Raw genomic sequence first — 144,179 nt, 5'->3', positions numbered from 1 at the left:
TGTCTGGGTGTTAAAGGAAAGGGTGACCCTAGAAGTCTAGAAGAATTAAAAACATTTGGCTTGGACTTCCCTGGTGGTGCAGTGGTTGAGAGTCTGCCTGCCAATGCAGGGGACATGGGTCTGATCCCTGGTCTGGGAGGATCCTACATGTCACGGAGCAAATAAGCCCATGTGCCACATCTACTGAGCCTGCACTCTAGAGCCCGTGAGCCGCAACTACTGTGCCCACGTGCCACAACTACTGAAGCCTGTGCGCTCTAGGGCCTGAGTGCTGCAACTACTGAAGCCCACGTGTCTAGAGCCCGTGCCCTGCAACAAGAGAAGCCACTGCAACGAGAAGCCCGTGCACTGCAACAAAGAGTAGCCCCTGCTCACCACAACTAGAAAAAGCCCGTGTGCAGCAACAAAGACCCAACACAGCCAAAAAAAACAAAAACAAAAATTAAACAAAACAAAACAATAAAAAAAAACCATTTGGTTTAAATATTTAAGCAATACTTTATTTAAAAAATGGTTTAGGGCTTCCCTGGTGGCGCAGTGGTTGAGAATCTGCCTGCCAATGCAGGGGACACGGGTTCGAGCCCTGGTCTGGGAAGATCCCACATGCTGCGGAGCAACTAGGCCCGTGAGCCACAACTACTGAGCCTGTGCGTCTGGAGCCTGTGCTCTGCAACAAGAGAGGCCGTGACAGTGAGAGGCCCGCGCACTGCGATGAAGAGTGGCCCCCGCTCGCCGCAACTAAAGAAAGCCCTCGCACAGAAACGAAGACCCAACACACCCAAAAATAAATAAATAAATAAATAATTTAATTTAAAAAAAAGGTTTAAATGAATAAGAATGACACAAAGAAATAAGGCTTGATTATTTCCTTTGGATATTAGATAAATGAAGAGTTTTTGTAATTAATAGGGGTCATTTTTCCATTTCCACTTTTGTCTTGACAATAGGGATGGCATGGCAAAATGTATTGAATGCTAATAAAGTTAATTTACATAATGGGACTCACAAAATGGAGGCTGCCCCAGTGGCCTGTTCCACATCACAAATCTAAGCCTAAGTCAGCCTGCACTTATGGGAAACACCTGTCAAGGAACCTAACATCCACCAGTCACAATCCTCCAACTCAACTTTGCCTAGCTCACCTTACCCTAGAAACTAGGACCTGCTAGCCTTATAAGGAAATTCCCAACCTCCTAGCCAATCATGTTCTGTTTCCGTGTTGCCTCTTCTAATGTCCTATAAAACTCGCTCTTGCCCAAAATCCCATGGGAAGAGTACTCCACTACTTGTGAGGAACTGCACTCTCCCAATCCATAGACTGATTTCCCTTGAATAAAATTCATCAAACTGGTTACCTAATCATTTTAGTTTTCTCATTTGACAGTACTAAAAGCAAGTTTCAAAAGTTGTTCAGCAAAATTATTATAAAAATTGCCCCAGACTTCTGGAAACTTTAGATGTTCAGATTACCTGACCAGGAGAAACAGTATATAAAGAAGAGCTGGGCTGCTGGGTTGCTAAAATGGCTGCCACCATGCCTTTGTCTACAGCTTTGTAGGAGGGGTCCTTGGGTCATCTTTCAGAGTCCACCAAATCTTAATTCATATAGAATCAGTGGCACTGTATTTCTCTGACCACAGCCAAAATGAAACATCAGGTTAGAAGGTACTGGGTTATAAGAGACAGGTTCTATGACAAAGGAAGTAACTATTGTTCTCCTGACATAGTAGGAGATTTTAGGAAATAGAGTACAGTAATTAATAGTTATAATAACACACATGATTAATCAAGAAATGATAAAATAATAGTTACTATCATCTATTTAAGAAGGAGGGTGCTAATTAACTATTCTAGACAGATTTCCATAAAAAATGTTTACAATATAAAGAAGTTGCTTGAAAGGGTAAACTTCAGTTACCTGAAAAAAATACATTAATACAAATCACTTTGTTCCTTAAGCATCCTGGTTAAATGAAGATTTACTATATAATTTTTATGTTTGATTTTTTTAAATTTTTATTTTAAATTAATTTATTTTTTTGCTGCACTGTGTGGCATGTGGGATCTTAGTTTCCTGACCAGGCATCGAACTCATGGCCCCTGCAGTGGAAGAACAGAGTCTTAACCACTGGACTGCCAGGGAAGTCCCTACATTTGAGTTTTTAAAACAACTCTGTAACCACTTTCCTAATTTGTCAGAGTTGTTGAATAATAACAAGAAGTCTAAATTATGCCTCTGGCTACACTTTTTCATCTGATGTTCTGCTTTCATCTCATTCTCAATTTACTGACAACCAAACTCATAAATTTTCCTATGAAATAACAAAAAATATATATTGGTCTCTTCCCCCAGTTCCTGGCACAGAGCTCCTAAAACCCTGGTAATTTCCTAAGTCTTAAGGGCACTAGGAGCATCTTTTGTTCTAATATTTGGTCTTTGATCCCAGTTTCTGACACAGCAACTAAATACCTTGGAATTCAGGAAATTCAGGTGACAGAAGTGTCTTTTGTTCTGAAGACTCTTGGTGGGATCCTGGATAGTTCAGGATGGGGGCTGGTCACAAGAAACACCAGGACATGATTAGAAGCTTGGAACTTTCAGCTGCATCTCCCATCCTCCAGGAAGAAGAGAGGGCTGGAGATTGAATTGATGATATATCATCTGTACGTGATGAAGACTCCATAAAAATCCCCTAAGTATTGGGGTTTGGAGAACTTCTGGGTTGCTGAACACATGGAGGTACTGGAAAGGGGGCATGCCTAGTGAGAGCATGGACACTCTGTGCCCCTTTCCCCATACCTTGCCCTATGCATCTCTTCCATCTTCATGTTCATCTGTATCCTTTATCATATCCTTTTATAATGAATAAATATAAGTAAGTGTTTTCTGGGTTCTGAGAATAATTTTAGCAAATTATTGAACCCAAGGAAGGAGTCGTGGGAACCCAGATTTATAGCCGATTGGGCAGAAGTGTAGATAGCAATTGAGGACTTGTGATTGGCATCTGAAGTGGGGGGGGGGGTGTAGAGTTTCGTGGGACTGAAACCTTAACTTGTGGGATCTGACGCTAACTCCAGGTAGATAGCCTCAGAACTGAATTGAATTGTAGGACAGCCAGCTGGTATGGAGAATTGCTTGCTTGACACCACATATTTGGTGTCAGAAATGTAGTGAGTGTGGTAGTGTTATGAGAGTAAAGGAGAAACACAGAAGTGTTTTCCAGCTCATCTCGCAAGCTGACTTCTCTATACTCTCAAGTTTCTATGTTTGTATCACAATCATCAAGTGTGAGGCTTAGGATTCATCTTTGAATAACTATTTCCCATGTGCAATCAGTTTTAAAGTTCTGTCAATGTTTCCTTGGTGATGTTGCTGTCCCTCCATTTTTATTCTCCTGGTTAACCCTTATCATTTAACACCCAAGTTATTCCATAGCTCTCCAACTGTAATGGTTTCTGGTTTTCTCGGCTCTTTATCCAGACTATACTGTAAACTGGCTGTCATCACATTAGGCTTTTGAAACCCATTTCTTTCTGTGGTGTATTGATTCAAAGCGTGGAATTTGCTTTTAGTCTTGGATTTTAGTCCTAGCTCTACCTCTCTCTCTTGTGGGAACTTGGGTAAGTTATTAAGCTTCAATTTCTTCATCTATAAAACAGAAATAATAACAGTGGCTAAATCATAGAGTTGTTGTGAGGATTAAATGAGGTAGTTTGTATACAATAGTAGTATGGGGCCTGGCACATAACAGTGGCTTCTCTCACACCTCTATCACCACTCCTTGTCAGACTCCTTTGTTGTATCTTCCTCTTCCAGAGGCAGCAATCTATCTGACTTTGCCTCTTCTCTTTTCAATCTATACTCACTCTCTAGGTGACCTTATTTAGACTCATGCCTTGAAATATTACTTATATGTTGATGATTCCCAGGTATAAGTTGTCTATGCCCACTGGTTTTTCTGGATTGCTGACTTCTTCAGCTCCAAGCTTGGGATATATGAAGCAAAAACAAAACACAGGGAACTCACCACTGAGTCATTCTTTGGGTCCTGAGTTCCCTAGCCTGTCTGTCTTCTTCTGTTCACTTTTCAGAATCTTCTTATGTTTGTTTTACATACAATGTCTAGGGTTTTTCATTGTATTTAGTGGGAAGAATAGAAAAAAAATATCTATTTCATCTTGGTGGAAATATCTATTGAATTAAAATTAAAAAATATTTTTAAATTGTGGTAAAAGACACATAAAATTTATCCTCAACTGTCTTTAAGTTACAGTTCAGTAGTGTTAACTATATTCACATTGTTGTATAACAGATCTCTAGAATTTTTTAATCTTGCAAATCTGAAACTATACCCATTGTACAACTCCCAATTTTCCCCTCTCCGACCCCTGGCAACCATCATTCTACTTTCTGTCTCCATGATTTTGATGACTCTAGATACCTCTTGTAAGTGGAATCACACAGTAATTGTTCTTTTGTGTCTGGCTTATTTCACTCAGCATAATGTCTTCAAGGTTCATCCATGTTGAAGCATGTCACAGGATTTCCTTCTTTTTTAAGTTGGAATATCTATTGAGATTTCAGTTTCAGTGATTATATGCTTCATTTCTAGAAATTAAATTTTATAAAATTTAATTTTAAATTAAAATTAAATTTGCTTTAAATTTTAATTTTAAATTAAAATTTAAATTAAATTAAATTTGCTTTTTGTTTTACTTTATATCTTTAATAATTTTAAGCATTAATAATTTAAATTCTAGTTCACATTGTCAACCTGTCATTTTATGTGCTTGAGGGCTCTAATTTTAATTTTCCTTTTTTATATGCAGACTTTAACTTATAATGAATTGCTTCCTTGTGTGCTTTATATGTTTTAATGTGTGCTCACAGATTTTTGTTAGATAACTAATTCAGTTACCATAAATGGTTTTCCTAGTTTACTGTTTTGCTAGTTTAAGGCCTTAAATCTATCCTTGATAATCTTGATCTAGTACTTTAATCTTCTTGGTTCAGATCTTTATTTTTACCACCCTCTTCTATATCCACAAAATAGATCTCGCCAATTGCCATCTAGAACTGTTCCACCTGTCTGAAATATTAAACTTCTATATCCTACCTTTTGACCACAACTTTTAATCCTTCTAGCTTTTGTGTCATGTCTCTGCACAAATTACAAGCCTCTTCAATATCTCTAGTCCAATGACTGACTCATTTTTTCTCAATTTACTTATCTTCTCTATGGCCTCACTTTGATTTTCTACCATAGTTGACCTATTGCTTTTCTGTATGCTGAATCCTATATCTTTTGGGAACTGCTCTTCCCTTCCACATGGTATTGGTAGGGCTGTTGATCATGTGTTCTAACCACCTCACCATAGGTGTGGGCACTTGACTCAGGCTGTCCAAGCAATCTTTGTTAGGGATTGATATGTATACAATGAGAGAAATGGTCAGGGTCACCCTATGGGGTCATGAGCTCTAAAGAATATATAAAAGTCGAGCTGCTGGAGGTTGTCCTGCCATATATACTTGGAGAGATTTGGGATAGAATGAAGTCAAGCAGAGACAAGTAGAGCTGAGAGATAAGAACAAAAACCTTCCTTCTCATTTACCTGCATCCACACCCTAGCTAACATCTAAATCTTCTCTTTCTCTAGTGAACTAAGCTTCTCAAAATAGTAATAACCAGGACTTCCCTGGTGGTCTAGTGGTTAAGACTCTGCAGTCCCAGTGCAGGGGGCCTGTGTTCCATCCCTGGTTAGGGAACTAGATCCCACATGCCGCAACTAAAATTCCTGCACGCCGCAACGAAGATCCTACACATGGCAACGAAGATCCTGCATTCCAAAACTAAGACTCAGTGCAGCTAAATAAATAAACAAATATCAAAAAAATAGTAATATCCAATTTCAGTCTCTACTTTCATACCTTCCAGCCATTTCTCAACTCATTGTTTACCAGCTTCAACACTACCATGTCAGTGAGCTGTCTTTGCTAAGGTCCCTGATGACTTCCTACTTATCAGACTCATATATTACGTAAGTTTACTGCAGAATTTATTTACACATATCCTATTTCTTGCAAATATCCCTTTCCTTGAATTTTTGTGACACTAGGATTTTCTGGTTTTTCTAAACTCTCTTTCGATTCCTTTTTCTTCTCCAAATGGGAGTCTCCTCCTCAACTGTGTTACTTAGGGCTTGGTAGGTAATCATCTTCTCTTTTCACTATATACACACTCCTTGGGTGACCTTACCAACACTATAACTTCAGTTGTCACCCAGACACAAATGGTTCCTAAATCTATATCTCCAGCTTCAACCATGCTCTTTTGTTCAAACCTAAGAAAGTGACAATTGATCAAAGACCAGAAGGAGATGAGGGAGTGAACCATGTAAATATCTGGAAGAATATCATTCCAGAGAGTGGAAATAGCAGGTGTAAAGGCCCTGAGGTAGGAGTGTGCTTGACATGTTCAAAGAATGACTGAGAGAGTGAGGGGAAAATTAAGAGAAAATAAGATCAGAGAAGTAATGGATGGGGGAAGGTCAAGTCATATAAGCCCTGATAGGCCATTTTAATGACCTTAACTTCTTTCTGCTGGGAGCGAGATGAAAAGTCAAGGGAGGGGTTTGAGCACAGGAGTGATGTGTCCTGACTGATGATTTAAAAGGACCATTCTGTATAGAGAATAGATTGAAAAGAGCAAAATAGGAACCTGGGCTAACTGATAAGGAAGGTATTGCTGTAATTTAGATGACAGTTGTTGGTGATCTGGACCAGGGTAGTAGTGGTGAAGTAGCTGATTATGGATCTATTTTAAAGGGAGAACTAATAACATATGATGACGGATTGGATGTGGAGTCTGAGATATAAGAAGGATTCAAAGATATTTGTCCTGAGTAACTGGAAGGATGGATTCACAGTTTACTGAGATGGGGAATACTGTGGGAAAGCAGGTTGGGGGAAGATTAGGAGATCAGGTTTGAACCAATTAAATATGAGATATCTATTAGACATTCAAGTGTAGAAGTCTTGAAGCATCTGGATAAAGGATGGAGTTTAGTGCTTAAGTGGATTAGAGATATTAATTTGGGAGTTATCTTTCTGTAGATGGCATTTAAACTTATGACAGTAGATGAGATCATCACTGGAATGAGAATAAATAGAAAAGGTAAATGTTCTAAGAACTGAGTTTTGGAGTAATCTAGTGTTAAAAGGCAGGGAAGATAAGAAAACCAGCAAAGGAGACTAAGGAGTAGCCAGTAGGTGGGAGGAAAATCAAGAGAGTGTGATATCCTGGAAGATGATTGAAGAAATGTCTCAAGAAGAAAGGAGGGATTGACTACCAAATGTGGCTGATAGGTCAAGTAAGTTGAGAACTGAGTGTTTCAATGGGTCAAGAAAAACAGAAATTTCACTGTAAAAAGGAGTAGTAGCTAGAGAGAGAAGGAGGATAAAGAGAGTTTTGTTTTGTTTATTAGATTGTATAATAACATGTTTGTAATCTGATGGGAAAGATCCAGTAGAAAGGGAATTTGTTAAAGCAGAAAGAGAAAGGGGACAATTGCTGGAGCAATGTCCTTGAGTAGATGAGAGGACATGGGTTCTAGTGCATAAGGAGAAGAACTGTCCCTTGCCTGACACAGTTAAATTCATCTTAGTAACAGGAGAGAAGATAGAATATGATACAGATGTAGGTAAGTAGATAGATGTTATAGTGGTAGCAAATGGAAATAATCTTCTGTTTTCTATTTTTCTCAATAAGGAAAATGAGAGTGAGAGCATGAGTGAAGAAGAATTGGAGGATTGGTGGCCCCTAATCCCTGCCCTCATATTCTAGTTGTTTAGGAGAGTGAAAGAATGGACTAGGGAAATAAGATAAAATTGCCTGGCAGCATTGAAGTCAGGGATCATAAACTTAAGTAAGACTAATCATAGTATGGTTGTATGCCTTACTCCAGCTACCTTTAGTTGTGCAAATTCAATTATGAAAGAGCCCAATAATTGGATTTAATCAGTATTGATTTTTTTTTTCCTTTGGCTAGGCACGTACAACCCAAAACAGAACAAGGGAGTTGAGAGTGTAAGGGAGGGAGTGATGATGATAATTGAACATGGAATTTAAACTGGGTAGGGAGCAAAGTGATGACATGAGGGACATGAAGGATAGTGAAAAGTGGTTGGATCAATGGACTGTAGATCAGGGGATGGAGGTTAAAGGATTGTCAGGGTTGGGGTAAAAGAGGGAATGAAATGGAAAAATAGAAGGTGGTGATTAGAGAGAGTGGGTGCTTGGAATTAAATTATAGAAGAATTGTAACTGTTGGTAATAGTGCATGACTATAGGAGGTATCCAGTCAGCAGAATCTAGGGAGACAAGTCTCTTTATGGGACAGGAGTCATAAGAGAAAGCAAGACAAGGAGAGGTAAGGAGGGGCTGGAAAGACAGAGGAGTATACTAGGATGGTGCACGTGAAAGGTTAAAGGAATGAAAAGAGTGGAGGACAAGTTCATTGGAGGAGAGGAAGTCAAGAATCTGAAAAACTAGGCTGATGCAAGGACCATCTACTTGGATAGAATTATGAAATTAGTAGTGTTGAAGAATATAAGTTAGCCAGAAGCTAAACTCTTCAGGGAATGGGGGTCAGATGACTGTAACAGGAGTAGTGATGTTATACTCTAAAAAAACGAGATTCAAAGCAAAATTGCTCATCTTATGGTCATGCATGACCTCCTACTTACCAAAAATTTTATCTTAAGTTTTCTGCAGAATTTGTCATCACTTCCACTTTCTTGAACTTCTCTTTTCTTGAAATTGTTTGACCTTGAGATCTGTTGGTTCTCCTACCTCTCTGTCAATACCATTTGTTATCATCTCTTAGGTTCTCCTTCTCAGTGGCGTTACCCACAGCTCCCCATATGTCCTTTTCTCTCCTCACTATACGCATACTCCCTGGGTGATCTCACCAATCTCATGGCTTTAGCTGCCGCCCAAATGCATGTGGCTCTCAAATCTCTAGCTCCAGCCACAACTATGCTCCCTTGCTCTAGTCCTGTATTTCTGATTGCCCACTGAATAGCATTTGGATGTGCTTCAGACAGCTTAAATTCATTCAAGACTGAATTAATTATCTTCTTCTCCAAACTTCCATCTCTTCATTTTTGAATTTTAATCACTAAGATATATTTGACTCATCATAGTCCAATTCCTCTTCCTCATCTCCCAAATGTAGTCAAGTCGTGAATTCCATTTCTCTACTATGAATTCTATTTCTGAATTGTCAACACTGATTAAATCCAACTCTTTGACTCCTTCAAACCTATATCTGTATAACAAAAATTTGGTGAAAAAAAAAACCCTACAAAAGGCATTTCCCTAGTCTCATGGAAGTCTAGAAAATATAGTTTATCAGATGCTCTGTTTCTATAGCACAGGGAGGCGCATAGAAGGAAGATGGAATGGATGTTGAAAGTCAACTCATTACACTGACGTGTCAGTTATGAAGCATGGGGCCTCCCCAAAGCAGGCATATTCTAGGTTGAGAATTCTTCTATTTTGTGTGTGTGTGTGTGTGTGTGTGTGTGTGTGTGTGTGTGTATCCACACCAGATAAGAAGTTTTTGTTGCATTTTGATATTTGCAAATTAAAAAACAAAAACAACAATGAAAAAGTCACTACCTCAGAGAAACCTTCCTTGATCACCTTACCTAGGTAAGATTTTCCCTATTATTTTCTTATTGTTCCTTCATTGATTTACCGAATATTTAGAGTACCTATTTTGTATCAGGCACTATTCAGAGTGATAGGAATATAGTGACGAAAAGAGACAAAATCCATACCTTCATTGAACTTAGAGTCTAGTGGGGGAGCCAATCAAGAAACCTGTATGGAAATAAATAATGTATTTTCCAATAGTGATCTGTCCTATGAGAAAATAAAAGATAACAGAACAGAATAACTGGTGGTGGGGAGGCTGGGAGCAATTTTAGGTAGGAAAATCAGGGAAAGCCTCTTTGAGAAGATGAGGTTTTAGTGTAGATATGAATGATGAAAAGAAGCTAGCCACACAAGGACCTCGGGGAAGAGATCTCCACAGAGAGCAGCAATTGTAAAGACCCTGAGGTATACGTGCTTGGCATGTTCAAAGATGCTGTCAATATCTCTGAAGCCCTCCTTCAAAGCACTTATCACAGGCTGTAATCATATGTTTATTTGTGTTTACCTAGTTGGATCTATTATATATTTGCTTACTGTCTTTTATTCCCATGGTTCCTGAGGACCAAGGCTGTGTTTATCTTGTTAAAGTTTCATACTTAGCACCTGGCACACAGTGAGTAGTTTAATGTTTACTGAATGAATAAATAAATAACAACTATTTAATAAAAAATTTTATTTGTAGTATTAGCTGTTGAAGAGGTACTTTTTTGTTTTCTAAATATAAAATTACAATTTTGACTATGCTCTTTCAAACACATATTCTATCTACTATCATAAGTAGGCTCTTTTCCTGTACCCTTCCTCCTTTGAAAACATCTGTTCTAAGAAGTTTGATATTAAAGTTTCTTTTCCCTTTACCTTCAATTGTCATGAATTCACTCTATGATTTGGATTTTCATCAGACCCTGAGGGTGACTTTGATAGAGATATTCTCCTTTCCTTGGGTCACTAGAAGCATTAATCATATTCAGTCTATAGAAATGAATGAAGGGAGAGAGAAAAGTAGAATTTAAGGTGATTATGGGACATTCAGGAGGTGTCCAGTCAGCAAAGTCTAGGGAGACAAGTCTGTTTATGGAACAGGAATTGTAAGAGAAGCCAAGTTAAGAAGAGGTAAGGAAGAGCCAGAAAGATGAGAAGAAGACTAGGATGGTGCAACTTAATGAGAGCTGAAAAAGGGGAAACTTAAGGGTAGGGAGGATTCTGTAATGTCAAATGCTGCAACAAGAACCAGAATACAGAGTAAAGACCCCTGTGTCTGGACATTTGTACCTTTTAAGACTGTAGTTTCAGAAGAGTGGTGGGGCTAGATGTGAGGAAGTGAAAGCTTTGGACATGAGCCATTCATTCTAGAGGTCTGGTAGTAAAAGGTCAGTTATAATGCCTCCGTCCTTCCTTCACACAGGAAGTGTCTTTAGCTCACCTCTGGGAAGAGGAAAGTCAGGAGGTCATACTCCCTTCCTCTCTAGTTGAGAAGTCACTTCTCAGCCTATTCTTCTCATCACTTTGAAAATCAGGATGAAATGTCTCCCTAGTGATTCTGGAACAGGGTTCCCATCTCTCGGTTCTGCATCCATCAGCAGCAATCTTCCTATAGCAACATATACACTGGACCCTGAGGGAGATGTTAAGTGGTTCTTTACTGAAAGCTTCAGGTGAGTGTTCTAAAGCCACACAGGGTCCAAGTGTTGTTTTGAGGGTGGATTGGGTAGTGGGCAAGGGGGATCAGGCATTGTTATTTTAGGTCTGGTTAATTTGCTCCTTTGACCAGCACGAGGTGGGGCAAAGCTTCACGGCTTAGGCTAGCAGTTGGAAACTTAAACATTTATAGGTATCAGGAAGGTATAATAAATGAATGAAGTAGGCAGGGCAGGCCAGGGATGAAGTGTAGAGTGCAAGCTCCATTTAGAATAGGATGAATGCTACTCAGCACCAGATAGTTGTTGCCCTGTAGAAATGTGGTTCCACTGTGGTCAGATATCTGGAAAACATTAAAAAAAATCAGGATCTTTAAGTGAATTGTCCCAATTTCTCATTTATAAAAAAGCACAGTGGGGGTGAACATCTGTAGATAGGATCCTGATCTCCAGCTGCCAGTTTGTGATTTTTTTTTTTTTTTTGGTGGCCCCGTGGCTTGCGGAATCTTAGTTCCCTGACCAGGGATTGAACCCAGGCCCTTGGCAGTGAGAGTGCAGAATCCTAACCACTGGACTGTCAGGGAATTCCCAGTTTGTGATTTCTAGTTTAGAACTTAAGGCAGTATGACAAGGGAATACTTTCCTCTTTCCTTAATTCTTACTGGTCACTCTCCACCCCTAAAACACTTCCATCATGGAGTCCTGGGCCCCCTTTCCTCAGGCACTCACTGAATTTGGATTATTTTCTCATCCATCCTTATCTGTTGGCTCTGAGGGAAGTAGAAGGATGGGCAATACCCTATAGGTAGGAATGGGGAAAAGATTGTAGCTTTTTCAATTCCAGTTTGGTTTCTCACATCCACAAGGATGCTATCAGTTTTCTCCTATAGTACCTGAAGATAAACTCATAACCTCACTGAGAAGGTTAATTTTTTCTTGAAGACCACCCCATGAAATCTACATGCAAAAGTGAATGTTTCTCCTATTAAGTAGATTAGAATCACCCAAAAGTTAAAAAACTATACTGATGCCTGGGTCCCAGCTTAGACCAATTAAATCAGTATTTCCAGGCACTGTAGTTTTAAAAACTCCTCAAGTGGTTCTAAAGAGCAGCCTTAATAGGTGATATGGAGGATATTATTGAGAATATGTGAAGGGTGAGAGTTTGGAATGGCTAGGAGAGTAAAAGTATCATTGAATGGAGCAAAGACCCAAAGAGAAATTGAATGGATCTGTGGTGTGTTGCATGCTTCACTGATTTTCTCCTACGGACTTTGCAGGTTAAGTGTAGTCACTGGGAAATCGAGATGGATGTTAGAGAATCCTTTGGACTGGATACTGACCCAGCAAAATGGAAAACTAAGGAAGAGGGCACACAGAGTATTAATGTTGACTTTATTGATCTGTGGAAAGGGAATGAAAGATATTTAGATAAGGACTAAGGACATGGATGACTTAAAATGCATGAAGGAGAGAGGAAACACCAGTGAGTATAGGCGAAGTGTAAGGAAGAGGAATAAGGGTAATTGCAAATTTGAGATTTCAGAGGCAGATCAGGCCATTGTGTTGAGAAAGTTTGGGTTTTGTCATCCTGGTGTGACTCCATTGAAGAGCTGTCCCTCCGTTTGAAGGAACCTCCTCATTGACTTTCTATCTATTGTTCATCCATTCATTCAACAAGTATTTACTGAGTGTCTACTTTGATGAACTAGGTACCATGTGAGGTTCTGGGGAATTTTCTATCCTCTTGGAATTTCGAGGCCAGTGGAGATATATGTCTAGATATACAGATATATCAAACATAAAATTACATAAATGCTTATAAAATTACAATTTTTATAAAGAAATACAGGGAGCTATGAGACAATATAACAGGAGTAGCTGACTTAACTAGGGGTAAGGATAAATATGTCAAAGAAGACTTATCTGGAGCAATGATGTAGAAGCTATGTCCTGAAGACTAAATAAGAATTAGCGAGCCTGCCTCTATGTGTGTGTGTGTGTGTGTGTGTAGAAGGCATTGCAGAGGAAACTGAATATGTAAAGGCACGGAAGCAAGAGAGTTTGGATAATTCTAGGAGCTGAATGAAGGCCAGTGTGGCTGGGATACTGTGAAAGAAGGAGTGACGATGTAGTAGGGGTCTTGGAGGTCATGCCAAAGGTTTGGGACTGCCAGTTGGTGTGACTGGGGCCTGCTTAAAAGGGAAAAGGACTTCTCTTCTCTTTTATTACCTTCCCAGGACAGCGAATCACAATCATCTTACCTCAATCAAAGCAGTTTAACGGTGATGTAGTTTCCTCCATTCTATTAAAGAACAAGCTTACTTTCTGGACAAAGAAAGGTTTTTTTCTGGATAGAAATTTTGTAAACATTGCATATTTTCTTCCCTGATGACAAAATGCATAATTTATCTTTTGGGAATGGGGCATCCAGGTCTTCATGTGTTTACCTACAGAACAGTAGATTAGTTACAGTTGGTTAATTCCTTTTGTTTCCCACAAGAAAGGAAAAAGTAATTAATTACATGGTGAGAGTTGGGTGGTCTTCAGGCCTATAAAGGAGCTCTGACTGAGAGTGTCCTACAGCAGTGGTGCCATTTACTCTTATGAGAAAGAGTTAGTAGAAGAAAAGACTTGGAGAGGAAATCCAGAGTTTTCTTTTTTTTCTTCTTTTTGACATCTTAAGTTTGATATGTGAATTAGACATATAGTGGAGATTCCAAGTAGGCAGTTTGTGAGGTAAGCCAGGAGGCCAGGGCTAAAGATATAAATTTGGGAACCATTAGCATATAAATTGTATTAAGACAATGGGAATGGTTGACATCATATAATAAGAACACGTAGATGGAGAAGTAAAAGGGGCCCATGTCTGAGCCTTATCTCCAGTCCTTACTGGTCCTACAGAGGAGAAAGAGATTCAGAAGAAGACTGAGAAGCAACTAGGGAAGGGGGAAAGCTAGGGGAATCTGGTGTCATAGACGCCAAAGGAAGAGAGTATGTCATTGATAATAAATATGAAGGAAGTTTAAAAGGTTCAAGGAAACATAAGAATCAAGAAGTCTATAATTTATTACCTGGTCTATGGTGAAATGTAAGCTTAGTTTTTGTTATAAGCTCTTTGGTTACTCACCTGATCTCCCTGTGCTATGCGGTTGCTTCCCACTGGCTATCTATTTTACATTTGGTAGTGTATATATGTCCATGCCACTCTCTCACTTTGTCACATCTTACCCTTCCCCCTCCCCATATCCTCAAGTCCATTCTCTAGTAGGTCTATGTCTTTATTCCCGTCTTGCCACTAGGTTCTTCATGACCTTTTTTTTTTTTTTCCTTAGATTCCATATATATGTGTTAGCATACGGTATTTGTTTTTCTCTTTCTGACTTACTTCACTCTGTATGACAGACTCTAACTCCATCCACCTCACTACAAATAACTCAATTTCTTTTCTTTTTATGGCTGAGTAATATTCCATTGTATATATGTGCCACATCTTCTTTACCCATTCATCCGATGATGCACACTTAGGTTGCTTCCATGTCCTGGCTATTGTAAATAGAGCTGCAATGAACATTTTGGTACATGACTCTTTTTGAATTATGGTTTTCTCAGGGTATATGCCCAGTAGTGGGATTGCTGGGTCGTATGGTAGTTGTATTTTTAGTTTTTTAAGGAACCTCCATACTGTTCTCCATAGTGGCTGTATCAATTTACATTTCCGCCAACAGTGCAAGAGTGTTCCCTTTTCTCCACACCCTCTCCAGCATTTATTGTTTCTAGATTTTTTGATGATGGCCATTCTGACTGGTGTGAGATGATATCTCATTGTAGTTTTGATTTGCATTTCTCTAATGATTAATGATGTTGAGCATTCTTTCACGTGTTTGTTGGCAATCTGTATATCTTCTTTGGAGAAATGTCTATTTAGGTCTTCTGCCCATTTTTGGATTGGGTTGTTTGTTTTTTTGTTATTGAGCTGCATGAGTTGCTTGTAAATTTTGGAGATTAATCTTTTGTCAGTTGCTTCATTTGCAAATATTTTCTCCCATTCTGAGGGTTGTCTTTTGGTCTTGTTTATGGTTTCCTTTGCTGTGCAAAAGCTTTTAAGTTTCATTAGGTCCCATTTGTTTATTTTTGTTTTTGTTTCCATTTCTATAGGAGCTGGGTCAAAAAGGATCTTGCTATGATTTATGTCATAGAGTGTTCTGCCTATGTTTTCCTCTAAGAGTTTGATAGTGTCTGGCCTTACATTTAGGTCTTTAATCCATTTTGAGTTTATTTTTGTGTATGGTGTTAGGGAGTGTCCTAATTTCATACTTTTATATGTACCTGCCCAGTTTTCCCAGCACCACATATTGAAGAGGCTGTCTTTTCTCCACTGTATATGCTTGCTTCCTTTATTAAAGATAACATGACCATATATGTGTGGGTTTATCTCTGGGTTTTCTATCCTGTTCCATTGATCTATGTTTCTGTTTTTGTGCCAGTACCATACTGTCTTGATTACTGTAGCTTTGTAGTATAGTCTGAAGTCCGGGAGCCTGATTCCTCCAGCTCCATTTTTCGTTCTCAAGATTGCTTTGGCTATTCGGGGTCTTTTGTGTTTCCATAGAAATTGTGAAATTTTTTGTTCTAGTTCTGTGAAAAATGCCAGTGGTAGTTTGATAGGGATTGCATTGAATCTGTAGATTGCTTTGGGTAGTAGAGTCATTTTCACAATGTTGATTCTTCCAACCCAAGAACATGGTCTATCTCTCCATCTATTTGTATCATCTTAAATTTCTTTCATCAGTGTCTTATAATTTTCTGCATACAGGTCTTTTGTCTCCTTAGGTAGGTTTATTCCTAGATATTTTATTCTTTTTGTTACAGTGGTAAATGGGAGTGTTTTCTTAATTTCACTTTCAGATTTTTCATCATTAGTGTATAGGAATGCAAGAGATTTCTGTGCATTAATTTTGTATCCTGCTACTTTACCAAATTCATTGATTAGCTCTAGTAGTTTTCTGGTAGCATCTTTAGGATTCTCTTTGTATAGTATCATGTCATCTGCAAACAGTGACAGCTTTACTCTTCATTTCCGATTTGGATTCCTTTGATTTCTTTTTCTTTTCTGATTGCTGTGGATAAAACTTCCAAAACTATGTTGGATAATAGTGGTGAGAGTGGGCAACTTTGTCTTGTTCCTGATCTTAGTGGAAATGGTTTCAGTTTTTCACCATTGAGGACAATGTTGGCTGTGGGTTTGTCATATATGGCCTTTATTATGTTGAGGAACGTTCCCTCTATGCCTACTTTCTGCAGGGCTTTTATCAGAAATGGGTGTTGAATTTTGTCAAAAGCTTTCTCTGCATCTATTGATATGATCATATGGTTTTTCTCCTTCAATTTGTTAATATGGTGTATCACGTTGACTGATTTGCGTATATTGAAGAATCCTTGCATTCCTGGAATAAACTCCACTTGATCATGGTGTATGATCATTTCAATGTGCTGTTGGATTCTGTTTGCTAGTATTTTGTTGAGGATTTTTGCATCTATGTTCATCAGTGATATTGGCCTGTAGTTTTCTTTCTTTGTGACATCTTTGTCTGGTTTTGGTATCAGGGTGATGGTGGCCTCGTAGAATGAGTTGGGGAGTGTTCTTCCCTCTGCAATATTTTGGAAGAGTGTGAGAAGGATAGGTGTTAGCTCTTCTCTAAATGTTTGATAGAATTCGCCTGTGAAGCCATCTGGTCCTGGGCTTCTGTTTGTTGGAAGATTTTAATCACAGTTTCAATTTCAGTGCTTGTGATTGGTCTGTTCATATTTTCTATTTCTTCCTGGTTCAGCCTTGGAAGGTTGTGCATGTCTAAGAATTTGTCCATTTCTTCCAGGTTGTCCATTTTATTGGCTTAAAGTTGCTTGTAGTAATCTCTCATGATCGTTTGTATTTCTGCAGTGTCAGTTGTTACTTCTCCTTTTTCATTTCTAGTTCTATTGATTTGAGTCTTCTCCCTTTTTTTCTTGATGTGTCTGGCTAATGGTTTATCAATTTTGTTTATCTTCTCAAAGAACCAGCTTTTAGTTTTATTGATCTTTGTTATTGTTTCCTTCATTTCTTTTTCATTTATTTCTGATCTGATCTTTATGATTTCTTTCCTCTGCTAAATTTAGGGTTTTTTTATTCTTCTTTCTCTAATTGCTTTAGGTGCAAGATTAGGTTGTTTATTTGAGATGTTTCCTGTTTTTTGAGGTAGGCTTGTATTGCTATAAACTTCTCTCTTAGAACTGATTTTGCTGCCTCCCATAGGTTTTGAGTCGTCGTGTCTCCATTGCCATTTGTTTCTAGGTATTTTTTGATTTCCCCTTTGATTTCCTCAGTGATCACTTCGTTATTAAGTAGTGTAATGTTTAGCCTCCATGTGTTTGTATTTTTTACAGATCTTTTCCTGTAATTGATATCTAGTCTCATAGCATTGTGGTCGGAAAAGATACTTGATATGTTTTCAATTTTCTTAAATTTACCAAGGCTTGATTTGTGACCCAAGATATGATCTATCCTGGAGAATGTTCCATGAGCACTTGAGAAAAATGTGTATTCTGTTGTTTTGGGGTGGAATGTCCTATAAATATCAATTAAGTCCATCTTGTTTAACGTATCATTTAAAGCTTGTGTTTCCTTATTTATTTTCATTTTGGATGATCTGTCCATTGGTGAAAGTGGAGTGTTAAAGTCCCCTACTATGATTGTGTTACTATCGATTTCCCCTTTTATGGCTGTTAGTATTTGCCTTATGTATTGAGGTGCTCCTATGCTGGGTGCATAAATATTTACAATTGTTATATTTTCTTCTTGGATCCATCCCTTGATCATTATATAGTGTCCTTCTTTGTCCCTTGTAATAGTCTTTATTTTAAAATCTATTTTGTCTGATATGAGAATTGCTACTCCAGCTTTCTTTTGATTTCCATTTGCATGGAATATCTTTTTCCATCCCCTCACTTTCAGTCTGTATGTGTCCCTAGGTCTGAAGTGGGTCTCTTGTAGACAGCATATATATGGATCTTGTTTTTGTATCCATTTAGTCAGTCTGTGTCTTTTGGTGGGAGCATTTAATCCATTTATATTTAAGGTAATTATCGATATGTATGTTCCTATTCCCATTTTCTTAAATATTTTGGGTTTGTTATTGTAGGTGTTTTCCTTCTCTTGTGTTTCTTGCCTAGAGAAGTTCCTTTAGCATTTGTTGTAAAGCTGGTTTGGTGGTGCTGAACTCTCTCAGCTTTTGCTTGTCTGTAAAGGTTTTAATTTCTCCATAGAATCTGAATGAGATCCTTGCTAGGTAGAGTAATCTTGGTTGTAGGTTTTTCTCCTTCATCACTTTAAATATGTCCTGCCACTCCCTTCTGGCTTGCAGAGTTTCTGCTGAAAGATCAGCTGTTAACCTTATGGGGATTCCCTTGTGTGTTATTTGTTGTTTTTCCCTTGTTGCTTTTAATATGTTTTCTTTATATTTAATTTTTGATAGTTTGATTATTATGTGTCTTGGCGTGTTTCTCCTTGGATTTATCCTGTATGGGACTCGCTATGCTCCCAGGACTTGATTAACTATTTCCTTTCCCATATTAGGGAAGTTTTCAACTATAATCTCTTCAAATATTTTCTCAGTCCCTTTCTTTTTCTCTTCTTCTTCTGGGACCCCTAGAATTCGAATGTTGGTGCGTTTAATGTTGTCCCAGAGGTCTCTGAGACTGTCCTTAGTTCTTTTCATTCTTTTTTCTTTATTCTGCTCTGCAGTAGTATTTCCACTATTTTATCTTCCAGCTGACTTATCTGTTCTTCTGCCTCAGTTATTCTGCTATTGATCCCTTCTAGAGTATTTTTAATTTCATTTATTGTGTTGTTCATCTTTGCTTGATTCCTCTTTAGTTCTTCTATGTCTTTGTTAAATGTTTCTTGCATTTTGTCTATTCTATTTCCAAGATATTGGATCATCTTTACTATCATTATTCTGAATTCTTTTTCAGGTAGACTGCCTATTTCCTCTTCATTTGTTAGGTCTGGTGTGTTTTTACCTTGCTGCTTCATCTGCTGTGTGTTTTTCTGTCTTCTCATTTTTCTTATCTCACTGTGTTTGGGGTCTCCTTTTCACAGGCTGCAGGTTTGTAGTTCCTGTTGTTTTTGATATCTGTCCCCCGTGGCTAAGGTTGGTTCAGTGGGTTGTGTAGGCTTCCTGGTGGAGGGGACTGGTGCCTGTGTTCTGGTGGATGAGACTGGATCTTGTCTTTCTGGTGGACAGGTCCACGTCTGGTGGTGTGTTTTGGGGTGTCTGTGGCCTTATTATGATTTTAGGCAGCCTCTCTGCTAATGGATGGAGCTGTGTTTGTGTCTTGCTAGTTGTTTGGCATAGGGTGTCCAGCACTGTAGCTTGCTGGTCATTGAGTGAAGCTGGGTCTTGGTGTTGAGATGGAGATCTCTGGGAGATTTTCGCCATTTGGTATTATGTGCAGCTGGGAGGTCTCTTGTGGACCAGTGTCCTGAAGTTGGCTCTCCCACCTCAGAGGCACAACCGTGATGCCTGGCTGGAGCACCAAGAGCCTTTCATCCACACGGCTCATTCCATTATAATTGTCATTTCATGTGTCTTTCTCCAATAGTCTGTGAGGTCTTTCATTTGAAAGCTGCCTACTGTTTGTCTCTCATGATGGTTTAACTTACAATTTTTTGACTTTACAATGGTGTGAAAGTGATATGCATTCAGTAGAAGCCATACTTTGAATTTTGATCTTTTCCCAGTTAGCCATATGTGGTATGATACTCTCTTGTGATGCTGGGAAGGGCAGTGAGCCACAGCTCCCTGTCAGCCACATGATCATGAAGTTAATAACTGATACACTTACAACCATTCTGTACCCATATAGCCATTCTGTTTTTCACTTTCAGTACAGTATTCAATAACTTACAGGAGGTAGTCAACACTTTATTATAAAATAAGCTTTGTGTTAGATGATTTTTCCCACCTGTAGGCTAACATAAGTGTCCTGTGCACATTTAAGGTAGGCTAAGCTAAGCTACAATGTTCGGTGTTTGTCAAGGACATAAAGTTTCAGTTATGCAAGAGGAATAAGTCCCAGAGATCTACTGCATAGCATAGTGTCTATAGTTAACAATATTGTACCGTACACTTAAAAATTTAAGAGGGTAGATCTTATGTTATGTGTTCTTATCACACACAAAAAATTAAAAATTAAAAAAATAAAGAAGGTGGAGGAAACTTTTGGATATGATGGATATGTTTACAGTATTGATTGTGATGATGGTTTCATGAATGTATACTTATCTTCAAACTCAGTAAGTTGTTTGCATTAAGTATGTACAGATTTTTGTATGTCGATCATTCCTCAATAAAGTTTTGTTTTTTTTAAAAAGAGAATTCACCCCAGGGGAAAAGGAGGGTTATTTCTCATATGAGGTAAAAGAATGGAATTAGAAAATTTGAGCAGAGGAAAGGTAGGAAATAATGTGGAAGTGGCCTACACAGACAATGTATCCTTTTTCCTTTCTTATTGTGCTGAAGGCATGTAAGAAGATTCTGTCAGTGCAGGAGAATGTAATTTAATAATAATAATAACAACAACAGCAACACAACAATAATGATGACTGGCTGACATTTATTGAGTTCTTTTATGTGCTAACCATATGCTAAGGGTTTCGGGTGCATTGTTTTACTTAATTCTCATAAAACTCCATTACATATTTTATTTATTTATTTATTAAAAATATTTATTGAACATTGTGCTAGATACTCTGCTAGGTGCTAGGGATACAGTGATAAACAAAATTGTCATGGTCCCTATTCCTGAAGAGCTTATGGTATAGAAGGAAAAACAGACATTAAACAAATAAAAATAAATATTTAATGACACATGATAAATGACATGAAAGGTGTGACTGAATAATAGGGAGATCTACTTCAGATGGAGGGACCTGGGACGGTCTCTCTTAGAAGATGACATATGTAAGCTGACACCTAAAAATAACGAGGATCCAGGCAGGCAGAGGAAGGGCCTTGAGGCAGATGTAAATAACTCTAACATAGAGTACTCTTTCCTCTAATAGGGGAGCTGATAGAAGATCAAGGAGGCTAAATAGAGACAGTGGAGGGAGAGTGATGCTAGCTGAGACTGGGATGGGCCAGACTATCCAAAACTATGTTATTGGGAAGTCTTGCAGGATTTTAAGCAGGCAAGTGAAGGCTCTGATTTATATTAACAGTAATACTTTTGTTGTGTCGTGAAGAATGGATTGGAGGGAGCCAAGGGCAAATGTTGGGGAGAGTTGCTCAGAGTTTATTGCAGTATTCCAGGTTGAGAGGATGATGGTTGTATATAGGATGGTGGTTGAAGATTTTGAGAAAAGTAGATAGGTCCACTAGTTGGAGGTAGAGTCCAAAGGGCCTGGTGATAGAGAAGCTGAAGCCAGCCATAACTCAGGTTCCTGTTTTGAATAACAGGGCTGAGGTACTGCTAGCCTCCTTTTTCAGTCTAGGAGACCAAAGCTCCAAGAGGTTAGGTAACATGTCCCAGGAGGTATATCTAGTAAATAATGTATGACGATTTGAGCATGGGCCTGTTCAACTCCAGAGACAACACATATAACCAATATAACTCTACTGCCTCCCAGTGAGTCACAATCCTGCTGCTCTCTAAAAGGAGAGAAGTGGTTGTCTTCTGAATTATAATCTCTCTGCCAACCATAACTCCATTTGCTTAGTTACCAAAGAGAAAGTCAATATCCAGACATTTTTTTTTTTACCCTTCCCCACTGGTAACCATAAGTTCATTCTCTAAGACTGTGAGTCTGTTTCTCCTTTGTAAATAAGTTCCTTTGTATCATTTTTTTAGATTCCACATATAAACAAGTTCATATGATATTTGTCTTTCTCTCTCTGACTTTCTTCACTTAGTATGATAATTTCCAGGTCCATCCATGTTGCTGCAAATGGCATATCTCATTCTTTTTAATGGCTGAGTAATATTCCATTGTATATATGTGCCACATCTTCTTTATCCATTCATCTGCTGATGGACATTTACATTGCTTCCATGTCTTGGTTATTGAAAACAGTGCTGCAATGAACATTGGGGTGCATGTATCCTTTCAGACTATGTTTTTCTCCATATATATGCCCAGGAGTGGGATTGTTGGATCACATGGTAGCTCTATTTTTAGTTGTTGTTTTTTTTTATCTTTTAAATTTATTTATTTATTTATTTATTTATTTATTTATTTATTTATTATTTTTGGCTGCATTGTGTCTTCATTGCTGTGCACAGGCTTTCTCTAGTTGCAGAGAGCAGGGGTTACTCTTCATTGTGGAGCACAGGCTCTGGGAGCATGGGCATCAGTAGTTGTGGCAGGCGGGCTCAGTAGTTGTGGCTTGTGGGCTCTAGAGCACAGGCTCAGTAGTTGTGGTGCACAGGCTCAGTAGTTGCTCCGTGACATGTGGGATCTTCAAAGACCAGGGCTCAAACCCGTGTCCCCTGCATCGGCAGGCAGATTCTTTACCACTGTGCCACCAGGGCAGTCCCTATTTTTAGTTTTTAAAGGAACCTCCTTACTGTTCTCCATAGTGGCTGTATCAATTTACATTCCCACCAACAGTGTAAGAGGGTTCCCTTTTCTCCACACCCTCTCCAGTATTTATTGTTTGTGAATATTTTTTTAAAGACTTTATTTTTTATATTTATAGTTTTAAAATTATTTATTTATTTATTTAATTTTATTTATTTTTGTCTGCATTGGGTCTTCGTTGCTGCATGCGGGGTTTTCTCTAGTTGCAGCAAGTGGGGGCTACTCTTCATTGTGGTGCGTGGGCTTATTGCTGTGGCTTCTCTTGTTGAGGAGCATGGGCTCTAGGTGCACGGGCTTCAGTAGTTGTGGCTCACGGGCTTAGTTGCTCCGTGGCATGTGGGATCTTCCTGGACCAGGGTTGGAACCCGTACCTCCTGCATTGGCAGGCGGATTCTTAATGACTGTGCCACCAGGGAAGCCCATTTGTGGATTTTTTGATGATGGCTATTCTGACTGGTGTGAGGGGACATCTCACTGTATTTTTGATTTGCATTTCTCTAATAATTAGCGATGTTGAGCATCTTTTCATGTGCCTGTTGGCCATCTGTATGTCTTCTTTGGAGAAATGTCTATTTAGGTCTTCTGCCCATTTTTGGATTGGGTTGTGTTTTTTTGATATTGAGCTGCATGAGCTGTTTGTAAATTTTGGAGACTAATCTCGTCTGTCACATTGTTTGAAAATATTCTCTCCCATTGTGTGGATTGTCTTCGTTTTGCTTATGGTCCCCTTTGATGTGCAAAAGCTTTTGAGTTTAATTAGGTCCCATTTGTTTATTTTTGTTTTTATTTCCATTACCCTGGGAGACAGATCGAAAAAGATATTGCTGCAATTTATGTCAAAGAGGGTTCTACCTATGTTTTCCGCTATGAGTGTTATAGTATCCGGTCTTATATTTAGGTCTTTAATCCATTTGGAGTTTATTTTTGTGTATGGTGTTAAAGAATAATCTAATTTCATTTTTTTTTTTTTTTGCTTATATGTGGAATGTTTTCTCTTTTTTAACATCTTTATTGGAGTATAATTGCTTTAAAATGGAGTGTTAGTTTCTGCTGTATAACAAAATGAATCAGCTATACATATACATACATCCCCATATCTCCTCCCTCTTGCATCTCCCTCCCACCCTCCATATCCCACCCGTCTAGGTGGTCACAAAGCATGGAGCTGATCTCCCTGTGCTATGAGGATGCTTCCTACTAGCTATCTATTTTACATTTGGTAGTATATATAAGTGCATGCCACTCTCTCACTTTGTCCCAGCTTACCCTTTCCACTCCATGTGTCCTCAAGTCCATACTCTATGTCTGCGTCTTTATTCCTGTCCTGCCCCTAGGTTCTTTTTTTATGATTTTTTTTTTTTAGATTCCCTATATATGTGTTAGCATATGGTATTTGTTTTTCTCTTTCTGACTTATTTCACTCTGTATGACAGACTCTAGGTCCATCCACCTCACTACAAATAACTCAATTTCATTTCTTTTTACTGCTGAGCAATATTCCATTGTGTATATGTGCCACATCTTCTTTAACCATTCATCTGTCGATGGACACTTAGGTTACTTCCATGTCCTGGCTATTGTAAATAGTGCCGCAGTGAACATTGTGGTACATGACTCTTTTTGTTTATTTTATTTTATTTTTTTTTAACATCTTTATTGGAGTATAATTGCTTTACAATGGTGTGTTAATTTCTGCTTTGTAACAAAGTGAATCAGCTTTCCATATACATGACTCTTTTTGAATTATGATTTTCTCAGGGTATATGCCCAGTAGGGGGATTGCTGGGTCATATGGTAGTTCTATTTTTCATTTTTTAAGGAACCTCCATACTGGTCTCCATAGTGGCTATATCAGTTTACATTTCTACCAACAGTGCAAGAGGGTTCCCTTTTCTCCACATCCTCTCCAGCATTTATTGTTTTGTAGATTTTTTGATGATGGCCATTCTGACTGCTGTGAGGTTATACCTCATTGTAGATTTGATTTGCATTTCTCTAATGATTAATGATGTTGAGCATCCTTTCATGTGTTTGTTGGCAATCTGTATATCTTCTTTGGAGGAATGTCTATTTAGGTCTTCTGCCCATTTTTAGATTGGGTTGTTTGTTTTTTTAATATTGAGCTGCATGAGCTGCTTGTATATTTTGGAGATTAATCCTTTTTCACTTGCTTCATTTGCAAATATTTTCTCCCATTGTGAAGGTTGTCTGTTCATCATTTTTGTGGTTTCCTTTGCTGTGCAAAAGCTTTTAAGTTTCATTAGGTCCCATTTGTTTATTTTTGTTTTTATTTCCATTTCTATAGGAGGAGGGTCAAAAGGATCTTGCTGTGATTTATTTCATAGAGTGTTCTGCCTATGTTTTCCCCTAAGAGTTTTATAGTGTCTGGCCTTACATTTAGATCTTTAATCCATTTTGAGTTTATTTTTGTGTATGGTGTTAGGGAGTGTTCTAATTTCATTCTTTTTCATGTAGCTGTCCAGTTTTCCTAGCACCACTTATTAAAGAGGCTGTCTTTTCTCCATTGTATATTCCTGCCTCCTTTATCAAAAATAAGGTGACCATATGTGCATGGCTTTATCTCTGGGCTTTCTATCCTGTTCCATTGATCTATATTTCTGTTTTTGTGCCAGTACCATATTGTCTTGATTACTGTAGCTTTGTAGTCTGAAGTCTGGGGATCTGATTCCTCCAGCTCTGTTTTTCTTTCTCAAGATTGCTTTTGCTATTTGGGATCTCTCGTGTTTCCATACAAATTGTGCAATTTTTTGTAGTAGTTCTGTGAAAAATGCCATTGGTAGTTTGATAGGGATTGCATTGAGTCTATAGATTACTTTAGGTAGTATAGTCATTTTCAGAGTATTGATTCTTCCAATCCAAGAACATGGTATATCTCTCCATCTATTTGTATCATCTTAAATTTCTTTCATCAGTGTCTTATAATTTTCTGCATACAGGTCTTTTGTCTCCTTAGGTAGGTTTATTCCTAGGTATTTTATTCTTTTTGCTGCAATGGTAAATGAGAGTGTTTCCTTTATTTCTCTTTCAGATTTTTCATCATTAGTGTATAGGAATGCAAGAGATTTCTGTGCATTAATTCTGTACCCTGCTACTCTACCAAATTAATTGATTAGCTCTAGCAATTTTCTGGTAGCATCTTTAGGATTCTCTTTGTGTAGTATCATGTCATCTGCAAACAGTGACAGCTTTACTTCTTCATTTCTGATTTGGATTCCTTTGATTTCTTTTTCTTTTCTGATTGTTGTGGATAAAACTTCCAAAACTATGTTGAATAATAGTGGTGAGAGTGGGCAACCTTGTCTTGTTCCTGATCTTAGTGGAAATGGTTTCAGTTTTTCACCATTGAGAACGATGTTGGCTGTGGGTTTGTCATATATGGCCTTTATTATGTCGAGGTAGGTTCCCTCTATGTCTACTTTCTGGACAGTTTTTATCAGAAATGGGTGTTGAATTTTGTCAAAAGCTTTCTCTGCATCTATTGATATGATCATATGGTTTTTCTCCTTCAATTTGTTAATATGGTGTATCACATTAATTGATTTGCATATGTTGAAGAATCCTTGCATCCCTGGGATAAACCCCACTTGATCATGGTGTATGATCCTTTTAATGTGCTGTTGGATTCTGTTTGCTAGTATTTCATTGAGGATTTTTGCAGCTATGTTTATCAGAGATATTGGTCAGTAGTTTTCTTTTTTTGTGACATCTTTGTTTGGTTTTGGTATCAGGGTGATGGTGGCCTTGTAGAATGAGTTCGGCAGTGTTCCTCCTTCTGCTATATTTTGGAAGAGTTTGAGAAGGATAGGTGTTAGCTCTTCTCTAAGTGTTTGATAGAATTCGCCTGTGAAGCCATCTGATCCTGGGCTTTTGTTTGTTGGAAGATTTTTAATCACAGTTTCAATTTCAGTGCTTGTGATTGGTCTGTTCATATTTTCTATTTCTTCATGGTTCAGCCTCGGAAGGTTGTGCATGTCTAAGAATTTGTCCATTTCTTCCAGGTTGTCCATTTTATTGGCATATAGTTGCTTGTAGTAATCTCTCATGATGCTTTGTGTTTCTGCAGTGTTTGTTGTTACTTCTTTTCATTTCTAATTCTGTCAATTTGAGTCTTCTCCTTTTTTTTCTGATGAGTCTGGCTAATGGTTTATCAATTTTGTTCATCTTCTCAAAGAACCAGCTTTTAGTTTTATTGATCTTTGCTACTGTTTCCTTCATTTCTTTTTCATTTTTTTCTGGTCTGATCTTTATGATTTCTTTCCTTCTGCTAACTTTGGGGTTTTTTGGTTTGTTTGTTTGTTCTTGTTCTTCTTTCTCTAATTGCTTTTGGTGTAAGGTTAGGTTGTTTATTTGAGATGTTTCCTGTTTCTTGAGGTAGGCTTGTATTGCTATAAACTTCCCTGGTAGAACTGCTTTTGCTACATCCCATAGGTTTTGGGTGGTCGTGTATTCATTGTCATTTGTTTCTAGGTATTTTTCGATTTCCATTTTGATTTCTCCAATAATCTCTTGGTTATTTAGTAGTGTTTTGTTTAGCCTGCATGTGTTTGTATTTTTTACAGTTTTTTCCCTGTAATTGATATCTTCTCATAGCACTGTGGTTGGAAAAGATACATGATATGATATCAATTTTCTTAAATTTACCAAGGCTTGATACGTGACCCAAGATATGGTCTATCCTGGAGAATGTTCCATGAGCACTTGAGAAGAAAATATATTGTGTTGTTTTTGGATGGAATGTCCTATAAATATCAGTTAAGTCCATCTTGTTTAATGTGTCATTTAAAGCTTTTGTTTCCTTATTTATTTTCATTTTGGTTGATTTGTCCATTGGTCAAAGTGGGGTGTTAAAGTCCCCTACTATGATTGTTGTACTGTCGATTTCCCCTTTTATGGCTGTTAGCATTTGCCTTATGTATTGAGGTGCTCCTATGTTGAGTGCATAAATATTTACAATTGTTATATCTTCTTCTTGGATTGATCCCTTGATCATTATATAGCGTCCTTCTTTGTCTCTTGTAATATTCTATTTTGTCTGATATGAGAATTGCTACTCCAGCTTTCTTTTGATTTCCATTTGCTTGCAATGTCTTTTTCGTCCCCTCACTTTCAGTCTGTATGTGTCCCTAGGTCTGAAGTGGGTCTCTTGTAGGCAACATATGTATGGGTCTTGTTTTTGTATCCCTTCATCCAGTTTATGTCTGTTGGATCATTTAATCCATTTACATTTAAAGTAATTATCGATATGTATGTTCCTATTACCATTTTCTTAATAGTTTTGGGTTTGTTTTTGTTGGTCTTTTCCTTCTCTTGTGCTTCCTGCCTAGAGAAGTTCCTTTAGCATTTGTTGTAAAGCTGGTTTGGTGGTGCTGAATTCTCTTAACTTTTGCTTATCTGTAAATGTTTTATTTTCTCCATTGAATGTGAATGAGATCCTTGCTGGGTAGAGTAATCTTGGTTGTAGGTTTTTCCCTTTCATCACTTTAAATATGTCTTACCCCTCCCTTCTGGCTTGAAGAATTTCTGCTGAAAAATCAGCTGTTAACCTTACAGGAATTCCCGTGTATGTTATTTGCTGCTTTTCTCTTCCTGTTTTTAATATTTTTGCTTTGTATTTAATTTTTGATAGTTTGCTTAATATGTGTCTTGGCGTGTTTCTCTTTGGGTTTATCCTGTATGGTACTCTCTGCCGTATGGATTTGATTGACTATTTCCTTTCCCATATTGAGGAAGTTTTCGACTATAATCTCTTCAAATATTTTGTCAGACCCTTTCTTTTTGTCTTCTTTTTCTGGGACCCCTATAATTTGAATGTTGGTGCATTTAATGTTGTCCCAGAGGTCTCTGAGACTGTCCTCAATTCTTTTCATTCTTTTTTCTTTATTTTGCTTCCTGGCAGTTAATTCCACCATTTTATCTTCCAGGTCACTTATCCGTTCTTATGCCTCAGTTATTCTGCTATTCATTCCTTCTAGAGTATTTTTAATGTTAGTAATTGTGTTGTTCATCACTGTTTGTTTGCTACTAGATCCTTGTTAAATATTTCTTGTATTTTCTCCATTCTGTGTCCGAGATTTTGGATTATGTTTACTATCATTACTCTGAGTTCTTTTTCAGGTAGGTTGCTTATTTCATCTTCATTTATGTGGTCTTATAGCTTTTTACCTTGCTCCTTCATCTGTAACATAATTTTTTGTCGTTTCTTTTTTTTTTTTTGCTGGGTGGTGCTGTGTTCCTGTCTTACTGGTTGTATGGCCTGAGATGTCCAGCACTGGATTTTACAGGCAGTTGGATAGAGCCGGGTCTTGGTGCTGAGATAAGAACCTCCAGAAGTTCTCACTCCTATTGGTATTCCCTGGGATTTGACATTCTCTGTTAGTCCAGTGATTTGGTCTTGGAACTCCCACCACAGGAGCTCAGGCCCGAACTCTGGCCTTGGAACCAAGATCCCGCAAGCTTTGTGACATGGTAAAAAAAAAAAAAAAAAGAAAGAAAGAAAGATAAAAAGTAGCAGTACAATATCAAAGATTAAAAACCAAAATAAAATTAGAAAGATAAAAAATATATTAGGAAAAATAAAAGTTTAATTGAAACAATTGCAACAAGGTAAAATAAAACCACAACAGAAAAAAGAAAAAAAAAAAAAAGGGTGGTGGAGGGCAACAAGCCAAAAGGAGAGAACAATAACAAAGTATAAAGAATAAAATAAGATTAGAAAAATAAAAGATTTATTAGGAAAAATGAAAATATAAAAGAATCAACAACAATGAATCAACAAGGTAAAACAGAACACCAATCTAAAAGAGGAAAAAGAAAAAAAAAACAGCCTTGGCTATGGGGGTGGAGTTTAGGCAGTGGTGGAACTTAGGCAGGGGCGGGGTTTAGGGTGGGGCGGGACCTAGGCAGGTGTGGGCATGACGTTTGCGTGTGGGCCGGGGCCTAGGCTCAGGACCCACATAGCTGGAAAAGGCCCTGGGGGCGGGGCCTAGGCTGGGCGATGTTCAAGCGTGGGGCGGGGCCTCTGTTTAGGACCTGCGTGGAAGGGAAGAGGCAGCACGTAGAAAGGAGGGCCTCTGGAGTGTGGAGTTCCGGAGTTTGGAGGTAGGGCCCTGAGTGAGGGTGTGTGGGTGGTGTTTAGGCCCAGTGCATTGGAGGGGGTCTCAGAGGGGTCTCTGAGTGTAGAGGTAGAGCCCTGGGTGGGGGTGTAGGAACAGGCCTTGGGCTCTGCGGGGCAGGAGGGAGACTCCAAGGGCAGAGGATTAGGCCAGGGAACCCAACAGGCTCTCCAGTGCCTAAATGGACAGGGAAAGCACTGGCCACATTCCCTTCCATTCCTTTGCACCCCTCCCCCACTGTCACCTCCAGGGTCTCCCCTGTAGCCACTGGACCCCTAACCATGGGTGGGTCCCGCTAGGTGTAGGAACTCCTCCCCTCCACCAGCCACCCCTCAGGGGTGCCGGTCCTGGAGGTCTGGCCTTTACTTTTGCTCCCCCTTCCCTCCTTCCCTCTCCCTCAGACCCGTGTGGCTGGAGGGTCCCTAGGTGGGCAGAGGATCAGGCCCAGGATCTCAGCAGGTTCCTGGGGGCCCAAGTGGGAAGGAGAAACCTGGCCACGCTCCCTGTTGATCCTCTGCCCTCCCAGTGGTTCCCCAATTTCCCCCTTCAAGCGTGGGATCCCTTCCCCTCCTCCAGCCACCCCTCAGGGGCGCCAGTCCCATCTGACCTCCACTTCTTCTACCCCTTCACTCCCCCCACACCCTACCTGGTTGCTGGGGGTTCCTCCTGTCCCCTTAGGTGTTCATGGTCCCCTACCGGTGCCCGGTAGGTGCCCTAGCTGTGAGAAGACGCGAATTCCACATCGTCCTAGTACGCCATCTTGACTCCACCCCCTTATCATATGGTTTTTATTCTTCAATTTGTTGATGTGATGTATCACACCGATTGATTTGCAGATATTGAAATTGATCAACTAATATGGATCATGGTGTATGATCCTTTTAATGTATTGTTGGATTCAGATTGCTAGTATTTTGTTGAGGATTTTTTCAAGCATGGTATCTGATGTATGTTTTCACTTGGAGCTGATTAGAAATTGTTATTTGGGTCATATGCTGGAGATGATGTTATTCCTTAAATGTTTGACCTAGGTAAGCAGATTCAAGTCTGATAATCCTAGATATTCAAATTCTGTTGTCAGCCAGAAACCAAGCTCTGTTCTCTCTCATAGGATTAGGAGAAGATGTGTCGTTTCTGAATTCCTTTGAAGACTTTCAGCAACTTACATGACATTGTGAAGGGCAGTTGTCCTGGAATTGATGGGCTTTCTGTAATGGAAAAAAGAGAAAAATAAAGTAGGTCAATAGGGACTAGAGCATCAGGCCACTCCTCATGTATATAGAGGTGGTTTGGAGAGCACTAACAGGCAGAAAAGGATATTGACAGCATAAGCAGGATTAAATTTAAAAAACAAGTAGGTTAAAAACTCAGTTATGTGTGGTGATCCTAATACAAGATAGCTTCTTGGATATGTTTTGGAGCTGTCCTGAGACTTTCTGTATCCTGCTGGTATTTGTTCATCTGTAAAATGGCCCCTTTACTTTTACTATATTTGCACAGTCATAGGTCTGAGAAGAGAGGTAAGAATGTAAAAAGAGGTGTCAATCATAGGCTTACCTCTCGGGACTGTTGAACTTCAGAGTAAATTGTGGTAGAGTCATTGTTTTTCACAGGTTTTGGGATTTCCATTTCCTGTAAAACACAATCATACCAATTTGGCTCACATAAAGAGAAATGTACTCATGCACAGATACAGTAAGTCCCCTACCTATGAGACTTCAAGTTGTGATATTTCAAAGATGTGAACATGTGTTTGTATGTCCAATCACGTAAGTTAGTTCACATGTCTGGTGTACATTGTCATGTCAAGTGGTTGTGTACTTGACAACAAAGTAAGTACACAAGCTTTTGTGTACTTACTTTGTGTAGCTTACTAATGAAGACCTGATAGAATTGGAGGCTCAAAGAAAGAAGAGAGACAAGAGGAAGAAGAAGTAATTGAAGAACTGAAGAGATTCATGATACAGGAAATGGCAAGGGGATTTTCTTTATTTGAGGAGGCACTGTTAGTTTTTGATGCACAGGACCCAAATATAGAAGAGTACATGAAGGTTGCAGCAGCCATTCAGAATGCGATCCAGTGCTACCGTGTCATCTATGGTGAGAAAAAAAAAAAGCTACTACCCAGACATCACAGGATCATTTTTTCAAGAGAATAGATGAAATTGAATGCAGCAAGGAACCAGAACCTGTGCCATCAACGTCAGGCATGGGTGAAATTGCAGCTTGCCCTCCACCTCCTATTGCAGGAGATCCTTCAGCTCTGCCATCTCCCATGTCCTCTTCCTCTGTCAGTCAGTAACTCTTCTTGCCTGTTCACTCGATGCCAGCCCCTGTATGCCAGCTCTTGTACCGTATTACTGTACTTTTCAAGGTACTGTACTGTAAGATTTAAAATGTTTTCTTTATTTTTTGTGTTTTTTTAGTGTATTATTTGTGTGAAAAGTATTATAAACTTATTACAGTACAGTACTATATAGCTGATTGTGTTAGTTGGGTATCTAGGCTACCTTTGTTGGACTTAAGAACAAATTGGACTTATGAGCACGCTCTCGGAACGGAACTCATTCGTATGTAAGGGACTTATTGTATATTCTTGGGAAAGGCAGTGTGACAAAAGAAGGATGATGTCAAAGTTCTTCAGGAGGAAGGCTAGGAAGTGTTTAGCAAGAGAAGCTGGAAACAAAGCAACACTAGCTCTTAAACCTGTGAAGGATTAGTCAGCTTTCCTGAGCCCCAAACAGAAGCACAACACTCCAGCAAACCGGTGGGCTCAAGAACCAGAGAGAGACAGAAGGGCGACCTTGTTGGAAGGTGGTGTGAAGGAAAGAAAGCATTCTTGTCCTGCATCCAACTCTACTCTCCTTCCTCCATTTTTAGGAACTAACCTACACACCAGATGGTTATTGTATTACATCTTTTGTCTCAGATCTTTACTACCTATAACTGGAGTTATTGCCTGCTTCATTTTGCCCCTGTGATTCTATTTGCCTGGTCATCATGTCATTGGGGTTCTCCTCAAGCATGGGGAACTGGTAGAGCAGAAATATCTTGTCTTAAAAATGGCTCTGCTTGGAATAAAAAGTCCGGCAGTAACAGAAGTCCCCCATGCTCATAGTTTTTGGCATTTTAAATTAATTAAGTCATATTTGGGGTGTTATCAAAACCTCTGAATCTCTCCAAAGTACCATGTTTTGCTAAGAAAAAGTTAACAAACTTGTCGGAGAGTTTCTTGGTTTGTTGAGAGTAATTCATCTTGTCTTCAAGAGGAAATTGGAAAGGCAATTGAAATATCTGAAATGAGAGCACTTCTTATTGTTTGCTAGCTTCAGAGTCTACTTTGCAAACACCTGTGAGGGACTTTGTGAAGGGAGATTTGCTTGTGGAACCCAAGATTTCTAGCCAGACCATTGTTTCCATCAATTGAAGAATGCTGGCTCTCTTGGCTTATTTTTCAGAAGACATGGAAAATGGCCTCCCAGGATGTTTAGTGTTATTTAGAAATGTACCACCTGCAGGTGCTTTATTTTGGGGTTGATGGGGAATTACTGATGCATGGCGAGGAGTTCCTGATGCCTGACCAAGGCCATCCTGTTATGTTGCTAGAGGTCAGGGGATGATTGAGGACTGCTCATGCCTTTAGTGTCCTCTACTGTTGAGGGATTGCAAATTCTTGCCCCTCTTTTCCTCTTGAGAGACTCTTCTGAGCTCCCCTATTTCCTCTACATCCAGGATGAGAAGGCCCCTGATACAGAATCGTGTCTTCTGGGGGCTCTCAAACTTAAATGAACTCTGATCCATCCAGCAAGTATTTACTGAGCATCATGCTAAGACATAGGAGAAGAGAGAGGAGGACATAATTTTCACTTCCAGGCAGCTTGTAATTAAGCTGAAGGGACAAGACTTACTGATGCATTAAGCAGTTAGATTAAGCAATGTAAAGCAGGGTATGAGTCAACATTCTACTGAGGTGTGAGCAGTGGGGTCTAGAAAGGTCCTGCACATAACTCTGCAGTTCTTGTCGCTGCCTTTGCCTCTCCTTAATGGTGTATGTCATTTGGATTTAGAAAAGTTTGGTGACAAGATCATGTATAATGACGGTAAAAAGAATGACCATGAAGGAGTATAAACCTGAAAGTACTCACCCTGTTTGAATGGGTGACCTGAGCGTACACAGTGTTCCCTGGAGAGAAGGAAGCATACTCTAAGTTCCTCACAGTCTCTGCTGTTAACACAGGAAGGCACAGTCAGTAGCTGAAGGACTCTGGTTTGCTCTCCCAGGACCTTGTCTACCCCAGGCCATTCTCTGACCCCAGAGAGGCAGTTGTTCAAAGCATGGCCCTTCCTTAGGGTTCATTCATTTTTGACAGTCTTTGGAGTTCTGGGTTGAACCAGAACATTCTCAGCCATGTGATCTATTTCTGACCTCATCTCCTCAGGGGCACATGTTCTTGAGCTATCCTAAAGCCTCAGAGTCTCCCTCTGGCTTCACAGGAAGGGAAGCTTCTGGGACCAAATAGCACTGCCTACACAGGAGCTAGAGAACCTCACTGGTGAGCATAATGGAGCCAGATTATTTCACATATATAATACTATTAAACTTTTCAGAGCTCCTTAGAGTGGGTTTGATTATATTAGAGATGAGGAACTGGAGGCTCAGAAAGTTTTACAGACTTGGTGCAAACTCACACAGGAAGTGATCAGACAATAATTTGAATGCATACCTTCTGACTCCAAACCTCATGCCGGGTCCTCCATTCATGAAGTCATGTATCTCTCACCCATGAAATGAGACTCAATGCCAATCTGAGTCCAGAGCCTGTGTTTCTGTGTCTATATCATACTTTCTTTTTTGACTGTGTCCACTCAATGCCCAAACCCCGGCTGAAGAGAGTGATGGGGTCAGGCAGTTTGTCTTTGGGCATTTGATGCTGTAATTCTGTCTTTACCCTGCACCTCCTGTTGATAATGGACAAGTCATGAGTCCTTTCACTGGCGCTTAATCTCTCCATTGGCAGAGTGGGGAATGACCCTAATCCTACCCCAAGAAATTGCATGAGTGACCGGTTTGCATTCTTGTAAGGGACCCTGTAAGTCGCACAGGGGACAAACTTGCACAGTTCCAGGTCTTATCCCCTTGCACCATCTGGTCCATCTGAGTAATGACATTCTGACTCCCTCCTCTCTCATTATCCAGCCCTCTGACCGCCCCCCCTTTCCTTTTCCACTTGGTTCTTCCCATCTGTTTTATGATTGGGAGTTAAGAGTCTGGACGCTCACCAGGACACTGGGTTTGCTGAGTAGAGAATTGAAAGAAACCTGAAAAATAAAATCAGGGAAATTGAAATCTGTGACTATAGTGAGAGAAGCCTTCCACCCCCTACCCCTAGAGGTGTCTCTCTAGAGGGTGTGGTGGAAGGGGACCCGAAAGGGAAAGGCAGGCAGGCCCTGAGACTGGGTCCTGCATTTTCCAGTAAGACACTTTTCTAGGAGATTAGCACATGTGTATTCACAACCCAGGTGTTGTCCCAGTGGACCAGCTGAGCCAGGGTTTTCATCCTCCCTCCCTTTATCTATCTTCTACAAGACAGAGTCTTGTGGAGGTCCCAAACGCTAAGTCTCTGGAACCTTGGAGAAGAGACAGTAAGTAGGAAGAAAGGAAACCTATTTTTTTCCTGCAAACAAATAACGACACGATGATGACTACGACTATACATATTGAAGGAACTGCCACTACAATCCACATGGTATCCAGGTGTTCATTTTTTTCATTAGTAACACCTAAAAAGAAAAAAAAAGAAGTTGCACTTGAGACACATCGACTGAGGCCCAGAGTGGTTTTTTAGAGCCTCTACTGCATCTCTTCTAGACCATCTTTGGGGGTTGGGTGGGTTCATCTATACCCAGAGGCTCTGGGGGTCTGAGCAGGCTTTCTGGGAGTGGGAGTCCATTTAGGCAGACAGGGCATGGTGGAGCCTGGTAGAGCCAGGGGGAGGAAGCAATCCTGACTTCCCAAGGACTTTGCTCTTGGGCTCTGAGTGGGCTGGAGAAAGGGTTGGTGGAGGGGGAGGGAGGAAGGAGAGACCTCTGGGGGAGTGAGAGGCATGGAGCCCCTGGGGATGTCTGTCCCTTCCCAGTGTCACTTGGCTGTCTCCTACTGGGCCGCTGTTTTAAGAATCATAAAGAGCACGAGAGACACCCCACACCCCACAGCCACTCAAAGCTCTCAGAGAGACCTGAGACAGACTTACTTTTGCAGAGCCTCTGGACAGAGACAGAGAAGGATGAATTGCTGACAGGATTCTCAGCTACGCAGGTGTAGGTCTCTTCGTCGAAACTCTTGGGGTCCCAGGAGATAGTGAGGTTTGCTTCACTTTGAAGTGTGTTTCCTGAGACCTGCCACCTGAATAAGATGTTATCATTTGGATTCTCCACAGAGCAGGTCAGGTGGATCTCACAGGTCCTATTTTTAGACCATTTGGTGTGAGGGACCACTTGTAAGTTCCTCAGTCGTCCTGTGTGCAGAGAAGAGGCCTGTATTAAGGACAAATGGCTTGGCTCAGCCCTCTGTGAAAAATATCTCTCACCTCGATGTTTCTGTATTCCACCTGACACTGCTGTGTACTCTGTAAATAACTCTGCATGTACTGCCTAATTGATGACATCAAGGTCTGGGGTGACCAAATTATAAGGGACATCAGTATGAGACAGAGTAGGCAGTGGGAGAGAGGGAAGGGAAAGACTGGGGTTGTCGCCAACTAGTCGGGTGATTTTGAGCTGATCACTTTAATTTTTGGAGCTCCAGTTTATTCCTGGGGGTCCTTCTAGCCCTTGTTCACTGCCCCTCATGTAAAGATAATTTGGAGACTAAGCTAAGGGCCAGCCCTACCTTAGCCAGGTCAGAAACCAGAAGACCAGGCACACTTCTCCATTTTCAGAATTCCCTAGATGGGATGGAAGATAAAAGCTTAACACTCTTGGAGAACTGTATTTCCCACAAATCTGTGGGAATATTGGTTCTCACTGGAGCTGGTGCTGGCTCAAATGATGACAAAGAGACCTTGATGTAGAGTGTCACCAAGTCAGAAAGGGAAATGTTGAGAACTAAAGAATTAGGAAAGGAAGAAGTGAAGAAACAGAGAGCAAGCAAGAAATTCTGGGGAAGAAAGAAGTGCAATATATTTGAGACTACATATGTTGCAGAAATATCTGAGAGCAGAGACCAGAAAATATTACCTAGTAAGGTGTCAGTGGCTGTGAATCAATGGGAACATGAAAGCAGTACAGAAAAGCCGTCTGACCTAGACTCCGCCCAAGGGTTGAAATAAAGGTGACCCAATAGAAATAGAATGACTCCAACTGTCTGATTAGAAGAGATTAAGTAATGCTTTAAGCTTAGCTGAGTAGGAGTGGTGGAACATACCTTGCTAGAACAGAATTTTCATGTCATGGCAAGAGTGTTGGACTTGGAGTTAGGAAGACCTAGGTTAGAATCACGGCTTTGTCATTTACTGGCTACATGGACAAATTTTAGTCTCTTCATGCCTAAGTTTCCTCATCTATAAAACTGGGCAATAATACTTACTTCTTGGGTAATTATGAGGATTAAATGAGATAGCACGTAGCACAGAAATGGCAAATATTTGGCATGAATATTACATCTCCTTCAGCCAATGTCTGTTGCTGACCTCAAAAACCTATCTTGATATCTTTCTTCACTTGATGAATGTATAACTACTGACTTGACATTTCCACCTGGTTATAATGTGTATCTCTGACTCAACATGTTCAAAAAGACTCCTGTTTTTCTCTCCAAAACCTTCTCAATCTGCAACTTTCCCCATCTTAGTTGACAACAACTGCATCCTTCCAGTCATCCAAGCCAAAAGCCCTGGAGTCATCCTTGACTCATCTTTTCCTCTCATACTCCCACATCACAAAATCCTGGTGGCTTTACCTCTAAAATATATCCAGAATCCAACCACTTCTCACTACCTCCACTGCTCCCACTCTGGTCCAAGCCAGTATTACCTCTTGCTTAGATAGTTGCAATGGCTTCCTAATTGGTTCAGTGGCTTCCACCTTTGTCCAAAGAGATCCTTTAAATAAGTAAGTTAAATTATATTACTTCTCTGCAAAACCCTCCAATAGTTGTCTATTCCCCCAAAATAGAAGCCAAAGTCCTTGGGATGGCTCTCATAGCCTTAGAAGATATGGCCCCCTACTTCCTTACTGACCTCATTTCCTATTGTTCTCTCTTACTCTGCTCCTTGATGTTTGACCTTCTTTATATTCCTTGAGCTGCCAGACACAGGGAGTGCTTGTGCGGGATGGCTCTTCATCCAGATATCTGCATGGCTCACTCTTTTACCTCCAACATGTCTTGGCTCCAATGTCATCTCCTCAATGAGGCCTATTATGACCACTCCATTTAAAATTGACCACTGCTCTCTGGCACTTCTGATGTTCCTTATTCTGTTCTAATCTCTCTTTTTCCATAGCACTCGCAGCTTACTGTGTCATTTGTTTATATATTATGTGTACTGTTTATTATTGCTCCCATATTCCCTACCCAGAATGTCAGTTCCATGAGGGCAGGGATCTTTGTTTTGTTCACTGATGTATTTCAAGGGCCTAAAACAGTGTCTCGTATATTATCCCTGGTTAACAAATATTGTTGACTCAGTGAATAAACAACATGACTCTGATATCTTTCTTAACACTGAACCCTAGGCAGTTACTCCCAATTAATTGATATTGGCCCATAAGATCAAATCTTTGCCATCCCTAGCCGAGTACATACAGAACAATTGACCAGTGTTTTTTTTTTAAAAAAAACCTATATAATTTATATCTTAAAATTCCTTTACACAATTATAAAACATGTTGGTGTAGCTTACACATCTCTCTGTGTATGTTCCTTTGAAGGAGAGGTACTCCAAAAGGCCCTGAGAAGGCATTGGCATTGGCATTCAGCCTCAGGAGTGTGGTGGTTGCAGAAGAAGTTGTGCTTGGTCTTCTAAATAGTGACAGAAGAAACTTGTCTCAACAAGTGTAATGGAGCCTCATACAGGGTCTAGGAGTCACAAGATTTAGGTTCTAGTCTTAGCTCTGTCACTAACTGCTGTGCAATGCCATTGAATTGTTTTGTTGCTGGACCTCAGTCTAGCTCCAAATGCCATGCTTTTTACCACTAAGCTATAGTGCACACTTGCAGTCACATAGAATTGAAATATGTACTATTTTTCAGTCCATACGCAATTAAACCCCATGATTTGACTCACTGAAGATCCTCAGATCATAACTGGTGAACAGTGAAGAGGTCAGTGTGGTTATCTGGGCGCTGTAAGGTCCTGTGTCTGCCATCGTCAGGTTGCTGAGCTGCAAGGAGTAGGACTCGGTGACCTTCAATCGATTTTTCCGCTTTGGGTCAGTCACCCTGTTTAGTGCTTCATTTGGCTCTATGAAGATGATAGATTTTCCATCATGAAGCCAGGTGATGGACATGATCTTCTCTTCCACAGGAAACTTCAGGGTAAGTGTTACAGACTCCCCCACGACCCCGTTCACAATCAATGGGGTTGAGCTGGTTTGTGAAACTGTGTTGCCTGTGAACACAGAAAGGAAACTGCTATAATTCTCCCTGCCCTCCCCCTGCTCCCCACACCCTTTCTCCATACTCTTCCAGTCAGTTAGAGCTCTCTGATACTGAAGCCCAGAAATATGATGAAAAAGGAAAGGGTTAAGAGGAGTGTTGAAATGGGCAATCACAGAGGCTCCACCCCAGCAAAATGTCTGGCACTCTTGTTTAATGAGTAGTTGGTCCAGATGATCCTGGCCAGTCTAACCTCCCACACTAGCTGGTCACTCCTGGGTCATGGCCACACTATCTGACCCCAGCCTCTGAGTTATCTGGGCATGAGATAGAGAGGGACAACTATATCAACTCTCTGGCACAGACTTCAAAACCCACAAGTCTTTGCTGATGAAATATAATCAAAGCTCGACATTTATTAAATACCTACTGTGTTCAGTATAGTAGGTTTGTGAGATTTAGAGGACTAATAATAGGAATTTACAGTTCTTACACATTATTTCATTTGACGCTGACAACAATTCTGTGAGGCAGTAGGATGACTATTACCATCTCCATTTATAGACAAGGATCTGAGGCACAGAGAGGTTACCTAATTTTCCCAGGGTTACCTAGCTAAGGAATAACAGAGTCAATATTCAGACCCAACTCCTTTGACTCTAACTACTTTGTGCTCTTTCCATGATACCAGAAGATATCTTTTCTTCTCCCAAAAGATTATTGTCTAGTAGTTGAGGAGATAAAAACTGATAAGCATAAAAGTAATGCATATAACCTCAAAGTAACATATAATGACTATACTCTCATGAGCCTATCTCAGAGCCATTAATATTCAAGCAAAAAAGGTGAAATAGTCACAATCATTCTTAAAGAAGATGTTTCTTTACCATCCTTTGCCAAATTCCTAGCATTTATCATACCATTTTTAGCCCTCTGTTTACTTGTTTGTCCAGCTGACCATGCCTTAATTATCTTTATATCTAGGCGCTGTGCCTGACACAAAGGATCTGGAAATGTTTGAGTGAATCAATGAATAACCATTACCACAACCTCAACCTTCTCAAGACTTCTTAGTTCTCAGGAGAGGATCTGAGTAGGGGAGGAAATGTCTCTTGGGATCTTTGCACTCAGCTCCTGGGTGACCTCACACTTCCTCTCTTTTTCTCAAATTGACATATGCATGCCTGTCACATGAACACTGCCATCAATTCCCCCTCTTTACTACATCTTTCCCATCAGCACTTTAACATGCCGATGTTTGTCATTTGACCCTTCTTCCCTCTTGGAATCACATGGGTGAATATCACAAGCAAAATCTTGAGTGAAAAAAGAAAATGTAAATACAAATAGAATACAGTGGCATGCTTACATTTATTTAAAGTTAAAAAACAGGCAAAACAAATCTATTCTTTTAAAAGTCAAGATAGTGTTACCTTTGAGGAGGAGGGAAGGATAACAAGTAGGAGGGAGCATAGAGGGGGTTTTCTGGGCTGCTGGTAATGTGCCATTTCTTAACCTGTGTCTGGATACACAGATTTATTCATTTTATGATTATTTATTGAGCTGACACTTAGGATTTGTAATTTTCTCTTTGTATGCTATATTTCAGTAAAAGAGGTTAAAACAACAAGAAAAAACAAAACAAAGCAATTACAATGGCCTATGAGGGCCAGAATGATCTGGTCATTTTTCTCTTTTTAGCCTAATTTCCTATAACTCTCCCCCTTGTTCCCTTTGCTCACACTATGCTGGCCTGGTTATTCCTTGAACAGGCCAGAGTTGTACACTTGTAATTCCCTCTGCCTAAAATGCTCTTCCCCCAGGTGTCCACATGGCTCACTCTTTCGTCTCCATAAGGTCTTTAATGCAAACATTCCCTCTCAAGGAGGCCTTCTGTGACCACACTTTCCTCACCACAAACCCTCACTCCTGTGTACTCACTGCCTTTGAATTTGTTTTTCTCTGTAATACTTACTTTCTACCATACTTTGTAATTTGCATATTTGTTTTTTTGTTCTTTTCCCCTTCTATAAGAATGTAAGCTCCATGAAAGCAAGGATTTTTTCTGTCTTGTTCACAGTGATGGACATTCTTGAACAGTGCTTGGCACATAGTAGGCACCCAATGAATATTGCTGAGTGAATGAGCACAGTTCCATCCCTTGTTTTGGAGGTTCTCTGCCCAGGATGTTTAGGACCAGTTTCTCTTTGTAAGGGGTCTCGGCATACCCTGTGGCCCAAGGACTCTCCAGGAAATGTTCTTCCTTCTCTAGCACAGACCTTTAAGTTTCCTTTGTTTTTATAGATTGAAATCATTCATTTATTTAACAGGCCATTCATTGTACTATTTGCTCAGCTCTATGCCAATTCAGTGAGTAAAAACCTTAGAAATCATGGCATTCAGACCATATTTATTAGATTCCTTTTATGTACCAGTTTCTGGACTGAAGACTGAATATAGAAATGAATAAGATATTATCCGTCCTCTGGACTCACCGTGTGGTAGAGGAGTCTGACAGGTAAACATGTAGCTATGGTGTGGTGAGTTAGGCGTTGACCTAGGATAGGGTTTGCTTCTGCATTGCCCTCATACCACTAATTGCACCGTGCACACTCAATATCAAGTGTTTCTTTCTCTTAGATATAATTAAAATGTTCTTTTCCTCTATTTTTCATAATCTTGAGGGTAGGGATTATGCTTATTATCTCTGTATTCCTAGCATTTAGCACAATTTTGAGCTCAATAAATGTTGAATTGATAGAGATAAATGCTCTATAGGAGCACAAATAGTGAAAATGATGGGGCAGAAAGGGTTGGGGGTTGTCAGGGAACACTTCGCAGAGAAGATAACATTGTAGTATGGTTTTGAATAAAAACAAGAAGTTCTCCATTGCTTGATTATTTCAAGAATGCCCAGCTCTTTCTTTGCTCTGTTGTTCCCTTTGCCTGAAATACCTTGCTCACATTTTCCCATCTGGTGAGCTCCTATTTATCCTTCAAGGATAAGTTCAAATATCTGTTTGCCTTTGCTTATATTTGTGGGGTTTGCATTGGTACAGGGGAGGAGAAAGGAGTTTGTGGTGGGAGAAGAGGAGAAGTTATAGAAGGAGGAGAAGGGGTTGGTAGAAGAATTCCCTGTAAGTCTAAGAAAAAAAAGAAGAGTCATAGTGCTTAAGGAAGGTGAAGGTAAGAAGTTACTGAAAAAGTTCAAAGGCTCCTCTGAAAGACTTTGGACTGAAGGAGAGCTGCTTTGGGGCCCAGATGATGTGGTGTGGCCCAGAAGGCACAAGAAGACCTTTTTCTCTACTCTGCCTGGAATCAGCACTGATGCTTTGGGAATGTCCTGGGTCAGCATCCTTGGCATGAATATCCATGTCCTCTGCAGAGCATTGAGGTCTTCTGTAAGTGGTTCAGCTGGCAGCAGATTTGGAGGACTAGAACCAGAAGAGACTAAGAATTGGGAGGATGCCTCATGACCTTAACAGAAGGCTGCTTTGGGGGCCTATGGGAAGCATCCCTTATAAGTCACTGGGAGCCACTTGGAGCATGGGGGTGGTGCTGAGGTCCATCCTCTGGTGTGGATGTTCAGTCAGCAGAAATTTGGAGTATGTTTGTTTACATGTTTCACTCACTCTGGAAACATGAGTAATGTATCAGTCAGCTCTTTATGCCCCCAGAATCTGGCCCAGGGAACTTGGAATACTAAGTAGGTTGAGATTAGAATGTAAAGTGTCTTGAATGATTATCTGAATGATTTTTTTTGAATGTATTAAGAAACATGGAGTATTTTTGAGAAATGAAAAGGAATAAAGAAAGCAGGGGGCTTCCCTGGTGGCACAGTGGATAGGAGTCTGCCTGCCAATGCAGGGGACATGGGTTCGATCCCTGGTCTGGGAGGATCCCACATGCCGTGGAGCAATTAGACCCGTGCACCACAACTACTGAGCCTGCGCTCTGGAGCCCGTGAGCCACAACTACTGAAACCCGCGTGCCACAACTACTGAAGCCTGCATGTTTAGAGCCCATGCTCTGCAACAAGAGAGGCCACTGAAGTGAGAAGCCCGCGCACTGCAACAAAGAGTAGCCCCCGCTCGCCGCAACTAGAGGAAGCCCGCGTGCAGCGGTGAAGACCCAACACAGCCAAAAATTAAAAAAAAAAAAAAAAAAAAAAGCAGGTAAGGCTGAACTGATTCTGAAAAAGAGAAAAGTCAGAGAAACTTTGAGATATCTAACCTAGGGGAATGGCTTAGGCCTAGGACTGGCTTAGTCTTATCTATAGGAAAAAGAGATACAGTGGGTTGTTTCAGCTCAGTATGAAACAAGTTCAGAAGGAAGGTAGGGGCTGATTTCTCAAGAGCTTTAATAGAGAAGGGAAGAGATATATCAGGCAGGATCTTGAGTAAGACAAGTGAAAATGAAAATACAACATACCAAAACTTACAGGGTGCAGCGATCACAGTGCTCAGAGGGAAAATATGTTCTTTGAAAAGATCAGGAAGATTGACATACTTTTAGCTAGATTAATTAAGAGAAAAATGAGAAAGTTCAAATTACTAAAATTAGAAATGAAAGAGTGGACATTACTGCAGACCTTATAGAAATAAAAACGATTATAAGAGAATATTATGAATAACTGTATGGCAACAAATTAGATAGCCTAGATGAAATAGACAAATTTCTATATACAAACAGATTACCAAGACTGACTTAAGAAGAAATAGAAAATCTAAGAGGACCTTTAACAAGTAAAGAGATTGAATCAGTAATCAAAAACCTTCTGGCAAAGAAAAATCCAGGATCAGATGGCTTCACTGGTGAATTCTACCAAATATTTAAAGAATAATTAACATCAATACTTCTCAAACACTTCCCCCAAAAAGAAGAGGAGAAAACACTTTCTAATTCATCCTATGAGGCCGGCATTACCTTTACCAAAGCCAAAGATATCATACACACACACACACACACACGAACGCACGCACAAACTATGGACCACTATCCCTTATAAGTATTGATGTAAAAACCCTCAACAAAATATTAACAAACTGAATCCAGCTGCATATTAAAAAGATTATACACCAAGACTAATTGGAATTTATTTCAGGAATGCAAGAGTGATTCAACATATGAAAATCAATCAATGCAATATACTACATTAATAGAATTAAGGAAAAAAGACACATTATCATCTCAATTAATACAGAAAAAACATTTAACAAAATCCAACACTGTTTCACACATAAGAATCTAAGAATAGAAGGGAAATTCCTCACCTTGATAAAAGGCATTTGAGAAACCCACATCTAACATTCTATTCAAAAATGAAAGGGACTTCCCTGGTGGTGCAGTGGTTAAGAATCCACCGGCCAATGCAGGGGACATGGGTTCGATCCCTGATCCCAGAAGATCCCACATGCTGTGGAACAACAAAGCCCGTGCACCACAACTACTGAGCCTGTGCTCTAGAGCCCACGAGCCACAACTACTGAGCCTATGTGCCACAACTACTGAAGCCTGCATGCCTAGAGCCTGTGTTCCACAACAAGAGAAGCCACTGCAATGAGAAGCCTGCCTACTGCAATGAAGAGTAACTCCAGTTCACTGCAGCTAGCGAAAGCCCACCCACAGCAACAAAGACCCAATGCAGCCAAAAATAAAGAAAGAAAGAAAGAAAGAAAGAAAGAAAGAAAGAAAGAAAGAAAGAAAGAAAGAAAGAAAGAAAGAAAGAAAGAAAGAAAGAAAGAAAGAAAGAAAGACTGAAAGCCTTTCACCTAAGACCAGGAACAAGATAACAATGCCTACTTTCATCACTTCTATTTAACATTGTACTGGAAGTTCTAGTTACAGCAATTAGACAAGAAAAAGAATAAAAGGTATCTTAACTGGAAAGGAAGAAGTGAAACTATTCCTATTCACAGAGGACATGATCTTGTAGATAGAAAATCCTAGAGTCCACAAAAATAGATTGGTTCAAAATGGCAGAGTAGAAGGGCACGCGCTCATCTCCTCTTGCGAGAGCACCGAAATCACAACTAACTGCTGAACAACATTGACAGGAAGATGCTGGAACCCACCAAAAATAAAATACCCCACATCCAAAGACAAAGGAGAAGCTGCACTGAGACAGTGGGAGGGGCACAATCACGATAAAATCAAATCCCATACCTGCCAGGTGGGCGATCCACAAACTGGAGAACAATTATACCACAGAAGTTCTCCCACTGGAGAGAAGGTTCTGAGCCCAATGTCAGGCTTCCCAGCCTGGGGGTCTGGCAATGGGACTAGGAATCCCCAGGGAATCTGACTTTGAAGGTCAGTGGGATTTGATTGAAGGACCTCCAAAGCACTGGGGGAAACAGAGACTCCACTCTTGGAGGTCACACACAAAGTTTTGTGTGCATGAGGATCTGGCTAAAGGAGCAGTGACCCCATAGGAGACTGAACCAAACCTACCTGCTACTGTTGGAGGGTCTCCTGCAGAGACAGGAGGCAGCTGTGGCTCACCACAGGGACAAGGTCACTGGCAGCAGCAGTTCTGGGAAGTACTCACTGGCGTGAGCCCTCCCACAGGCTGCCACTAGCCCCACCATATAGCCTGTAGGCTCCAGTGCTGGGTCGCCTCAGGCCAAACAACTAACAGGGAGGGAACACAGCCCCACCCATCAGCAGACAAGCGGTTTAGGGTTTTACTGAGCACAGGCTCTGCCCACCAGAGCAAGACCCAGTTCTACCCACCTCCAGTCCCTCCTATCAGGAAGCTTGCACAAGCTTCTTGGATAGTCTTATCCATCAGAAGGCAGACAGCAGAAGCAAGAAGAACTACAATCCTACAGCCTGCAGAACAAAAACCATAGTCACAGAAAGATAGACCAAATGAAAAGGCAGAGGACTATGTCCCAGATGAAGGAACAAGATAAAACCCCAGAAAAACAACAAAATGAAGTGGAGCTAGGCAACCTCCCAGAAAAAGAATTCAGAATAATGATAGTGAAGATGATCAAGGATCTTGGAAAAAGAATGGAGGCAAAGATTGAGAAGATGCAAGAAATGTTTAACAAAGACCAAGAAGAACTAAAGAACAAACAGAGATGAACAATACAACAACTGAAGTGTAAACTATACTAGAAGGAATCAATAGGAGAATAACTGAGGCAGAAGAACTATCATTATTCTGAATTCTTTTTCAGGTAGACTTCCTATTTCCTCTTCATTTGTTTGGTTTGGTGGTTTTTACCTTGCTCCTTCATCTGCTGTGTATTTCTCTGTCTTCTCATTTTGCTTCACTTACTGTGTTTGGGGTCTCCTTTTCACAGGCTGCAAGTTCGTAGTTCCCATTGTTTTTGGTGTCTGCCCCCAGTGGCCCAGTGGCTAAGGTTGGTTCAGTGGGTTGTGTAGGCTTCCTGGTGGAGGGGACTAGTGCCTGTGTTCTGGTGGATGAGGCTGGATCTTGTCTTTCTGTTGAGCAGGACCGTGTCTGGTGCTGTGTTTTGGGGTGCCTGTGACCTTATTATGATTTTAGGCAGCCTCTCTGCTAATGGGTGGGGTTGTGTTCCTGTCTTGGTAGTTGTTTGGCATAGGGTGTCCAGCACTGTATCTTGCTCGTCATTGAGTGGAGCTGGGTCTTAGTGTTGAGATGGAGATCTCTGGGAGAGCTTTTGCCGTTTGATATTACATGGAGCTGGGAGGTCTCTGGTGGACCAATGTCCTGAACTCAGCTCTCCCACCTCAGAGGCACAGGCCTGACACACAGCCGGAGCACCAAGACACTGTCAGACACACGGCTCAGAAGAAAAGGGCAAAAAACAAGAAAGAAAGAAAAAAAATAATAAAATACAAGTTATTAAAAATAATTATTAAAATTAAAAAAAATAAAAAAAGAAAAAAGAAAGAAACAAAGAAGAGAGCAACCAAACCAAAAAACAAATCCACCAATGATAACAAGTGCTAAAAATTATACTAAAAAAAAACAACAAAAAAAAAACGAACAGACAGAACCCTAGGACAAATGGTAAAAGCAAAACTATACAGACGAAGTCACACAAAGAAGCATACACATACACATTCACAAAAAGAGAAAAAGGAAAAAAATTTATCATCTATCTATCATCTATCTATCTATCTATATATAAAAGGAGGAAGAGAGCAACCAAATCAATAAACAAATCTTCCAATGCTAATAAACTCTAAATACTAAACTAAGATAAACACAAAGCCAGGAACAAATTAGATGCAGAAAGCAAACCCCAAGTCTACAGTTGTTCCCAAAATCCACCGCCTCAATTTTGGGATGATTTGTTGTCTATTCAGGTATTCCACAGATGCAGGGTACATCAAGTTGACTGTGGAGATATAATCCACTGCTCCTGAGGCTGCTGGGAGAAATTTCCCTTTCTCTTCTTTGTTTGCACAGCTCCTGGGGTTCAGCTTTGGATTTTGCCCCGCCTCTGCGTGTAGGTCACCTGAGGGCGTCTGTTCTTTGCTCAGACAGGATGGGGTTACAGTAGCAGCTGATTAGGGGGCTCTGGCTCACCCAGGCCGGGGGGAGGGAGGGGTACGGAATGCCAGGTGAGCCTGCAGCGGCAGAGGCTGGCGTGACATTGCAACAGCCTGAGGCGTGCCATGTGCTCTCCTGGGGAAGTTGTCCCTGGATCACGGGACCCTGGCCATGGCGGGCTGCACAGACGCCCGGGAGGGGAGGTGTGGATAGTGACCTGCTTGCACACAGGCTTCTTGGTGGCTGCAGCAGCAGCCTTAGCATCTCATGCCCGTCTCTGGTGTCTGTGTTGATAGCTCGCACCTGTCTCTGGAGCTCATTTAGGCGGTGCTGTGAATCCCCTCTCCTCATGCACCCCTAAACAATGGTCTCTTGCCTCTTAGTCAGGTCCAGACTTTTTCCCAGACTCCTTCCCCACTAGCTGTGGAGCACTAGCCCCCTTCAGACTGTGTTCATGCAGCCAACCCCAATCCTCTCCCTGGGACCTGACCTCCAAAGCCCAAGCCTCAGATCCCAGCTCCCACCTACCCTGGCTGGCGAGCAGACAAGCCTCTCAGGCTGGTGAGTGCTGGTCGGCACCGATTTTCTGTGTGGGAATCTCTCCACTTTGCCCTCTGCACCCCTGTTGCTGCACTCTCCTCCATGGCTCTGAAGCTTCCCCCCCCCATCCCCCATCTCCACCAGTGAAGGAGCTTCCTAGTGTGTGGAAACTTTTCCTCCTTCACAGCTCCCTCCCAGAGGTGCAGGTCCCTTCCCTATTCTTTTATCTCTGTTTTTTCTTTTTTCTTTTGCCCTACCCAGGTACTTGGGGAGTTTCTTGCCTTTTGGGAAGTCTTAGGTCTTCTGCCAGCATTCAGTAGGTGTTCTGTAGGAGTTGTTCCACATGTAGATGTATTTCTGATGTATTTGTGGGGAGGAAGGTGATCTCCACGTCTTACTCCTCCACCATCTTGAAGGTCTCTCTGGCATGATATATTTTAAATGATGGAAGGGAAGAACCTACAACCAAGAATACTCTACCCAGCAAGACTCTCATTCAGATTTGAAGGAGAAGTCAAAACCTTTACAGACAAGCAAAAGCTAAGAGAATTCAGCACCACCAGACCAGCCTTGCAACAAATGTTAAAGAAACTCCTCTAGGCAGGAAAGAGACTAGCAACTTAAAAAAAAACAACAACAAACAAAAACAACAACCACAAAAAAACCTTGCACATATATAGACTGATATATCAAAACCTCATGGGAACAGCAAACCCAAAAACTGCAACAGATACTCACACACAAAAGAAAAAGCAACCCAAACACAACACTAAAGACAGTCATCAAATCACAAGAGAAAAGAACAAAAGAGGAAGGGAAGAAAAAAGACCAACAAAAACAAACCCAAAACAACTAAGAAAATGGCAATACGAATGCATATATTGATAATTATCTTAAATGTAAATGGATTAAATGTGCCAACCACAAGACATAGACTGGTTGAGTGGATACAAAAACAAGACTTGTATATATGCTGTCTACAAGGGACCCACCTCAGACCTAGGGACACATACAGACTGAAAGTGAGGGGATGGAAGAAGGTATTCCATGCAAATGGAAACCAAAATAAAGCTGGAGTAGCAATACTCATATCAGACAAAACAGACTTTAAAATAAAGACTGTTATAAGAGATAAAGAAGGACACTACATAATGATCAAGGGATCAGTCCAAGAAGAAGATATAACAATTGTAAATATGTATGCACCCAACATAGGAGCACCTCAATATATAAGGCAAGTACTAACAACCATAAAGGGAGAAATCAGCAGTAACACGATAATAATGGGGGACTTTAACACCACACTTTCATTAATGGACAGATCATCCGGACAGAAAATCAATAAGGAAATACAAGCCTTAAATGACACATTAGACCAAATGGACTTAATTTATATTTATAGAGCATTCCATCCAAAAGCAGCAGAATACATATTCTTCTCAAGTGTACATGGAACATTCTCCAGGATTGACCACATGCTTGGCCACAAGGCAAGCCTCAGTAAATTTAAGAAAATTGAAATCATATCAAGGATCTTTTCTGATCACAACGTTATGAGATTAAAAATAAACCACAGGAAAAAAACTATAAAAAACACAAACATGTGGAGGCTAAAAAATATGCTACTAAAGAACAAATGGATCATTAAAGAAATAAAGAGGAAATTAAAAAATACCCAAAGACAAATGAAAATGAAAGCACAAAGATTCAAAACCTATGGGATGCCTCAAAAGCAGTTCTAAGAGGGAAGTTTATAGCAATACAATCTTACCTCAGGAAACAATAAAAATCTCAAATGAACAACCTAACCTTACACTTAAAGCTACTAGAGAAAGAAGAAGAATAACAACAAAAAACCCCCCAAAGTTACTAGGAGGAAAGAAATCATAAAGATCAGAGCAGAAATAAATCAAATAGAGACAAGGAAAACAGTAGCAAAGATCAATGAAACCAAAAGCTGGTTCTTTGAAAAGATAAACAAAATTGATAAACGTTTAGCCAGGCTCATCAAGAAGAAAAGGGAGAGGATTCAAATCAATAATATTGGAAATGAAAAAGGAGGAGTTACAAATGACACCACAGAAATACAAAGGATCATAAGAGACTACTACAAGCAACTGTATACCAATAAAATGGACAACCTGGAAGAACTGGACAAATTCTTAGAAAGGTAGAGTCACCCAAGAATGAACCAGGAAGAAATAGAAAATATGAACAGACCAATCGCAAGTACTGAAATGGAAACTGTGATTAAAAAACTCCCCAAAAACAAAAGTCCAGGACCTGATGGCTTCACAGGCGAATTCTATCAAACATTGAGGGAAGAGCTCACACTTATCCTTCTGAAACTGTTCCGAAAAATTGCAGAGGAAGGAAAATTCCCAAACTCATTCTATGAGGCCACCATCACCCTGACACGAGACAAAGATACCACAAAAAAGGAAAATTACAGGCCAATATCACTGATGAGCATAGACTCAAAAATCCTCAATAAAATACTAGCAATCTGAATCCAACAGTACATTAAAAGGATCATACACCATGATCAAGTGGGATTTATCCCAGGAATGCAAGGATTTTTCAATATCCACAAATCAACCAGTGTGATACACCACATCAACAAATTGAAGAAAAAAACCATGTGATCATCTCAATAGATGCAGAAAAATCTTTTGACAAAATTCAGCACCCATTTATGATAAAAACTCCCCAGAAAGTAGGCAAAGAGGGAACATACCACAACATAATAAAGGCCATATATGACAAAACTATAGCTAACATCATACTCAATGGTGAAAAGCTGAAAGCATTTCCTCTAAGATCAGGAAAAAGACAAGGATGTCCACTCTCAGCACTTTCATTCAGCATAGTTTTGGAAGTCCTAGCCATGGCAATCAGAGAAGAAAAAGAAATAAAACGAATCCAAATTGACAAAGAAGAAGTAAAACTGTCTCTGTTTGCAGATGACATGATACTATACATAGAGAATCGTAAATATGTTACCAGAAAACTACTAGAGATAATCAATGAATTCCGTAAAGTTGCACAATGTAAAATTAATACACAGAAACCTGTTGCATTTTTATGTACTAACAATGAAATTCAGAGAGAGAAATTTAAGAAGCAATCCCATTTACCACCACATGAAAAAGAATAAAATACCTAGGAATATACCTACCTAAGGAGAGAAAAGACCTGTACTTTGAAAACTGTAAGATACTGATGAAAGAAATCGAAGATGACACAAACAGGTGGAAAGATATACCATGTTCTTGGATTGGAAGAATCAGTACTGTTAAAATGACAATACTACCCAAGGCAATCTACAGATTCAATGCAATTCCTATCAAATTACCAATGGCAAGTTTCACAGAACTGGAACAAAGAAAATCTTAATTTGTATGGAAACACAAAAGACCTCAAATATCCAAAACAATCTTGAGAAAGAAAAACGGAGCTGGAAGCATCAGGCGCCCTGACTTCAGACTATACTACAAAGCTACAGTCATCAAAAGAGTATGGTACTGGCACAAAAATAGAAATATAGATCAATGGAACAGGATGGAAAGCCCAGAAATAAACTCACACACCTATGGTCAATTAATCTGTGACAAAGGAGGCAAGACTACACAATGGTGGAAAGACGGTCTCTTCAACAAATGGTGCTGGGAAAACTGGACAGCTACATGTGCAAAAATGAAATCAGATCATTCTTTAACACTATACACAAAAATAAACTCAAAATGGATTAAAGACCTAACCTATAAAATTCCTAGAGGAAAACATAGGCAGAAAGCTCTCTGACATAAATTGCAGCAATATCTTTTTTGATCTGTCTCTCAGAATAATGGAAATAAAAACAAAAATAAATGAATGGGACCTAATTAAACTTAAAAGATTTTGCACAGCAAAGGGAACCATAAACAAAATGAAAAGACAACCCACAGATTGGGAGAAAATATTTACAAATGATGTGACCAACAAGAGATTAGTCTCCAAAATTTACAAACAGCTCATGAGGCTTAATATCATCAAAACAAACAACGCAATTAAAAAAATGGTCAGAAGACTTAAATAGACATTTCTCCAAAGAAGACATACAGATGGCCAACAGGCACATGAAAAGATGCTCAACATCGTTAATTATTAGAGAAATGCAAATCAAAACTACAATGAGATATCACCTCACACCAGTCAAAATGGCTATCATCAAAAAATCCACAAACTGTAAATGCTGGAGAGGGTGTGTAGAGAAGGGGACCCTCTTACACTGTTGGTGGGAATGTAAACTGGTACAGCCACTGTGGAGAACAGTATGGAAGTCCCTTAAAAAACTAAAAATACAGCTACCATATGACTCTGCAATCCCACTCCTGGGCATATATCCAGAGAAAAACATGGTCTGAAAGGATACATGCACCCCAATGTTCATTGCAGCACTGTTTACAATAGCTAAGACATGGAAGCAACCTAAATGTCCATCAACAGAGCAATGGATAAAGAAGATGTGGTATATATATATACGATAGAATATTACTCAGCCATTAAAAAGAATGGAATAATGCCATTTGCAGCAAAATGGATGGACCTAGACATTGTCATATGGAGTGAAGTAAGTCAGACAGAGGAAGAAAAATATTGTATGATATCCCTTATATGCAGAATCTAAAAAGAAACGATACAAATGAACTTATTTACAAAACAGAAACAGACTCACAGACTTAGAGAATGAACTTATGGTTACAGGGGGGAAGGATCGGGAGAAGGGATAGTTAGGGAGTTTGGGATTGACATGTTCACACTGCTATATTTAAAATGGATAACCAACAAGGACCTACTGTATTACACAGGGAACTCTGCTCAATGTTATGTGGCAGCCTGGATAGGAGGGGAGTTTGGGTGAGAATGGTTACATGTATATGTATGGCTGACTGAGTCCCTTTGCTGTGCAGCTGAACCTATCACAACACTGTTAATCGGCTATACTCCAATATAAAATAAAAAGTAAAAAAAAAAAAAAAAAAAGAATCCACAAAAAACTATCAGAACTAATAAATGAATTAAGCAAAGTTGTAGCATAGAAGATCAATTTACAAAAATTTACAATTACAACACGTATTTTTACAATTGTAAATTTACAATTGTATATTTTTAATTTGTATTTTACAAATACACATTGTATTTTTAAACACTAGCAATGAACAATCTGAAAAGGAAATTAGGAGAACAATTCCATATATAATAGCACCCAAAATAATTAAATATCTATGAATAATTTAGCCAAGGAGATTCAATACTTATACACTGAAAACTATGAAACATTTTGAAAGAAATTAAAGAATACCTAAATAAATGGAAAGACATCCTATGTTCATGGATTGTAGGACTTAAGATTATGTATTTGGCAATACTACCCAAAGCAAGTTACAGATTCAATTCAATCTCTATCAAAATTCCAATGACTTTTGTGACATTTTTTCATAAATAGAAAAGCCATTCTTCAAATTCATATGGAATTGTAAGGGACCCCAACTAGCCAAAACTATATTGAAAAATAAAAACAAATTGGAGAACTTGCACTTCCCAATTTAAAAATTTCCACAGCTACGTTAATCACATGCCAGTGCATTGCTGGTATCAGGATAGACATATAGATGTCTATATTGAATTGAATTGAGAGTCCATAAATAAACTCATACATTTATGGACAATTAATTTTTGACAAGAATGCCAAGATCGTTCAATGGGGAAAGAATGGTTGCTTCAACAAATAGTACTGGGACAACCAGATATCTATAAACAAAAGAATGAAGTTGAACACCTACCTCACACCTATACAAAAATCAACTCAAAATGTTTCAATGACCTAAATATGAAAGCAAAAAATTATGAAACTCTTAGAAGAAAACATAGGGGTAAATTTACATGATCTTGGATTTGGCAATGAATTCTTAGATATGACAACAAAAGTGTGAGCAGGAGAAGAAAAAATAGATAAATTAGACTTCATCAAAATTAAAAACTTTTGTGCATCAAAGGACATTATCAGGTAATGAAAAGAAAACTTACAGAATAGGAGAAAATATTTATAAATCATATATCTGATAAGGGTCTAGTATTCAAAGTAGTTAAAGAGCTCTTATAGCTCAAAAAAAAAAAAGACAAATAATCTAATCAAAAAGGGACAAAGGACTTGAATAGACATTTCTCCAAAGAAAATATACAAACGGCCAATAAGCACATGAAAAGATGCTCAATATCATTTGTTGTTAGGGAAATGCAAATCAAAACCACAAGACACTTTACATGTACTAAGATGGCGATTAATAATAATAACAACAATAATAATAGTAAATAATTGGAAAATAAGTTTTGGTAAGGATGTGGAGAAATTAGAACCCTTATACATTGCTGGTGGGATTGTAAACTGGTACAGCCACTGTGGAAAAAACTATTTAGTGATCCTCAAAAAATTAAGTACAACATTACCATATGATCCAGCAATTTCATTCCTGGGTATATACCCAGAAAAATTGAAAACAATACTTGTGCAAAAGTCTTCATAATAGAACTATTTGCAAAAGCCAAAAGGTGGAAACAACACAAATGTCCATCAGTAGATGAGTGGATAAATAAATATGGTACACACATACAATGGATTATTCAGCAATAAAAAGGAACAAAGTACTGATACATGATACAATATGAATAAACATTGAAAACATTGTACTAAGTGAAAGAAGTCAGACATAAAAAGTCACATGTTGCATGATTTCATTTATATGAAATATTCAGAATAGGTAAACCCATTGAGCCAGAAAGCAGATTGGTGTTTGAAGAGGGATAGGGGGAAGGAGAAATGAGAAGTGATTGCTTAATGGGTACAAGGTTTTCTTTTGGGGTGACTAAGTGTTTTGGAGCAATCGAAGTGGTGGTTGCCCAACACTGTGAATTTACTAAATGTCACTGAATTGTACATTTTAATATTATTATTTTGTTTTGTGAATTTCACCTTAATGAAAAAAAAGAAAGACAAAAATTTTGTGTGCACACGGAGACACAACTGAGGCTAGATCTGTAGTGGGAGGCTGAAAACTGGGAGGTGTGGAAGGCTGGCAGTCCAGTGGGCACAGACCACAGATTCTGAGAGGTGGAAAGACACAGTTGTCCTTGAGGATAGTGACAAAATATAAACAACTCTCTGCCTATGGTGAGCAACAATAAACATTTGAAGGTGTGGATGGTTAGTAAGAAGTAGATAATGCTGCTCAAGGGAAGGGGAGTCATCGGATTACAATCTTTTAACAGAAGAGCCTGTAAGTTTTTGACTCAAAACGTCAGAATCATTTGGTTGGCCCATGTGTATTGGCTGTACATATATTTCCTACTACTGTTCTCTCTTCAGCATCAGAATACCTGTATCTGCTTCTTGCAAACACACTTGAAGAATTTGTTCTTATTTCTCCATCCCTCCAACTCCACTGTGACTAAAGTCTCATGAGTATGGTTCATGAAGCAGCATTGGGGTTGCCTGGGAGCTTGTTATAAATGCAGAATCTTAGTCTCCATTCCAGAATCAGCATTATAATAAGATTCCCTAATACTTTGTATTCATATTAACATTTGATAAGTAAGTTCCCACCTATAAAGAATAAAACGGAGAAGCAAATGAGATTCATTTTCTCCAGGGCATGATAATGTCTGATTTCAGTTATACCAATTGGGATTATTTCTTAACATGGTTTATCTTTTCAGATACATTTCTTAAAAGGAGCAAGTTATGGTGTCCAGCCCCTTGAAAGAATGTAGGCTGGCATGAGTCATCTTCCTTCATGCTTGTTTTCAAGATTGATTTTATTTGTGCCATACTCTTGTCACAGTGGTTTTTTTCCCTTCCTTAATCACTCCAAACTCTTCCCTGCACCAGGGCCTTTGCACATGTAATTCCCACTGCTTTGAATGCTTCTTCATTAGACTCCTCCCCGTTTGACTTCTCATACTCTTTAAATATCAGAGGAGATGCTACTTTTCCAGAAAATCCATTCCACATCACCTCATCCAAAGCAGATCCTCTTGTTTTTCTATCCAATGGTACTGAAACCAAGAAGGACACTGTGGGGACTTCTGGGCATGGAAGGCTTTATGTCCCCCATTTCTTGTTTGTAGGGAATAGACTCCAGCCTCCATGACATTCCCTGAGTTCCGAAGGGCAGATTAGAACAGTTGCTAATCAGGGAAGAGAGGGGATGCAGAGACGAGAGAGGAGCAGCCAAGAAACAATAGTGCAGCCTTGGGGCAGGGTCCTGGTTCTGCCTCAAGGGATACACAACAATATCTTTGAGCTGCTCTACAGAACTAAAACCCAACAAATGGAAAATATCAGCATTCTTCATTCCAGATTAAAGGAACCAGAGAAGCTCTTCAAGAAGACCACCTGAGGCCAGATTAAAGGAACCATAGAAACTCATCAGATTACCTGAGACCAAATTAAAGGAGTGCAGGTCCTGCACACGCCCTAATCTTATCAGCAACCCCAACCTTGAACCGTTGCTATAAAATTCCTCACCAAATCCTCCCAGGTTGGGACACACAGTTTTTGAGGACAGGAGCCCGCTGTGTCTCCCTTGTCTGGCAAAGCAATAAAGCTATACTTTTCAATTTCACCCAAAACTCTGTCTCTGAGATTCAATTCAGCACCAGTGTACAGAAGCCAAGTTTTCGGCATCAGTACCCTGCTTATTTTCTTCCTAGCATCACAGTTTATAATTATATATACATTTATGTGAATATATAACTGTGTATAAACTAACTAGCAGAGTAAAGTGGTTATGAACACAGACTCTGGAGCCAGGCTCCCTGATTTCTAACCCTGGCAATCACTGCTTTCCTCCTGGGCCTCAGAACACCTGCAAAACACATTCAAGTATGTTTCTTTTCTGCACCATCCCCACTTCCCCCATAACAGTGTGACATTAAGCAAGTTACTTAAGTGTTGTATGCCTTCTTTCCTCTTCCTTAAAGTGAGGATAGTGTATATTTCATAGGGCCTTTATGAGAAGTATTGATGGGAATGAGGAGAAGCAGGGAAATTTTAACCTGAGGACATTCAGAATATTTAATTCTAGAGATGGGTTCAATTTTGCAAGGAGGCAAAGACATGGGTCTCTGCTCCTACGCTGGGGAGTGGCTCTTGAATGTGTAAGTGAATTCTCCCTCTTTCTGCATCTTATACATATATCCCAAGTTTCTGTCCTCCATACACTTTTCTCCTTAACTTCATTTATTACTTCTATGCTGTGACTTCTAAGCTTCCAGCCTCAGCTCTACCTCCAGTTCTAAATTTCCAGCTGCTTTCAGGAAATCTTCTCATGGATATCACACTAACATCTTAAAATTAGTAGCTCCAAAATTGAAATCACCTTCTCTTCATGCCTGCTCCCTCATCCCCGCAACTTTGTAACCTTCTTTGGCTACTCTGAAATTTCACCCCTCCCCAATATTTCATATCACCTTTCCCTGCTTGATTTATTTCATTCTTATCATTTATCACTATCAAATATACTATTTCACTTATTTATCTTGTTTATAGTTTGTCTCCCCTGCTAAAAAGTTAACTCCACAAGAGCAGGAATTTTTGCCTCCTTTGTTTATGGTGTATCCCCAGGAACTAGAACAGTGCCAGGCATCCAGTAGGTGCTCAATGAATATTTATTGGATGACAGTGAAGTCTCTTCCCCACTAATTCCCATTGCCAGTTAATCTAGTTAATTCTACATCTATGGTGATTTTTGCTTCTGTCCTTCTTTCTCTTGTGCTGCTACCGTGTTTATTCAGCTGTCACTGTTCCTCAAAAATATTGCAAGAGCTTGCCACCTACTGGCTAATGAAATTTAGGCAAGTTATTTAAAAAGGGTATAATAATAGTATAGACTCATAGAACTGTCATAAGGCTTTTGTATATGATGTATGTACAGCATTTGACCCAGTTCCTGGAACAGTATGAACCCTCAGTGAATATTAACTATTTTTATCTGCTACCCTGGGCTAGTTCTGGGCTAGCTTTCCTGTTTCGTCTTCTGCCCCATCCTATACTTTGGCCCCAGTTGACCACTTGTGGTTCTCCAAACCTGACATGAACCTTCATGCTTTCCACGGAATGGACAGTAGGGAATGAGAAGCAGGCAGGATCAGAGAATTCCTTTCTGTCTGCCAAATTAGGTACTGCTGGACTAGATAGCCCCTGACTTGCATCAAAGGAAAGGAAAGCTGGAGAACGCTTTTTATCACAATAAGCAAAAACTGAGAGGACTATTTCTAGTGTTTTAGTTGGGTTCAGAAATTTCGACTAAGCTGAACCATAGAGTTTCAATATTTCCAATGAAGATCGTGAGGCTCAGGAGGAACATGTAACCTACCTGTGATACCACAGTAAGATAGTAGCTAATTTGGTAAGAAGGCTTCTTTTCTTAACTTTAGGTCTCTTTATACCACAACATGCTGGTCATAAACCCCAAACAGTCTTGTCTCATAAAAGCACATTTCCCATGCCCCAGCAGATAATTCACTTAAATGAAAACACAGTTGAAGCTGTTAACTCTGAACCACCTCAGGCCATAAGCTTTTAGGTTGAGAGGCAATGGCAGTTCATCAGGCACCATTGTGAGCCCCACCGGATCCCTTGGCAGAGAGACAGACACCTATAAATAGGTGATTTAGATTGAGCAAGCTGCACAAAACCAGGAGTGACTCATGACTACATGGGTCCACTTCAGCACTTACCTGGGCCAAGGCAGGAGACAAGCGTGAGAGACTGGAACAACCAGATCATGCTCTTAGCAGTGGAGAATGGTGCTGGAGACCTCAAGGCAGTCAATGTTCTTGGCATTCTCTCATAAACTGAAAGTGCTTCTACCGAAATTGCCCTCTTCCTCTCAGAGGCGTGGCAAGACCTTCTTCCCACATACAAAGAGTCTCTGTTTTATTTTATTACTCTATTTACTTCTTTTCTGAGCAAAGTGCAAAAATCTTGTGTGTGTTGTGAATTGGAATTTTCACTATCTATATCCTTTTTTCTTTTTCTTTTTATGGTAGTAAAACAACCTAAATTACATATAGTGGTTATGCAACCTAAAATTTACTGGGTTCTTTTTTTTTGAATTTTATTTAATTTATTTTTTTTATACAGCAGGTTCTTATTAGTTATCCATTTTACACATATTAGTGTATATATGTCAATCCCAATCTCCCGATTAATCACACCCCCACCCCCACCCCCCTGTCACTTTCTCCCCTTGGTGTCCATATGTTTGTTCTCTACATCTGTGCCTCTATTTCTGCCCTGCAAACAGGTTCATCTGTACCATTTTTCTAGGTTCCACATATATGCGTTAATATACGATATTTGTTCTTCTCTTTCTGACTTACTTCACTCTGTATGACAGTCTCTAGATCCATCCACGTCTCTACAAATGACCAAATTTCGTTCCTTTATATGGCTGAGTAATATTCCATTGTATATATGTATCACATCTTCACTATCCATTCATCCGTCGATGGACACTTAGGTTGCTTCCATGACCTGGCTATTGTAAATAGAGCTGCAATGAACATTGGGGTGCATGTGTCTTTTTGAATTATGGTTTTCTCAGGGTATATGCCCAGTAGAAGGATTGCTGGGTCATATGGTAGTTCTATTTTTAGTTTTTTGAGGAACCTCCATACTGTTCTCCATAGTGGCTGTATCAATTTACATTCCCACCAAGAGCACAAGAGGGTTCCCTTTTCCCCACACCCTCTCCAGCATTTATTGTTTGTAGATTTTTTGATGATGGCCATTCTGACCTGTATGAGGTGATACCACATGGTAGTTTTGATTTGCATTTCTCTAATGATTAGTGATGTTGAGCATCCTTTCATGTGTTTGTTGGCAATCTGTATACCTTCTTTGGAGAAATGTCTATTTAGATCTTCTGCCCATTTTTGGATTGGGTTGTTTGTTTTTTTGATATTGAGCTGCATGAGCTGCTTGTATATTTTGGAGATTAATCCTTTGTCAGTTGCTTCATTTGCGTATATTTTCTCCCATTCTGAGTGTTGTCTTTTTGTCTTGTTTATGGTTTCCTTTGCTGTGCAAAAGCTTTTAAGTTTCATTAAGTCCAATTTGTTTATTTTTGTTTTTATTTCCATTTCTCTAGGAGGTGGGTCAAAAACGATCTTGCTGTGGTTTATGTCATAGAGTGTTCTGCCTATGTTTTCCTCTAACAGTTTGATAGTGTCTGGCCTTACATTTAGGTCTTTAATCCATTTTGAGTTTATTTTTGTGTATGGTGTTAGAGAGTGTTCTAATTTCATTCTTTTACATGTAACTGTCTGGTTTTCCCAGCACCACTTATTGAAGAGACCGTCTTTTCTCCATTGTATATTCTTGCCTCCTTTATCAAAGATAAGGTGACCATATGTGGCAGGCAGATTCTTAACCACTGTGCCACCAGGGAAGTTCCTGATAGTATCGTTTGATGCACAAAAGTTTTTCATTTTAATGAAGGCTGGTTTAATTGTTTTTTCTTTTGTTGCCTATGCTTTTGGTGTCATATTCAAGAAATCGTTGCTAAATCCAATGTAATGAAGATTTTCCCCTGTGTTTCCTCTAAGAGTTTTATAGTTTTAGTTTTTATATTTATCTCTTTGATACATTTGAGTTGATTTTTCTATATCATTTAAGGCAAGGTTCACCTTCATTCTTTTGCATGAAGATATCTAATTTTCACAGTACCATTTATTGAAAAGGCTGTCCTTTCCCTATTGAATGTTCTTGGCATCCTTGTCAAAAATCATTTGGCCATATATTTGAGGGTTTATATATGGTCTCCTCTGTTTTATTCCACAGCACCCTGTGTCTGTCTTATGCCCCTGCCACACTGTTTTGATTACTGTAGCTTTGTAGTAAGTTTTGAAATCAGAAAGTGTGAGCCCTCTAACTTTGTTCCTTTTCAGGATTGTTTTGGTCATTCAGGGTTGAATTTAATCAAATACATTTTTTGGAATTTCTCCAGATGATTATTTTTTTCTCCCCTTTAATGTGTTTAAACAAAACCTTGCAATAAAAGATTTCTTTTGCAAAATATATTCAAAGAAGTCTCGAAAGAGAAAAATCTGCCACCTAGAATACTCTACCCAGCAAGATTATCATTTAAAATAGGTGGAGAAATAATTTCTCAGAAAAGCAAAAACTAAAAGAATACAGCAATACTAAACCTATCCTAAAAGAAATATTGAAAGGTCATCTCTAAATAGAAAAGAAGCAAGAAGAAATAGGAAAGAGTAAATCCAACTGGAAAGTAAATCAGTTAAATTACCCAGTATACAGATAAAAAAGAAAAAAAAAACCTATTTGTGAAAGCAATGGTAAACACAAGGAACAGCCAAAGGATAAACATGAAGATGTAAAAAGAGACATCAAAATCATAAAGTGTGAGGAAGGAGAGTAAGAAAATCCAGATTCTTTTTTTTTAATTTATTTTTTAAATTTTATTTATTTTATTTATTTTTACTTTTTTTGGCTGTGTTGGGTCTTTGTTGCTGCATGCAGGCTTTCTCTAGTTGCAGCGAGCAGGGACTACTCTTCGTTGCAGTGCGCAGGCTCCTCATTGTGGTGGCTTTTCTTGTTGTGGAGCATGGACTCTAGGCACGCAGGCTCAGTAGTTGTGGCTTGCGGGCTCTAGAGCACAGGTTCAGTAGTTGTGGCAAACGGACGTAGTTGCTCTGTGGCATGTGGGATCTTCCCAGACCAGGGCTCGAACCCATGTCCCCTGCATTGGCAGGCAGAGTCTAAACCACTGCGCCACCAGGGAAGCCCTCTTTTTCCTTTTTTTTTAGAACGTGTTTGAGTCTATATCACTATCAGTCTAAAGCAAGCAGATATAGGAAGGGGTTAACATATTGGAAAAACAGGGTAACCAGAAATAAAAAACTTACAATAGAGTCACAAAAACCTAAAAGAAGAGAACACAAGTATAAAATAAAAGGAAATCATCAAACCACAAAAAGAAAAAAGAAAGGAACAAGGAAGAAATAAAGAATCAACTGGAAAACAAGGTTTGAAATGGCAATAAATACATATATATCAATAATTACTTTAAATGTCAATGGACTGAATGTTCCAATCAAAAGAGATAGAGTGGCAGGCTGGATTTAAAAGACAAGAGCTTACACTATGCTGCCTACAAGAGACCCACTTTAGGGAAAACGGCACACATAGATTGAAAGTGAGGGGATGGAAAAAGATATTTCATGCAGGGGCTTCCCTGGTGGTGCAGTAGTTAAGAATCTGCCTACCAATGAAGGGGACATGGGTTTGATCCCTGCTCTGGGAAGATCCCACATGCCGTGGATCCACTAAGCCCGTGCACCACAACTACTGAGCCTGTGCTCTAGGGCCCATGTGCCACAACTACTGAGCCCACATGCTGCAACTACTGAAACCCGCACGCCTAGAGCCCATGCTCCACAACAAGAGAAGCCACCACAATAAGAAGCCTGCACACCACAACAAGGAGTAGCCCCCATTTGCCACAACTAGGGAAAGCCCACATGCAGCAATGAAGACCTAATGCAGCCAAAAAAAAAAAAGTTATTTCATGCAAATGGACATGACAAGGAAGTGGGAGTTGCAATACTCATATCAGACAAAATAGTCTTTAAAACAAAGGCTATAAAGAAAAATAAAGAAGTACACTATATAATGATAAAAGAATCAATACAAGAAGAGACTTTTACACTCATCAACATATATGCACCTAATATAGGAAGACCCAAATACATAAAACAAATACTAACAGACATAAATGGAGAAATCGATAGGAATACAAAAATACTAGGAGACGTTAACACCCCACTCACATCAATGGACAGATCTTCCAGACAGAGAACCAATGAGGCAACAGAGGTCCTAAATGATACAATAGAACAGTTAGACTTAATTGATTTTTTCAGGGCACTACATCCAAAAAAACCACAGAATATACATTCTTTTCAAGTGCACATGGAACATTCTCTAGAATTGACCACATCCTAGGGCACAAAACTAACTTTAAGAAATTTAGGAGTATAGAAATTATTTCAAGCATCTTCTCTGACTACAATGGCATGAAACTAGAAATCAACCACAGGAAAAGAAATGAGAAAAAAAATGATTATATGGAGACTAAATAACATGATACTAAAAAACCAATGGGTCAATGAGGAAGTCACAAAGGAAATTAAAAAATACCTTGAGACAAATGACGATGAAAACATAACCTACAAAATCTATGGGATGCAGCAAAAACATTTCTTAGAGGGATGTTCATAGCGATACAGACTGTCATCAAAAGGAAGAAAAATCTCAAATAAACAACCTAACTTACCACCTAAAAGAATTAGAAAAAGAAGAACAAAACCTAAAGTCAGCAGAAGGAAGGAAATAATAAAGATCAGGGAGAAAATAAATAAATAGAGATTTTTAAAAAACAATAGAAAAAAGCAACAAAACCAAGAGCTGGTTCTTTGAAAGCAAAAACAAAATTAACAAATCCCTGGCCAGGCTCACCAAGAAGAAAAGAGAGAGAACCCAAATAAACAAAATAAGAAATGAAAAAGGAGAAAGCTCAACTGATACCACAGGAATTAAAAAAAAAAGAGAGAATACTATGAACAATTATATGCCAACAAATTTGACAACCTAGAAGAAATGGACAACTTCCTAGAAACATACAGCCCAGCAAAACTGAATCAAGAAGAAATAGATAATTTGAACAGACCTATCGCTAGAAGTGAAATAGAATCTGTAATAAAAAAACTTCCTACAAGCAAAAGTCCAGGACCAGATGGCTTCACAGGTGAATTCTACCAAACATACAAAGAACTTATACTGATTCTTCTCAAATTCTTCCAAAAGACTGAAGAGGAGGGAACACTCCCAAAGACATCCTATGAAGCCACCATCACCCTGATACCAAAACCAGACAAAGACACCATCAAAAAAGAAAATTACAGGTCAGTATCTTTGATGAATATAGATGTAAAAATTCTCAACAAAATATTAGCAAACTGAATCCAGCAACACATAAAAATGGTCATATACCACGACCAAGTGGGATTCATCCCAGGTTCACAAGGATGGTTCAACATATGCAAATCAATCAATCAATGTAATACACCACATTAACAAGAGAAAAGTCAAAAACCACATGATCATCTCAATAGATGCAGAAAAAGCATTTGACAAAATTCAACATCAATTCATGAAAAAAAAAACTCTTACCAAAGTGGGAATATAGGGAAAATATCTCAAGATAATAAAAGCCATTTATGACAAACCCACAGCCAATATAATACTCAATGGTGAGAAGCTGAAAACCTTCCTGCTAAAATCTGGAACAAGACAAGGATGCCCACTCTCACCGCTTCTCTTCAACATAGTATTGGAAATCCCAGTCACAGCAATCAGACAAGAAAAAGAAAAGTTATCCAAATTGGAAGGGAAGAGGTAAAATTGTCACTATATGCAAATGACATTATATTATATATAGAAAACCTAGGGACTCCACACAAAAACTACTAGATCTAATAAATGAATTCAGCAAAGTAGGAGGGTAGAAGATTAACATTCAGAAATCAGTTGCATTCCTTTACACTAACAATGAAATATTAGAAAGGGAATGCAAAAAAAGATACTTTTTAAAATTGCACCAAAGAAAGAAAAATACCTGGAGTAAACCTGACCAAGGAGGTGAAATATTTATATGCTGAGTACTCTAAAACATTAATAAAGGAAATAAAAGAGGATTCAAAGAAATGGAAAGATATCCCATTCTCTTGGATTGGAAGAATTAATATTGTTAAAATGGCAATACTACCCAAAGCAATCTACAGATTTAATGTGATCCCTATCAAATTACCCATGACATTTTTTCATAGAACTAGAACAAATAATCCAAAAATTTATATGGAACCATAAAAGACCGAGAATTACCAGAGCAATCCTGAGGGAAAAAAAACAAAGCAGGAGGCATAACTCTCCCAGACTTCAGACAATACTGCAAAGCTACAGTAATCAAAACAGTGTGATATTGGTACAAAAGTAGGCATATGGATCAATGGAACAGAACAGAGAGCCCAGAAATAAACCCACACACCTACAGTCAATTAATCTTCAACAAAGGAGGCAAGAACATAAAATGGGGAAAAGACAGTTTCTTCAGCAAGTGGTGCTGGGAAAGTTGGACAGCTTCATGTAAATCAATGAAGTTAGAACACACCCTCACACCATGCACAAAAATAAACTCAAATGGCTTAAAGACTTAAACATAAGACATAACACCATAAAACTCCTAGAAAAAAGCATAGGCAAAACATTCTCTGACACAACCTGTACCAATGTTTTCTTAGGCCAGTCTCCCAAGGCAGTAGAAATAAAAGTAAAAATAAACAAATGGGACCCAACCAAACTTACAAGCTTTTGCACAGCAGACCATAAAAACAAACAAAAAAACCAAACAAAAAACAAAAGACAACCTACGGAATAGATGGGAGAAAATATTTGCAAATGATACCATAGACAAGAGCATAATCTCCAAAATATACAAACAGCTCATACAACTCAACAACAAAAAAACAAACAACCCCATCGAAAAATGGACAGAAGACCTTAATAGACATTTCTCCAAAGAAGACACACAGATGGCCAGTAGGCACATGAAAAGATGCTCAACATCACTAATTATTAAAGAAATGCAAATCAAAACTACAGTGAGGTACCACCTCACACCAGTCAGAATGGCTGTCATCAAAAAGTCTACAAATAACAAATGCTAGAGAAGGTGTGGAGAAAAGGGAACCCACCTACACTGTTGGTGGGAATCTAAGTTGGTACAGCCACTATGGAAAACATTATGGAGGTTCCTCAGAAAACTAAAAATAGAATTATCATATGATCCAGCAATCCCACTCCTGGGCATATACCTGGACAAAACTATAATTCAAAAAGATACATGCTCCCCTATGTTCATAGCAGCACTATTCACAATAGCCAAAACATGGAGACAACCTAAATGTCCATCGACAGATGAATGGATAAAGAAGATGTGGTACATATGTACAATGGAATTCTACTCAGCCCTAAAAAAGAACAAAATAATGCCATTTACAGCAACATGGATGCATCTAGAGCTTATTATACTAAGTGAAGTAAGTCAGAAAGAGAAAGACAAACACCATATGATATCACTTATATGTGGAATCTAAAATATGGCACAAATGAACCTATCTACAAAACAGAAACAGACTCATAGCCATAGAGAACAGACTTGTGGTTGCCAAGGGGGAGTGGGGAGGGAGAGAGATGGACTGGGAGTTTGGGGTTGGTAGATGAAAACCGTTACATTTAAGATGGATAAACAACAAGGTCCTAATATATAGCACAGGGAACTATATTCAATATCCTATGATAAACCATAATGGAAAAGAATATAAAAAAAGAATGTCTATATGAGTATAACTGAGTCACTTTGCTGTATAGCAGAGATTGGCACAACATTGTAAATCAACTATACTTCAATGAAAAATTTTTTAAAAAAGATTTCTTGGGCTTCCCTGGTGGCGCAGTGGTTGGAGAATCTGCCTGCCAGTGCAGGGGACACGGGTTCGAGCCCTGGTCTGGGGGGATCCTACATGCCGCGGAGCAACTGGGCCCGTGAGCCACAGCTGCTGAGCCTGCGCGTCTGGAGCCTGTGCTCCGCAACAAGAGAGGCCGCGATAGTGAGAGGCCTGCGCACCGCGATGAAGAGTGGCCTCCGCTCGCCGCAACTAGAGAAGGCCCTTGCGCAGAAACGAAGACCCAACACAGCCAATAAATAAATAAATAAATAAATTAATTAAAAAAAAAAAAAAGATTTCTTAAAGATAAATCATTTCTGCATTCTGAAGAGAACCCCTACTTGATTGCAATTTTTTCCTTTTAATTCCTTGCTTGGTTCAATTTACTAAAATTTGAATTAAGATTTTTAACATTTATATTAATAAGTGAGACTGATCAATATCAGGAATTGACAAATTTTTTCCGTAAAGGTCAAGATAGTGAATATTTTTAGACTTTGGGGGCTGTACAGTCTCCACTGCAACTATTCAACTTTGCTGTTGTAGCATGAAAGCAGCCCCAGTCAATATGTAAATAAATGAGTATTGGGAGTGTTCCAGCAAAATTTTATTTATTAACACTGAAATTTGAATTTCATATAATTTTTGCATGTCACCAAATATTATTCTTCTTTTGAGTTTTTCCAACTTTTAAAAATTGTAAAAACTATTCTTAACCCACGACCTGTATAAAAACACTTGGAAGACTGGATTTGTCCACAGGATGTAGTTTGCTGATCCCTGGTCTATATTTTTCTTTTTTGGGAATCATCCTCATCTAGTTTGGAATCAGTGCTATATTAATAGTGCTCAATGAACTTTGAAATTTTCCACTATATTTTACACTTTGGAACAGTTAAAATTACATAGAAATTATCCTTTCATTGAAGGTGGTGGAGCTAGCTCATAAGACCGTCTAGGCTTGGTGCCTCTTGGGGAATTAGATAACTGAGTATATTTTCCATTTTATCTCTGGTTAAAGAAGTTCTTCTGGTTATAACCTTTCAACTTATGAACTATTATGGATGTAAATCTATATACCAAAGCAATCCATTTGTTCTCCCTGCCACAAGATGGCATTATGTTTGTGTTTTGGAAAGATCACTCTGGCTGTGGTGTAGAGAATGGATTGGACCAGGGCAAGTGTGACTTCAGGAGGTAAAGTGCTGTTGCCCAGGTAAGAGATGATAGTGGCTTGACTGCTGTAGCTACTGCTGGATGAAAGAAGAAAAGTTGGATGGATTATAAAAACATTCAAGGAGGTATGTCAGGGATTTTCAAGACCACTTCCACGTTCAATGGTTCACTACAAGGACTTATAGGATTCAGCATATAGTTATAGGCATGGCTGTGAGTTATTACAGTGAATAGATACAAAGCAAAATCAGTAAAAGGAGATGGTATATAGAGTGGTGTCCAGGAGAAACCAAGGTACAAGCTTCCAAGAGGCTTCTCCCAGTGGAGTCACAAAGGTTATGCTTAATCCCTCTAGTGACATGTGATGACAACAAGTGTGAAATATTTTCTACTAGAGAAGTTTGTCTGAGCCTAGGATTCCAGGGTTTTTATCAGTAGTCATGCAGGCACTGTCTACCTAGCATGTACAAAATTTCAGAATCCCAGAAGGAAAGCAGGTGTTCAGCACAAAGCAAATTGTTTGTATAAACAGTTTAAGTTCAGTGACTCCCTCTTATCAGGGAATGGTAGAACTCTCCCCAAATCCAAGTTCCCAGACACCAGCCAAAGGCCAACCTTGTAAGCACACCTTTCAAAGGATAGCAGTCTTAGGCCCACATTGTTAATGTTAACTCTTTTCTGTGTTTTCTAATTCTTAACTATGTTTTCTACACAGGAAGTAAAGCCAGTATTTGTCTATTGCATTTCCATCTGAAGGTTGGAAACTTATTAAGGGAATATACTTTGGAATAAATAGCTTTGTCATTGAGACATGTGCCAAAGAATTACTCATTCCAGGTAAGGTAAGACAGTTAAAGGCTGTACAAACTGTTGCATCTTCACTAGTTAATCAAAATATTATACATTGAGGACTTCCTCTGCAACTTGCACAGGACCAGACATTGTGGATACAAATGATGAGCAAAATCAGATGTGATCTGTGCCCTGATGGAGCTCACAGTCTAGTGGGGAAAGAGAGACATTGATCAGATAATCACAAGGAGAAATATTTAAAGACAAAATTTGAAAACTTCTGTGGGGGAAAGAGATCTAGTATAATGAGAGTAAAAATGGGCATCAGACATGGTTTGAAGAACAGGAAGACTTCCCTCAGGAAGGGAAATTTGAGCTGAGCCCTGAGGGATGACTGGGCATTAACTAAGTGAAGTGTGTATTAGAGGTAGTGAAGGTACGGAGTGGGTGGTAAAGCATTTCAGACAGAGGGAGAGTCCTAAGGCTAATGTGTAGATTAAATTAAATGAAATGTGCCAGAACCTCAGAGAGCACTAGAAAAACACCACCAAAAATTTAAAAAAATCTTCTCAAGATTATCTGTATCTGTTTATAAAGTTGCTACACAGGTGGCTCTGAAATTCTTCTGGGTAGTGGTTCCATTTCAGCCCAACAAGAAATGGATGAAGAGATGTAACTGTGGGAGCTGGGAGCCCAAGCGTATTTGCAAAGAGTTGCTCAGAGCAGAGGATCTGAAGTTTCTTTGATAAGTAGAGAGTAAAGGAAGTGGTTTCAGATCTAGAAGGTACTGTTTGCTATCTCACATACCACCTCTTAGCAAGTCATTTCTTCAAAGTTTTACAAAACATTCTGAGGCCCTGCACCCATAGTTCTGAGGGAACCACACCCTAGTCTCGCCATTGAAAAACCTAGTCCTTTTATCCCTTTTCTCCAAGTGGCACTGTGGGTGATCCATACAGTCTTACTCTCAGATTCCCTAGAAATAGACTCAAAGTGGTTTCCAGGACTTCTATTCTACTCTTGATGTCTGGGTCCCAATCCGAGTTCAGTTCAACAAATATTTATTTATTTATTTATTTATTTATTTATTTATTTATTTATTAACATCTTTATTGGAGTATAATTGCTCTACAATGGTGTGCTAGCTTCTGCTTTATAACAAAGTGAATCAAAAAATATTTATTAAGCTCTTCTAGGCATTGGCTTCTGTGATGAGCGCTCTTACTGAAAAGATGAATAAGACAAAGCTCTTGTACTGGAGGGAGATGGACCCCAAAACATATGATTTAAGTGCCCAATTTCTCTGTTTCTAGGATGATCAAGGCAGAACTCCCTGCTCTACCTCTAGCCATACACTTCTGCTGTGCTCTGGTTTCTTGTTTCTGGTCCTGGTCCTCCCTATCTCTAGGTTTTCCATCTTCTCTCAGGATCCTGGTCATCTCTCTCACAACAGACTTCCTTTTCCCCATTCTCTGTCTGACTACTCAATCCATGGTAACTTTGTGTCTATTCAGCGTCTGAGTTCTCAGCTGCTCAGAGCCTTTATCATATTGTTGATAGTCTTTGATGTTTCAGCTACTTATTTTATCTCTTCTTTTCTTGAAAAAGCAAAGTAAGACACAAACAGAATAGATGCATCATCAAATATTTTTGGGTTTACTTGCTGAAATGGAGCTTGTAGTCTCATTTCTTAGGTACTTACAAGGTGCGGACAATACTTTATTAATGGAAATTTACAAATGCATGAAATAAAATATAACATGTAGAAAGGATAAAATACCCTGTTACAAACATGGCACCTAGCTTCTGAAATAGGTTTAGCAGCATTTGCTACTAGTGAGCATAATCTTCATGCTTGTATTAATTAATCCAAGTTTTTGAAGATCCAAGGTTTATTAGGTACTGTGGACACAAAGAAGAGGAGAAAGTCTTCTGAGCCAAAACAACTTATTGACCAGTTGGGGAGACAGTTAAGAAAATGCCACAGCTATATAATTATAAAAGAATATGATAAATGCTACTATTATGCACTTATGTACTAAATGCTGTAGGAGTGTAAATAGGGAGCTATATATTTAGCTTTGAGTGGGAGGTTTTGGAAGGCTACACAAAGAGGGGATACTTGGTCTGATCCTTGAAATATGAAAGAGCCAGAGATGGAATGGAGAGAAAGGTATTTCAGGTGGGGGATGCAGCATGGGCAAAAGCATGGGAGTGGAAAAGGATTTGGTGTGTTCATGGACCCACGATATTTCTATGTGGCTGGAGCCTAGAGAAGAGGCAGGTGAGGGGCCTGGAAAATCTGATGGGTCAGATTGCTAAGGAGTCGGGTCCCACAGGAAAATGAAGTGATAACTTCCATGTTTTAGAAAGATTGCTCTTTATGTGATAGCAGCCCAGGTAATAAATGATAAAGGAATGAACTGAGAGACTGGGATAGAGAGGGAGGGTGTGTTTGAGAATTAGACAGATTGAGGAGACATGGTTGAGAGGAGCCATATAGGGGAGTTGGAATTGACAGGGCCTAATAGCTTATTAGATATAGGGGGGAGGTGAGGTGATGGGAAGAAAGAAAGAAGACTCAAGGATAAAAGATTTCTCTGCTTTGGGTAGCTGCTGATTGGTGAAGCAGTGAAGAATAGTAGTTCAGGACACAGCCCCTGGAGTTGGAAGACTAGGAATTGATTCCTGGTTTAAATATTTGTTTGTCTGAGTTACTTAGCCTTTCTGTGACTCAGTTTCTTAACTTGTAAAATGGAGGATGATTGCATCTACTTTGGGGGTAGATAAGTTTTAATGTTTCTTATGGGCTTTAAATGGGTGAATACATATAAAACATCAGGGCGGGAATGGTACATAGTAAGCACTCAGTAAGTGTCAGCTATTATGATTTGGTGGGCCATTAACTAGCACAGTGGAAACAGACAGAAAGCAAGTTGGGGAGGTCAAGGAAAGACCTGTGAGTTCAATTTTGGGCACACTGAATTTAAGGTGACTTCTGACATCCATGCAGAAATGACCCATAAGCAGTTGGAAATATAGATTATAAATTAGTGATTGAGATTATGTGTATTTTTAAAAATTCCCTGACAGATAATTTATGTAATTATTTGCCTATGATAAGACCTCATAAGAAAAAAATCTCTATTTCCCACTTGCAAAGATATGGCCACTTTCAGGTCCCAGAGTTGATGCAGCTAAACCCAGAGGCTTGTGTAGGGCTATTCAAAACTGCCTGGGCAATCAGCCAGCAAGAGCGATGATAATAATTACCATCCAAAGAGAGGATAGTTCTCTTATGCATTCTCTAAATAAATTTCTCAAAGTCTACAAGCCTCTAGAGAATGTACTAGTCATTACTTTGCTTCCTCAAATCAGAACTTCAGGACTTTTACTAATGGGCCTTTGTCAAAATGTATTAACACTTTAATATGAAAAACCCTCAAGGGCTCCTCACACTTGGATGGAGGATCATTAAAATCTCAAGGTGCATAGCTGTTTCTTAACCATGAAATAGTATAGCACAACTCCCCAGTTCTTACCTCTTCTGTTCCTGTTTTTCTTGTGGTATCAGTAGTGGAAATTTACACTGTGCTTTTCTCATTTTGTAACAACTCATCAGAAATGCTTAAGACCTGGATTCCTTGTTTGCTAGGAAACTAGCTCTGTCCAAAATGCAGAGAGGGCTTCTATCCAAGCTTCTTTAATGGCTGTTTCCAAAAGGAAAGTTGGGTGGTTATCCAGAAAACAATGGAATTAATATATGAACATGTTGACTTGGAGCTGCAGTTATTGTCTTTAAAATATTATTATATGTACATATCCATTCCATAAATATTTGTGGGCCACCTATTATGTGTCAAGCAAGGTGCCAGGTGTGTGCTATACTTGAAGCAAAGTGCCATGTGTTGGGAATCCAGAGCAGGTAAAGGGAGGCAGCATGGTAGAGTGCAAGTACTTAGCCCTTGATGACAAGAAATCCTGAGTTCAAATCCTGTCTTCCCAAGCTTACTGACTTTGCTAAGGTATTTACTCCCTCAGCCTTAATGTAAACTAGAAGAGTTAATTTCTATTTTACAGCATCTAGTGTAGCAGTTGGTGTACAAAGTAAGCCCTCAATTAACTATTACAGGCTCCCTGCCCTCAAATAGCTCTTTATTTCATCACTATTATTCAGACATAGCCCCTGTGCTCTCACTAGTTGAGGAGACAGGTATGCTATCAGGTAACTAAGATGTAGTGTAATAAGTGAAATAATAGGAGCAGATATTGAGTTGAGGATTGAGAGTTAAAAGTTTGATATACCATGTTAATTTAGCACAATATCAGATACATTTCTGTTGCAAGAACCTTATATAATAATTTTGGTTTAGCATCTTATGAAGGTTTCAGGCCTATAAGAACAGCTAATATAATGATCCAGGGCTTTACTGTGTGCAGGCACGGAACACCTCATTTAATCCCCACATCAACCCTACAAGGTAGGAGCCAGTACTATCCCTATTTTACAGATGGGAAAACTGAGGCACAGAGAGGTTAAAATAACTTGCCCAAGGTCACATATCTAAGAAACCAGGGTTTAGACCCAGGTACTCTAGCATCAGAGTCCACATTTGTGACCACTCATTACACTTTTTCCTATTGTGTCCTTAAGCTTCATTTTACAGCCAATAGGGACTGTCACTAATTACAGGCAAGAAAATTTTACAAATCAAGGGAAATTCAGGGAAAATTCAAATAGAAAGAAAGTAATGGATCTTGAAGAAAATATAGCCCGGTCATTTCTTTTCTCCAGGAGTAACCATGAGAAGTGCTCTCTGTTTACATAGCCTGGACCAGCCAGGCTCCTTCCTATGCCCACTTTCCATAGGTGGCCCAGTCCAGCTCTTCTCTTGTGGGATGTGCAGTTCATAATGTTCTATAGCTTTAAAAAAATCTGATTTTAAATCAGCTTCACTTTCTTTTTCTGAGAGGCATTAACTGCAACTTCTTATTCTCTCAGTTCCCTGGTAAAGCTCACGCTGACTTGCGACGGAGAGTCCTGTCTTACCGCTGCTTTCCACTAGAGGGCCCTGCCCCTGAGATTTCAATTTCAATTTCAATTTCAATGCACATTTTTAAACTAGCACATCTTTGTCTGATACAAGATCCTCTTCCATTGAAAGAATACTTTGATTTTATAGACCTGTTGTTCATAATCTACTTTGTATGGAAATATGTGAAGGGGAAAATAAGATCACATTCATTTTACAGAAGGATTATCTGAGAATTGAGCCCTTGGGAATGGGGTGAGTAGCTTACGTCTTCATAAATCAGAAGATTCATAGGAAAGAATCAAACACGGTGGTCCTGAGTCCCAAAGCCCACTTGAAGAATTCCTGTGCACTGGTTCCATCCCAGGTTCGTTCTCCTGGAAGACTTAAGGAGTACTTATCTCTGGTTCTTTCCTTTCTTCTTTCCTTTCTCCCTCTTCCTTCCTTCCTTCCTTTCTCCCCCTTCCTTTCCCCTTCCTTTCCCCTTCCTTCCCCCTTCCTTCCTTCCTTCCTTCCTTCCTTTCTTTCTTTCTTCCTTTCTCTCTCTCTCTCTCTCTCTCTCTTTCTTTCTTTTCTTTCTCTCCCACCCCACCTTTCCACTGGGGTGTTAGGATAATAAGAATGTGACTGAGTAAGCACACCAGAGAGAGGCAGGGGCAGCAGTTACAGAATGAAGATATTCAGGAGCAATCCCTCAATTCACATAAAGGAGTACTTTTATTTTAGAAGAAACAGCCTGTTCAGTGTGACTTTGGAACTTCTTCATCCTTTAGGACCACATCTTTTTATTTCTTCCTTCATACCCTTCCCTAGGGTGACTGCCTTTCACCTCTTCACACCTGGTTCATTGCATCACTTGATGTCTTAGCTGGTCTGTCTAACTCTGAAAATCTTCTCCCTCCAAAGTGTCCTTATACTAGGAATAGCCTCTGATGTCTGCCTCTTGATATGTAATGCTTGCCACGATTTGATTCCACTGTGCTTATTGGCTCCTATCCATCAGTATTTCCAATATGTATCTTCTTTGCAAGCTGGCTGGTCACTTTCAATTCTATTCAACAGCATTTATAGCTCACAAACAAGGTACAAGGCATCATGCTGGTTGGCGGTAGATGCAGAGATGAATAAAGCTATTACCTCTCATGATCACCTCTTCATGATCATGAAGTCACGGGCCTTGCCTTTAAGTAATGGACAATATAGAGGGAAACAAATAATAATCTATACTGTAAGGTAGAATGAAATGAGTTTTAATGACAGAAAGACCAAAGGGGTGAGGGGAGGAGTGCAAAAAGAACCATAGTTAATTTGACTAGTGATACCAGGGAAAGCTTCATAGACGAGGTGACATTTGAGCTGGGTATTGAAGGATGTGTAAATGGACAGGGGATGGGGGCATACATTCCATCTGAGCACTGTGCCACACACAGGCAAGGGACTGTGAACATGCGTGGTATATCTGGGGAGGTACCCCAAATACATGACACAGATCCAGTCCTTTTCTTTCTTTCATGCCTTCCTCACTTGGATGCCTTCTGTCTTCTTCATTCTCTGCCAAATCCCATCCATCCTTTGAGGTCCAGCTTCAGCTGCACTTCCTCCATAAGATCTTTTCTGACTGTGCTAGCTCATGCCACTCCCTGTAGCATGTAGTTCAGAACTTAACTGTAGTGTTTGTGCTGTAGGTAGACCAGGGCAGACATCATGGTCATCTTACACTTTGGAGACCTTGCAACCCCCAGCACAGTGCTAATGAGAGTCAGGACTAGGTGGTTCTATGGACCCATTAATGGGGACTAACAACTTCATTCTGCCTAAATGCAGTTTATTGCTGCTATCCAGCCTGGGATTGTTCATGGGGGGTTAGAATTTAGCTGGTTGTGTTTGCTAACACATAGGGGAAACAATTTTTCAAATGCTTACTTCAATGTTCTGCTCAGCCATAGGTGATTCCTCCTCAGTGCTGTCAGAGGAAGGGGGAGGGTCATTAACATCAGCTTGAACTCCACGGCTTTCTGGGCTGAGCCTTAGGAACTGAGGTGAACCCAATTGCATCGTCTATACTGTCATCTACCAAGTTCCCTCTACAGAATGACTGCTTCCTTCAAGGTCTATTGTTTTGATGGTTGGGTTCCCCTAAAGTGCCAGAAATATAGCTGAGCAATTCCTTTTAGAGAATGGGGTTACTGGATATGGCTTCTTCTTCTTGATGAGGCTGTTTGGAGTGTGTATTAGCCTGGTTCTGCAGAGAAACAGAACCAACAGGAAATAGCTATAAAGGAATTGACTCATGTGGTTATGGAGATTGAAAAATTCCAAGATCTGTAATCAGCAAACTGGAGAGGTGATGGTTTAGTTCTGGTCTGAGTCCGAAGGCCTGAGAACCAGGAGAGCTGATCGTGGATGTTCCAGTCCATGTGCAAGTCCTAAGGCAGGAGAAGGCTGATGTCCCATTTCAAAGACAGGCAGAGAGAGAGAATGGATTTTCCCTTACTCTGCCTTTTTGTTCTATTCAGGTTTTCAATGGATTTGGTGATGCCCACCCACACTGGAGGGGAAGATTAATCTGCTTTACTCAGTCTACCAATTCAAATGTTTATCTCATCCCTCACACTCACAGCCTGAATAATGTTTAACCAGATATCTGGGCACCCCATGGTCCAATCAAGTTGGACCATAAAATTAACAATCACAGAGTGATATAGAAGGAAAACGTGGCCAGAAAAAATATATTACGAGGTTTCTGAAGTGGAGCCTGAAGAAAAATGCCCCAGCAGTCTAGTTCCTACAGAAAGAGCATTTTCCAACACTCTATTGGGAGACTGTGTCTGCACAGCTGAGAGCCACAACTCTGATGGCTTCCCATGCCACACAGTCATATAGGGTTGGGCTGGTCCAGCCAGGTGTACCCTGAACAAAGTTTCCCAGGCAAAGGGACAAACAGAGGCTGACATGCAGTCCACACTCTACACGCCAAGCCATGTACTCAAGTGAGGGGCTCATCTGCCCAAGGTGCTGTGTGGACTTGGGGAAGCCATGCACCAGGGCTCCTCCCATATATTGAGTGTGAGCAGAGGCTCCTAAGTGGTGTGTCATGGCAGATTACAGGTGTGCAAAATGTGGATCCTTCACATATGGGGTTGCTGGGAAGAGTCATCACCTCTGGTCATACACAGCCTCCAGCCATGAGCAATCTTGACTGTTTACCCCACTAGGCCATAAAAATATTTTCTCCATGTGCTGCGATGTGAAGAAGGGTGGGAAGCACTGTGCCAAAGGACCTGCTTTGTCATTCATCAGGAAGGGAGCGATTTCAGGAAGGGCATGCATCCATTTGCTTATCTAGGCACGAGCTATGCCCAGCAACAGAGTGTTTGCTTCTTTGCTTACGTGTTGGGATCTGGGTAAGATCTCTAATCTTAGATCTCCAGGTAAGATCTGGGCAGAGCAAGTCTAGGTCTGGAGCATCTGCCAGTAGGTATGGTTGTAGCTCAGTTTCCATGGGGAGAATTCCATCTGGGAGCCTAGATCACGATTTCATAGCTTGAAGTCCCAGGAGGTTTGCTGTCCTGAGTGTTGGTTTTCCCCATCTGCACAAAAGGGAGAAGGAGGACATGTTGACTGAAAGGTGCTGGTAGGGAATTCCAGTCCCACACGGAGCCCTCGAGAGTCATGCAAATGGCACAGACAGATGCCTTAGATTTCCCTGGTTCTGGGGTAAACTGGGGTAGCAGGGCCTTGCCCTTTGCTGAGTCCCTCACCTCTGTTCCAGTCACCCAATTTGGAAGCCCTTGGGTAATCAACTTCTTAGCCTAGAAAAAAGCAGCAGTAGAGAATGTGGATATTTGCATTGATTTTGATTATAGGCTTGAGGCGACATCCAGGCTCAAGCTACCCACGTTCCATGTTCCTAGTTCAGCCTTCATTCCTTCTGTACCCCAGTAACTGCACCTTGGCCTGTATGTACTGGTGAGTCACCTCCACTGTTGTCATATGCTTTAGTTACTTAGAATACTGCAGACAACCCTCCCATTGGCTCGCAGAGTCCTAGGTTTTAAATTACATATTAACCAAATTAATAATTGTCATCCAACTTGTCTAGAGGGTTTACTTTGAGATGTCTCAGTCCAAGAGTCCCTGATTAATCCCTCAAATCTAGTCTTTTCCAGTTGTATTTTCTTCTCTGTTTCTTCCCACTCTCTTTCCAATCCTGGTTCAAACATGCAGACACCTTGCTTCCCACTTCCTGCTTCTCCTTCCTTTTCCCTCCTCCTCTTCTTTCCTCACTCACCTCCTTCTTTTCCTTCTCCCTCCTTTCATCTCCTGATCACTGAGAAAGTCAAGGTCCTTTTATCTTGTTCTCCAGGACACTTGGCTGATCTTTACATTCAAACTGACCTGTGCATTGAGTTCCCTTACGACCTTCCTACTTGGCCAACTCATAGATGCCTCATAGAATCAGCTCTTAATTCTTATTCATGGATTCACTTGCATTCCATTTTGGTATCCCGATATTTCTTCCCACTCTTCATTTGTTATCATTATTATCCCTTTCCCCCGAGACTTTCGGGTTCAAATTTATCTTTCATGATAAGCTTCCTACTTATTAGCTCAGCTATTAAACAGAAACACTTCCAAAATATCTGATTCACCCAGATACCCCAGAGCTGTCCTTACTGTAGCAGAAATGAGGACCCTCGGACAGTATCAACCTCTCACCAGATTCCCCAAACCGAAAGTCCTGTCAAAGATCAGGACTTACCTTCTCTCTTTGCATAATTGAGAGAAGGACATTGAGGCACAGGGAATGTGAGTGTCACTAGAGCTCTACAAATGGTTGGGCATGTTGCACACTGTGAGGGTCTGCTAAGGGAGCAAATGGGAACTGGGGTTCAGCCTGTGTTCTACTTGCACCTGTGTTCTACTGTGCACTTGGTGTGGGCCTGTGTCTGCCCAGGGTAGGGGGAAAGTGGGGGACACCTGCTTTCTAATTTCCACACTGTGAGCTAGCAATGGCCTTGGATGTTATAGAGGCTGGAGTTTCCACACTGTAGTTCAGAGGCCTAGGGGCTCCTGCATATAAAGTGTGGGATCAGCATCATGGAGGCCAGCTTGTGGATGGTCATGGACCTGGGGAGTAGGGCTGTGTGCATGTGTGGAATGAGACCAAGGGCCTCAGAAATTAATCCTGAGAAGCATAGAGTCCCAAGGGAACCAGCTGACTCCTGGTTGGATGGACAAGATACAGCAGAAAGGTTGGAATAGACAGGACAACAGGGATAAAAATCAGAAAGTCTTTACCTTATCAGAGTACTGCACTATGGAATAAATCGTGTTCACTGGCTCCTCCTTGGTGGGGAACACCTGTAAAACACCCATCTTCCCTCAGTGAGGGAGCCCAGGCAAAATCTTATGAGTCCCCCTTCTTACTTCTGCTTCTGCCCATCAGCCCTCCCTGGTTGCACTTTCACTAGGTGGCCTCCTCTCCAGCTTCAGCTCTGGTTCCATCCAGCTTTGGAGAGGATCAGGTTCAGGTGGAGGTGAGCATGGGACAGTTGGCAGCCATTGGGCAAAATCTTCAGGAGCCAAGAGGAGGGGTCAGACTGAGTCTTGCTTAGTCAGAACTTTAGCTTTCCATGTGCTCTATGGACCCAGCTGACCTATCAGTCCAAGCACAAGGCTGGATTGACCGGGCAGACCTCAGTTTCCCTTTCACTCCTTGGAGACTTTAGGAGAGCAGGCTGGTGGGGACACAGAGAAAGGCAATACCATGTAGAAGCCTGGTTCAGGGTGGAGGTGAGGGAGGGACAGGCAGGTAAAAGGCAGGCGAGAGGGGAAGCTGTGGGACAGAGTGAATCAGCCTGAGGAAAGCAAGCTGTTGCTACAGCCAGACCAAGAAGTCAAGTTCAAGGGGACCTCTCTGAGTTCTGTGCCCTTGAAACCCCCTTAGCAACTTGTTCACCTGTCAGTGGCCACATAACAGCTCTCACCTCACATCAGGAACTCCCCTGTTGTGGGTCCCCTATAGAAGGTGCTTTGCTCTTAGTCATGACTCTCATCTAACCTGGAGCCAGGCCCTCATGTGGAAGCATAAGGCTTCAACCCCAGGAGGCTGTCATGGGGTGACACTTGGCCACATTCTTGTCCTCATAGAAAGACTCATGGCATCATTTCCCTGACCTGGTATTTCCTGGTTGGACCCTGCCTGGCTCTTGGCTGTGGCTGCTGCCCATGACTCCCTGTCCTGGGGGGGGGGGTGGGTGGAGACCCACGAGTAGCATCATCTCACCTTGGACTGGGGGATTTCATCATAGATCCTGGGCTCTGCTGTCTGGGTGTCTCTTGGAGCTGTGATGTATGTGTATATTGTTTTTTTTGAGGCAGCATCTGTGTCACAAACAAACATAGAACCACAGTATGTGAAATGTGGATGAATTTTTCGAGGTGATCTATTTTAATGTTCTCTTTTTCAGATGAAGAAATAAAACCCCAATAGGTTAAATGACTCCCATCCTCTTGAGATGGATGCTTGGATCCTTGACTGTCTTTCCCTTTTCTAGGGATGGCATGTGGTATGGGAGACACCTGGCTCAGGTTTCACCCAGAGCTCAGTGGGAATTCTTTTCTGCTCCAAAGTCCACATTAAGATAAAGAGATTCTCCCCAATCCCTGTGTGGGCACTGAAAGTAGCTTTTCCACCCAGGGTCTTACTTAGTGTCTCTGGCACTTAGCATCCACTGTCTTGCATGGCTAGTTTTCTTTTCACATGAGGGTCTTAATTTTTTGACTAGAATGATTCTCTCTAGTTATACACTGTGTTGGCCTCTTCTGGTGCATACCTTTCTTTTACCACCTCAATGTTAGACCTGTAGTAGATGCTCCACAAATATTTGTTGCTTGACTGATTCACAGAGTCAAAGATTTGTTAAGCTCTCTCCACATGCCAAGCTATGTATGAGGTCACGGAACAGCAGACAAGAGAGATAAGTCCCTACTTTTAAGAATTCGTGGGCATTCCTCCCAGTGTACTGCTTTTCTTTGCTCCTAACATGGAACATTTGAGGGTCAAGTTGAAAAGAGATAGCCAGAATTCGGGGCCTTCATATTCCAGGGCACCAACATAACTGCAGACAACAAGTCTGAGCTGAGCGATATTACAGGGATCTAGTGTTTCAGAGTTTAGTCCTGTCCCAGCCCCTGCCTCAGACCTGGTGAGTGAGCCGGACCCAGTGCTCTCTCTTATCTCATTTGCAGATGAAAAAATAGCCCTTATTCCTTCCCATGAGGCTGTGAGGGATTGGAGACAGATGCTTCTTTGAGGAGCCCTGAACATCACCTATGGCCTGAGCAGGTTGTGTGATTTCTCCCCATCATGAGTCCATTTGAGTTACAGTTCATGTCACAAACTCTTTCCCCCCAGAATGCCTCCTTCTGTACCAAGCCCAGGTTGGTCGATTGTAAGTACAGTATCTAACACTAACTGAGTACTTACGAGGTACCAGGCACTGGCCAAGTATTTTATATGTGTAATTCATTAAGTCCGTTTAATAAGTATCTGCAGCACATCCTATTTTTATGCATATTTTACAACTGAGAAAACTGAGACAGTGATAAAATAACTGGTAGTTGATAAATGGTCAAGCTGGCACCTTCACCCCAGACTGCCTGCAAAGTACAAGCTTAGGCTTAACCTAAGCTTGTACTTTGTGCTGTGAATGCATCTCTTCCATCATCCAGGGAAACTCGTGGCTGAGAACTTACCAGGGTTCTTACTGAAGGTCTTCAAGTAGGAACCTGAGGAATCAGACACAAAGGAGAGTCAGGAACATGGAATCAGATGTAGAGCCTCGCTACATACAGGCTTGTTGTTATGATCGGTGGGAAAGCAAGATTTTGGGTGGACACGGAGTTAGGAGCAATAGGAGGGTATAATGATCCCCTAGGGCCCAAGATCAGGTTTTCTGAATTGAGAATGGTTACAATTACAGAATGATCCAGAGGGACCCAAAGGGATCTAGTGACAACCATGGAATATAAAATTAGTACATGTCCCTCAATGACATTTCAAAGGTCACCGTTTTGATGGAATTGGAAGCGACCTTGGATACCTAGTCCAAACCTCATTTCACATGTGAGAACACTGAGTCAGAGAGGTAAAGACATGTATCCTATGAAGCACAGCTTGTTAATGGCAGTGCTAAACTCGAACCCAAGTTCTGGGCCCACCACATCTTGGTGATCCCAGTAACATATTTTGAAGACCATTCAGGGTAATGTTATATAGTCCTCGGGACCATCTTTCTGGGAGATGGTAAAGTGGGGAGCTGGGGATTTTAGGAAGGCTAATTCCCTGGAACAAAGGACATTTCCACCCCATCTTGGATAAATGACTTCAGTCCCAAGAAGAAGGAAGAAGGAAGGTGCATTTCCACATTTTAACTTCTGAGAAAATCCTACCTTGTCCTCTTTTGTGCAAAAGGAACAAAATCACTGAAGGTAGAATGATTAGAAGCAGAAAGAGCACAGCCAGCCCACTCAGCAGCCCAATGCGGCGAGTATGGAGGTCCATTGTGATGTCTGGAAATAGAAGATGCGGTGAGACTTGACTCTCAGGAAATAGGCCATAGAGGCTGGGCAAGCTTGTCCACATTCAGGGGCACTATCCATATTGAGTGTCCTCCAGGGGAGTGCCAAAGCTCCGAGGGAAACTGTACTGCCTGCTATTAAAGGTCAAGATCAGAAACTGAATTGGGGAGCTGAGCGGAGGCTGCCTCAGAACACCCTGAAATGCCCGGCATCACCCAGAAGGCTTTGGATTCTTTTCCAGGGCTTCTTGGGAAGAGAATTCCCCTGGGTCCAGCCCTGGCATAAGGGAGGCATCTTCCCCTGGAGAACTAGGGCCTATTCAGGCCTTGCAGCAGGTTAGAGTCATTTCTGAGACTCCAGGAGAGATGGACAGAGATGGTTACCTGCACAGAGCTGCTGGGCAGAGATGGAGTCAGAATTGTTGCTGACAGGGTTCCATGCTGTACACGTGTAAGTCAGCTCTTGGTTGTCAGGGGTCTGGAAGACTCGAAGGACATTGCCTTCTTCCCCCAGTGGACTCCAACTGTATGTCACATTCTTTTCTTCTTTCTCCACAGAGCATGTCAGTGTGACGTTGCAGGTGCTATTCACAGATGTCATTAAACTCTGAGTAATTTTTGGCTTCCCAAGCCGACCTATGAGGAGAAAACACATGAGCCAGTGGTAAGCTGGAGCTGGCCTATACCAGCTTGTGGGAGCCAACTGTCAAATTTTCAGAAATTTTCATGATGGACGTTAAAAACTTACAATGAAATAAATTATATTAAAAACAAAGCTAATAATATTCAAAACTCATTACTTTCTAATTTTTTGGGACACTTTACTATAATCTATGCTCTAGAGGTTATTTACATCTATTGTATCTATCCCTTATAATGATGTATCAATACAAAGTCTTCCCAACTCTGCAGATCTTAAAATCAGCCAAAGTGGGAGTATTTACACCAAAGAAATTGGCAAATGCTGCAAACTAGGTTTTGATTTATTGCTTTCTTGATTGTCACACTAGACTTAAGAAAACAATGGAGGAGAGGGTACTGAAGCAGCTTAAAGTAACAATGCATCCTGTCTGTAGCCATTATATTGTGAATAGCACACAAAAAATTGGAAATGTTCTTCCAGTATTTGAAAACCACTATCCAGTTCAGCAAAGAAGTTGCTCACATCATTGATGAACAAGTGAAGTTCCAATATATATGTCTTTGTTGAATCACTTTTTCCTTATTACTGAACTTAAATGAAAATATCAACCAATATATATGTTGGTTGCATTTATCCACTCCTCATTTTGGCTCCTTCATCAGTTGCAACCATATGTTGGTTAAGGATATAAATGCTCAACAAAAACCACTGAAAGTGGGGAGACCTTCAAGATGGAGGAGGAGTAAGATGTGGAGGTCACCTTCCTCCCCACAAATACATCAGAAATACATCTATATGTGGAAAACCTCCTACAGAACACCTACCTACTGAACGTTGGCAGAAGACCTCAAACTTCCCAAAAGATATATGTATTTTTTTCTTTTTCCTCTTTTTGTGACTGTGTATGTGTATGTTTCTTGGTGTGATTTTATCTGTATAGCTTTGTCCTAGGGTTCTGTCTGTCCGGTTTCTTTTTTTTTTTTAGTATAGATTTTAGTGCTTGTTATCATTGGTGGATTTGTTTTTTGGTTTGGTTGCTCTCTTCTTTCTTTCTTTTTTTTCTTTTTTTATTACTTTTTAAGTTTTTTCTATCGTTAATAATTATTTTTTATTTTAATAACTTTATTTTATTTTATTTTATTTCATTCTTCCTTTTTTTCTCCCTTTTCTTCTGAGCCGTGTGTCTGACAGTGTCTTGGTGCTCCAGCTGGGTGTCAGGTCTGTGCCTCTGAGGTGGGAGAGCTGAGTTCAGGACATTGGTCCACCAGAGACCTCCCAGCTCCACATAGTATCAAACGGTGAAGGCTCTCCCAGAGATCTCCATCTCAACGCTAAGACCCAGCTCCACTCAACAACAAGCAAGCTACAGTTCTGGACACCCTATGCCAAACAACTACCAAGACAGGAACACAACCCCACCCATTAGAAGAGAGGCTGCCTAAAATCATAATAAGGTCACAGGCACCCAAAAACACACCTCCAGATGCGGTCGTGCTCACCAGAAAGACAAGATCCAGCCTCATCAACCAGAACACAGGCACTAGTCCCCTCCACCAGGAAGCCTACACAACCCACTGAACCAACCTTAGCCGCTGGGGACAGACACCGTAAACAATGGGAACTACGAACCTGCAGCCTATGAAAAGGAAACCCCAAACACAGTAAGTGAAGCAAAATGAGAAGACAGAGAAACACACAGCAGATGAAAGAGCAAGGTAAAAACCCACCAGACCAAACAAATGAAGAGGAAATAGGCAGTCTACCTGAAAAAGAATTCAGAATTATGATAGTAAAGATGATCCAAAATCTTGGAAGAAGAATGGAGAAAATACAAGAAACGTTTAACAAGGACCTAGAAGAACTAAAGAGCAAACAAACAATGTTGAACAACACAATAAATTAAATTTAAAATTCTCTAGAAGGAATCAATAGCAGAATAACTGAGGCAGAAGAATGGATAAGTGACCTGGAAGGTAAAATAGTGGAAATAACTACTGTAGAGCAGAATAAAGAAAAAAGAAAGAAAAGACTTGAGGACAGTCTCAGAGACCTCTGGGACAACATTAAACACACCAACATGCGAATTATAGGGGTCCCAGAAGGAGAAGAGAAAAAGAAAGGGACTGAGAAAATATTTGAAGAGATTATAGTTGAAAAGTTCCCTAATACAGGAAAGGAAATAGTCAATCAAGTCCAGGAAGTGCAGAGAGTCCCATACAGGTTAAATCCAAGGAGAAACATGGCAAGACACATATTAATTAAACTACCAAAAATTAAATACAAAGAAAAAAATATTACAAGCAACAAGGGAAAAACAACAAATAACATACAAGGGAATCTCCACAAGGTTAACAGCTGATCTTTCAGCAGAAACTCTGCAAGCCAGAAGGGAGTGGCAGGACATATTTAAAGTAGTGAAAGGGAAAGACCTACAACAAAGATTACTCTAACCAGCAAGGATCTCATTCAGATTCAACAGAGAAATTTAAAGGTTTACAGACAGGCAAAAGCTAAGAGAATTCAGCACCACTGAACCAGCTTTACAACAAATGCTAAAGGAACTTCATTAGGCAGGAAACACAAGAGAAGGAAAAGACCTACCATAACAAACCCAAAACAATTAAGAAACTGGTAACAAGAACATATATATGAATAATTACCTTAAATGTAAATGGATTCAATGCTCCAACCAAAAGACATAGACTAGCTGAATGGATACAAAAACAAGACCCTTATATATGCTGTCTACAAGAGACCCGCTTCAGACATAGGGACACATACACATTGAAAGTGAGGGGATGGAAAGATATTCCATGCAAATGGATATCAAAAGAAAGCTGGAGTAGCAATTCTCATATCAGACAAAATAGACTTTAAAACAAAGACTATTACAAGAGACAAAGAAGGACACTACATAATGATCAAGGGATCAATTCAAGAAGAAGATATAACAATTGTAAATATTTATGCACCCAACATAGGTGCACCTCAATATATAAGGCAACTGCTAACAGCCATAAAAAGGGAAATCGACAGTAACACAGTCATAGTAGGGGACTTTAACACCCCACTTTCACCAATGGACCCATCATCCAAAATGAAAATAAAAAAAAACACAAGCTTTAAATGATACATTAAACAAGATGGACTTAATTGATATTTATAGGACATGTCATCCCAAAACAGCAGAGTACACTTTCTTCTCAAGTGCTCAGGGAACATCCTTCAGGATAGACCATATCTTGGGTCACAAATCAAGCCTTGGTAAATTTAAGAAAATTGAAACCATATCAAGTGTCTTTTCCGACCACAACACTATGAGACTAGATATCAATTATAAGAAACAATCTGTAAAAAATACAAACACATGGAGGCTAAACAATACACTACTTAATAACCAAGAGATCACTGAAGAAATCAAAAAGGAAATCAAAAAATACTTAGAAACAAATGACAATGAAAACACGATAACCCAAAACTTATGGGATGCAGCAAAAGCAGTTTTAAGAGGGAAGTTTATAGCAATACAATCCTACCTCAAGAAACAAGAAACATCTCAAATAAACAACCTAACCTTGCACCTACAGCAATTAGAGAGAGAAGAACAAAAAAACCCCAAAGTTAGCAGAAGGAAAGAAATCATAAAGATGAGATCAGAAATAAATGAAAAAGAAATGAAGGAAACAATAGCAAAGATCAATAAAACTAAAAGCTGGTCCTTTGAGAAGATAAACAAAATTGATAAACCATTAGCCAGACTCATCAAGAAAAAGAGGGGGAAGACTCAAATCCATAAAATTAGAAATGAAAAAGAAGTAATAACTGACACTGCAGAAATACAAGGTAATTAGAGTTTACTACAAGCAACTATACGCCAATAAAATGGACAACCTGGAAGAAAGGGACAAATTCTTAGAAAAGCACAACCTTCTGAGACTGATCCAGGAAGAAGTAGAAAATATAAACAAAGGAATCACAAGCACTGAAATTGAGACTGTGATTAAAAATCTTGCAACAAACAAAAGCCCAGGACCAGATGGCTTCACAGGCCAATTCTATCAAACATTTAGAGAAGAGCTAACACCTATCCTTCTCAAACTCTTCCAAAGTATAGCAGAAGGAGGAACACTGCTGAACTCCTTCTACAAGGCCACCATCACCCTGGTACCAAAACCAGACAATGATGTCACAAAGAAAGAAAACTACAGGCCAATATCACTGATGAACACAGACGCAAAAATCCTCAACAAAATACTAGCAAACAGAATCCAACAGCACATTAAAAGGATCATACACCATGATCAAGTGGGGTTTATCCCAGGAATGCAAGAATTCTTCAGTATATGCAAATCAATCAATGTGATAAACCATATTAACAAATAGAAGGAGAAAAACCATATGATCATTTCAATAGATGTAGAAAAAGCTTTTGACAAAATTCAACACCCATTTATGATAAAAACCCTCCAGAAAGTAGGCATGGAGGGAACTTACCTCAACATAATAAAGGCCATATATGACAAACCCACAGCCAGCATAGTTCTCAATGGTGAAAAACTGAAACCATTTCCTCTAAGAGTGGGAAGAAGACAAGGTTGTCCACTCTCACCACTATTATTCAACATAGTTTTGGAAGTTTTAGCCACAGCAATCAGAGAAGAAAAAGAAATAAAAGAAATCCAAATCAGAAAAGAAGAGTAAAGCTGTCACTGTTTGCAGATGACATGATACTATACATAGAGAATCCTAAAGATGTCACTGGAAAACTGCTAGAGCTAATCAATGAATTTGGTAAAGTGGCAGGATACAAAATTAATGCACAGAAATCTCTTGCATTCCTATACACTAATGATGAAAAATCTGAAAGAGAAATTAAGGAAACACTCACATTTACCATTGCAAAAATAAGAATAAAATACATAGGAATAAACCTACCTAAGGAGACAAAAGACCTGTATGCAGAAAACTATAAGACACTGACGAAAGAAATTAAAGATGATACAAACAGATGGAGAGATATACCATGTTCTTGGATTGGAAGAATCAACATTGTGAAAATGACTCTACTACCCAAAGCAATCTACAGATTCAATGCAATCCCTATCAAATTACCAATGGCATTTTTCACAGAACTAGAAAAAATTTTTTCACAATTTGTACTGCAACACAAAAGACCCAAATAGCCAAAGCAATCTTCAGAAAAGAAAAACGGAGCTGGAGGAATCAGGCTCCCAGACTTCAGACTATACTACAAAGCTACAGTAATTAAGACAGTATGGTACTCGCACAGAAGCAGAAATATAGATGAATGGAACAGGATAGCAAGCCCAGAGATAAACCCATGCACATATGGTCACCTTATCTTTGACAAAGGAGGCAAGAATATACAGTAGAGAAAAGACAGCCTCTTCAATAAGTGGTGCTGGGAAAACTGGACAGCTACATGTAAAAGAATGAAATTAGAACACTCCCTAACACCATACACAAAAATAAACTCAAAATGGATTAAAGATCTAAGTGTAAGGAGAGACATTATAAAACTTTCGAGGAAAACATAGGCAGAACACTCTATGACATAAATCATAGCAAGGTCCTTTTGACCCACCTCCTACAGAAATGGAAATAAAAACAAAAATAAACTATTGGGACCTAATGAAACTTAAAAGATTTTGAACAGCAAAGGAAACTATTAAGACGAAAAGACAATCCTCAGAATGGGAGAAAATATTTGCAAATGAAGCAACTGACAAAGGATTAATCTCCAAAACATACAAGCAACTCATGCAACTCAATATCAAAATAACAAACAGCCCAATTCAAAAATGGGCAGAAGACCTAAATAGACATTTCTCCAAAGAAGATATACAGATCGCCAACAAACCCATGAAAGAATGCTCAACATCACTAATCATTAGAGGAATGCAAATCAAAACTACAATGAGGTATCACCTCACTCCAGTCAGAGTGGCCATCATCAAAAAAATCTACAAACAATAAATGCTGGAGAGGGTGTGGAGAAAAGGGAACACTCTTGCACTGTTGGTGGGAATGTAAATTGATACAGCCACTATGGAGAACAGTATGGAGGTTCCTCAAAAAACTAAAAATAGAACTACCATATGACCCAGCAATCCCACTACTGGGCATATACCCTGAGAAAACCATAATTCAAAAAGAGTCATGTACCAAAATGTTCATTGCAGCTCTATTTACAATAGCCAGGACATGGAAACAACCTAAGTGTCCATCATTGGATGAACGGATCAAGAAGATGTGACACATATATACAATGGAATATTACTCAGCCATAAAAAGAAACGAAATTGAGTTATTTGTAGTGAGGTGGATGGACCTAGAGACTGTCATACAGAGTGAAGTAAGTCAGAAAGAGAAAAACAAATACCGTATGCCAACACATATATATGGAATTTAAAAAATAAATAATAAATAAATGGTTCTTAAGAACCTAGGGGCAGGAAAAGAATAAAGGTTCAGACGTAGAGAATGGACTTGAGGATACAGGGAGGGGGAAGGGTAAGCTTGGGACGAAGTGAGAGAGTGGCATGGACATATATACACTACCAAATGTAAAATAGATAGCTAGTGGGAAGCAGCCACATAGCACAGGGAGATCAGCTCGGTACTCTGTGACCACCTAGAGGGGTGGGTTAGGGAAGGTGGGAGAGAGCCACAAGAGGGAAGAGATATGGGGATGTATGTATATGTATAGCTGATTCACTTTGTTATAAAGCAGAAACTAACACACCATTGTGAAGCAATTATACTCCAATAACGATGTTCAAAAAGAAAAAAGAAAAAGTTCATTTTAAAAAATGTTTTTACTAAAGCAATGAAAAAGTAAATGATAAAAGTTGTAGGTAGTAAAGGGTTACCAAAAAACCAGTTATATTTAAGTTGAGGCAATAGCTAGATCTGGAGCTGGCAGAAGGAAAGGAAAAACCTTTTACCAGGAGATAAGAAAAGGACCACTTTCAGAGCTGATAAGTTTAGTTCATTCTTGTCAAAACCACTGCAATGTGGTTTGCTCCTCCCACCATTGCCATGTGAGGGAGGAAATAGAGGAAGGAACTGGCACCTAACTTTCTAATTAATGTGGAGTCTGTAAAGGCAATAAATTCAGCACTGTAAATATAGGAACCATTTGTCTGTACCTGTGAGGGAGTAGAACATGGGAACTAAGAGCTGTAAAGTCTTTGATTCCAACCTAACCAGATACTCTGGTCCTAAGAGTCTCTTAGAGGGAACCATTCCAGATCAGAATTAGTGATAACTTGCCAAAGAACTTCTAAACAAGTTTGGAGTAAAGACCTTGATTAGCTATAACAGTGATAGATACAGATATGTATAGTGAAAAAGGAACCAAATGGTGTGTGTGTTTCTGTAGAAACTTGATTTGCAACAGTGTTTAAGTCTCTGCTTGTTGTTCACTTATTTTTAGAAAGACTTTTTTTGTTGTGGGTGTCAAGGTGGGGGATAGTGGTGAAGAATAGGATTCCATCTCATTTTTCTCTGCAGGAACACAGATGTTACCTACATAAAGCTGATGGGCAGAGAAGGTCAGGGTTGTGGCTGACAGGCCTTCATCCTCCCAAGTCAAAGTGTGGAGAAGCCATTGGAGACCAGGTTCAGAATCCAGGCTCCACTGTTCTCTAACTATGGAATGGTGGAGAAGGTATCCAGCTGCACTGAGCTTTGGTTTCCTCAATTATAACACGGGGACAACAATTTTCTCTAGCTAGGGTGGTTGTGAGGATTAGATGAGCTATTATATATAAAGACCACTCTACTATCCATCTATCATCTATCTATCTATCTATCTATCTATCTATCTATCCAACATCAATCTATCTATGCTTACATGTACTTTAATTTTCTACTGAAGAAGCAAAATAAACTGGCAATAGTGACTGCCTCTGAAAAGGAAGAGTTGCATTTCACTGTATTATCTTTTGCTCTGTTTGTGCATATATTGCCTAAATATGTATAATCTTTATGTATTTTTAAAAATTAGGTGGTAGAATGCCATACAAATAGATAGTGTTCATTAAATGTCAGTTTCTTTCTCTTTATCTTCTCAGCTAACTACCCAAAAAGTGCAGATTTTGTTGTATGGGCTTTCTCTAAGATTTTACAGTAGTCTGCCCTAATTGCAGATGGTATAACACCCCCTAAAGACTGAGTGGGTAAAACTAAACATATAAAGGGATGAAAACAAACATCATAAAATTGAATGCCCTCTTTATTTTCTCAACCATAGTTCTTGAATGAGTCAGATATTTTCTGAAGTGTCCACACTTGGGTACGGTTCTTTGACTCTGTCGCTCATGCCCAGTTCAGAGCCTTCTTCATCTAGGAAGTTCTTCCTAACTAGAATCTAAAAAGGGGACAAGGGTTAAAAAATTAATAACAACAGCTAGTTATTGAGCATCTACTTTAAGGCTTGCACTGTACTAGGAGCTCAACTAACACTATCTCAATTAATCCCATCTATTACAATCTACATTCTATAGATAAGGAAATTTAGGCCCAGACAAGGTAAACAACTTGCCCAAGGTCACACAGTTGGCAAGGGTTCTAATTCTAACATTAATGTTCTTTACAGTATGCGTCCTATCCAGATGCAACCCAATTGAATTATGCTATACTAATTGAGCACTTACAATTGCGCAGGCACTGTATTAGGACCTGGGACTATTATGATTAATTCATTTTTTCATTCAACAAATACTTCTGCAGCACCCACTATGTGCCCGGCAAGGTAGGAGCTGGGGACATGAAGTGTATCATATACCAGTCTCTGCCTTTATGGAGCTTGAACTTTAGTGGATTAACTATATACCTGAATTGTATCTATTAGTCGCATTTCTGTGTTTTCCTGCTGTGGGGCAGATGGACAGTAAATTCCTTGAGACATGGCTCAAATTTCTCTATGCTAGAAATTAGTGCTGAAATAAAATGTTAATCACTTATGTAATTTAAATTTTTCTAATAGCCACATTAAAAATAGTGAAAATAGGGGCTTCTCTGGTGGCGCAGTGGTTGAGAATCTGCCTGCCAATGCAGGGGACACGGGTTCGAGCCCTGGTCTGGGAAGATCCCACATGCCACGGAGCAACTGGGCCCGTGAGCCACAATTACTGAGCCTGCGCGTCTGGAGCCTGTGCTCCGCAACAAGAGAGGCCGCGATAGTGAGAGGTCTGCGCACTGCGATGAAGAGTGGGCCCCGCTTGCCACAACTAGAGAAAGCCCTCTCACAGAAACGAAGACCCAACACAGCCAAAAATAAATAAATAAATAAATTTTAAAAATTAAAAAAAATAATAATAAAAATAGTGAAAATAAACAGGTGATGTAATAATGTATTTTATTTAACTCAATATATCCAAAATGTTATCTTAACCTGGAACCAATATAAACTGATTAATGAGATATTTTATGGGTTTCTTTATTGATGCTAAGACTTTGAAATCTAGTGTGTATTTTACACTTAGAGCACATTTCAATTTGTACTCACCCCATTTCATATACTTAATAGCTACATGTAGCTACTGACTACCATATTGGACAGGGCAGTTCTAGATTAGCACTTCTCAAACTTCAGCACACACAGGAATAGTCCAGAGAGAATGTTAAAACACAGATTCCTGGGCTTCACCACCAATGGTAAGGATTGTGGCCTGAGAATTTGCATTTCCAATAAGTTCCCAGGTGATGCTGATGCTGCCAGCACACAGACCACGCTTTGAGTAACATTGCGTAACACACCACACACATCTCCTAGTGAATTGCGGCAATTTTAGTGATAATAACAGTACTAATATTTTACCTTTTAAAAGCATTTTGCATTAGCTACTGGAGAAATTAAAATTAAAAACCAAAATGAACTATACTACTCACTCATCAGAATGACCAAAATAAAATACAGTGACAACACTAAATGCTGTGAGGATGTGGAGATACTGATCATTCATACATTTTTGGTGGGAATGCAAAATAATTTGGCAATCCTTTTAACACTAAAAATGACTCTTAAAAGTTCTGGAGAGAGCTATCAAGCCATGAAAAGATACGAAGATAACTTAAATGCATATTACTAAGTGGAAGAAGCCAACCTGAAAGGGTTACATACTGTGTGATTCCAACCACATGACATTCTGAAAAAGACAAAACCATGGAGACAGTAAGATCAGTGGTTGCCAGGGCTTGGGGGGAGGGATGAATAAGCAGAACACAGAGGGATTTTAGGGCAGTGAAACTATTCTGAATGATACTGTCATGGTGGATAAATGTCATTATATATTTGTCATTACCCATAGAATGTATAACATCAAGAGTGAACCCTAATGTAAACTGTGGACTTTGGTTGCTAATGATGTATCAATGTACATTATTAATTGTAATAAATGTATCACTCTGGTGGGGGATGTAGATAATGTAGGAGGCTATGTATGTCGTAAGAGGCAGGGTGCATATGGGAACTCCCGTACTTTTTACTAAACTTTTGTATGAACCTTGAACTGCTCTAAAAAATAGAATCTATCTAAAAGAGGAAAAAAATTTCTGGAGTTGAAGAGTGGTGATGATTGCACAATAATGTAAACATACTTAATGCCACTGAATGTTACACTTAAAAATGATTAACATGTTAAATGTTATGTATATTTTATCACAATAAACCATTTAAAGAAAGAAAAATGGATTTACCATATGATTTCATTCTTGGACATTTATCTTAAAGAAACAAAAACTTATTTCATGCAGAAACTTGTACACAAATATTCATAGCAGCTTTATTTGTAATAACACCCAAACTAGAAACAACTAATATATCCCTCAATAGGTGAGTGGTTAAACAAAGTAGTACATCTGTACCATGAAATACTATCCAACAATAAAAATACATAACCTATTGATACTTGCAATAATTAGGACGGCTCAAAGAAATTATGCTGAATGAAAAAAGCCAATCTCAAAAGCTTGCATACTGCATGATTCTATCTATGTAACATTTGTGAAGTAACATAATTTTAGATATGAAGAATGGATTAATGTCTTCCAGGAGTTTGGGAGGGGAAAGGGGGTGGCAATGAGTGACTATAAAGGGATGAAGAAATCTTGTGACATTGGTACAGTTAAGTATCTTGATTATGGTAGTGTTTACATAAAGCTATTCATGTGAATAAATTGTACAGAGCTACACACATACACATAAATAAGTGCCTATATAACTGGTGAAATCTATTCAATAAATAAGCTCTACAGATTGTACCAATGTCGATTTCCTTGTTTTGATATTGTACTCTAGTTATGTAAGATGTTACCATTGGGAGAGGTGGGGGTGAAATGCACACAGGCCCTCCCTACACATTTCTTTACACCTTTCTATGCATCTATAATTATTTCAAAATAAAAAGGTTTTTAAAAAGTACTTTGCATACACTATCTTACTTGATCTTCACAATAACTATGGGAAGTAAATAGTATGATTATTTACATTTTATAGAAAAGAGAAACAAGGTCCACAGGAAGAGTACATAGCTAAAAGCAAGCAAAGCCACATCCTCTTAAGTACTGATATATTTATGTAAGTATTTATAAGTATAAAAAGATTTAGGGAACCCAGCTGTCAGAAATAAAAGTGTTCTTTAGACAGCAAATTGCAAAGTAAAAATAAAAAAACAAGCCCTCTGTCGTCCCACAACTTACGATAGACTTGAAGTTTGTAGCACCTGGTGATGGTGGTGGTGATCATTTCAGAGGTCTTTACATTTATGTCGGCTTTGTAGCTCCCTGAGTCTTCCATCCTCAGATTTCTGAGCTCCAGGTTATAGTTCTGACCTGAGACATTTATTCGTTCATGGTAATTTTGGTGGGTTATGGAAATTGTGGGTGCTGCTCCTGAGTTTCCTGGTGTTACAAAAGCGACAGATGTTTTGGAATTCCAAGAAATGTTGATAACTTTCTGTGATTGTTGGATATTTAAGGGGAAAGTAACTGACTCCCCCAGAATCCCATTCACCATGAAGATGTCTGTGTCACTTCCAGCTGCTTCTAGCCCTGAGGACATAAATAGAAAATCATAACCCTTTGACTGTTGCACCTTTTAGAATTCCCTGTTTCCCCAGTCTTGAATCTCCCCAAGGAGCAGCTCATCCAGTTTCTTGATGATATCTTCTTTTTGGTGGGGGGACATTCTGCTTTAAATATATTTAATATGATGGCTAAATATTCTAAAAGATTCTCTTTCAAAAACTAAGTTTCCCAGTGAATTTTAAGGGATCCATTTCATTAAAATTTATTTATCTAGACATATAGACTCTGAGAGCTAGATGGAATTTGAGAGATGAAGGCCATAAACTTCCATGAGGTCTGAGATATTAAATGTTCTTTCTTTCCCAAGATCATATTGCCAAGTGGTCGAAGAGCTGGGACAAGAGCCTACAATGGCTACTGTGTCTGTGCAAATAAAGAGCTACATGTATGCCTCTATTCCTAGAAGATATAGGCAGAGAGTGCTTTAGAGGCTCTGGAGTAAATATTCCCCAAGCTGGTGATTTTGGGGGGTCTTTTTTGTCCATTGCTATATCCCCAGTCTTTAGACGAGTACTTGACACATAGTGGGTGCTTAGTAAATATTTGTGGAATGAATTAATAAATGGAATTAACTTATGTGTTGCCTAGGATCTTTTGGAGCAACTTCTGAAGTAAGCAAAGTTTGTTTATTCATTTATACTTTTATGAATGAATGAATGTATTTATTCAAGGTCAGCTTTGTTCCAGATACTATGGCAGGTATTTATTAATTTAATTATAATACAAATGTTTGTTGAGCATCTACTCCTTAAAGCATGATGTAAGGAGATGGGGGTACAATGGTGAGTAAATATAGGCATAGTTCCTGCTCTCTGGAACTTAACAGTTAAAGGAAGAGAACAGGTTTGATTGGCTAAGTGCAAATGGTATTAAGTATTATGGTACTTTGAGAGAGAGTAAGAAGGGGACTTGATTTGTTCTGGGAATCCAGGAATACTTTCGGGTAAAAGCTGAAGGATGAATGCTTTTAAAATCTAACATGGAAAAAAATGAAATGTTTATTTTTTTCTCTTCTCCTCCATTACCTTATGAAGATAAATTGGTTTAATACATAGTTTGTAAAATGAAAGGCAATATAATTATAAGGTGTTTTTTCTCCTCTTCCTTCTATTCTTTCATCACTTTGTTACTCTCACTGAGCTATATAGTGTGAAATAGTGTGTTAAGCCAGCATGTATGATATTCAAAATGTTTAATAACCAATAAGTACAGTCCCTGACCAGTCAAGTAGGGCTTCAGCCGTAAAGAGTAACAGGGCCATTCTGATGAGTACTGGCTGCATGTAAGCCCCAAAGAGCAGAACAAAAGTTTCCCATGTAAGTGAGTTCAGACTGACCCTAAAGTTTATCCAGGCTTGGCATAAAGAGGGCAAGGATAGGGCTTCCCTGGTGGCACAGTGGTTAGGAATCTGCCTGCCAATGCAGGGGACACAGGTCCGAGCCCTGGTCCGGGAAGATCCCACATGCCATGGAGCAACTAAGCCCGTGTGCCACAACTATTGAGCCCATGTACCACAACTACAGAAGCCCGCATTCCTAGAGCCTGTGCTCCACAACAAAGAGAAACCACCACAATGAGAAGCCTGCGCACCACAACGAAGTGTAGCCCCCGCTCGCCACAACTAGAGAAAGCCTGTGCGCAGCAATGAAGACCCAACACAGCCAAAAATAAAATTAATTAATTAAAAAAAGAAAAGAGGGCAAGAATAAAGGTCATTGAGAATACAAGTCATTTTGAAGTGTCAGAAAAGCAAAGATATTTCTTAACCTGATGGTGCTGTCTCACTATGGCCACTCCCACTCTTCAACACAGTAACTCCTTAATGAGCCAGGGACTGCTAATATAAACCTCTTTCCTTTCGGAACATCCAAGATTTTCCCTTAGGAGGAATATCCCAGGCAAGGACTGGTGACTTAGTTGGGGTGGGCTAAGTACAGAATGAGACGTAACAGGGCCCTGAGGGAAAGAGCGACACAAATGATCCCTATCTACAAACATTTATTAAGGCTAATTGAGTGCCAGATGCTGTGTTAGGGACTCAGGGATGAATAGAACATGGTGGCAGCCCTGAGAATAAGACACATAAGCATTCAAGTGAACAATAATACAATATGATGAGTACTAAATGGTAAAAGCAAAAGGAACAAACCACTGGGGGAACAGGAGAGACTAAGCTTGCCTTCTGTGACAGGAGTCAGAGTTTATTAAAATCCATTCCTTGAACATTAATTCTCCCCAGAAAAACTCTTCCACTGGGCTGATAAGGTCGGGTAGAGGGGCACTTAGAGTGTCCCAGCCTGAATTCTTGAATGTCCCAGACATGGACATGTGAACTGTGCAGTTGTACAGAGCCTTGAGCTCAGAAGGACCTGAACTTGATTTAATGCTGCCATGTCACTTTGAACTTCTTAATATTATTTGAACAAGGGACGCCATATTTTCATGTTCTACTGGGTTCCACAAATTATATGGCTGGTCCTGGTGCCAGATCTCCCACATCTCATAAGGCTTTTTTTTTTTTTAGTCAGGTCCTCGTGCCTAATTTCCATTCTGCTCTTTGGATTCAGGTTCATTGTGAGAAGATGGAAAGGGTGTGGGTTCCATAGACTCATAATTCTCTTATCAAACCCCAGGAAGTGGTGGGAAGTTTGTTAAGGCTGAGGCCTTCTTAATAGGAACACAGTTGTGCGGTCACAAAATGATTGGTGTGTGGTGTTGTTTTTGAAGTATGTCTTGTCTTCTGCAGCAAGTCATTCAGGAAGCGATGCTGGGGCATCAAAGGATAAGGCAGTGGGGGTGGCAGATACGCTAAGCTAGCGGAAGCCCTGCTGCTATTTTGTGCTGTGGTGCTGGGGGTGAGACTCCTGGGCTTGCTGAGAAAAGGTGTAGGGCTTGCACAAGCGTAATATGCACCTTTGGACATTCCATCTGAGGTCTGAGGCAGCTGCAAAACCATAGCATGCAGCGGAAAGATAAGGAAGCTGAAGACATAGGTGCTAGTACTTCTACTTATGAGCTGGGCAAACTTAATAAAGTCATAAGACTTTTCTGAGTCTCAGTATTTTCATCCACAGAATGGAAATAATAACTATAAAAATTGCCTATCTAATTAGTGATCAGAAAATCATATGAGTAGAAACTCTGGTAACCATCAAGCCAAAATAAATGTTAGTAATGATTCTCATTCTCATCCTCACCTTAACAATTAGGACATGCCCTTTAGGGCTTCCCTAGTCCATCTCTATGATGGCCTTCATGACACCAGGGCCATACTGAAGAATGTATGAAGAGCCATTATTAAGGGCTAATTCAAGTAAAGCACAGAGGGATAGAGTTTTCAGCACCATTCCACTTGGTGGCCTTTATTCTTCTCTTAAAGACTTCAGTCTTTTAAAAAAAGAATCTCCATAGCAACCAACCCTAATATTTATTTTTCTAGGTGCTGAGGGGACTCCAACATTATATTAGTGTTGGAGGAGACCTTAAGAAAACTCAATTTCAGAGAGAATTTGTGGCACAAAAATGTCTTAAGGACTTACTATGAAATGCACTATGCAAGTCTATGACCAAGACAAGTTCCCTGTCTTTTTTAGAAATTTCATATATGCTTAGGGAAATAAGACACACACACAGACACACATAATTCTCCTTTACAATATGAAGTGGTAAATGATAAATTTAAGCAAATGGTAGAGACAATAATTGCAGTAGGATTTCAAGGAAGGAAGAGATCACTTTGATCTGCAGTGGTTAGAGAAAACTTCTTGGAGGAAATAGAATTTGAGGAGGACCTTGAAGAGTGAATAGAATTTTATTGGATAGAAAGGGAAAGAATGGGTGTCTTGGGTTCTCAGGTTCTGAATAAAAGTTTAGAAGCAGGAGAATGTGTGATATAGGTTGAATAAGTATAGATTTGCATAACAGAGTAGAAAACAATAAGGCTGGAGATATAAATTGTTTAGACTTGGGACAGCCCTGAGTTTGAAGTCTACACCACAGACAGAGGAGAGCTATTAAAGTTTTTGAGAATAAAGATTAAATGATGTTTTAGGGTCATAATAATATGGTAATAACACATAGGAAGAATAAGAGGAAAGAGAAGCTGGGCTTAAGAAACCATTTCATATGCTATTGTAGCCATCTGGGCATGAATCGGGGGATGATAATGAGAATGGAAAGGAAGGGCAGAATTTGAGAGAGAGCACAAATAAAGGCAAGGAATAAGGAAGCATGTCACAGAATTCAACAATATATTTTGAGTGTCTACTTCATGTCAGTGGAAAACTAATAGCTACTGGAAATTGATTAAGTTTATGCTTGAAAGAAGTCAAAAGGAGAAGACAAGTATAGTGTCAGAAATATTGAATGTGAGATGATGGTGGACCATCTAAATAAGGAGTTGGAAGGATGGCAGATAAGAAAAGTTAATGGATTCAAAGTATTGTCTGGGGGACTGTGACAGAATCTGCTAGTTATTTTCCAATATTTGTTTTCATCTCCATTCTTAGTAACACATATATATGGAATCTAAAAAAAAAAAAAAGGTCATGAAGAACCTAGGGGCAGGACGGGAATAAAGACGCAGACCTACTAGGGAATGGACTTGAGGACACGGGGAGGGGTAAGTGTAAGCTGGGACAAAGTGAGAGAGTGGCATGGACATATATACACTATCAAATGTAAAACCGATAGCTAGTGGGAAGCAGCCGCATAGGACAGGGAGATCAGCTCGGTGCTTTGTGACCACCTAGAGGGGTGGGATAGGGAGGGTGGGAGGGAGGGAGATGCAAGAGGGAAGAGATATGGTGATATATGTATATGTATAGCTGATTCAATTTGTTATAAAGCAGAAACTAACACACCATTGTAAAGCAATTATACTCCAATAAAGATGTTAAAAAAAAAAAAAGACTATATTGCCCAGCCTTCTGCTAGCTCAGTTTGGTCATGTGACTAAGTTCAGGTCCATAGGATGAAAGTGAAAGTATTGTATCAACTTTTATGTCTTTAAGAAGAGGATGCTTTGTTTTCTTCATCTCTTTCTTGCCTCTTGCAGGCTAGAGTGCCATGACAACTGGATCTTGGACATTTTGGATCAAGAAGAGGAAGCCAAGTACTGAGAATTGTGGAACAGGAAGACTGAAAAAGTGTGGATTCCTGATGACCTTGTGAACTATTCTACCAACTGAACTGCCAACTCCAGACATTTTACATGAGCAAGAAATAAACTTTTTTCTTCTTTAAGGAATTCTTTTTTTTTTTTTTGAGTCTCTGTCATTTGCCATCAAACTGAAATTCAAGTGTTTAGGAATCATCTATGGAGAGGAGATGATTGAAGAAGAGGGTCACTCAGGAAGAGTTGGCTGAAGTCCAAGGCTGAGCCTTGTGAACAGTGCTCACAGTTCTAAAAGAGGCACTATCAAAAGAAACTGAATAGACCAAGTGGTAGGAGTGGCAAGAGAGGCACCAATAGTGGACAATATCATGAAATCCAGGAGGACAAAAAATCTCAAGAAAGGGGCTGTAACTGATGTCTAATGATTCAGAGTCTTCAAGTAAGATAAAGACTGAAAATGATCCCTAGATTTGTCCATTAGGAGGTTATTGATGGCCTTTGAGAATGTAGTGCAAGTTAAGATGATTCAAATGGAGGTCAGAGTACAGAGGATTGAGGATAGAATATGTGGTAAAGAAGTGGAAAAGCTTGATAGTGAAAGAAATGTTATAAGATAGAATAATAGCTAGAAGGTCAAGCAAAACTAATTTATTTGATTTTGTTTTAAAATAGAAGGTATTGGTGGGGGAAGGGTGGTAGGGAGGGAGAGAAGATAGAGATTTCCCTAATCATGTCTGCTCTAGGTTACATGCTCCTACTCATGGAGTTCAGTGTTTCTCTCTGACAGTACTTGCCACACTGGCTGGTAGTCATGAATCCATGTGTCTGTTTCTGGACACTGTGAATCACTTGAATCCAGGGACCTTGCCTTCAAATCCCAAGCACCTAGCACAGTGCAGGATACACAGGCCACTAATGCTTGTGTGGAACAAAAGATGGAATGGAAATGGTGGGCAGAGAAAAGTATAGGTTTTCAATCAGAGGAGGGTAATGCCTTCATCTGAAGTGGAAGAAAAAAAGGAAAGGATGAGTGAAAGCATACGGGTATTTTGAGGTCTTGTTGGGAGTAGTGATAGAAGAAAGGCTGCTTTGTGAGGTGGAGGCAACATAGGTTTGAGCCAGATGGACCTGTGTTCAAGTTCAATCCCTGACATTTACTGAGGCCCTTATATTACTTAACTACAAGATAGGATATAATAATGTCTGCCTCATGGAATTGTTGTGAGGGCACACAGAAGGTGCTTAATACATAGTGGACATTTTGGAGTAGAGAAGATAAAATAGTAGACAGTCATGGTTGATGGCCTTCATCTCTTCAGTAATGTAGGAGATAAGAAGAGGCAAGAGTGGGACTAGTCAGGAAGTATAAAGGTTAGGGACACACGTTTTGAATCTAGGTATATTTGAACCTACATATGTTATCTTGAGAAAATTATTGAAATTCTCTGATTCTCAGGTTCCTCACCTTTAAAATGTGGATAATAATTCAATGCAATTATAAAGATAGAGCACTTAGCACAATGCCTGGCACATAAAAATGGTAGTTGCTATTATTATTTTGACGAATGTAAAAATTTTGAGGAAATGCTGCTCCAGGGAACACCTCAAGGAGTTAACAAGAGATTGATTAAGCGGATGAAGGTACTGCTGAGCAGGCTTGGAAGCCTAACGAAGAAGAGATGACGCACATTTATAACATTTCCCACTGTTTGTGATCTCCTGACTCCCATAGCCAGACCACAGCAGGGGTGGGTAGGAGAAAGGCACTACTTCTAGAGGAGAAGCAAAGGCAAGAAAAGGCTGGAACCCTGGGATGTGGGCTTGGATGGGAAAATATGTTCGCTGTGACCCTTAGGTAGCTATGGTGAAGAGGGGACTGGAGGGGCAGGATGACACCAGCTTAGACAGAGAGCACTGTGGACAGGCTATTCACTGGAGCTGGATTTCCCCTCCTGGAAGGGAAGCTGGGCACATTTTCCAGCCTAATATATCTTTCGTGTATTAGGTGATAACTCCTGTTCCCCTGGATGAACCCATGTGAATGGGTGGACTTTACAAATGTACATTTCATGATAAAGTAGCTGCCAAAAATCACTGACTCACTGACTGGAAGAAGGCAATAGAGAATATGAGAATAAGAAATGTGTTTGGAAAAAATAAAGAATCAGAAACTTCACCTGGGTTAGAAATATTGATGGGGCAGGAGAACATTAACTGAATAGAGGGAAATTCTTCATAGCTGAGCAAGGGAAACTTACTAAGAAGTGTTGGGTGGAATCCAAAGAGATTTTGAAATATCAAATATTGATGACAACAAAGAGGGTGTTTAGGCTTAAACCTCATAGTTCTCCTTAGAGTCTATTAAAAACAAAGACAGTGTACATTTGGAGTTTTGAGGGGCTCCCTATTCTCCTTTCATATACTTTGCCACCGTCTACTAGATCCTGTCTGGTCTGGCCCCTGCCCTCCTGCCTCATCTCCTACCCTTCTCTCCCCTACTCACTCCAATCACACTGACTTCCTCATTCTTCAAACCAGCTGCTGTTGCCTTAGAGACTTTGTACTTGCTGTCCTCCTTTTCTACACTCTTTCCAGCACTCCCTTACTGTGAAACTCTGCTCCAATGTCATCTCATCAGAGAGAGCTTTCTTAATCACCATGTTTAAGTAGCAGTTTCCTTCCGATCACTCCCTATTGCCTTGCCTTACTTTATTTTTCCTCATAGCAGTTATGACTACTAAAGCATTGTATGTGCCTATTTACTTATTGTCTTCCCCACTTTGCACCCCCATGAGAATATAATTGCCATGCAGTCCTTGTCTGTTTTGGTCACTAGTATTTCCCTAACAATTAGTGGATGATTATTAAATATTTGTTGAAAGAATAAATACTTTTGGGGCTACTGACACAGTTACTCTTTTTCTAGCAATAAGAAGCAAGGTAAAAAACTCAGAGCAAGAGAGAGAGTGAGGGCAAGAGATAACTCTACTGGTCTCTGGGTCTTGGTGTGGAAGGTCCATGGTGTAAACTGATTAATAAGAAGGAGCAGTTGGCTAACTGTAACTTCTTTCCATTCCAATATTCTCATGTTGTTAACAACAACAAAAAAATTGCATAGGTCCAGAGACTGAGGCTTCATAGCATGGTTAGTAAAAGTGTTCTGAACTAGGGATCAAGAAACATGTTCTAGTCAAGGCTCTGTTGCCAACTAGCTAAATGACCATGATTAAGTCAAGTACCTGCTAAACCTCAGGATTCTAGTTGGTAAATGAAATAAAATTCCTCTACCACTTTGAGGAATTATGAAGATTAAATGACACTAGGCAGCTCTACCCGCCACCAGTCCCTCCCATCAGGAAACTTACACAATCCTCTTAGATAGCCTCATCCACCAGAGGGCAGGCAGCAGAAGCAAAAAGAACTACAATCCTGCAGCCTGTGGAACAAAAACAACATTCACAGAAAGATAGACAAGATTAAAAGGCAGAAGGCTATGTACCAGATGAAGGAACAAGATAAAACCCCAGAAAAACAACTAAATGAAGTAGAGATAGGCAACCTTCCAGAAAAATAGTTCCGAATAATGATAGTGAAGATGATCCAGGACCTCGGAAAAAGAATGGAGGCGAAGATCGAGAAGATGCAAGAAATGTTTAACAAAGACCTAGAAAAATTAAAGAACAAACAAACAGAGATGAACAAAACAATAACTGAAATGAAAACTACACTACAAGGAATCAATAGCAGAATAACTGAGGCAGAAGAACGGATAAGTGACCTGGAAGACAGAATGGTGGAATTCACTGCTGCAGAACAGAATAAAGAAAAAAGAATGAAAAGAAATGAAGACAGCCTAAGAGACCTCTGGGACAACATTAAATGCAACAACATTCACATTATAGGGGTCCCAGAAGGAGAAGAGAGAGAGAAAGGACAAGAGAAAATATTTGAAGAGATTATAGTCGAAAACTTCCCTAACATGGGAAAGGAAATAGCCACCCAAGTCCAGGAAGCTCAGAGAGTCCCATACAGGATAAACCAAGGAGAAACACACCGAGACACAAAGTAATCAAATTGGCAAAAATTAAAGACAAAGAAAAATTATTGAAAACAACAAGGGAAAAATGACAAATAACATACAAGGGAACTCCCATAAGGTTAACAGCTGATTTCTCAGCAGAAACTCTACAAGCCAGAAGGGAGTGGCATGATATACTTAAAGTGATGAAAGGGAAGAACCTACAGCCAAGATTGCTCTACCCAGCAAGGATCTCATTCAGATTTGATGGAGAAGTCAAAAGCTTTACAGACAAGCAAAAGCTAAGAGAATTCAGCACCACCAAACCACATCTAAAACAAATGCTAAAGGAAGTTCTCTAAGTGGGAAACACAAGAGAAGAAAAGGACCTAGAAAAACAAACGTAAAAGATTAAGAAAATCGTTATAGGAACATACATATCAATAATTACCTTAAATGTGAATGGATTAAATGCTCCAACCAAAAGACACAGGCTTGATGAATGGATACAAAAACAAGACCCATATATATGCTGTCTACAAGAGACCCACTTCAGACCTAGGGACACATACAGACTGAAAGTGAGGGGATGGAAAAAGATATTCCATGCAAATGGAAATCAAAAGAAAGCTGGAGTAGGAATTCTCATTTCAGAAAACATAGACTTTAAAATAAAGACTATTACAAGAGAAAAAGAAGGACACTACATAATGATCAAGGGATCAATCCAAGAAGAAGATATAACAATTATAAATATATATGCACCCAACATAGGAGCACCTCAATACATAAGGCAACTGCTAACAGCTATAAAAGAGGAAATCGACAGTAACACAATAATAGTGGGGGATTTTAACACCTCACTTGCACCAATGGACAGATCATCCAAAATGAAAATAAATAAGGAAACAAGTTTTAAATGACACAATAGACCAGATAGATTTAATTGATATTTATAGGACATTCCATCCAAAAACAACAGATTACACTTTCTTCTCAAGTGTGCATGGAACATTCTCCAGGATAGATCACATCTTGGGTCACAAATCAAGCCTCAGTAAATTTAAGAAAATTGAAATCATATCTAGCATCTTTTCTGACCACAAGAGAAATTAGAACTCTTGCATTCCTATATGCTAATGATGAAAATTCTGAAAGAGAAATTATGGAAACACTCCCATTTACCATTGTAACAAAAAGAATAAAATACCTAGGAATAAACCTACCTAGGGAGACAAAAGACCTGTGTGCAGAAAACTATAAGACACTGATGAAAGAAATTAAAGATGATACCAACAGATGGAGAGATATACCATGTTCTTGGATTGGAAGAATCAATATTGGGAAAATGACTATACTACCCAAAGCAATCTACAGATTCATTGCAATCCCTATCAAATTACCAATGCATTTTTTACAGAACTAGAACAAAAAATCTTAAAATTCGTATGGAGACACAAAAGACCCCGAATAGCCAAAGCAGTCTTGAGGGAAAAAAACGGAGCAGGGGGAATCAGATTCCCTGACTTTAGACTATACTACAAAGCTACAGTAATCAAGACAATATGGTACTGGCACAGAAACAGAAATATAGATCAATGGAACAAGATAGAAAGCCCAGAGATAAACCCACGCACCTATGGTCAACTAATCTATGACAAAGGAGGCAAGGATATACAATGGAGAAAAGACAGTCACTTCAATAAGTGGTGCCGGGAAAACTGGACAGCTACATGTAAAAGAATGAAATTAGAACACTCCCTAACACCATACAGAAAAATAAACTCAAAATGGATTAGAGACCTAAATGTAAGATTGGACACTATAAAACTCTTAGAGAAAAACATAGGAAGAACACTCTTTGACATAAATCACAGCAAGATCTTTTGGATCCACCTCCTAGAGTAATGGAAATAAAAACAAAAATAAACAAATGGGACCTAATGAAACTTAAAAGCTTTTGCACAGCAAAGGAAACCATAAACAAGAAGAAAAGACAACCCTCAGAATGGGAGAAAATATTTGCAAACGAATCAATGGACAAAGGATTAATCTCCAAAATATATAAACAGCTCATGCAGCTCAATATTAAAGAAACAAACAACCCAATCCAAAAATGGGCAGAAGGGGTTTCCCTGGTGACGCAGTGGTTGAGAATCTGCCTGCCAATGCAGGGGACACGGGTTCGAGCCCTGGTCTGGGAAGATCCCACATGCCACGGAGCAACTAGGCCCGTGAGCCACAATTACTGAGCCTGCGCATCTGGAGCCTGTCCTCCGCAACAAGAGAGGCCATGATAATGAGAGACCTGCGCACCGCGATGAAGAGTGGCCCCCACTTGCCACAACTAGAGAAAGCCCTCGCACAGAAATGAAGACCCAACACAGCCACAAATAAATAAATAAATAAAAATTAACAAATAAACAAACAAAACAAAACAAAAACAAAAATGGGCAGAAGACCTAAATAGTCATTTCTCCAAAGAAGAGATACAGATGGCCAAGAAGCACATGAAAAGCTGCTCAACACCACTAATTATTAGAGAAATGCAAATCAAAACTACAATGAGGTATCACCTCACACCAGTTAGAATGGGTACAATCAGAAAATCTACAAACAACAAATGCTGGAGAGGGTGTGGAGAAAAGGGAACCCTCTTGCACTGTTGGTGGGAATGTAGATTGATACAGCCACTATGGAGAACAGTATGGAGGTTCCTTAAAAAACTAAAAATAGAATTACCATATGACCCAGCAATCCCAGTACTGGGCATATACCCTAGAAAACCATAATTCAAAAAGACACATGCACCCCAATGTTCATTGCAGCACTATTTACAATAGCCAGGTCATGGAAGCAACCTAAATGCCCATCGACAGATGAATGGATAAAGAAGTTGTGGTACATATATACAATGGAATATTACTCAGCCATAAAAAGGAATGCAATTGAGTCATTTGTTGAGACGTGGATGGATCTAGAGACTGTCATACAGAGTGAAGTAAGTCAGAAAGAGAAAAACAAATATCGTATATTAATGCATGTATATGGAACCTAGAAAAATGGTGCAGATGAACCGGTTTGCAGGGCAGAAGTTGAGACACAGATGTAGAGAACAAATGTATGGATACCAAGGGGGGAAAGCCGCGGGGGTGTGGGGATGGTGGTGTGCTTAATTGGGCTATTGGGATTGACATGTATACACTGATGTGTATAAAATTGCTGACTAATAAGAACCTGCTGTATAAAAAAATAAAATACAATTCAAAAACAAATGACACTAGAGTGCTCTCAGGTGTATATATCAACAGAGAAGAATCTAGAGCCCCCAAAGGGAGTCTTGCCATGAGGAGCACCCTCCTTCTGCCCCCGTGTCAGGCACCATGACTTAGTGATGAAGATCCAGACTGCCTGAGCTTGAATCCTGCTTCTGCCAGGTTCTAGCCATGAGACCTTGGGAAATTTAACCACCTCTCTGTGTCTCAGTTTTATCAGCTTCTAAATGAAGCCAATAGACTAATAGTAGCACTTACTTCATGGAAGTGTTATGAGAGTTAAACAAGTTAATATTTGTAAACCTATTGGAAAAGTACCTGGCATATACTAGGCACCATATGCGTTTGTTATGTAAAACGAAAGTACTATTACAGAGATTAAGATAATACCCCCAGACAACTCTTATGTGTTCCAAAAGAAGAGCTGCAGTATTGGGGAGATGTTAGAGAAGGCCAACATGAAGCTATTCATGGGAGTGGAAATAAGGAAGGGTAGATTTTTGCTTAATAGTGACCCAAACCCCCTCACTTCTTTAGGATTCTTCAAGTCATTATTTCTTGTCCTTTTTTTGACTCCAGCTAACCTTCCCCTCCTCTTCTCCCATTCACTGCCTCCTTGAATATTGCAGGCCTGGAAGGGTGACCAGACATAGCACCACCCAATGGCACCCAGAAAAGAGGTGGTTGTAAGAGTTATTCTGAGTGAAGGGAAGTAGCGAAGAGGAAACAAGGTGTTAGCAGTCAGAAGTTTTGTGTCATTCTGCATGAGGATGGAAAGTCCTTGGTTATGAGGTTTTAAAAAAAAAGAACCTACCACCACCATCAATAGTATGCTATTTTCTGCTGGATTTTTTTTTTTTTTTTTACTTTATATTATCTTTATTGACATTTGGGTTGACTTGAATCCAATTCTGCAAAACACACACACACACACACACACACACACACACAGATTCTCAAAACAGAGATGGGGTCCTGGCCACCCACTGTTTTATCACTACTCGGCACTATAAGCATATAATCAAAAGTCGAGTATAACAAAGGAAGTGTGGGTACATACCTCTACTAACATCAGCCCCCCAATTGATTGTGCACAACTCCTTTTCCAACTTCCATGTAGATGAGTTTAGATACCCCCAAACTTACAGATTCATCCTTCTCTTAGGCCATCCAAGTGGCCTAGCACTGACTTTTGGGCTCCTGTTGTGAAGGCACTCTGGCTGCTTTGTGGGTCACCGTATTGATCTCTAGGGCTGCTTTGTGGATTGGGTTGGTGCGGTGGGTCACTACTCCCTCTACTGGAGTCCCGTATTGTCACAAGGATGCAGCCTCGAGCCTCTACTTGGAGACTGGATTGTTAAGCTAATGTCCTGACACCTAGTTTTCCCAAGACTTAATATATTTTTTCTTGTCTATAACTGGGCTTTTGCTTTTTTTTTTTTTGAACAATAGCCAATATTTATTGAGCACTTACTATGTGCCAGACATTTGTGCTAAGCTCTGTATCATTGAATCTTTACAATGATTTGCTTTATTTATTTTTTCAATATTTTTATCGATTATACTCTATTTAAAATTATTAGAAAATAATGGCTATATTTCCCTGTGCTATACAATACACCCTTTTGCTTGTCTGTTGTATACATAGTAGTTTTTTTTTTTTAACAACTTTATTGGAGTATAATTGCTTTACAATGGTGTGTTAGTTTGGGCTTTTGCTTTTAAGCCCTTTCTGAGTGTCTATGGTAGTAGTCTGCTCAAATCGCTTTCTAGAACAGAGGTTTTGTCTTTATCTTGAAGGCCCCTCTTTATTAAGACTTTGGACTAGTGGCAAGTTGACTCTTGCCAGGACCCTTCTCCAGGCATGAAGTCCTGTCTCTAACCCCCAGGATGATGTTTGGGGCCTACTTATCCAGGAACAGATATCCAGAGGGGCCCATTCACTTCTCTTGTACTTTTAAGTATCACCTGCTGGAACACACCATGACTGTGCTCTATGTTCAATAAGACATCAAGACCTTGTTGATACTGGACCCTTGTTTGTTGTGAAAAAGCAAATTCAAGTCAACACATAACCATGTTCATGTGAATGATACCTGAACCATGTCTGGATATGGTCATTTCCTTGGATATTCTGCCTTGCTGGCCTGCCTAAACTTCTGTTATTGGCAAAGGCCTGGCCTCTAACCCCCATCCTCCTCTGTAGGTAGGTATAGAGATAGGCCCAGCCTCTGCTGAATAATCCTTTCTTGTTGGGAATAAATCACCATTCATGATAAATCCCAAAGTGGGATAACCATCAATCTCAGGGATCATTCTACTTCAGCATCAAAGTGGGTGAAGGCAGCACTGCTCAGTGGTTAAGCCTAAAGACACTGGAGTTCAAATCATACATCCCCCACTTTTTGGCTAAATGACTTCTGATTTTCTGTGTCAATGTCTTCATCTGTAAATTGGGATATTAATAGTATCCATCTCATAAGGTGTTGTGAGGATTAGACAAAATAACAAACGTACGCTACTTAGAGTAATGCCAGACATGTAGTGATTGCTTCATAAATGGTTAATTATTACTATTATTGACAGGAGAGAGGAGAAGGGAGCAAGTGGAGGGGCTGAAGAAAGAGACGTGAGAAAGGTGTGGAGAAAAGGAAGAATTAAAGGAGTATAAGAAAGAACACATAGAAGGGCATGAAGCAAAAGTGGTGGATTCTTATTTTCTACCCCAAAGGGTAGGTGGCTAGTAGAATACTTGGAGGGACAGTCAGAGTCACAGTGTTCACAGGTCACGATGAGGAAGTTGAGATTACAGAGCATAAGACTGTGAGTCTTGGTTCTTAGAGAAAACTTTTCCAACATGGAATGGTCATGAGCTTTGCACATTCAGACTCCTCTTACTTCAGTGATTTCAAGGGAAAATGGGATTTCCAACCCCCTTTTCCCACTGCATTTTAGCTGCTTCCACTGCTCTGAATTCCAGGGAAGTAAGTAAAGTCAATGTTGATGTCTAAGCCCAGTGCCAAATATAAGAGACCACCTTTGTCAGGAATAGCAGCAGGAGGGATTTCGGGTATATTTTTGACTCAGGAAATGTTGGTAGAATAAACTTTAAAAGGTAAAGAGATCCATTCAGCAAAGGCAAATTGTACCTGAAAGTACTTTTAGATTTACTGCTATAAAAACAAGTCCCCATCTCTCATTTATGGATCCCTGACAAAATGAATATTTCATCCCTGGTTTTCTCTTATGGACCCCAAAAGCCCACACCTAAGCTCAAATTCCCACCATCTTTTCATCTGCTCATGTTCCTTGGATCATCCTAAACAGAGGAGTCTCGCCCAGGATCTCAGTGCAAGAAAGCCCTGGCTCCTCCTCAAACCATGTGAAAAGCAAGTGTGAAAAACAACAGCATTAGCTAATATTTGTTAAGCACCTACTACATTCAGATACTGTGCCAAGTGTTGTACATGGATTATCATTTTGGTTCTCAAAACAATCCTATTGTACTAATAGTTCTCCCATTTTGAAGTCTAAATAACATTTTTGGGGCCCAGGATGGGCTGCTCCCAAATATGCCACAATGGCATATTGATTATTATTATTACTTTTTGGCTGTGCCACTTGCAGGGATCTCAGTTCCCCTACCAGGGACTGAACCCAGGCCATGGCAGTGAAAGCCTGGAATTCTAACCATTAGGCCACCAGGGAACTCCCTATGTTGATTGTTTTGAATTGAATTTCCTTAAGAAGCAGCCAATGCAAGAGGGAAACTCTGACTCTTCTCTGTCCCCCTGAAAGCAGAAAATAAATCTCCCATGTGAAAGGTGCACTCCCTATATCTGGAGGTACAAGGACATCCTTATCACCAGAGACAGGGAATTTGGGGCAAGAAGCTTGTATAAACAAACCTTGTTACTTTAATTTACTACTCCAAGCCCAAACTCTGTTTACATTCTTCACTGACTGAGCACCCAAAGCCTAAGTTTCTTTGTCCTGTTGATTCTTCACAAGTTTATTTTTTCTTTGTCTAAAAAGTATAAAAGCTGTTTGTGTTGGCCACTTGTTAGGTCTAATTTCTATGAGACTTCTGTGTGCACAAATTAAAATTTGTCTCTTTTCTCCTATAATCTGTCTTGTGTCAATTTTATTATTAGTCCAGCCACAAGAACTCAAGAGGGGGAAGAGGGGAAATATGCCCCTTCCTGACAACAGGTGGAGTTTATATAACTTTCCCAAAGTCCTAAAGCTAATGGATGAATGATTCACTGCTAGCTGATTTGACAACTTCGATTTCAGTTTCAGTAGATGAGGCAAGTGTATCTTAGAGCTGCCTTTCATCGTAGCATGTATTGCCCTTTGAAGAGTGTCAAGGACGTGGAAACTGAATGAGTGAAGAAGTCAGAAAAGTGTGGAGCAGAAAGAACTATAGCCCTGGGGTTAACAGAACAAATGTCCATTTCCAGCTCTACCAATTTCAGGTTGTGAAATTTCAGGTGAATTGTTTGACTTGAATCTTAGATTACACTTTTTTTGCATAATGGAATTAATAATTTCTATCTTGCTTATTTAAATGATTTTAGTATGTATCACATAAAAATGTGGGCATAAAAATTGTAAAATGCTTTCCAAGTTAAGTGATATCAAGTACCACCCTGTCCAGCCCTTCTTTGGAAGATTGGGGACATCCCTAGATTTACACTTAGGTTCTATCCAACTTTTTTCCCCATCTACTTGCATTTTTTACTTGTATGTCAGGATGACTAACATAGGCTCTAAAAACTTGGCCTGCCCAGTGGATACAATCTCTATGAAGCTCACATTAAATGAGCCACAGCTTTAAATGGTTAAGGAACCAGAGAGACCAAGGTGCATGGATTCTACCTTTTCAAGAAATCCTAACACACTAGATTCTCTGTGTTCTAACCCATGCCAGGAACTTGCTAGTGCATTTCCAAAGCTGGTAAGAGACACTATAAGTAGATTTAGAAATGCCAAATATAGTCAGTTTTTACATAAATAAGGCAATTGTTAGGATTCAGTGAGATAATATATGCAATGACAAAACACTCCCAGAACTATGTTAATGTTACATAGTTTTCTTTGTACTAACAACAACCAATATTCATTTGACCTTTATACTTTACTGTTAAGCCATAAGAAAAACAGAATTTTCAGTTCAACATCTCTGTTTCTTTTTTGAGAACTAACTTATTTGTAAAACAGGGATAATAATCTCTTCTCCATTTATTTTAGGATTTTTGGAGGACAGAAGCAGAGCAATAGCTCTGAATTTGCTTTGAAAATAAAGGGGGCTTATAGAGATGAAATTTTTACAATGATATTTATAGTCATGCATCTCTCTAATCTGCTGGAGCAATGAAATAATTGAGAAGGGTCTATCTCTGTTAAAATCTATATAACACATTCTAACACCAAAAACAAATTGCTTTTAAGTTTTTCAAGGTTTTGGATTATGTATTCCTCTGTTGGTTTTCTGGGCAGGTACACCATGTGCTGACTCTTCTGAGCAGAAGGGTTTGTCTCAGATCTTTAGAGACTGAATACAAATAAAACTCAGAAATATAAACTCCAAAGCTGAAAAACAGTTAGGTTTGGATCTTAGGTCTCTCCCCAGTCAGTTGGATCCCTTTTGAGACCCAGTGTGTTTCTGTTAAAGCAGATCAAAAGGGCATTTCAATGTCTTCCTTAAGGGAAATTTCTAAAACAACAGAAAATTAGGAGGGGATCAGCAAGGGTCAGAACTCACAGGTTTGTAGGCAAAGGAGCAAGATCCATAGGTGGTGAAGAGCCATCTTCTTCCAGAGTATAAACTTCTGTGCAAAAGTATGGCTCTCTTCCTGCAGAGAATCAGTCTCACTTCTGTTTTCATGCCCCTTTTTATAGAACGCATTGAAGAAAGGAAGTGAGATAGCTGATGAAGGACATACTCGTTTTTTTTTCTTTGTCTATTGTATAATTAATTATTTCATCAACAAATATTTATTGCATGCCTACTATGTGCCAGACACTCTTCTGGGAACTGGCAATATAAAGAGCAACAAAGCAATTGATCACCCTCCTTTCATGGAGCTCATATTCTTGTTGGGGAGATCAATATTAACAGGCAATATAGTGCGTAAGTGTTGCCGAAGAGAAAATAACGGGAACTGAGAGGGCAGCGGGGACTTCTAACCCAGACTAGGACAGTGTAGGGAAGGCTTCCTGAAGGAACCGACAACCAAGCTGAGTCAGGTCTGAAGAGTAAGTTAACATTATTAGGAGAAAGGTGGTAGGGATTATGAATAGGAAGAATGTGTTAACACTATAGGAGCTTAATAAGTGATAGCAGTTAATATTACATAATTATAGTTGCATGTAATAATAATTATGTATAATTCTATTATATAATTGTATAATTGTATATAACTGTAAAATTACTTATATTGTATAATAATTATATTATATGTATTAGTAATATAATGTATATTATCAGATAATATATAGTTATATATAAACATATAAATTATATTATACATTGTAATGTATATATGTATATACATAAATAATGTATATAATGTATAATTTGTATAATTATGTTATGATTGAGCTAGGTGTAACACAGGACTGTTCTCTAGTATACTTCTAGGATACTTCTCTATTTATGCTCCTAGCCAATCCCTGTTAGAAGTATAACAAGGGCCTTGTCTGTGTGGGGTGTGTTGGAGAGTAATGTGAGTAAATATTTGGGACCAGATGCCAAGCAGTTTGAACTTGGACCCAGCTGTTTTGGGGAGTGCTGGGAAAACTGAGGAGATAGGTCCTGAGACCTGGGGAAGTAAGATTTTATGCAGCCTTTCCCTCAGCCAGCTGGCTCATTTCCAGGGGTCCTGAGCAACTGGAGTCATTCATAGAACAATCCTGCTCATAATTCTCCATATATACTTATTCAATATTGAATAGTTGAGTGCCTTTATGTAGATATAGTGAACTGGGAAGCTGAGACCAAAGAAGGATTAAAATAAAAATAAAATTTCCCAATTTTATTATTTCCTTTCACAAGATAAAACCATATTACTTTCACAGTTTTAGCAAGCATATCTTCCTGAAATATATAATTAATACATTTGCAAAAACACATCTATCTTGTATTAGTTGTACAGAGAAGGGAGAAAGACTATGAAGTTGCCAAGAGCTGCTGAAAACCTGACTTTGTATCCTCTTTTTCCCTTCTTCATTCTCTGAAAAAATGTTTCTTCTTCTCTTGCATTTAAAACTCTTGCTTGGTCTCATGTGTATGTCTTTAGAACTCCTTTATTGGATGAGATAGGGCACATTCAGGGTGGTATGGCCATAGACAAGAACTCCTATATTGGTATCTTATTCAAGGACTTATGTTCTCTTAAGCTTGAACCAGTGTCTTATCTCTGTCTTTCAGCCTTAACCTGCCACACAATAGTGTATTTTTTTTTTATCAAGAAGATACTAGCTTTTGAGACTTCTTCTCTTGATGTGCCCTTTGTAGATGAGCAAAGAGCCAAATAGCTTGAGATCTGCGGCAGGAGGCCGGTCTGGGGTACAGACCAATAGAAGAGAGAGTCTGCCACAGACAGAAACTTTGAGAAGACAGACAAATTAGATAAAACTTACGTGACTCTGTGGGCTGGCAGGACAAGCTGGAATCTGGAAAAGCCTCCAGTGCAAAAACAAATTCTTTTTGTCCAACATTTCCCATGCCCTCCAGAATTTTGCTGAGAAAGTGGCACTGAGAAAGATCTGGAAAACAGAGGCAGATTGTATGACACATGTAGTTGGAGTTTTAATATAAAAGTGAACCAAAAATAATGAAACTACAGCCCAACCCCTTCCCACTTCAAATATTAATAAGATCTGAAAGGCAGTGGTGGTGAAGGAGGTTGGGGGTTAAGCTAATTGTAAGTGAACTCAATCTAATTAAAGCTATGACACTATCCCAGCTCAATTTAATTCTAAGGAGAATATTAATGATCACCTTCTCACTCAAAATGCCAGGCAGAGGGAAGGGATTGCATTCCCAGGGAAATAAAGTAAAACAAAAAAAAAAGCATTATACTTAACAATATATTATTCTTTTATACAACTATTTGAATACAATAAAAATTATGAGAATTGTTCAGAAGCAAGAAAATGTGATTCATAATCAGGAGAAAGCTAAATCAATAGAAATAAACCACAGATGAGCAGGTTTGAGAAATAGCAGGTAAAGACTTTAAAACAACTGCTGTAAATATTTTGAAGAATTTACAGGAAAATGTGTTGAAACTTTGAAAAGATGGCCTGTTTCCGGAGAGAAATCAAAATCCCAACGAAGAACCAACTGGAAATCCTAAAGTGTAAAAATATGATATATGAAACAAAATTTAATTAGATGGACTTAATATCAGAATAAGCACTGCAGAAGAAAGGGTCAGTGAACATCAAGACAATAAGAACTATTCAAACTGAAGTAGAGAGGGGATCAAAAATATGAAATATTTACAGATAAATTTGATGAAAGCTTAAGGATAAATCTGACAAAAGACACTGGAAACTAGAAATAAGTGGGAAGGAATGCCTATTGATGTGTTGGAAGATTCAATATTGTTAAGATGTTAGTTCTCCCCAGATTGATCTATAGATCCAACAAAATCCCACTCAAAATCCCAGTAGGTTTTTTTGTTTTTGAACATTGTAAGACACTTGTTTTATTTAGTATATAAATTTCTCTAAATACATATAATAAAATGCTGTAATTATATTAAACAAGTAATAATTACAAACATGTAGACCCTACTATAGCCTAGTTCTTCATAATCACTGTGATGATTACTATACTATCCTGAGAAAACCTGTGGAAAAAACTAAAATTGAAAAATCCTTTGGTGAGCACAGTCATCCCTCCCTCCATCAAAACCAAAAGTTTACCAAGCTATAGCAAATATAAAAGAGGTGGTTAGTAATTCACAACAGTCTTCAAGAGCATTAATTATCAATTCTTTACCTGATTTAGATACAACCACTTGTTCTCTAATCTCATCTTTACCAAATGTATCAAGCAATATTAGATGTTGGAGACGACAGAAGAATCAAACTCTCCCTACCCCTGCCAAATTACAAGATTCCTGATGAGTATAAGTTTCTTGAAAATAGTGGAAATTTTTTCTACTTGATAGTGGAGAATGTGATGTAGAATTTTGCATTTGGCACAGAATCTGGCTTAGATGATTTGGTGAAATATGACGACTGGGCATGTGATGGAACATTTAAATGTAGTCCAGATGTGTCCTACCAGTTGTATAGGTTATATGCATTGATAAGAGATAACACCATTCCTCATCTGTTCATTTTACTTCTAGGGAAATCTGAAGAGATTTACAGCAGACTTTCTTATATTATAAACAACTTAAACATCCAACATTAGATCCTGAATCCTTAATGACTAACCTTGAGAAAGGAAGTATCATCCTTCTCTTTAAGATATACCTGAATACAGCTACAATCATGAATCTACACATATTTAAAATGTTTTCAAATATTTTTGTATTTTTATTTTCCACAATATAATATTTTTAATTGAAGTGTAGTTGATTTACAATGTTGTGTTAATTTCTGCTGTACAGCAAAATTTTATATATATATATAATTTTATATAAATATATGTATATAATTCATTTTTGTATTCTTTTCCATGTGGTTTATCTCAGGATATTGAATACAGTTCCCTGTGCTATACAGCAGGACCTTTTTTTTTTTATCCATTCTACATATAATAGTTTGCATTTGCTAACCCTGAACTCCCGGTTCAGCCCTCTCCCACTACCCCTCCCCTTTGGCAACCACAAGTCTGTTCTCTATGTCTGTGAGTCTGTTTCTGTTTCATAGACAGGTTCATTTGTTTCACAATAAAATCTTTTAAATGTTTTGTTATTAATTTTTCATGTTTCATTATGTCCTTTTTTATGTCTGTCTTTTATTTGATTTTTTTTAAAACTCATTTGTGGTTTTTTGTTTGTTTGGTTTTTTAAAATTTATTTATTTATTTATTTATTTATGGCAGTGTTGGGTCTTCTTTTCTGCACGAGGGCTTTCTCCAGTTGCGGCAAGTGGGGGCCACTCTTCATCGCGGTGCGCGGGCCTCTCACTATCGTGGCTTCTCTTGTTGCGGAGCACAGACTCCAGAAGCGCAGGCTCAGTAATTGTGGCTCACGGGCCCAATTGCTCCGCGGCATGTGGGATCCTCCCAGACCAGGGCTCAAACCCGTGTCCCCTGCATTAGCAGACAGATTCTCAACCACTGCGCCACCAGGGAAGCCCTGATTTGTTTTTGTTATTTTCTTTTATGGCAAAATTGCCTTATGGCTAACTAGTTGGGCAACAAAACTGCTGTGATGAAACTGCTTGCAGCAAAGGTTCTTACTGTGAAAATACAAGATATGGTTGAGCACATTTTCATGTACCTGTTTGCCTTTTGTATGCCATTTTTGGATAAATATCTAGTTAGTACCTCTGCCTATTTTTAAATTGGATTGTTTGGGGTTTTTTCCTATTGACTCGTATGAGTTCTTTACATGTTTTGGATACTAATCCCTTACAATATATGTGTTTTGCAAATATTTTCTCGAATTCCTTGGGCTGTCTTTGCATTTTGTTGATGATTTCCTTCACTGTGCAGAAGCTTTTTAGTTTGATGAGTCCAACTTTTTAATTTTTTTTCTTTTGTTGCCTTTGCTTTTGGTGTCAAATCCAAGAAATCATTGCCAAGACTGCTGTCAAGGAGCTTACTGCCTATGCTTTTTTCCAGGAGTTTTATGGTTTCAGGTTTTACATTTTAATCCATTTTGAGTTGATTTTTGTGTATGGTGTAAAATAGGGGTCCAGTTTCATTTTTTTGCATGTGAATATTGAGTTTTCCCAATACAATTTATTGAAGAGACTATCCTTTCTTCATTGCACATTCTTGGCTCCTTTGTTACAAAGTAATTGGCCATAAAGTTTATTTCTAAGCTCTTTATTCTGTTCTATTAATCTATGTGTCTGTTTTTATGCCAATATCATACTGTTTTGATTACTATAGCTTTGCAATATAGTTTGAAAACAGGACTTGTAATGCCTCAGATTTGCTTTTCTTTCTCAGAATTGCTTTGGCTATTCAGGGTGTTTTTTGCTTTCATATAAATTTTATATTGTTTTTTCTATTTCTGTGAAAATGCCATTGGAATTTTCATAGGGATTACATTGACTCTATTGTTTGCTTTGGATGGTATGGGCATTTTAACTATTCATTCTCCTAATTCATGGACATGGAATACATTTTCATTAATTTGTGTCTTCTTCACTTTCTTTCATCAATGTCTTATAGTTTTTGTGTACAGACATTTCACCTCCTTCATTAAATTTATTCCTAGATATTTTATTCTTTTTGATTCAATTGTAAACGAGATTGTTTTCTTAATTTCTCTTTCTGATAGTTTATTAGTGTATATAAGTGCAAATGATTTTTGTATATTAGTTTTGTACCCTGCATCTTTACTGAATTTGCTTATTAATTCTAAGAGTTTTTTGGTGAAGCCTTTAGGGTTTTCTACATATATTATGTCATCTGCAAACAGAGAGAACTTTACTTTTTCCTTTTCAATTGGAATGCCTTTATTTCTTTTTCTTGTCTAAATACTCTGGCTAGTATTAAGTTTTCTAGTACTATGTTGAATAAAAGTGGTGAGAGTGGACATTCTTGTCTTGTTCCTGATTTTAGAGGAACTTATGTTTTTACTGTTGAGTACGACACTAGCTGTGGGCTTGTCATATATGGCCTCTGTAATGTTAACGTACATTCCCTCTATACCCATTTTTTAGAGAATTTTTATCATGAATTAATGATAATTTTTCCAAATTTTTTTTCATCTACTGAAATGATCATATTATTTTTACTTTTCACTCTATTAATGTGATGTATCACACTGACTGATTTGCAGATGTTAAGCCATCCTTGAATTCCAGGGATAAATCCCACCTGGTCATGGTGTACGATCTTTTTAATGTATTGTTGAATTCGTTTTCTAAAATTTTGTTGAGGAATTTTGCATCTATGTTCATCAGGGATATTGGTCTGTAATTTTCTTTCCTTGTAGTGTCCTTGTCTGGTTTTGGTATCAGGGTAATACTGACTTTGTAAAATGAGTTTGGAAGTATTCTCTCTTCTTCTATTTTTTGGAAGAGATTGAGGATTGATATTAATTCTTCTTTTAATGCTTGGAAGAGTTCACCAGTGAAGTCATCTGGTCCTGGGGTTTTATGTGTTGGGAGATTGTTGATTACTAATTCAATCTCCTTATTCACTATTTGTCTGTTCAGACTTTCTGTTTCTTCATGATGAAGAAAGAATGTGTATGTATGTATGTACATTGTATGTTGTATGTTTCTAGGAAGTTATCCATTTCTTCTAAGTTGTCTAATTTGTAGTTGTATAATTATTCATAACCAGCAGGATTTTTAACAGAAATTTACAAGCTGATTCTAAAATGGAAATGCAAAAAACCTAAATAGGCAAAACCACTATGAAAAAGAAAATCAAAATTGGAGAGCTACCAATAATAATTATGAATTTAGAGTTGAATAGTGTAGTATTGGTTTAAAGATAGACAAACAGATCAATGGAATAGAATAGAGAGTCCAGAAACAGACTCACACATATATGGACAAATGGATTTTGATGAAAGCACAGAAGAAATGAAGTGCATAAAGGACAGTCTTTCCCACAAATGATTTTAGAATAATTGAATATCCATATGAAAAAGAAGATAAAGAAAGGAAGGAAGAAAAAGAAATAGAAAGAAAGAAAAGAAAAGAGGGACTTCCCTGGTGGTGCAGTGGTTAAGAATCTGCCTGCCAGTGAAGGGGAAACAGGTTCAATCCCTGGTCCAGGAAGATTTCACATGCTATGGAGCAACTAAACCTGTGCACCACAACTACCGAGCCTGCACTCTAGAGCTCACGAGCCACAACTACTGAGCCCGTGTGCCACAACTTCTGAGCCCATGCACCACAATTACTGAAGCCTGCATGCTTTAGGGCCCATGTGCTGCAACTACTGAAGCCCGTGCACCTAGAGCCCATGCTCTGATGCAAGAGAAGCCACTGCAGTGAGAAGCCTGTGCACTGCAATGAAGAGTAACTCCCACACGCAGCAATTAGAGAAAGCCTGCGTGCAGCAATGAAGACCCAACACAGCCAAAAAAAAAAAAAAAAAAAAAGAGAGAGAGAGAGAAAGGAAAGGAAAAAATAGAAAAATAACTTTGATTCATACATTGTACCATATTTTTAAAATCCATTCAAAATAGACCATGACCTAAAGGTAAAACTTAAAATTATAAAACTTCTAGAAGAAAACATAAGAGAAAATATTTGTCAAATATTTGTAATTTTGTGGCAGATGAAGATTTCTTAGACACACCACAAAAATCACGATCCACAGAAGAATAAATTGACAAATCCGACCTCACCAAAATTAAGAACTTCTGCTTTTCAAAAGACACTGTTAAGAGAATGAAAAGAAAAGCCACAAACAGAGAGAAATTTTTTGCAAACTATGTATCTGTCAAAGGACTTATATCCAGAAAATACAGCAATCTCAAAACTAAATAATAAGAAAACAAACAACCTAATAAAATAAATGGACAAAAGTTTAAATAGACACTTCATCGAAGAAGATATAAGGCTGGCAACTAAGCAAATGAAAAGATGCTCAACTTCATTAATTAGGGAAATTGAATTAAAACTACAATGAGATACATTTAAACATCCTTTAAAATTAAAAAGACTCACTGTGATGGTTAATTTTATGTGTCAACTTGACTGCACCATGGGATGCCCAGATATCTGGTTACACATTATTTCTGAGTGTATTGTGAGGGTGTTTCTGGAAGAGATTAACATTTGAATTGGTGGACTGAGTAACGTAGATTGCTGTCCCCATTGTCAGTGTGCATGACCCAATCTGTTGAGGGCCTGAATAGAACAAAAAGGTAGAGGAAGGTTGAACTGGCTCTCTCTGCCTGACTGCTTGAGCTAAGACATTGGTCTTTTGCCCTTGGACTGGGATTTACACCATCAGTGTTCTTGGTTCTCAGGCCTTCAGGCTCAGACTGGAATTTACACCACCAGCTTTCCTGGTTCTCCAGCTTGCAGACAGCAGACTGTGGGACTTTACAGCTTCCATAATCGTATGAATCAATTCATTATAATAAGTCTCATTCTAGTTATATATGTATATATTCTATTGATTCTGTTTCTCTGGAGAACCTTGACTAATACACTCACCATACCAAGTGTTGGCAAGGATATGGAGGAACTAGAACTTTTATACACTTCTGGTGTGTATGTATGTTAAATGGTTGCTATGAACTGAATGTTTGTGCCCCCTAAAATTCATATGTTGAAACCTAACCCCCAATGTGACAGTATTAGGAGGTGGGGGCCATGGAAAATGATTTGATCATGAGGCTGGAGCCCTCATAAAAGGAACTAGTGCCCTTATAAAAGAGGTCTCAGAGAGGCAGAGTCAAGATGATGGTGTGGGAAGATGTGGAGTTAGCATCTCCCTACAACTAGGGCACCTGCCGGCCACTGGTGGGAGACTCTGATGCCCAAAGAGATGGAAGGAACCCCAAAGTGAACTGGTAGGATGTAGGGTGACTGAGAGGGGAGGAGAAGTGGAGGCCAGACAGGATTGGTGCCCTTGAGGCCAGGGAGATCAGGAGAGGCAGGTGGAAGGGACTCTCTGAGAAGAGTGGGAGAGGAGTGGAGGACGATTGCCTGGCCCACTTGGGCTGGGGAGCCTGCTGAGCTCCCAGGCCAGCCCCCTACCCTCCAAAGTCCCCTCCAGACTGTGTGGGTCCTTGGGGGCATAGGAGGTAGGCCAGGGAGATCAGGAGAGGCAGGCAGGAGGGGCCCTCCCAGACCAGAGGAGCAGGAGAGGAGAGGAGGGCATTTGCCCCACCCACTAGAGCCCAGGAAACCTGCTGAGCTCCCAGGTGAGGTCCCCTGCCCTCTGAGACCAGGGGTGGGGGGCACACCAGGGTCTCTTCTGTTCCTTGAGCCTAAGCCCCACTCCCCACAGCCCCCAGGGCCTTTTCCAGCCCTGTGGGTCTTGAGCATTGGCTCCGCCCAACACAGCCAAGGCCTTTCCGTCCCTCCCCCCTTTTTTTTCTTTCTTTCCCTCCTCCTCTTTTTAACTATTGTGGTACTGATGTACCATCCAGTTGTCGATTCATCTATATTTTAATTTTTATATTCTTCCTAACATGTCTGTTAGTTTCCTAGTCTAATTTTATTTTTTACTTTGTTATTGTTTTTTTTTTTTTTCCACCTCAGCAAGCTTGCAGGATCTTGGTTCACGAGCCCAGGGTCCAGCCAAAGCTCCTGCGGTGGGAGGTCTGAGTCTGAACCACTAGACTAACAGAGAACCTCAGACTCCAGGGAATATTCATCAGAGTGAGGTCTCATGGAATTCCTCATCTCAGCACCAAGACCCAGCTCTACCCAATAGCTTACAAACCCCAGTTTTGGAAGCCTCAGGCCAAACAACCAGTAAGACAGGAAAACAATCCCACTCATTAAAAAAAAAAAAAAAAGAGATGGCAAAAAATATATCACAGATGAAGAAACAAGGTAAAAACCTACAAGACCAAATAAATGAAGAGGAAATAGGCAATCTACCTGAAAAAGAATTCAGAGTAATGATAGTAAAGATGATCCAGAATCTCGGAAATAGAATGGAGGCATGGATTGAGAAAATACAAGAAATGTTTAACAAAGATCTAGAAGAACTAAAGAACAAACAAACAGAGATGAACAACACAACAACTGAAATGAAAAATACACGGAGGGGCAAGATGGCGGAAGAGTAAGACGCAGAGATCACCTTCCTCCCCACAGATACATGAGAAATACATCTACACGTGGAACTGCTCCTACAGAACACCCACTGAACGCTGGCAGAAGACGTCAGACCTCCCAAAAGGCAAGAAAATCCCCACGTACTTGGGTAGGGCAAAAGAAAAAAGAAATAACAGAGACAAAAGAATAGGGACGGGACCTGCACCAGTGGGAGGGAGCTGTGAAGGAGGAAAGGTTTCCACACACTAAGAAGCCCCTTCGTGGGCAGAGACTGCGGGTAGCAGAGGGGGAAGCTTCGGAGCCACGGAGGAGAGCGCAGCCACAGTGGTGTGGAGGGCAAAGCGGAGAGATTCCCGCACAGAGGAGCGGTGCCGACCAGCACTCACCAGCCCAAGAGGCTTGTCTGCTCAGCCGCCGGGGCAGGTGGGGGCTGGGAGCTGAGGCTCGGGCTTCGGTGCTAGCCGGGAGGGAGTCCGGGAAAAAGACTGCAGCTGCCGAAGAGGCAAGAGACTTTTTCTTGCCTCTTTGTTTCGCGGCGTGCAAGGAGAGGGGATTCAGAGCGCCGCCTAAACGAGCTCCAGAGACGGGCGCGAGCCGCAGCTATCAGCGCGGATCCCACAGCAACAGGGACGCAGAGGGAAAAACGGAGAGATTCCCGCACAGAGGCTCGGCACCGAGCAGCACTCACCAGCCCGAGAGGCTTGTCTGCTCACCCGCCAGGGCGGGCGGGGGCTGGGAGCTGAGGCGCGGGCTTCGGTCGGATCCCAGGGAGAGGACTGGGGTTGGCTGCGTGAACACAGCCTGAAGGGGCTAGCGCACCACAACTAGCCGGGAGGGTGCCCGAGAAAAAGTCTGCAGCTGCCGAAGAGGCAAGAGACTTTTTCTTGCCTCTTTGTTTCGCGGCGTGCAAGGAGAGGGGATTCAGAGCGCCACTTAAACGAACTCCAGAGACAGGCGCGAGCCGCGGCTATCAGCGCGGACCCCAGAGACGGGCATGAGACGCTAAGGCTGCTGCTGCCGCCACCAAAAAGCCTGTGGGCGAGCACAGGTCATTCTCCACACCGCCCCTCCCGGGAGCCTGTGCAGCCCGCCACGGCCAGGCTCCCGTAATCTGGGGACAACTTCCCCGGGAGAGCGCACGGCGCGCCTCAGGCTGCTGCAACGTCACGCCGGCTTCTGCCGCCGCAGGCTTGCCCCGCCTCCTCCATACTGCTCCCTCCCCGCGGCCTGAGTGAGCCAGAGCCCCCGAATCAGCTGCTCCTTTAACCCCGTTCTGTCTGGGCGGGGAACAGACGCCCTCAGGCGACCTACATGCAGAGGCGGGTCCAAATCCAAAGCTGAACCCCGGGAGCTGTAGGAACAAAGAAGAGAAAGGGAAATCTCTCCCAGCAGCCTCAGAAGCAGCGGATTAAAGCTCCACAAACAACTTGATGTGCCTGCATCTGTTGAATAGCTGAATAGACAACGAATCATCCCAAATTTAGGAGGTGGACTTTGGGAGCAGGATATATTAACTTTTCCCCTTTTCCTTTTTTTGTGAGTGTATATGTGTATGCTTCTGGGTGAGATTTTGTCTGTATAGCTTTGCTCTCACCGTTAGTCCTAGGGTTAGGTCCGTCCGTTTTTTGTTTTTTTTTTTTTTTTTACTTAAAAAAAATTTTTTTCCCTAATAAATGTTTTCTTAATAATTTTTTCCTTATTTTCTATTTTTAAAAATTAAAAAAAATTTTTTAATAAGTTTTTTCATATTTTTTATTTTAAAAAATTTAAAAAAATTTTTTTCTTAATAAATTTTTTCTTAATAATTTTTTTTCTTATTTTTTATTATAATTGCTTTATTTTATTTTATTTTATCCTCTTTCTTTCTTTCTTTCCATTTTTTCTCCCTTTTATTCTGAGCCGTGTGGATGAAAGGCTCTTGGTGCTCCAGCCAGGCATCAGGGCTGTGCCTCTGAGGTGGGAGAGCCAACTTCAGGACACTGGTCCACAAGAGACCTCCCAGCTCCACGTAATACCAAACGGCGAAAATCTCTCAGAGATCTCCATCTCAACATCAAGACCCAGCTTCACTCAACGACCAGCAAGCTACAGTGCTGGACACCCTATGCCAAACAACTAGCAAGACAGGAACACAGCCCCATCCATTAAGAGAGAGGCTGCCTAAAACCATAATAAGGCCACAGACACCCCAAAACACACCACCAGACGTGGACGTGCCCACCAGAAAGACAACATCCAGCCTCATCCACCAGAACACAGGCACTAGTTCCCTCCACCAGGAAACCTACACAACCCACTGAACCAACCTTAGCCACTGGGGACGGATACCAAAAACAACGGGAACTACGAACCTGCAGCCTGTGAAAAGGAGACCCCAAACACAGTAAGATAAGCAAAATGAGAAGACAGAAAAACACACAGCAGATGAAGGAGCAGGGTCAAAACACACCAGACCTAACAAATGAAGAGGAAATAGGTAGTCTACCTGAAAAAGAATTCAGAATAATGATAGTAAGGATGATCCAAAATCTTGGAAATAGAATAGACAAAATGCAAGAAACATTTAACAAGGACGTAGAAGAACTAAAGAGGAGCCAAGCAACGATGAAAAGCACAATAAATGAAATTAAAAATACTCTAGATGGGATCAATAGCAGAATAACTGAGGCAGAAGAACGGATAAGTGACCTGGAAGATAAAATGGTGGAAATAACTACTGCAGAGCAGAATAAAGAAAAAAGAATGAAAAGAACTGAGGACAGTCTCAGAGACCTCTGGGACAACATTAAACGCACCAACATTCGAATTCTAGGGGTCCCAGAAGAGGAAGAGAAAAAGAAAGGGACTGAGAAAATATTTGAAGAGATTATAGTTGAAAACTTCCCTAATATGGGAAAGGAAATAGTTAATCAAGTCCTGGAAGCACAGAGAGTCCCATACAGGATAAATCCAAGGAGAAACACACCAAGACACATATTAATCAAACTATCCAAAATTAAATATAAAGAAAACATATTAAAAGCAGCAAGGGAAAAACAACAAATAACACACAAGGGCATCCCCATAAGGTTAACAGCTGATCTTTCAGCAGAAACTCTGCAAGCCAGAAGGGAGTGGCAGGATATACTTAAAGTGATGAAGGAGAAAAACCTACAACCAAGATTACTCTACCCAGCAAGGATCTCATTCAGATTTGATGGAGAAATTAAAACCTTTACAGACAAGCAAAAGCTGAGAGAGTTCAGTACCACCAAACCAGCTTTACAACAAATGCTAAAGGAACTTCTCTAGGCAAGAAACACAAGAGAAGGAAAACACCTACAATAACAAACCCAAAACATTTAAGAAAATGGGAATAGGAACATACATATCGATAATTACCTTAAATGTAAATGGATTAAATGCTCCCACCAAAAGACACAGACTGGCTGAATGGATACAAAAACAAGACCCATATATATGCTGTCTACAAGAGACCCACTTCAGACCTAGAGACACATACAGACTGAAAGTGAGGGGATGGAAAAAGATATTCCATGCAAATGGAAATCAAAAGAAAGCTGGAGTAGCAATTCTCATATCAGACAAAATAGACTTTAAAATAAAGACTATTACAAGAGACAAAGAAGGACACTATATAATGATCAAGGGATCGATCCAAGAGGAAGGTATAACAATTGTAAATATTTATGCACCCAACATAGGAGCACCTCAATAAATAAGGCAAATACTAACAGCCATAAAAGGGGAAATTGACAGTAACACAATCATAGTAGGGGACTTTAACACCCCACTTTCACCAATGGACAGATCATCCAAAATGAAAATAAATAAGGAAACACAAGCTTTAAATGATACATTAAACAAGATGGACTTAATTGATATTTATAGGACATTCCACCCCAAAACAACAGAATACACATTTTTCTCAAGTGCTCATGGAACATTCTCCAGGATAGATCATATCTTGGGTCACAAATCAAGCCTTGGTAAATTTAAAAAAATTGAAATCGTATCAAGTATCTTTTCCGACCACAACGCTATGAGACTAGATATCAATTACAGGAAAAGATCTGTAAAAAATACAAACACATGGAGGCTACACAATACACTACTTAATAACGAAGTGATCACTGAAGAAATCAAAGGGGAAATCAAAAAATACCTAGAAACAAATGACAATGGAGACACGACGATCCAAAACCTATGGGATGCAGCAAAAGCAGTTCTAAGATGGAAGTTTATAGCAATACAAGCCTACATCAAGAAACAGGAAACATCTCGAATAAACAACCTAACCTTGCACCTAAAGCAATTAGAGAAAGAAGAACAAAAAAACCCCAAAGCTAGCAGAAGGAAAGAAATCATAAAGATCAGATCAGAAATAAATGAAAAAGAAATGAAGGAAACAGTAGCAAAAATCAATGAAACTAAAAGCTGGTTCTTTGAGAAGATAAACAAAATTGATAAACCATTAGCCAGACTCATCAAGAGAAAAAGGGAGAAGACTCAAATTAATAGAATTAGAAATGAAAAAGGAGAAGTAACCACTGACACTGCAGAAATACAAACGATCATGAGAGATTACTACAAGCAACTCTATGCCAATAAAATGGACAACCTGGAAGAAATGGACAGATTCTTAGAAATGCACAACCTGCCAAGACTGAACCAGGAAGAAATAGAAAATATGAACAGACCAATCACAAGCACTGAAATTGAAACTGTGATTAAAAATCTTCCAAAACACAAAAGCCCAGGACCAGATGGCTTCACAGGCGAATTCTATCAAACAGTTAGAGAAGAGCTAACACCTATCCTTCTCAAACTCTTCCAAAATATAGCAGAGGGAGAAACACTCCCCAACTCATTCTACGAGGCCACCATCACCCTGATACCAAAACCAGACAAAGATGTCACAAAGAAAGAAAACTACAGGCCAATATCACTGATGAACATAGATGCAAAAATCCTCAACAAAATACTAGCAAACAGAATCCAACAGCACATTAAAAGGATTATACACCATGATCAAGTGGGGTTTATTCCAGGAATGCAAGGATTCTTCAATATACGCAAATCAATCAACGTGATACATCATATTAACAAATTGAAGGAGAAAAACCATATGATCATCTCAATAGATGCAGAGAAAGCTTTCGACAAAATTCAACACCCATTTATGATAAAAGTCCTGCAGAAAGTAGGCATAGAGGGAACTTTCCTCAACATAATAAAGGCCGTATATGACAAACCCACAGCCAACATTGTCCTCAATGGTGAAAAACTGAAACCATTTCCACTAAGATCAGGAACAAGACAAGGTTGCCCACTCTCACCACTATTATTCAACATAGTTTTGGAAGTGTTAGCCACAGCAATCAGAGAAGAAAAAGAAATAAAAGGAATCCAAATCGGAAAAGAAGAAGTAAAACTGTCACTGTTTGCAGATGACATGATACTATACATAGAGAATCCAAAAGATGCTACCAGAAAACTACTAGAGCTAATCAATGAATTTGGTAAAGTAGCAGGATACAAAGTTAATGCACAGAAATCTCTTGCATTCCTGTATACTAATGATGAAAAATCTGAAAGTGAAATTAAGAAAACACTCCCATTTACCATTGCAACAAAAAGAATAAAATATCTAGGAATAAACCTACCTAAGGAGACAAAAGACCTGTATGCAGAAAATTATAGGACACTGATGAAAGAAATTAAAGATGATACAAATAGATGGAGAGATATATCATGTTCTTGGATTGGAAGAATCAACATTGTGAAAATGACTCTGCTACCCAAAGCAATCTACAGATTCAATGCAATCCCTATCAAACTACCACTGGCATTTTTCACAGAACTAGAACAAAAAATTTCACAATTTGTATGGAAATACAAAAGACCCCGAATAGCCAAAGCAATCTTGAGAACGAAAAATGGAGCTGGAGGAATCAGGCTCCCTGACTTCAGACTATATTACAAAGCTACAGTAATCAAGACAGTTTGGTACTGGCACAAAAACAGAAATATAGATCAATGGAACAGGATAGAAAGCCCAGAGATAAGCCCACGCACATATGGTCACCTTATCTTTGATAAAGGAGGCAAGCATATACAGTGGAGAAAAGACAGCCTCTTCAATAAGTGGTGCTGGGAAAATTGGACAGGTACATGTAAAAGTATGAAATTAGAACACTCCCTGACACCATATACAAAAATAAACTCAAAATGGATTAAAGACCTAAGTGTAAGGCCAGACACTATCAAACTCTTAGAGGAAAACATAGGCAGAACACTCTATGACATAAATCACAGCAAGATCCTTTTTGCCCCAGGTCCTAGAGAAATGGAAATAAAAACACAAATAAACAAATGGGACCTAATGAAACTTAAAAGCTTTTGCACAGCAAAGGAAACCATAAACAAGACCAAAAGACAACCCTCAGAATGGGAGAAAATATTTGCAAATGAAGCAACTGACAAAGGATTAATCTCCAAGATTTACAAGCAGCTCATGCAGCTCAATAACAAAAAAACAAACAACCCAATCCAAAAATGGGCAGAAGACCTAAATAGACATTTCTCCAAAGAAGATATACAGATTGCCAACAGACACATGAAAGAATGCTCAACATCATTAATCATTAGAGAAATACAAATCAAAACTACAATGAGGTATCATCTCACACCAGTCAGAATGGCCATCATCAAAAAATCTAGAAACAATAAATGCTGGAGAGGGTGTGGAGAAAAGGGAACACTCTTGCACTGTTGGTGGGAATGTAAATTGATACAGCCACTATGGAGAACAGTATGGAGGTTCCTTAAAAAACTAAAAATAGAACTACCATACGACCCAGCAATCCCACTACTGGGCATATACCCTGAGAAAACCATAATTCAGAAAGAGTCATGTACCAAAATATTCATTGCAGCTCTGTTTACAATAGCCAGGACACGGAAGCAACCTAGGTGTCCATCATCGGATGAATGGATAAAGAAGATGTGGCACATATATACAATGGAATATTACTCAGCCATAAAAAGAAATGAAATGGAGGTGTTTGTAATGAGGTGGATGGAGTTAGAGTCTGTCATACAGAGTGAAGTAAGTCAGAAAGAGAAAAGAAATACAGTATGCTAACACATATATATGGAATCTAATAAAAAAAAAAAGGGTCATGAAGAACCTAGTGGCAAGATGGGAATAAAGACAGAGACCTACTAGAGAATGGACTTGAGGATATGGGGAGGGGGAGGGGTGAGATGTGACAGGGTGAGAGAGTGTCATGGACATATATACACTACCAAATGTAAAATAGATAGCTAGTGGGAAGCAGCCGCATAGCACAGGGAGATCAGCTCGGTGCTTTGTGACCACCTAGAGGGGTGGGATAGGGAGGGTGGGAGGGAGGGAGATGCAAGAGGGAAGAGATATGGGAACATATGTATATGTATAACTGATTCACTTTGTTATAAAGCAGAAGCTAACACACCATTGTAAAGCAATTATACTTCAATAAAGATGTTTAAAAAAAAATACACTAGAAGGAATCAATAACAGAATAACTGACGCAGAAAAACGAATAAGTGAGCTGAAAGACAAAATGGTGGAAATAACTGCCAAGGGGCAGAATAAAGAAAAAAGAATGAAAAGAATTGAAGACAATCTCAGAGACCTCTGGGACAACACTAAACACACCAACATTCTAATTGTAGGGGTCCCAGAAGAAGAAGAGAAAAAGAAAGGGTCTAAGAAAATATTTGCAGAGATTATAGTTGAAAACTTCCCTAACTTGGGAAAGGAAATCGTTAATCAAGCCCAGGAAGCACAGAGAGTCCCATACAGGATAAACCCTAGGAATAACACACCAAGAAACATATTAACCAAATAGCAAAAATTAAATTCAAAGAAAAAATATTAAAAGCAGCAAGGGAAAAACAAAAACTAACATGCAAAGGAATCCCCATAAGGTTATCAGCTGATTTTTCAGCGGAAACTCTGTAAGCAAGAAGGGAGTGGCAGGATATATTTAAAGTGATGAAAGAGAAAAAACGTACAACCAAGATGACTCTACCCAGCAAGGATCTCATTTAGATTTGATGGAGAAGTCAAAAGCTTTTCAGACAAACAAAAGCTAAGAGAAATCAGCACCACCAAACCAGCTTTAAAACAAATGCTAAAGAAACTTCTCTAAGTGGGAAACACAAGAAAAGAAAAAGACCCACAAAAACAAACCCAAAACAATTAAGAAAATGATAATAGTAATATACATATCAATAATAACCTTGAATGTAAGTGGTTTAAATGCCCCAACCAAAAGACACAACCTGGCTGAATAGATACAAAAACAAGGCCCATATATATGCTTTCTACAAGAGATCCACTTCAAACCTAGGGACACATACAGACTAAAAGTGAAGGGATGGAAAAAGATATTCCATGCAAATGTAAATCAAAAAAAGCTGGAGTAGCAATACTCGTATCAGACAAAATAGACTTTAAAATAAAGACTCTTACAAGAGATAAGAAGGGATGCTACATAATGATCAAGCGATTAATCCAAGAAAAAGTTATAACAATAATAAATGTTTATGCTCCCAACATAGGAGCACCTCAAAATATAAGGCAAATGCTAACAACCATGAAAGGAGAAATTGACAGTAAGACAATAATAGTAGGGGACTTTAACACCCCACTTACAGCAATGGACAGATCATCCAAACAGAAAATAAATAAGGAGCCACAAGCTTTAAATGACACAATACACCAGATAAATCTAATTGATATTTATACAACATTCCACCCAAAAGTGGCAGAATACACTTTCTTCTCAAGTGCACATAGAACATTCTCCAGGATAGATCAGATCTTGGGTAACAAATCAAGGCTCAGTAAATTTAAGAAAATTGAAATCGTATCAAGGATCTTTTCTGACCACAATGCTATGAGATTGGAAATCAATTATAGGAAAAAAAGCCATAAAAAACACAAATACATGGAGGCTAAACAGTGCACTACTAAATAACCAAGAGATCACTGAAGAAATCAAAGAAGAAATTTAAAAATACATAGAAACAGATGACAATGAAAACATGACGATCCAAAACCTATGGGACGCAGCAAAAGCAGTTCTAAGAAATTTATAGCAATACAATCTCACCTCAAGAAACGAGAAAAATCTCAAATAAACAATCTAACCCTACACTTAAAACAACTAGAGAATGAAGAACAAAGAAAACCCATAGTCAGTAGAAGGAAAGAAATCATAAAGATTGGAGCAGAAATAAATGAAATAGAAACAAAGAAAACAATAGCAAAGATCAATAAAACTAAAAGCTGGTTCTTTGAGAAGATAAACAAAATTGATAAACCATTAGCCAGACTCATCAAGAAAAAGAGGGAGAGGACACAAATCAATAAAATTAGAAATGAAAAGGGAGAAATCACAACTGACACTTCAGAAATACAAAGGATTATAAGAGACTACTACAAAACAACTTTATGCCAATAAAATGGACAACCATGAAGAAATGGGCAAATTCTTGGAAAGGTAAAACTTTCCAAGACTGAACCAGGAAGAATTAGAAAATATGAACAGACCTATCACAATTAATGAAATTGAAACTGTAATTAAAAATCTTCCAACAAACAAAAGTCCAGGACCAGATGACTTTACAGCTGAATTCTATCAAACATTTAGAGAAGACCTAACACCGATCTTTCTCAAAGTCTTCCAAAAAATTGCAGAAGGACAAACACTCCCAAATTCATTCTATGAAGCCACCATCACCCTGATACCAAAACCAGAAAAAGATATCACACAAAAAAGAAAATTATAGACCAATATCACTGATGAACATAGATGCACTGATGAACAAAATACTAACAAACAGAATCCAACGGCACATTAAAAGGATCATACACCATGATCAGGTGGGATTTATCCCAGGGATGCAAGGATTCTTCAATAAACACAAATCAATCAATGTGATATACCACATTAACAAATTAAGGAATAAAAACCATATGATCATCACAATAGATGCAGAAAAAGCTTTTGACAAAATTCAACACCCATTTATGATAAAAACTCTCCAGAAAATGGGCATAGAGGGAACCTACCTCAACATAATATAGGCCATATATGACAAACCCACAGGAAGCATCATACTCAAAGGTGAAAAACTGAAAGCATTTCCACTAAGATTAGGAACAAGACAAGTATGTCCACTCTCACCACTCTTATTCAACATAGTTTTGGAAGTCCTAGACACAGCAATCAGAGAAGAAAATGAAATAAAAAGAATACAAATTGGAAAAGAAGAAGTAAAACTGCCACTGTTTGCTGATGACGTGATACTATACATAGAAAATCCTAAAGATGCCACCAGAAAACCTCTAGAACTAATCAATGAATTTGGTAAGGTTGCAGGATACAAAATTAATGCACAGAAATCTCTGGCATTCCTATACACCACCAACAAAAAATCAGAAAGAGAAATAAATGAAACAATCCCATTCACCGTTGCAACAAAAAGAATAAAATACCTAGGAATAAACCTGCCTAAGGAGGCAAAACACTTGTACTCAGAAAACTATAAAACACTGATGAAAGAAATCAAAGATGACATAAACAGATGGAGAAATAAACCATGTTCTTGGATTGGAAGAATCAATATTGTGAAAATGACTCTACTACCCAAAGCAATCTACAGATTCAATGCAATCCCTATCAAGCTACCAATGGCATTCTTCACAGAATTAGAACAAAAATTTTTGCAATTCGTATGGAGACAGAAAAGACTCCCGAACAGTCAAAGCAATCTTGAGAAAGAAAAATGCAGTTGGAGGAATCAGGCTCCCTGACTTCAAACTATACCACAAAGCTACAGTAACCAAGACAGTATGGTACTGGTACAAAAACAGAAATATAGATCAATGGTACAAGATAGAATGCCCAGAGATAAACCCACCCACATATGGGTACCTAATTTATGATAAAGGAGGCAAGAACATACAATGGAGAAAAGACAGCTTGTTCAATAAGTGGTGCTGGGAAAACTGGACAGCTACATGTAAAAGAATGAAATTAGAACACTACCTAACACCTTACACAAAAATAAACTCCAAATGGATTAAAGACTTAAATGTAAGACCAAACACTATAAAACTCTTAGAGGAAAACATAGGAAAAACAGTCTTTGACATAAACCACAGCAAGATCTTTTTTGACCCACCTCCTAGAGTAACAGAAATAAACATAAAAATAAACAAATGGAACTTAATTAAACTTAAAAGCTTTTGCACAGCAAAGGAAACCATAAACAAGACAAAAAGACAGCCCTCAGAATGGGAGAAAATATTTGCAAATCAAACAACAGACAAAGGATTAATCTCCAAAATATACAAACAGTTCATGGAGCTCAATATCAAAAAAACAAACAATCCAGTTTAAAAATGAGCAGAAGACCTAAATAGATGTTTCACCAAGGAAGACATACAGATGGCCAAGAGGCACATAAAAGATGCTCAACATCACTATTATTAGAGAAATGCAAATCGAAATTATAATGAGGTATCACCTCACGCTGGTCAGATGACCACTATCAAAAAATCTAGAAACAATAAATGCTGAAAAGGGTGTGGTGAAAAGGGAACCCTCTTGTACTCTTTGTGGGAATGTAAATTGATACAACCACTATGGAAAACAGTATCAATGTTCCTTAAAAAACTAAAAATAGAACTACCATATGACCCAGCAATCCCACTACTGAGCATATACCCTGAGAAAACCATAATTCAAAAGGAGTCATGTACCACAATGTTTATTGCAGCACTATTTACAATAGCCAGGACATGGAAGCAACCAAAATGTCCATCAACAGATGAATGCATATAGAAGATGTGGCACATATATACAATGGAATATTACTCAGCCATAAAAAGAAATGAAACTGAGTTATTTGTAGTGAGTTATTTGTACTTCACAGAGTGAAGTAAGTCAGAAAGAGAAAAACAAATACCATATACTAATGCATATATATGGAATCTAAAAAAAAAAAGGTACTGATGAACCTAGTTGCAGGGCAGGAATAAAGAGGTAGACATAGGAAATGGACATGAGGACATGGGGTGGGAAGGCGAAGCTGGGGCAAAGCATTGACATATATATACTATGGAATGTAAAATAGTTGGCTGGTGGGAAGCAGCAGCATAGCACAGGGAAATCGGCTTGGTGCTTTGTCATGACATAGAGAGGGTGGGATAGGGAGGATGGGAGGGAGGCTCAAGAGGGAGGAGATATGGGGACATTCATATGCATATGGCTGATTCACTTTTTTGTGCAACAGAAACTAACACAGTACTGTGAAGCAATTATACTCCAATAAAGATCTATTAAAAAAACTAATATAATGTCATATGTCAATTATATCTCAATTAAAAAATAAATAAAATCTAAAAGAAAAAAAAAGAGGTCCCAGAGAGCTTCCTCCACCCTTCTACTATGTGAGAACACAGCAAAAAGACAGCTACCTATGAACCAGGAATTTTGCCCCCACCAGACACCGAATCTGTTGGCTCTTTGATCTTGGACTTCCCAGCCTCCAAGACTGTGAAAAGTAAGTGTTTGGTGTTTATAAGCTGCCTAGTTTATGGTATTTTTTTATAGCAGACTGAATGGACTTAAGACAATGGACAACCACTTAGAAAACAGTGACAATTTCTTAAAAAGTTAAGCTACACCTACCATAAAATTCAGCTATTCCACTCCTGGGTATTTATTAAAGAAAATGAAAGCATATGGCTGTACAAAGTCTCATAGATGAATGTTCAGTACAACTTTATTTGTAATAGCCAAAAACTGGAAACAACCCCAATGTCTCTCAACAAGTGAATGAATAAATAAATTGTGTTATAGTCATTGAATACAATACTACTCAGCAGTAAAGAGGAATGAACCATTAATACACATGAAACATGACTACATAGATGAATCAGCATAATTATGCCAAGTGAAAGAAGTCAGACACAAAACATACTCTAAATTCCAGTTATAAAAATTTTTAGAAAATGAGACTTATCTATAGGGGTAGAAAGCAGATTAGTGGTTACAAAAAAACTTTTGGCAGTAATGGATCTGTTCATAATCTTGAATGTAGTAATGTTTCATTGTGTATACATGAAATGTATACACACATTTAATGTATTCACACATTTAATGATCACTATATCTTTTAAGTATATTGCATATACTTTTTATCATCATGCATTTTCTCATTCAAACAACATACTACAATGTGCTTATTGCACAAAGCTCATATTAAAAAGGAAATTTAGAAATTATGTTGGAAAATTATTTAGAAATTAATGATCACATTTATTAATTATTTAGAAATTAATGATCACATTTAATGTATTCACACATTTAAGCAAAGAACTTTTGGAGTCTCCTACATCTGTTCCCTTGAGTAGAGAGCAACTTGGGTACCTGAAACTCAATTTACACTATTTTCAATTTTTGTCTTAAGTGTGCAGATTTGACTGAATACCCCCAAATGTCATACTCTCAATATTACTATTAGACATTTTAAATAATTAGTTTCACCTCTCCTTGGAAAATGGTAGATTGTGCATCATCTTGTGCATCATCTAGTTCCAAGTCCTCAAATTTACATTAAATTGTCAAGACTCTAGGTGTCACCAAGCCTCCAACATAGTTTCTATATTTCCTTTTTAATATGAGCTTTGTGTAATAAGCACATTGTAGTATGTTGTTTGAATGAGAAAATGCATGATGATAAAAAGTATATGCAATATACTTAAAAGATATAGTGATCATAAAACTTTAGGCACCTAACAACATAGCATTTACATTCCTATATTAAAAAATTGCTTAGAATACAAGTAAAATTTGTCAGAAGGATGGTTACGTTTCTTTTCATTCTAATTAACTTGGCCAGTTAACAGTCTCATGACAGTGTCTCTTGTCCTGCTCACTGCAGTGTTTTCTTCTAATTTCTATCTGCTGGTGCTACCTAGCCTCATATCCACAAACTGGTTAGCCAGAAGTCAGTTTTTCTACTGCCAAGTTCTTTCACCAATGTGTCACAATGCCTTAACAGACTGGGCTAAATTTTGAAACTAATCTGTTCTATTAGTGGTTACACATAACATTTTAAGAAACATACAAATCTATATTTTTCTATCAGTAATGAGAATTAATTAGTGTTGATATCCCTAACTCCCAGCAAGATGAAATATTAGTATTTATTTCTCTCAATCTCTTCATTTCATTGAATAAGCTGAAATTGTATTCCTTTATTACTTTAAAAAATCATTTCCTGTTTTATGAATCCTCTCCTAGTAATACTTATGTTAGAAATTTTATTCTCAGCAGTTTGGGAATTTACTATTACTGTTTTCTTTGCTCACCAGTATATCTTGAGTTCCATAACTTGCTCCTCTTTTTGGAAATATTTATTTTAATCTATTTTTTAAGTTGAAGTATAGTTGATTTACAACATCATACTAGTTTCAGGTGTACATCATAGCAACTCAACATTTTTATAGATTATACTCCATTGAAAGTCACCATAAAATAATGACTATATTTCCCCATGCTGTACAATACATCCCTGTAGCCTATCTGTTTTACACATTTGTATTTCTCAATCCGCACCCCATCCCACCTCTCCCCACCTCCCTCTCCCCTCTGGTAAACACCAGTCTGTTCTCTATGCCTGTGAATTTTTTTGTTTTGTTATATTCATTCATTTGTTTTATTTTTTAGATTCCACATATAAATGATAACATCCAGTATTTATCTTTCTCTGTCTGTCTTATTTCACTTAGCACAATATCCTCCAGGTTCATCCATGTTGTTGCAAATGGCAAAATTTTATTCTTTTTTATGTGTGAATAGCATTTAGACTTGCATACAAAAGTATGCTATTTTTATTCTTGTTCTTTAATTTCTCTGTCTGGAAATATTTAGGACTTTCTCTTTATCCTAGGTTACTAAACCAAACTGTTTTCCTTTCTTTCTTCATTTTCTCACTTCTCTGATTAAATTTATTCTTTGACTAAAGTTTTTCTACAGACAAAAGGCAGGCAGAGGACATGGGGGGTGGTATGTTCAGGAAAGACCCCATAGAGACCTGCTCAGTTACAATTCCCCCATTTCCTTGGATACTCCTCAGTCTTGAGGGAGAACAGATGCAGAACAAGAAAGGGAATAAAGTTTTGGATTGAGAGGTTAATCATAAACTTGGCAGAGGAACTCAGTTTTAGTTTCCATTTCTGTTTCAATTTTCCCCAACTCTTTGAGGGAATGGGGTGATGACCACTCTGGCTACTTCCTGCTGAAATGGGGCATAGTCCTGCCTAATTTGGGAAATGGACACAGAACTGGAAATAGTCTCTAGTTCCAAGCTCAGCATCAATATTTTGTATTATGAAAACAGTACTTCCATCTTTGATTGTTTTGTTATAGCACCTGGACAAACATTTGAATATTAATAGACATATTACAATGAGGATAATGATCAAACTACACCCTTATAGTATTTTTCAAAAGAGTCCTCCTACTTTAGATGGCAACCAGGAAAATAAGTTTTAGAGTGTTTCCTCTTTACATACATTCAGTAATCAAGTAGATTTTTGAATTGTTCTATATTTGGGTTTTAACTTTTCCAGGGGTACTAATTATACATAACAGTAACTATTGGCCACTATACATGTCTCCCTTTTTTTTTGGCCAAAATATAATTGAAAGCAATTTTATTAGCTAATATTATTCTGACTAAAGAAACAAGTGCCTTTTGCTGGGAGGCTATAGCTTGAGCTGTCTAATTTGCCAATACTATTTCTAAAGTGGGAAAATGTTTCATAGTTACAAGGAGACCTTGAAACCATAAGGTTGCAGTTGGCAGCTGTTAGCAGATATTGTTTTGAGAACAACTGGTGATGTCCTTAAGTCTAATAAAGTTTAGAAAACAAGTTCTCAGTAATATAGGAATGTGTCTGAACCCAGGTCCACAACGGCCACCTATCTCCATTTTGGATGTCTGAACCACAGTTACTCCATTCTGATTTTTTAAATGCATTTTTCCTTAATGGCTAAAGCAGATATACAATGCATGTTTAATAGCCCACAAACAGGTTGTTTTGGTTAGCCTAAAGCCAGAATGGCCTCCACATACCTCAATATGTAAAAATTTCTTTCATTATTTTCAACTTTTGATTGCAAATCTTTCAATAGAAAATATTGATAATCAGAATATCTGTCTCTTGATGCTGGGGTGGTTCAGCTGCCTGCCCCAGGGTTAGATCATGTCCCTAGGTGCTAGGCCTCCTTTATATTTGCCTAGTTATGCACATTGGGGGAAACTAATCAGATATTGTGAACAGGTTCAGAGGTATGTTAATGGGGAAACATTTTATAGGCTATACATTTTATCAATAATTGTCACAAAAATCAATTGTCACATAAGCATTGTACTTGTGCTTTCAGTAATAGGTTTAAGCCAGCAGTTTTATACATCATGAGTAGTTATACTCTGTGAAAGTTCCATTAGAGAATTGTGTTCCTATCCTAAACACTGAGGGCAACAGTGTGGTTAAAAGTAAAACAGTAACTTTCAATGTTGATAGGGAGACAAATATTTGGTAAATAGTTCCATTAGATTTGTATGATAGGTCTTACAGGTCCAGTCTGGTTCAACTGCCTACCACTGCTGTTGTCGTTTTCTTATTCTGGTATTAATATTGTTTGGGGTCAGCAGTCCTTTCTATAGACCAGTCCAATGCAGAGGCCTTTCTTAAGTAAGAAATATGAATTTGAGTTAATTCACTTCAGTTTCTTTGTTCATGATGTACTTAAGAATACCTGATAAGTAGTCTTTCATCTAGGTTGGAGATAGTCCTTTAAATGATGCTTTTTTCCGGTATGCATAATCCCCTGGTTATAGATCATGGGGCATCTGATCTTCATCCAAAAATAGATTACAGTGATCAGAAACAAGCTTAGAATATCTTCTTAATAACTCAATTAAGTTTTACAATAATGTAACATAGCAACAAAGAGCTATTTGGGAAATGAGTTTTAGACAGTAAATACTGATGTCAATTAACAAAACTAGAATTTAATATATAACAAAACACAATCTTTTTCTCTCTAAAATTACCCTCATTTTTACCAAATATAACCAAATTAAGATTAATTTGTTTGTAAAATAAGTGTGATTAATTGATCACATAGGCTTTTAAAAAATTGGCTGTGCTTAAACTTTTCATAAGGAAACTCAGATTGAACTTTTAAAAAGAATCTCAAGGCCAGTAAAGCCACACCAAGGGCTGTCACAGATTCTGCCTACAGTATCTATAGACTTGGGTGAATTCTTCTCTTCTCAAGGTCCCCAAAATAGCTTGAGATTTTACATGCACGCACACACACACACACACACACACACACACACACACATATATATATATGCCACAGCAGTGACAGCACTGAATCTTAAACACTAGGCCACCAGGGAACTCCCTTGAGATTCTTGAACTTGTTAAGAGGTGGCCTTCCTTATTCATCTGATAAGGCTTCTGGGAACCTGAGAGTTTCTAATTTCTGGAGGGATCAGGTAGAGAGAAAAGATAAATATTTCAATTTATAAGGTATAATTTACCAAATTGTTATAAATCATAATCAGCTTAAGGCGAAAGGTTCCCTTACATCTGAAAAACAAAGATTGAAAGCCAGTAATATGTCAGACAAAAAATCATAAAAATTATAATATATTTTTCAGTTCATTCAGTCCCGTGTAATTAATTTTTGTTCTGTTTGAGTCCACTTTTTCCATTAGTTTTGTTGACCTTGCCTGATGATTGAGAATGATAGTGACAGTGATAATTTCAACAAGTTTGTGGGATTTTTTTAAGGCTTGTATGTTTTGTCCACTGAAGTGGGTGCCTTGATCACTGGAGATTGTAGAAAGTATACCCCAAGTAGAAAATACATTTTTAACCATTTCTTTTTTTTACTGTGAGAGCATCAGCGTTGCATCAAGGGAAGGCTTTAACCCACCAAATAGAAAAATGGGGTTTTCCAGGGAGCCGGGAAGAGCCAATTGGCTGTATTAGGTTTCCCATAGTCCTGATTATTTAATTCACAACTATTGTTTACCCATCTTAATTTCTCTGATTTAGGAGCAGACTGTTGCTATGACACAAGGATATCAGGATGGCAAAAGTCTGACATGAGGGGTTAATTTTTTGTAGAAGTAGAATGGACTTTATCTATATGTGCCATAATCTTTACAGATTCTGTTGTTGTTGCCTTTACATGAAAGTCAGCTAGGGCATTTCCTTAATACTCGGGTTCAGTCCTTTAGAGTGAGCCTCAGTTTGATGACAGATAACATTTTATGTTAGGACATATATGATTTCTAGGAACTTCATATAACTTCTGGAACACCTATAATATATATTTATATAGACATAACATAAGAAGGCTTAACGTTACCTTTTATTTGACAATGCTTCCCCTGTAATCCAATCTACCAAATAATCCTAGTTAGTTTAATATTTTTCTGAGATGCTTCAGGGGCCCTGTAAAGCATCTTAAAGTTAGCTAGAGAAAGAGATTTAGCCTGTTATCAAAAGCAGCATTCTAAGAAAACTTTGTTCTTAACAGAGAGAGAGAACCAGATTCCAGCCTTAAATTAGTTTACTGTTAATAACAAAATTCATTTAACTAATTAAATTCATTAAAATCTTAATCAATCCTGACCATGTACAAAACTCTTTTTTCAAGGTTCTTTTCTACAAATTTTTCATAGTTTTCTGAATCCATATTAATTTGTCCCATTTTTCCACCCAGAAATAACCAACTCTAAGAAAAAATTATTCTCCTTTTTTCTCCAACAAATGTATTTCTAGTCTTCATATTTTCTATCACTGACAACCTATATCCTACATTCTTTACACACTGAAATGCTTCCTTTGTCATTTTTAGTAGCTTGAATTACATATATTACCATTTTTAACCCTTAAAAACCTTAATCTCAAATGAAAATCAAGAAACAAGCAATTGTGAACTGTATGTCATACCAGTATTTCCTGAATAACAAAGAACTTAACAACATATACCATAACCTCTAAAAACACACATTTTTATAGCATAATTTTTAATGTGGTACAAGACATGTACCTAATAAACCCAAATATCTTTAGTTTTTTTCTCTTAATAAAAAGGCTTGTCTGGCAAACAATGTTCTAGTATTTTATCTTAATTAAAATGACCTAGACTGTCAATGAATTTTTATCATTGAAGTTAACTTAGCAAAACCTTAAAGTTTCAAGTTACTAAGAATCTAGAAAAACTAAAACATAATTATTTCTAAAGATTTCACGTAAGACATCTTTACCATTTATCTCTTTTTCATTAGTTATGACAATATCATCATATCAAGATAATTTTCTTGCTGACAAATTTTGTAATAAATATAATATGAACTTATTGACTTTCAGGATACTTAGGTACAGTAAAAAACTATTATACTTAATGTTGATGACGCTAAAGACATGTCTGTATTAATTAATAAACTTAACCAAAATTTAATACCAAATATTAGTTTAATACTGAATATTTCCCAGATCACGTGAAGCTGAAAGTCATTTGGATTATTTTCTGTTGTATTTTATTTATTCATTTATTTAAAAAAATTTTTTTAACAGCTTTACTGGAGTATAATTGCTTTACAATGGTGTGTTAGTTTCTGCTTTATAACAAAGTGAATCAGCTATACATATACATATATCCCCATAAGTCCTCCTTCTTGCATCTCTCTCCCACCTTCCCTATCCCAAACCTCTAGGTGGTCACAAAGCACTGAGCTGATCTCCCTGTGCTATGCGGCTGCTTCCCACTAGCTATCTATTTTACATTTGGTAGTGTATATATGTCCATGCCACTCTCTCACTTGGTCCCAGCTTACCCTTCCCACCCCCGTGTCCTCAAGTCCATTCTCTACGTCTGCGTCTTTATTCCTGTCCTGCCTGTAGGTTCTTCAGAACAATTTTTTTTTTTTTAGATTCCATATATATGTGTTAGCATACGATATTTGTTTTTCTCTTTCTGACT

At 39.0% G+C, this 144,179-nt stretch overlaps 2 protein-coding genes across 2 annotated transcripts; both read right to left on the bottom strand.

Moving 5' to 3' along the window:
- Nucleotides 1–31,263: 31,263 nt before the first annotated feature.
- On the bottom strand, nucleotides 31,264–59,623 carry SLAMF6 (SLAM family member 6). The gene is made up of 8 exons (XM_061185837.1): nucleotides 59,518–59,623; nucleotides 39,394–39,717; nucleotides 36,361–36,624; nucleotides 35,774–35,890; nucleotides 35,390–35,428; nucleotides 34,255–34,334; nucleotides 31,667–31,741; nucleotides 31,264–31,317 (listed from the first exon to the last, which is right to left on the bottom strand). The coding sequence occupies exons 1-8, from the start codon at nucleotides 59,621–59,623 to the stop codon at nucleotides 31,264–31,266; spliced, it is 1,059 nt and encodes a 352-aa protein (XP_061041820.1).
- An 18,240-nt stretch (nucleotides 59,624–77,863) lies between these two features.
- Nucleotides 77,864–113,936, bottom strand: CD84 (CD84 molecule). The gene is made up of 6 exons (XM_061185835.1): nucleotides 113,891–113,936; nucleotides 83,342–83,593; nucleotides 82,830–82,949; nucleotides 80,662–80,759; nucleotides 79,674–79,736; nucleotides 77,864–77,962 (listed from the first exon to the last, which is right to left on the bottom strand). The coding sequence occupies exons 1-6, from the start codon at nucleotides 113,934–113,936 to the stop codon at nucleotides 77,897–77,899; spliced, it is 645 nt and encodes a 214-aa protein (XP_061041818.1). The 3' UTR covers nucleotides 77,864–77,896.
- Between the last annotated feature and the right edge of the window lie 30,243 nt (nucleotides 113,937–144,179).

This window comes from Eubalaena glacialis, chromosome 3 (genome assembly GCF_028564815.1).
Source record: "Eubalaena glacialis isolate mEubGla1 chromosome 3, mEubGla1.1.hap2.+ XY, whole genome shotgun sequence".
NCBI lineage: Eukaryota > Metazoa > Chordata > Mammalia > Artiodactyla > Balaenidae > Eubalaena > Eubalaena glacialis.
This window is presented reverse-complemented; position numbering and strand designations above follow the sequence as displayed.

Excerpts from the sequence above, each read along its gene's own strand:
- SLAMF6 (XM_061185837.1), bottom strand. The coding sequence starts at position 59,623 with ATGCCAAGAACATTGACTGCCTTGAGGTCTCCAGCACCATTCTCCACT. Across the intron at positions 34,335-35,389 it reads TCAGCAAACCCAGTGTCCTG|CAGAGACTGTGAGGAACTTA; the intron begins GTGAGCGTCCAG and ends CTGTGTTAACAG. Across the intron at positions 31,742-34,254 it reads AGGTCACCCATTCAAACAGG|GAAATGGAAATCCCAAAACC; the intron begins GTGAGTACTTTC and ends TGTGTTTTACAG.
- CD84 (XM_061185835.1), bottom strand. The coding sequence starts at position 113,936 with ATGGCTCTTCACCACCTATGGATCTTGCTCCTTTGCCTACAAACCT. Across the intron at positions 82,950-83,341 it reads TGCCCAGCAGCTCTGTGCAG|ACATCACAATGGACCTCCAT; the intron begins GTAACCATCTCT and ends TTCTATTTCCAG. Across the intron at positions 79,737-80,661 it reads ATGAAATCCCCCAGTCCAAG|GTGTTCCCCACCAAGGAGGA; the intron begins GTGAGATGATGC and ends GGTGTTTTACAG.